The 107,408-nt window shown below is 43.4% G+C and overlaps 4 protein-coding genes and 1 long non-coding RNA gene across 6 annotated transcripts; 3 read left to right on the top strand and 2 right to left on the bottom strand.

Moving 5' to 3' along the window:
• The first annotated feature begins 4,790 nt into the window (after nucleotides 1–4,790).
• On the top strand, nucleotides 4,791–9,510 carry LOC146205794 (uncharacterized). The gene is made up of 2 exons (XR_014704263.1): nucleotides 4,791–6,575; nucleotides 6,671–9,510. It is a non-coding gene; the product is annotated as an uncharacterized LOC146205794 (long non-coding RNA).
• Nucleotides 9,511–14,733: 5,223 nt separating this feature from the next.
• LOC146205793 (RNA-binding protein NOB1-like) lies at nucleotides 14,734–30,280 on the top strand. The gene is made up of 8 exons (XM_084590470.1): nucleotides 14,734–14,952; nucleotides 15,029–15,161; nucleotides 15,232–15,368; nucleotides 15,602–15,667; nucleotides 19,282–19,494; nucleotides 25,159–25,256; nucleotides 27,744–27,885; nucleotides 29,966–30,280. The coding sequence occupies exons 1-8, from the start codon at nucleotides 14,872–14,874 to the stop codon at nucleotides 30,233–30,235; spliced, it is 1,140 nt and encodes a 379-aa protein (XP_084446596.1). The 5' UTR covers nucleotides 14,734–14,871; the 3' UTR covers nucleotides 30,236–30,280.
• Nucleotides 30,281–38,576: 8,296 nt separating this feature from the next.
• LOC146205792 (uncharacterized) lies at nucleotides 38,577–78,927 on the bottom strand. 2 transcript variants are annotated; one of them, XM_084590468.1, is made up of 12 exons: nucleotides 78,721–78,926; nucleotides 78,298–78,490; nucleotides 69,608–69,761; nucleotides 64,237–64,370; nucleotides 64,069–64,129; nucleotides 57,343–57,400; nucleotides 53,783–54,040; nucleotides 50,967–51,219; nucleotides 48,161–48,249; nucleotides 45,501–45,700; nucleotides 41,522–42,124; nucleotides 38,577–41,464 (listed from the first exon to the last, which is right to left on the bottom strand). In XM_084590468.1, the coding sequence occupies exons 1-12, from the start codon at nucleotides 78,726–78,728 to the stop codon at nucleotides 41,409–41,411; spliced, it is 2,067 nt and encodes a 688-aa protein (XP_084446594.1). In that variant the 5' UTR covers nucleotides 78,729–78,926; the 3' UTR covers nucleotides 38,577–41,408. The 2 variants fall into 2 exon arrangements, with proteins under 2 accessions (XP_084446594.1, XP_084446593.1); XM_084590467.1 differs by having other exon boundaries at nucleotides 78,298–78,927.
• A 231-nt stretch (nucleotides 78,928–79,158) lies between these two features.
• On the top strand, nucleotides 79,159–83,004 carry Cyt-b5 (Cytochrome b5). Its single transcript, XM_084590469.1, has 6 exons — nucleotides 79,159–79,412; nucleotides 80,483–80,519; nucleotides 80,637–80,728; nucleotides 80,806–80,835; nucleotides 80,928–80,965; nucleotides 82,720–83,004. The coding sequence occupies exons 1-6, from the start codon at nucleotides 79,296–79,298 to the stop codon at nucleotides 82,808–82,810; spliced, it is 405 nt and encodes a 134-aa protein (XP_084446595.1). The 5' UTR covers nucleotides 79,159–79,295; the 3' UTR covers nucleotides 82,811–83,004.
• A 7,897-nt stretch (nucleotides 83,005–90,901) lies between these two features.
• Nucleotides 90,902–93,875, bottom strand: LOC146205790 (uncharacterized). Its single transcript, XM_084590466.1, has 2 exons — nucleotides 93,763–93,875; nucleotides 90,902–91,637 (listed from the first exon to the last, which is right to left on the bottom strand). The coding sequence occupies exon 2, from the start codon at nucleotides 91,629–91,631 to the stop codon at nucleotides 91,407–91,409; it is 225 nt and encodes a 74-aa protein (XP_084446592.1). The 5' UTR covers nucleotides 91,632–91,637; nucleotides 93,763–93,875; the 3' UTR covers nucleotides 90,902–91,406.
• Between the last annotated feature and the right edge of the window lie 13,533 nt (nucleotides 93,876–107,408).

The raw sequence follows: 107,408 nt of genomic DNA, 5'->3' as shown, positions 1-107,408 counted from the left end.
TGGGGATCCTGGGGATCTCGTCCAGTGCGGAACGTGTGAGCGCTGGTGCTTCCTGGACGAGACAGGGTTTGAGAGCATGATGGAAGCTGAGGAGGCCAGCTTGAAATGCAAAATATGCACGGCGGTGGAGAAAGTAGAGGGGGAGCTGACCAAGGAGGTAGAACGGATGAGGAAGGAGCTTCAGGAGGAAAGGAAGAGAAGGGCGGAGTTTGAGACAAGAGTCGAGAAGGAGTGGGGCGTCAGGGTGGAGAACCTACAGCGCGAGTTGAGAGAGGTACGCGATAAGGCAAGCAGACTGGAAGATCAGGTGGAAGAGTGGACAAGGAGACAGGCAGAGGGACGGAAGGCACTCCACAAGAATGCAGGCAGTAATGCCAACCTGGACGACGGGGGGGCGGACGCGTCACAGGGGGCGCGCAGGGAGAATGTAGCGATTATGGGGGACACGAGCCCCGATGGTAACCGGAGGGAAGAGGGGACACAGGGGTCGAGACAGCAGGGACTGGATACCACTGACAGGGAAGAGACAGGAGCCGGCAGCAAGAGGGTATGGGTGGTAGGGAGCTCTAATGTCGCGAGAATTAAAAAGGCAGTATTAAAGACAGTGAAGTTTACTGAGAAAGTACAAGTGGAAAGCAGGCCGGGCGAGTGTTTTGGGCAGGTAGTGGAGAGGACAAGGGATATGCTGTGGGAAAATAGAGAAGGAGACAATCTGGTAGTCATCCATGCCGGAGTAAATGACGTGCTGAAGAACAGAGGACAAAACCTAGGCAGGCAGATACGAACAGGGGTGGCGAAGCTACGGGCCACAGCTGAGAATGTGCACATAGTGCTGTGCACAGTGCCGGCAGTCAAGGGACAGGGCCCGTATGTAGCCCACCAAGTACTGAGGGCTAATGAGATGATCTGGGAGGTAGGGAAGGCCCTCAGGTGCGATGTCATGGATGTGAACAGGGTGATACATGGGGATAGGAACTACCTCCCCTTCACGCCTGATGGCATCCATTACACCGCACCAGCGGGATGGCAACTTGGGCTGCGGATGGGGCGAAGGGCGCTAGCTTTTTTACAGGCGAGCAGATTGCCCCTGCATACCGAGAAGTAGGAGACCAAGATGGAGGGAGGAAGGGCAGGACGAAGGCACGGAGGAGGAAAAAGAAACAACCCGTAAATTTGGCCTTCATTAATATGCAAGGGGGTAGAAGTAGAATTAAATGGGATGAAATTCAGGAGCAGCTGCAAACTGGAAATTTTGTAGTATATGGTGTAGCAGAAACCCACCTTAGAGACAGTGAAGAACCTCCACACATTGAAGGATACTCATGGCTGGGGTGCAATAGAAAAGGGAAGGACCGAAAAGGAGGTGGCCTGGGGGCGCTAATCAAAGGCCAAGATTGGAAAAGGATAACAGAAAGCTGCAGAGAACATATATGGCTCCAGGGTAGAGTGGGAAACCTAGATACAATACTAGGGTTTGTTTACCTAAAAACAGGAAATGACTCGAATGAGGAAAATTCAGAACATTTCAGATGTTTAGCTAAAGACATAGAGGAATTTGGCCAGAATAAGGAAGTGATAATCTTAGGGGATATGAATGCCCATATGGAATTTTTTGATGGAGCTACCGATACGACAGGCAAAATGTTAGGAAAATTTTGTGAAGCCCAGGATCTCACAATAGTTAATTCAGAAATAAAGTGTGAGGGAAAAATAACATGGGAAAGAAATAACTCTCATTCCACAATCGACTATTGTCTGATGTCCCACAAGCTGTATGACAGGTTAGTAGGTATGGAAATTGATGAAGAAGGGGCGAAGAGCTTAGGAAGCGATCACAAAAGAATTAAACTCCAATTTGGCGGGACAGCGGCCGCAACAAAAATGCAGGTATGTGAAAGCAACCAGAAACTCAATGATATGCAGTTGGAAAAAGGGTCAAAGCGCATTGAAGACATAGTAAACCAACAACCAAATAGAGAATGGACATACGATGACCTCGTAGAAGTATTTAAAAGAGAGCTAAAAAAGGGCAAGATTAGAAGAGGAAAGAGAAAATATAAACCAAAAAGCTGGTGGGATGCTGAAGTTAAAGCAGCCATAACGAGGCGACAAGAGGCATCCAGAGAGCACAGATTAGCAAAGAAGAGGGAAGCCACACCAAGGGAAGTAGAATCCAAATGGGAGGAGTACCTTGAGAGAAAAAGGGAGGCGTCAACCTTAATCCAAATCAAAATAGGAAAAGCTGGGGTCCAGTGGATGATGGACATAAGTAAAAAAGATAAAAATGCTGCAAAGAGGTTTTGGAACCACATAAGGCTACAAGCAAAAAAGACGGAAGGGGTCCAACACTCACTGACCACAGAGGAAGGAAAAAGAGTGGAGGGAGAGGAAGCACAGGAATATGTTAGGCGCACAATAGAAACAGCCTTTGCCAGTCTGGAAGTGAAAGCCGCAGAAGAAATGGAGAATAATGAGGACCACAGGGACGAGGAGCAAGAATATAAGGAGATGACAGCAAGACAATGGGAAAGAATAGAACGGAAGGTCCCCTTGGGAACAGCGACAGGACCAGATAGCATACCCATGGGATTGATTACCAGATTAGGACAAAAAAGCAAAGTAAAATTGCGACAGTTGATTGAACAAACAATAAAGGGCGGTCAAGTACCAAAAGATTGGAAATTAAGCAGGATGAGGCTAATATACAAAGGCAAGGGAAGCAGAGATAACATAAAGTCCTATCGGCCAATCACAGTTACATCAGTTATATACAGGGTAGCAATGCAGTTAGTAAAAGTAATGATGGAGGAATGGGTAGAAGGAGGGAATATCCTCGGAGAACTACAAAATGGTTTCCGCAAGGACAGAAGACTAGAGGATAATTTATTTGTGGTTACCCAGTGTATAGAAACAGCAGCTGCAAGTCAGAGACCATTATGGATAGCGTTTTTAGATATTAAAGGGGCATACGACAGTGTAGATCAGAAAAAACTGTGGGACCAGTTGAAGGAATATGGCCTGAATAAAAACCTGGTTCAGTTCATACAAGAAGTGTATGCAGATAATGAGGCAGTGATAGTATGGGAGACGGAAACAACAAAACCAGCAAAAATAAAAAGGGGGCTTAGGCAAGGGTGCCCACTGTCACCGCTGCTTTTCATGATATACATGAGCCAAATGGAAAGGCGCCTGGAGGAAAGTAATAAGGGATTCGATGCAAGCTATATGCAGGGAGGACAGAAAGTAACACAAGTTCTACCAGGATTGATGTACGCGGATGACATTGTACTGCTGGCAGATAAGAGGGATGGGTTGCAGGAGCTGCTTAAGATCTGTGGAGAAGAGGGCGAAAAGCTGGGACTGCAATTTAGCAGTGAAAAATCAGGAATAATTGTATTTAATGATGAAAGGGGGGACATGCTGGAAATACAAGGCACCAAGGTTGAACATGTGGAGAGCTATAAATACCTGGGCATATGGATCAACGAAGGAAAAAATTACCTAGAAAAGCATGAAGGAATTACGATAGACAAAGGGAAAAGGAGTTCGGATATTATGAAACACAGGGCCCTCTGGAATTATAACAGGTATGAGGTTGTTAGAGGGGTATGGAAGGGTGTTATGGTACCAGGACTCACTTTTGGAAATGCAGTCCTGTGCATGAAATCAGAAGTACAGTCAGGCCTTGAAATCAGACAGAGAAAGGTAGGTAGATTGGCATTGGGAGCACATGGCAACACACCTAATGAAGGAGTCCAGGGAGATATGGGCTGGGCATCATTTGAGGTTAGAGAGGCAATTAGCAAACTAAAATATGATCAGAGACTAACCGAAATGGAGGAATCAAGGTGGGCACGAAAAATGTACAAGCACCTCTTCATGAAAAGCCTGAATACGAAATGGACTAACAGAACCCGAAAGCTCAGATTTAAGTACCTAGAGTTTGGAGATACACCGCAGCAAAACAGCAGCATTGAAAAGCAGGTAAAGGAGGCAGAAAGGAAAATGTGGGAGGAAAGAATGCAAGGAAAATCAGCATTGAGTATGTATAGAACTCGAAAACAGGATATAAAGAAAGAAAGTTTATTCGACAACTCACGAGGGAGCTCATTGCTGTTTGAGGCTAGAACAGGGGCCCTCAGAACAAAAACGTACAGGAAAAAATTTCAGGAAGTAGATATATTATGCGCGGCGTGCGGAACTGAGGAGGAAACAACGGAACATGTTGTTCTAAGGTGCCAAAAACTTCGTCCTGCCCTTCCCGCGGAAAAAGCGGCAGATCTGGAGAGAGCACTGGGATTTGCTGGGGAAGATGGACGAATGGATGAGGAACACGTTCTGATAACAAAAGAGAGGTTAGAGGATTGGTGGAAAAAGTCAAGAGAATAAAAAGAGGAAAAAAGGGAGGGGGGCAGATACGGGCGAATTAGAAGCTAAAAATGGGAAAGATATAAATATATTTCTTTTAATTTTTTGGCTAGGCGGCGCAAGCTGCCGCCCGATTCAAAGGGCAGAGCCACTATCATCCATCCATCATCCATCCAGGGCTCCTGCGAACTGTGAGGCAAATTACTAGCGCACAGAAAATAAGATCTGCCAGAACTCCAAAGAATTAGAAAGTAAACATAATATTCTCGCTCAGGAATGAATGCAGTTTTTGTTTCTTGCGTAAGAAAAAACGTGTCACATTTTTAATAATATTTTAACTTGTTTCTAACGGCCTCTCTCGGCCACTTATTATCCGCTGCGTAGTTGCCCAAAGCTCAGATATGGCTCAGTCCGATGCTTTTTTCATCCGCGGTATGGGCAAGGTATGGGTGCGTCATCGGCCCCGGTTCAACGTTCATCGTTGCGTGCTGCGTACAGAGTGGGTCATCTGTAACAAACAGTCAGTATTTTATTATGCTGGTTGTGGTAGAGCTTTACAGCAAGGCGAAGACTGTCTGTGCTCGATGAGAAAGTGATTGCCGCTGCATGTGCGCATTTCCGGACGATGGGACAATGCTGCGTCACAGCTCGGCGACTCGGCTAGGCCTCCCAGGCACGTCGCAAAAGTGGTGGCTTGTTTTACGGATACACGTCTGCATGAGCGGCGTATCGCTGCATGTTTTAATTGAGCGGTGAAGGTGAGATTTTATTGCCCCCAAGACGCGTGTCGCATTGCTCAAAGCCTTCCGTACCGCTCCCTTTGCTGCGTGTTTTGCTTACTGCGTCGTATTACCGCACCAACGTTCGCTGAACGTGCTTTAGCTGTTATCACAGTGATGTTCCTATTGTCAATTGGATCTTTCTCGTGAACATGTTATGCTTAAGTTGTAAATTTTTAACCTCACATTGACTCCTCTCAGTGGCAAACGAAGCGCGAGTAAAATAATGGAATCATGAACAGGGCGAGATTTATTGGAGCAAAGCTATATCGTAGATATTTTGACTTCTCAGACGCATTAACTTCTAAATACTAGCAATCCCAATTTGAATTGCTTACTTAAGCTCTTACAGGTTGGCGTTCTAGCGCTAGCGTTATTCCGTTCGTTTGTTTTTGTTCTTTGACGCTGATATGTACTTTGTTAGCAAGATCTTTTACCCTTTTATAATCTCACCGCGTCTCGTTTGGAGACCTACGCTCAGGTCATTTTGTTTCGAGGATTTCATGTAGACCGTGACGAATGAGCGGTGGTCGCTTTCCTACACTTATTTTTCATTGTCGTGAGGCGTCTATGTAAGTAATCGTGAATTAATAAAGCCTGGCTTTCTATGCAGCACAGCTTCATTCATTTATGCCCTTAGTGAAATGCCTCAAGCCATGTGATTCTATCCATGTGCTTGCCGAACTCACTTGAAGGCCCTTGTTCACAAACGTGCCCGAAGAAATAAGCCCCAGAATGCGTTTACATGACGCGCGACGAAAGACTAGGCTAACGACGACGGAGGCAGAACGATGCTATGATAAGGTGGTTAAAGATGCCGTAACATTTCAGTTAACGTAAAACGACAGTAGAAATCCATGTCAAGTAAAGTTGACTGAACAGTTACGGTGTCCATTTTTCTGCCTTATCCGAGCATCGTTCTGTCTCCGTCGTTGTTGGCCTTGTTTTTCGTTCATAAGTAAAAAGACAATCAAATTCCCCGCCAAAAGGACGTTGCTGTGACGTCACAAGCAACGTCACGTGTTTGTTGTGCCTCACAGTTCGCAGGGGGCGCTGGGAAACTAAAGCCTCGCTCAGAGTCGACACGCAGGCTTCTATGGGAGTTACGCTACCATTTGTTCTTCTACCATGGAGTGCATCCGTTCTAACATAGATCACGGTCTTCACTTAGGGTTGTGTACGGCAAACATCGCTGTCAAGCACATAGCTGCAGGCGATATGCTACGTACTGCACCAGCTGGCATCGAGATACGCACATTCACGAGCAGCTTTCGCTTCGCACTAAACTATCACCCCGATCTGCCCGTAATGCGAGCGAGCTATTCCTAGCATTTACGCTGTCTTAGGTCCTGCATCGACCTCTGAAGATCTAGCGCCGGCACAACACACACACACCTCGTCGTGCAGCTGAACATTCGGCAGTCCAAAGTATGTATGTGAAATGGCATTGTGCTCGTTCCTCACATGCAGACCGAGGAAACAGGATGTTTTTAGCTAAATTCTTCGTTTAAATTCTACCTCAGAGCCGTGGCAGAAGACATGCCGAATCTACTAGAGGCCTGCACATCGACTCGTCGAGGCGAAGACCTACTGCACCGCACCGCAAGAGTGCACAACCGGAAAGCCGGAAGCGTGAATGATCCGAATTCCCTGTGAACAGCAATGTTCTTTGGTATATAGGGGATTACTAGACTAAAGTGCTTAGGCTGCATCTTTTTCTTGTCGTTGAAGTTTGCGTACATGTAGTTTAAACCCCCGCATGCTCGAGGTTACCGTGACCCGACTGAACGGCCGCGCAGCTTTGAAACGATCGGGATCGATATGCATGCATCGCCGGGCTTAGGTACGCGGTAGAAAATGTGCGCTGCACATTTCGTTGAAGAAGCTGACTCTTGGAATTTTGCAGAGTGTGCCATGCAAGCGATCGTTGCTACAACCACGCATCCATGTTCCCACGGCTGGCCTACCCCGAGGCGCATAAATGTTCAACCGTGGACGTATCAATGATCGAAGAGAGGACAGATTTTCACAATATTTGGCGCGAAATCGATAGCTACCAGTGCTCAGTGTTAGAGAAATTCTGCCTTGATCATGCGCAATTCAGTGTTTCAGGTGTGGTCAGTAGCTATATAAGTTTGAACAGTTCGCCTTTCAAGTCAGCGGCGCCAGCGATGGATCGGCGGAGCGATTTTCCACGCTACACCGCTGTCTTGCTAGAAAGCCTATCTAGGCGGCGTTTGACATTCACCTGCTTTTTGTTGGCCCCGTAATTGAAAGCAACGCCTTCAGAAACGCGTTAAATGTTCAAAAATGTATTCTTTTCAACAGTTTCACTCCAGGCTGTCAAAGCAGGCGGACGTTGATAAAACAGTTGAGCACTCCAGTCTTTAGAAATCTGTACAATCACCTTCAGTTTGTAAAATTATTGGAATAGGTCACTTTCCGATCGCTGGGACATAGACCCTCATGCATGACAGCGCTGTCACGTGAATAAGGACCACACCAGGCCGAAAGCTTGTCTCATATAACATAGCTAACCAAGGTATACCTTACTACAGCATTGTGTTGATTTTTATGGTGCCTAAGCGACTAATGCTGCCATGCACCAAGAACAAAATTTAATGTATTTATTTTGTGTGTAATGACTAAAATGTTCTTTAGGATGCAGCTTGTTTAGGAACATTTTAGGAAACCAAAAATGCAGGAAATTTGCACGTCTCTCCTAGGATCATGCTGGGATGGAAATGGATCTGTTGGAAATTCTACAAAATGTTTCCTCTTTTCTCGACTCTGGCGCATGTGTAAGATATGGTTTATTGTTAGTTCATCTCCACACTCCTTGCATATTGGTTTGTCCTCTTTCATAAGTATGAAGCTGTGCGTGAGGTTTGGGTATGTGTTTTGTGAAGATGACCTAAAATGTCCTCCATGTTGTGTTTTTGATTACTGCATGATTTCCATTCCTTAATGACAGGTTTGACAAGTATAGTTTGTAGTTTATTTCAATGTTTCAAAAATCCTGCCATTTCACTCTCACTTTTCTTTGTACAAGCTTCTTGGTATCTTCATGCAGCATATTCACCCTCTGTAATTTAGCATTGCGTCAAGGTAACCTGGTTATTTCTTTTCACCCTTCAAGACTACTGTCCCGATTTCATAAAGTTTCTGACGACAGGAACTCCTTGGAAGTCATAGAAATAAATGAGATCCACAATCATGAGCTATCTAGGGTATGCATATACATGTCCATCGCTCAGTGGAATGGCGTCAGCACGCTGTTAGAACAGGTCTTGAGATAACAACCATTGTCTGAGGTGGTCCTTTAATGGGCATTGAAATGCTATGTAACTACAGGTACTGATAGAACTCTTGATCATGTTATGTGATGATGCGATCCTTGCATGAATATAGGTATACATTTCAGAATCTGCAGTGCACCACTTGACCATTTGCCACCAGTTTGTGTGAAAATGTATTTTTCATGCATGTTAACCAGTGTTTAACAGATGACCCCTGTGCACAAGCCAAAAGTGCCACGAGCCAAATGTCACGAGGCCACACGACATGGCAGGAGCTGTTAAGCCAAGCTTACAAAGTTATATTTGAAATATTTCATCTTCAACGTTTCAGCTCCAATTAAGAAAGGTTGAGGCTTACAGAGGTCTATGCCAGGTTGTCTATCACCTAACAGGGCAGCCTACGACCGTATGCTAATGAGTATATCTGAGATAACAGACATGAATTAAGGAATTAGTAGTAATGTTTGTAGCAAAGGGCATGTAAATTAACGAGAATCCACAGTGGGATCTGCAGACAAGAACCATTAACGCTGGCACACCATACCCTTACAGGTGGAGATTAGGAGTCTCCCTAATTTTTTGTCTGCTCAAAGCTTGTCATTTCCTTCGTTCTTCCAGATGAGGAAGATGTGAAAATGATAGCATCTAAAATGCCAGAGACCATCGTTAACAAGGATGCTGATCCCAACAGCGTAAAAAGGAATTTCAGAAAAGATGGGTGACTAGTAATGCTGGCAACAGTTGAAACTAAGTGGAAAGGCATGAAATTGAAATGCAACATATGCAGAGATATGTTGCGAGACGACCAGTCTGTGGTGTGCGACATCTGTCTCCGTTAGTTCCATCAAGTGATTGGCCAAAGCAGATGGGGCTTGTGGTTTTGTGATAAGTGCAGTGTAGTAGCATAGATGCAACCTTGCCCATTAATAATTCGAGTGGAGTAAGTGCATTGTTTTGTTTTGTTCATGGTTTCCATGAAAACATTATGAGAAATTTTTTCCTAGAGAATGTTTGCTGAAATGTGAATATAATGTGCAATAAAACTAGTGTTTTCTTGCTGTTTACTTTTCCTTGTATACATTAGTTCTATGAAGAAAACCACAGGCTAGAAGGAAATGTAATGGCATGCATTTTGATACTTGGCCCCGTTGTGCTGGCTCAGTAGTTAGAGTGCTTGGCTGCTGAACCCAAAGATGCAGATTTGGTTCCAGCCACAGCAGGGACATTTTAATAGAGGCGAAACAATAGGCCGTCATGCACCGTGCGGTGTCAGTGCATGTAAAAGAACCCCAGGTGGTCGAAATTATACCGGAGCTCTCAACTATTGTGTTCCTCATAGCCGTAGTTATTTTGGGATGCTAAACCAGATATATATCACATCATACTCTGAGTAAGATGCTATTCATGGTCAGTTAATCATACACTAAATGATCATTTTTTTTTCTGCATGGTACAGCAGCTGTTGTACAATTTTACTTTAGCCTTCATAAAGAATATCACACTGGCTACACATGGCCTTCTGTTGACCCTTGATATGCGTCACAATCACACACCCGAGTATGTATTTGTCTAAAGGCACCTATGCATGCAAGGAGGGGACCGTTACTTTCCACTTGTCAGAACTGAAATGCATGATCCACATCATTTCTGTAATTCAACTGCTTGCTATTTGAACTGTCCAGCATTGATGCAAGTTTCAAAGAACTGCAATTAGCAAATTAATCTAAGCAGCAAACCATGCCAAGAACTGCTTCGGTTTCATCTTTAGCAACTGTTTGGGAACTAAAATTAGCCAAATGTTGCAAAACATAGATGAGAGGTTACAAAATCTAAAAAACAATGCAGCCTACCTGTGGCATGTGGGGTTTCACATCCTAAAGTGACATATGTAGCTATGAAGAATACCGTAGTGGAGAGCTCCAGACTAATTTGACTGCCTGGGCTTTGTACTTTGAATTGACATCTTGCAGAAAACAGAAGCATTTGCATTTCACCTGCACCAAAGTGCGACTGCCATCACTGGTATTAAACATCACGACCTTGGGGCAAGTAGCCTAACGTGCCACCAAGATGTCGCAGCGTGTACGTACATGCTATACATGTCAACCTTTCTAGCATTAAAGCTGTCACATGCATGGCAGATATTCATGTTCAGCTTTGGACTGACAAGTTTAAAAGTGTACTATTTGTGTTTGTCTAGCATGAAAAACAAAGGAAACTAAGGAAAAACGAAAAAAAAAAATGAACATAATATGTTGAAAAAGCATTAGTCATTAACACATAAAGCATATTCGTTCCTTTATTAATGATAAAGTGGCCTTCAACAATAGTACAAAGCCTGAACATTTAGAAAGGTGCTGTGCCAGGCAGCTATTTTACAGAAACCTGAACCATTTCACCTGTAGTAATACGCATCCCGGCGGTGTGGGCTGGGCACTTATTTTTCGGTCCACTCCAACATGCGAAAACTGCATCGTGCATTCCCATTTTCCGAGTTTTGAGCTCTGTAGTACAGGCTAACAAATTGTCGATGACTTATTTTCGTCTGATTGTTGCACAGCGCGTGTAAATAAATTACCACTGCACCTAATAAACACTGACATGCACGTGCAACATCGCCGATCATAAACGGACACACTGATGTCCGTCCGGACATCGGCGCACTCATCACAGCACTCTTCGTAGTCTCACACAGCACTCTAGTAGGACGTAATCCGTAATCACAGCATCTCACGGTAAGCACAAACCACACCTCCAGTTGTACAACAAACACGAATGACGCGATGCTTGGGCTAGAGACACGCCGGCGGTGCCCAGCTTTTTCAGCGCCGCTTGTACTACGTAGAACTTGCAGCACCAAACCTCAATGCGAGCAGAAAGCGATGCGTTACGTGACGCATCTCATCACAGATGGAAGTGAGGAAACTTTGAAGAATCAAAACTACATAATTACATAACGACCGTCGTAGACGTTAATCCAGGCCGCGGGCTGGCCGTCAACACCGCGATTACATGCGCTTGCGCTCTGGTCGTGCTTGCCACCCTGCCGCGGTCCAACTCACGTAAACCTATCATCATGCCATCACGTAGTATATCACCCATTCTAGGCACTATTCTTGTCACTGTACTATTCTTTGTAATTTCACATTTCACGCATGCAGTATGTAGTACATATACTCCTTGCACCTCGCACGTAGTACACCTCATACCAACTTCGATTTGGCTACATATGGCTACCATGTTGTTGCTACAACCACATCTGAGTCCGGCTTTCCCGACGGATCCCAAGGCCCATATCGGAGAAAAATGCGTTGGGTCCGTCGGAAGAACCCTACCGATCGGGTCCGTCCGCCGTACCTCTGAAAAATATTTCCCTGATCCGTCGGACGGATCCCGAAGAAAAACGCACCGGGTCCCATTGATCGGGTCCGTCCGACGTACCTTTAGCCACAGCCAACAATGATTGGCTTCAGGGCTAATTTATCAACGCAAGACGTCATGATACAGCTAAAAAAAGACGTGGTTGATCCTGGGTACGGCACGGGCACCAAGGCTATCTAGCTTGGGGCTCGACCTAACTAAGGCCTTTGACAATGTTACCCATGAGGCAATATTGAGGAACCTATCGGACATAAGACCGGGGGGTAGAACCTTCCGGTACATCAGATCGTTTCTGGAGGGTAGGACTGCGGAGATTATAGTCGGAGAAATGAAATCGGATCCCTTCCCATTGGGGGGCAGGGGGACACCGCAAGGGTCGGTATTATCGCCGTTCCTATTTAATCTCGCATTGATCAAGATACCACCCAGGCTGCAAGGGATATCGGGACTTAAACATACATTTTATGCGGATGACATTACTCTTTGGGTAACAAGAGGCAGTGACGCACATTTGGAAGAAACTCTACAGCACGCGGTGGATATTGTTGAGGAGCTAGCAGGGGAAGCAGGGCTCTCGTGCTCTCAGCCCAAGTCCGAGCTTTTTGTGCTGAGGGACAAGCCAAGAGGGATACATGCGAGGCACTATGTGCGGCCACCGCCTTTAGAGGTCAAAGTGGGGGGCGTACCGGTCGCTGAGGTCCAAACGATCAGGATCCTGGGTATGTATACCTGCAGACTAACAGGAAAAATAGCGAGTCCTTGAAAAGGCTTAAAAATACGGTCAATGCTACTGTGAGGCTAATCAGGAGAATCGCTAATCGTAAGAGAGGTGTTAAGGAAAAGGACTTGTGTAAGCTGGTGCAGGCGTTTGTGCTCAGTAGAATAGTGTATGCGACGCCTTATTTGAAGTTGGACGCGACGGAAAAAGGCAAGGTGGAGGCTATTAGGCAGGCATATAAAGCGGCCCTTGGGTTGCCTCACAATGCGTCTACCGAAAGGCTGCTGGGATTAGGGGTGCACAACACCCTAGAAGAAGTACGGGAGGCGCACTTGGTGATGCAGCTCGGTAGGCTTTCAAAAACAAAAGCAGGAAGGGACATATTGGAAAGGATCGGCACATTCGGCAAAATTCACATTAGGCGGGAAATGCACAAGGGCTTGTACATAAAACCTTTGCCCAAGAACATGCATCCAATACATCACGAGGACCGCAGGAAGGCAAGAGCCAAAGCTTTACATGTTAAGTACGGGGAGTACAACGGGGCAGTATATGTAGATGTCGCCGAGTATAGGGACAAGGACGCATTTGCAATTGCGGTGGTGGACGGGCGGGGACGCTTGATCGCCTCCGGATCAGTCAAAACCCGCTCCCCAGAAACTGCAGAGGAAGCGGCGATAGCACTAGCTATTACTAGTAGTAATGCTGACTTGATCTTCAGCGATTCCAAAACAGCCATCCGAAATTTGGCGAGGGGCAGAATATCTGTCACAGCGGCGCGATTGCTGAATCGGGCCACGGGGCGAGGGACTACGGAGGCGGAAATTGTCTGGGTACCAGCACACTCTGGGAATCCTGGGAACGAGGCGGCTCACATGAATGCTCGAGGTTTCGTCAGCCGAGTAGGTGAGCCGGACGTTCCGGGAAGGTCCACAAGAGATGGGCTGGTATCCTTTCATGACATTACTAATCATTTCAAACTTGAGCGGAGGATTTACCCACCCCCGGACAAGCAATTGGTGAAGGCGCAGGAATGCGTCTGGCGACGATTGCAGACTATTTGTTTCTTCAACCCATACGTGTTGAGCAAAATCTACCCGGACATTCAGCCGGAGTGCAAATGGTGTCAGGAATTGGCAACCTATGACCACATATTATGGAGCTGTAGCATAGCACCGCCACCGGCGGATATTATGCGTGATCCTTCCCTCGAGCAGTGGGAGGCCGTGTTGGCCAGCTCAGACCCGGTCGTCCAGACCAGGGCCGTGGAGTGGGCCACCCAGGTCGCCGTCAGCCATGGGTTGATGGCCATCTAACACGGAACCATCCATACATGCTCTCTGACGAAAATAAAGTTTTTCCATCCATCCATTCAGCACTCCCTCCGCTGACTCTCAAGCCAAACCAGCCCATACATCACAGCTAGGGAAAAAGAAAAAAGGAAGCGAGCGTGCATACTGCTTTACCGAGGGCAGCTCCTAAGCCGTCACTCGTTTGAAACCACGCTACGTTGGCTAGCCTGCTCGCCCCTAAAGCCCCAGGGGCTTTACCCGCCCCTCCTTTCAACCTCTCCCCACTAATAGGAAAAAAATACAGAAGAAAGCGTGCGTGAAGAAAGCGGACGGCTAGCTGCTCTCCCTTCGCCAGCTCGAAGCCGCGCCAAGCGCTTTTCTCACCGCCCCAGCAAAATAAAAAACAAAAAACAAAAAAAAAACGTCAACAGGACACGCAGAAGTGACGTAGAAGCCCGACGTCACTTTTGTGTCACGTGATTGCGAGTTCACGTGATTGCGAGTTCACTGTGTGCAAGAATACCCCCCAAGAAACACGCGTTCCTCCTCTCTCGTCAACCCTTTACACGGGTGGGGGTAAAAATTGTGTCTGGTTTTGGCACAGCTGAGTAATTTCTCTGAAATCAAGAATGACGAGGACGACAACGAGAGCGACTCCAAGATGATGACCCCCCCCCCCCTCCCCTCCCAACATCCCACCTCCCCTTCCCCCCGGACACCTAGAGTGCCGCCGCGAATTAAGGCCGGCATAACCCGTGTCCGGTCCCGAGAATAACCCAAAGACCCCTACCCTACCTACCTAAATCAAGACGGACCATGAGGCATTGGACCGATTTTCGTGCTCGAAACACTGCTCGAAAGTCGAAATTACCCAGCGTGCTTTGCGGCTCGTTTAGCCATAGCTCCCATAGAAGTTACAGCTAGCCGTAGCCATACGCAATGGCTATGTATGTCGTTTCTGTAGCAAGTCGGATGTTTGTGTAACCTGTGAGGAGCTGGTAGCTAGCGCTTATAGTTTATTTTTATGTGGAGCTATGGAGCCTGTAATGTCAAGCGCACGCGTTAAGCATTTAGTCGTTGACTCTGGCGGCTTCATAAAAAATGCGGCATTGCACGTGAGTACTTGCACAACCTTGCTTTCTTCAGTAACTTGTAATGCGGATGGTCTTGAGCATGCTTGTTTGTCCCCAGGAAATCGGCGAAAACATTTATACGCTACCCGAAGTTGTGAGTGAAATAAAAGACAAGGCAACGAAACAGAGGCTGCAGGTCCTTCCGTACACTATCAACTATCGGGTACCATCTCCTGAAGCGATAAAGCTAAGTGAGTAAAAAGAGTGCTCTCATCCACGTGCTACGTAGTTCTGACTCTTGCGCTTCGTTTGTGCCTACAGTAAGCGATTTTTCCAAGCTCACTGGGGACTACCCAAGTTTGTCGGCAGTCGACATAAAAGTCCTGGCCCTCACGTATATGCTGGAAAAGGAGCATGTGGGAATCGACCACCTTTGCAAGAAACCCAAAAGCATTGAGGTGATACCCTGGTCTTCCTTTACCGCTACACCGTTATGTATACTATTTTGTGCGTATATTGACTCTTTTTTAAGGGTGAACGTGTGTGTTCTAGTGCCCTTGTAGCGTTGCGTATTACTTTATACGCACTAGTCGCGACAGTATCGTTCCAGATTAGCCTACTAAAATCTTGTGTGGTCACCCCCCCCCCCCCCCCTTTCTTTCTTTTATTTATTTTATTTTTTTTTTTGTAGGTGCAGGGAACCGGTGCCCCAAGAGATGTAGTTTCTTCTCCTGGCTTTTTTGGAGCTCGTGCCATTGTAAGTGTCGTCTGCAGATGGATAGTTCATAGCAAGATGTATGAGCTGGGCATATGGCGTAATTGCCGTGTCTGCTTGACGTATATCTGCTCTAACTTGCCTGGTGTATACATTATATTATTATTTATAGACAAATACACTGGGTCTTGTGCCCCAGCCTGCAATATGTAGAGGGGCAATACCATTTTTGTTTGCTTCATTGCCTCAGCATATACCTCTTTCCGGTTTGTGCATTTATTGCAGAAGGTGGATTGGGGATTCACCTCTAGCAAGGGCACTTTATTTTATCCTTACTAGTAAGTTGAAAGCGTACTAGAGCTGCTAAAGACAGAAAAGATTTTGCTACACTCTGACTAGAGTGTCATAAGAGAGACCGGTGTTTCGGTGCTCTTTGTTTTAAATAGGGAATAATACCTGATTAGTAAAGCATAGAAACTCTTGTCTTTGCTGCTTGCTCCTTTCATGTTGCTCATACTGGCAGTTTTTTAGTGTTCAATTTTTGTGTACTTTGACATTTCTTGGGCTGTTTGTTGCTCGTGCTAGTGTAGGGTTTTCAGACATTCCAGTGAGTAAGCAGTGAATATTTGTCTTGTCTTCCAAACACCATGGGCATATTTGCATCATAAAACTTCCACACACTTCTTTAAAACCAATGTCCCGGCCTCGGCGCCTGCTTTTCAGTGGAGGCGAAAAGCTAAGTGCCCATGTGCTGTGCGATGTCAGCACATGGGCACTCAACTTGCTCCCTTTACTCATAACCATCAGCTGAATTTTTTACCATGGATTAAGTGCTGACTATATTCCTTTCATTTTACTTTTTTTACTTTTCCAAGAGTTTTGAGCAAAAATGTGCCATCATTTGCTTCTATTTAAATCTTGTCTTTAAACTTAGTCGTTACTTTTGCTTGACTATAGGTCCACCTATAGTTCGTGAAAATTGCCAGTAGGCTAACAGTAAAATCTTGTTAATGCAGCTTTCAAGAGGCCAGGGAAGACGTTCGAATAACCGAAAGCTCGAATTATCGAATGGGCCTGAAAAAACTGCCGGAAACTGTATGCATCACAGTAATTTTATTTAATGAAGAACAGTATAATGGTTTTCTACATTGAGATGAAACTCAACGGAGAACGGCAGTTTTTCTGGTTTCATAAGCTGCTTTATGTTGCGCGCACTGTTGGGAATGTTAAAGGACTCCAAAGTTGTAAAGGCCTCCGTTAGCCCTTTCGCAGTGCGACGCAGTAGCAGTGCTGCTTCTTCACAAAACAGCCCCACCACATTTTGAGGGTGTGTGCACTTTCTGTGCACCAGAAGCAGCATGTGGATGGGCACGACAGATATATGCATAATCATTATAACAGCATAGCACTATTCCAAATTAAAAATAGAAAAAGAGCTCGATCACTGCAGGCATATGATTAAGAGCATTAGCTTGAGTTTTACAGAATTTAATCCTCAATTCCGATACCAACGTGTACATCACGAAACGAAGCTCTTTTTGTGCTTCGTTTCGCTTTGATATCAAACGTTCTCTGCATATGATTCCACTTCCAGTGCCTGAACATAGTTTTTCATTCTTGACATTTTAGTGCAGATGAATGAACACACTTTATTTTCCTTTTTGGTTTAAATTTCAGTGCAGCTGAACGAACACAGTTTTGTGATCTGTGGCATGGTGACCGCAACTGTGACATGCCCCCGCTCTCGTGTATCTATGGCCGCTCCACCTCCTCCTTAGGATACCTGAACTGTGCTGTAAGGGAAGGGAGGAAGGTGGAAATGAAAGCAGCTAGAGAGTAAAAGGTGGTGTAGTGGAGAGGCGGAGCAATTTTGACCATAAGGAGACCTTTATCGTGCACTGATATCGCACAGCACACGGACGCCTGTCTGTTCCGCCTCCATGAAAACGCAGCCGCTGGCGGCCGGGTTGAATCGAGGGTACTCTGTATCTCTCCACTGCGGCACCATCATTTTTATGCTGCCATCGTCATTATCATTATCACTAATTGCAGCGTCATTGTCATCGCTACTATTATCCTCACGCTAGAGAAAGAGAATTACGAAATGCTTCTCACAATCCCAGGTGTGATGCAGTTGTTTAAAATGCTCGGTAAATGATACGAAGGATGTAGGTTTGATTCCCGTTGGAGACAGGGGTTTTATTTTTCTAATACTGCTTCGGACTTAGACAAATTTCTATCTCAAGCCCTTGGTGGTCATGTAGCAAACCCGGGCAAACCAGCGTGAAATCGCCAAACGTGAGAATTAAGAGTAAGAACAGTGACACGCCAAGCAGCTCCCGAAACGGCGCGACTAGCCAGTGAGCGTGTTCAATTGCAGCTGCGAGATGGTGTGGTTTATTTATTTTGAAATTCTGACAATTTGTTTCGGGATTATAACAGGAGAGGGCAAAGTATACAAATGTAAGTTCAGGCTGTAAGGTTTGAAACTAAAATAAACAAGGCAAAACAACAAAATAAACATGCAGAGCTTATGGTAACAATAAATAAAGCATTCATGTAATACATTGAGGATGATACTTGCATATAACAAACACTGTATTACAAGATTGTGATCAGGGTTATGGTGAAAGGAATGTATGCACAGAGCTCTCAGCAGCCAGTAAATGTGCCCATGGTTGGTTGAATTGTAACTGAAGGATGCAAGCGATTCCAATCCCGTACAGCTTGTGGAAAAAAGAAGGTATTACTGTGGCAGGGGAATTCTTCAAGAGTGAGCGCATGCTTGTGTTGTTTTTCTCTTGTATGGTTGATATGAACAAAATATGTGGGGGGACATCTTCAATGAGTTAAGCAGTAAATACAAAAACCTTAGTTTGTAAAATTTAGCACGGCTGGACAGCGTGTGAAGCCCTACCATGTGTAAAAGATCTGTGGGTGAATGCATGCGACCATAGTAGTTGAAGATAAAGCGTACAGCTTTCCGTTGTACAATTTCAAGTGTTTTAACGCTGTTTTTAGTGTGAGGGAACCAAGTTACGTTAGCATATTTGAAGACCGGATGGATAAAAGTTACGTAAGCAAGAAATTTTGTATCAGTTATGGAATGATGAAGGGCCCTTTTAAGGAAGAACAACTTGTTCATTGCTTTGTTGGTTAGGCCTTGAACATGTGCAGAGTTGGGTGTGGTAAGTTACAGGGAGTGAAACAAGCTATGCGGCTGTGCTATACTTCAGAAATGGATAACTTCCAATTGCTGTAGTACCTGCCATAGTATGCATGAAGTGCGTGGGTACCACTGTTCTGTGCAGTTGAGCTCTGGCAAGGTCTATTTCAATGATCCCTGGCTGCACGCGTTGTACCTCTCTGTTGTATCTGAATTTTCAAATTAACGGGGGTTGAATTAACGAGATTCTCCTGTATCTGGAGATGGCTTCATGACCATGATTAGCAGCTGTGCCAATGCGTGTCATCTTGAGGAATGACTTAATTTTTTTATGCCTTTGTTTGTGTAATACAGGATTTCCTCATCTAGCATCTCTAGTGTGGCGGTGCTATCTTAAAAAAATCTCATGAAATTTTGGTTTGTTTATTCATTCGGTTTATTCATTATGCTGTGGTAAGGAAATGACACGCTGCTTTTTTGCATTGTGCAGGAAGAAGGCTCACAAAAGCCCAAGGCTGTGGAACCTGCTAGCTGTTCTGATGAAGTCAGTGAAGATGAAGCAGATTTGACAGAAGAGGATTCAGGCGATGGCGACTGGATTACCCCTGGCAATATTACAGAGATCAAAAAAGAAATGGGCCTGCTTACACTGGAAGAAGTACCAATTCCAGTTGCATGTATATCAACTGATTTTGCTGTACAGGTATGCTACGATTCAGATTATATATGCTTTGATTGGTTTCCTGTTTATTTTTCAACACAGTAAAAAGCCTAGTAATCTGCCACTTTAACTAAATTTCCTAACTGTTGCTCTGTATATTTATGTCGCATGATCTGAATTTCAGTCTCGTAAATGCAATCTAGACCTAAGACTGTACGTAGCGTGTACGTAGCGTGTACGTATGGAAATAATTTGTTGTAGAGGTGGGCATTATGCTTAGTATTTTGAAGAGAACGCTGATGATAGTACTGCACTACTGGCAATAAAAAAAGGTCTCCACAGAATGGCAGATGACATGCTACTGTGCCCACTGTTTCGCAAAACGTTGTTTACAGAGTTCGCTGCATGACACAAATAATTGCGTTATTTGTGCGTAAGGGCCCGATGTTGCATAGAAGCCGGTGTCTGCATTGTTGCTGTCCATTGTGATGTGAAAGTCAGTGCCAGCATCTGGCACCCACAGAAAATCCCACGATCGTACTGCACTGCCACAGTACAGATGGCGTGCGAGTAGTGTAAAAGGTTTGCCTAACGTATGCGTTACAGTACAACATACGCTACTGAACAGCTGCATCATTGGAACGGAAAGTAGTGGAATGAACAAGCGGTGTTAAAGGCACTACCATGTCTACTAATAAGACGAAGTTTGAGCATCCCCCTAATTTTTTCATAGCAGTGAATACAAAAACGACCAGTCTGCGGTACAATGTCTGCATATATTAAAGAAACCCAAGTGGGTTTAATTAATCTGAAGCCCTTCACTACAACGTTCCTCATAGCCTGAGCTGCTTTGGGACATTTAGTCCTCAGGATCTGCAATTTGTGCTGGTGGGAAAGTGTGTGCTCGCTTGTTTTAGAGTATTGGTGTGGTGCATGAGCATGAGAGAGCATTGTAAAATAGTCTTCTCTTCTCGGCAGTGGATCATATTGTGTAAAAAAAATTTTGGCGCTCAAAGTATAAGATGTAATTCCCAAAATTATCTGGCGTTTCAAAGTAAAACTAAGGATGTTCTAAAGAAAGCGTAGCTTCAGAAATTTCTGGTATGGTCGATCCCATATGTATCATATTCGGATACACCAAACAATTGTTTGTAATGAACGGTCTGAATGTACCCTTGGAAATCTCATGCAAAAGAAGCAGTGTCCATGTTTATCGAACTTCTGTGCAGCGGAACATTCAAGATATCAAACTACATGCATGCCCCTGCAAGTGGTACCTCTCCCAATAGCACACTTTCCACACATGGTAGAAACGGGTCGGCTGCGCAGCTTTGGGCTCATACTGGCAGGAGTTGCACTACAAGATCACATAGCGAGGGGAACATGGGGTGCGCACTTGGGGGTGGTTTTAGTCCGGCATACTTATTAAGCAAGCAGTTTTAGAAGAGGGGCAAAGCTCATAGGGGACACTAGTCACATTTATTCACACCTTTTGCTCTTTCAGCATCTGCATATGGGCACTCGTGCACTGCTCTTCCCTTGTCCCCCTAACTGACATGGTCACTCTATTCCAAAACTCACTACAGTAAATACTTGGTAATTCGGCATTCAAGGGACCAGGCAGAACAAAATTTGCAGTGGAGCATAATAAATATTTGTTCGCAAATTTATTATGAGCCACAAGCGATTGGAGGGAATTAGTTGCAAAAAACTGCAGTGTACATGTGACATGACACCTCCTCCCAGCCTTTTGAATTGCCAGTGGAGAGAGAAGTGAGAGCAGCAAAGGAAGCAGACAGCGAGCCATTAGGAAGCTTTTCTGGCTTAAAAACTACACGAGCTGTAATGTCTTTGATCTACAAACAAGCAGGTACTTCACCATCAAGCCTCTTTGTCAAAGAATAGCGTGTCGGGCCTATGTCAGATAAAAGCATACTTCAAGCGTTACAGGATGTTGTGCTGAAGGTGCCAGTCACTGGAAACCTTCTCAAGGGTGTTGGAAAGCCATACAGGGCCTATAACTGAGATGTTAAAACGTAAGTCCCAGCATCACTCAAGCAAAACGTAAGGAGCTAGGTACTGGCAGGAGGCGGTGAAGTAAGGTGGTTGAAGGATGAAAAGACTACCTTTCAGGCCATCTATCCTCTCTGAAGCCACTAATGATTGGGGGTCAGGTATTTGCCAGCCCAGGCATAGGATCATAAAAAATATGCACAAGGTATAGAGCAAAAATGCTGTACCCATTGATAGCACAGACATAGGGTCAGAAAGGATGTGCACAAGGTAGAGTGCAGAAATGCTGTGCCCATTGATGTGAGCTCCAGGCTAGTGGCACTGCTTGAGCGCATCGATTCTACATTTGAATCTGTCAAATCATAATAGGGAAAATCTTTTGGTCAAACTTGATGTTCTGTTATGAAGTGCACAAAGCAACATTCTGTTTGCTGCTAGTCTGTTCCGAATCCTCGTTTAGGCCAGCCTGTGTTATTTTAAGCATCTTTACATATTTTGGCTTTTTGCCTTGCCTGCTCAGAAATGCGTACGGAGTCAGAAAAGCATTGAACATTACATACAAAAAGTTCAGATTGATGATTCTCTATGTCAGTAATATAAATATACATTAGAGGCATTTGGCCCTAGAAACATGTTCCAAAACATAGTTATAATGTTCCAAGGCTCATCTTATTGCTTCAAAGCTGCTCCAAAATGGCATTATTACTGCTTCCTGAGCTGCTCCGAAATGCTCGAGCCTGCTTCCACCATTTTGGGCTACCACATGACCCAGCCCTTGCTACTAGTTGTGCAGTTAATCTGCAATTCATGGTCTGAGAACATGGCTTGGTCAGGCTTTATATAAGCTGCTGGTGGACCATAGTTGAAGTCCTTTAAAGATTTCTTGCATTAGCATAATTGTTAAGATCAACCGGTTGCCTTGGGATAGTCAGAAATATGTTGAGAATTACTTGTTTTACCTCATTCATGTCTACGATGTTATGGGTTACTGAACATTTTAGTCGGTTGCTTGCACAGCTTCTTAAATTACATCAAGATCTCTCTTGTACTTCTGCTCATAATACTTTAAACTTTAAATCTCTTTGTGTACATAGAGAACTCAAACCACACTGATATATTTGGTTTCAAAATTTTGTGATTATAGTGCTTAATGTTAGAGGCTGCGAAAGAAAATTTCAGTACCAGCGTAACTTCTTGGTTGATTTCTTGCGCTAGTAATTTTTTAATAGGGGTCCTTTGACTACAAAAAGACTTTGGATTCGAATAAAACATTTGTTGTCTAGAGCGTGGCTCTTAAGCGCCCATTCCTGGATTAAACAGTGCATTGATAACATCACAGCCGGCAGAGCAAACGAATAGCACAACAGAGAATGAAAATATGACTGTAGTGGAGCAAGTGCAAAGAGAAAGACAGAGGAGCGTGATGAGAAAAACGCAGGAGGAGGCTGCTGCAAGAGCAGTGCTTTGTCTGCGATTGTAGCTGTCGCAAAACTCATTGCTTGAGGAAAGGCGTAGAGATGTCCGATTGCCATTCACGCTGCTGAAGCCACAACCCAGACTTGCTTCTGTTTGTAACTTCGTGCTTCATCAGTCATCGTCATTAGTTTCAAATACTGCAGCTGCTGCACTGAAAGATCTCATTACCAGGAAACATAACTGTCAGCAAATTTTATAAAGGGGAAGTTATCACCTTTTAACCCTTTCGCTGTCACGAATGTACCGGTATGTTTTTGCGCTCCCTCTCCCCCCCCACACAGTGTCACCGACGTACCGGTACGTTCTCTATCATGTGTTCAAAACTTCGCGCCTGAGCACGAAGCTGGCGGGCTTAGACTGGCTGTGCCATCTGTCAAATCTTTCTACAAGTTCGTATTTTCGCCCCGCGCTGTGTTGGTTCGTGTAAATTGAAGAGTATGGAGAAACTGCTCCCATCCCTGCCACTTCCTTTGCTGGGAGGCGCGGTCGCTCCGTGCGCGCTACTCTATCACGCTAAATGGTCGTGTGGTGCCCGCGTTTCGCGGCGCGCACATGCGGTTACAGGTTCAAGGGTTGTTCTGACATCTGCTGGAGGTTTGCAGGTTTTTATTTTTATTCTGTTTGGCGTGTCTGCTACGAAGTGTCAAGTTCAGGGGCGTGCCCAGTTGCCTCTTCAATAAGTAGACACATGACTCTATCGCTGCTTTCACTCTCTCTCGCCGCGTTACGGCTAGCAGCAGCAAAGGAGGTTGTTTTAGCCTCTTTCCATCTCCCTCTGTCATCTTGATTTCACAACATGCCATTTCTCTCCGTTGTGCGGGAAACCGAAAGTGCGCCCTCCATGCGTACAGTTACCTTCGGATTGCAGACTGCGCGGGACCTTCGACTGCGGACTGGAGCGATGGCTCTTCTGATTATGAATACGAGCCGAGCTCAGATTCAGACTCTCAAGAAGTATCGAGCAGTGCCTTTTTCTTATATTATCCTCATTTATCTAATTTATAGTCAGGCTAATGATGATGATGGTGTTAATTACAACATCTGCAGAACACTGAAATGTGCATATTCCGTTGACTATGTTGTTTGTATAGCAATCATAATCAAAAATACCCTCTATGCTTGTTCCTTGATATGCTCGTTCCCTGAAACCAAGCCGACACTGGGTGTGCGTCACGGCCAAAAACACCCAACAATGAAAGGGTTAATGCTGAATTGCAATTGCGAATTGCAGCCTAAATTCGCAGTTCAAGCCTCATTATTAATCAGTGCTATCAGCATTGGGCTTTCAGCGAGAGGAGGAGGCGCTATCTAGCGATGGCGTCTGCTGACTGTTTCCATGGTTTCGGTTTCACCACGTTGACCCCGCAATCCTTCTCAAGTACTGTGCCCACAATGCACATGCAACCTGAAGCAATGCCTCGCACGCCTCGCACAGGTCTCTCACGGGCCCCTCCAGCCATGCTGCTGTGCCCTACAGCCAAATCGTGGACGCTTGACCAGCATTCCCAAAGAGCTTGACAGTCGCGCTTTCAAGCAATGTGGGACACCTAACATGTTTTGAGGCACCAAAAAAGATTTCATACAGAAAAGACTCTCGGCAGACAATACATGTACCGGACGTCGACGATCGCGATAAATTCGAATCTGAGAACACTTCCGGGGCGCACATCTATGCACGGTGCTAGATGCGAACAGGTCCGAGCGCGGCGCATGATGCCTGGCTGCTCGTGTGCTGCTGTCCCGCGACCAAGCTGGAAGTGGCTTACTGATTTTAGAATAGCCAGAGGACCGATAGCTGGGGCGAATGTGAGGTGCTCTTTTCATCGTGGTGTGTGAAATTCTCCGATCACGCGTGTCAGTGCAAGAAGGGGAACGATACAGCAGCAGCACATGAAGGTTCGTGGCACATGTGATGCCTGTTGTGGGATTGTGTTGGACACGAAAGCGCGGAGCGCGTACGATTTGCTAGGCAGCAGCGAAATGCATTGCAAATAAATACTTCTGCTGATCTTTCCTCGCTCTCATTATGTGCGAATGAAAACTTTTTTTATTTTTCTGTTTCTGCTATTTCAAAATTAGACCTTGGATTATATATACGGGTGCATATTATATGTGGGTTTTTACGGTTTATAGAGCCTTCCTCTTGGAACAGCATTTAATTATTATGACTGTGGCGTATAAACAAGTTGTGATAATAAAACTGGCTATTTCTTTCAGAATGTCCTGATTCAGATGGGTTTAAAAGCTGTTTCTGTTGATGGAATGGCTATCAAACATGCAAGAACATTTGTGTTGCGCTGCCATGCCTGCTTCACGTAAGCAAATAAATTTTTTTTTGGTTTTCTTTGGTACTGTGATGAGGTGAAATTTTTAATGGGAAAACATTATTGGTTTTTCACTGGCTTCTTTCAGTAAAGAAAGTTTTAAATGTGCATTATGAAAATAGAAGTCTTCCTAACCCCCGCTCCCCCTCCCATTTGTTAATCTTTGTCCTGCAGCCTGCGGAAGTCCTTGGGGTCATGGTGCATGATGAATTTGCAAGCGTTGTGGGTGTCGGTGTGTAAGGATTGGCTATGCAGCGAAGATGAGTGGCACGAAAAAAATATGCTTGTGAGAATTCTCTGGATTATGTGTTTTTTCATGTCAGTTATTTATACTAGTGCCATACTGACTGCTTTTTTGTCTCACACATGTGGAGGTGCACTTTTTAGGATCTTGTATGCACAGCTTTCTTGTTAGCCTTTGGGTTCTGCCGAGGTGTAGCTCTGAGTTTTTCGGTTATAGTTCATGATTGTGCACTGTTGCTTGTACTACATGAACAGTTGCTTTTGTACAGTGTGGCATGATTTGAGGGTGATCACTTTATTTTAGATCTGCTATGATTTAAATGCTCTAATGAAGTGCATTTTTGTGAGGAGGCTGAACAATAGATATGACTATACATGGTTCCTCTGCTTTGCACGATAATTTTTGTTTTGCAAGTAAGTCACTGTCTCACCTGGAAATGTTTATTGGTCCTGTCTGGCTGAAATGAGAGCAGGGACTTGTATAATCTTGTTGGACTGTATGTGCACTACAGGAAATGTATGGCCTGGCCACTGCTACTTTCAAGAGCTTGAGGCTTTGTGCTGTGTGACAGTAAGTTTATAACTAGGGGTGTGCAACTAGTACTTTTTCACAACCGAATCAGAAGTGAATATTTGCTACTTGTGCAAATATTCTACAGACAAATAATTGTATGACACAGTGACACTAGCAGCTGTGCTGCGGTACAGTGCTGTAACTTATGCATACCTGCCAGCCAGTCTTATTTGCCTGGGAGACTTACGATTTTTGACCTAACTTTCCGATTGTACAATCACTACCCTAAATCATCTGACTTCTGCTCGTGTAAGAATGCTGTGCCGGCTTTGACTGCTGGCGGCATGATGGTAGTTTCTTGTAGGCACAAAATATGGGGCGGCTGGTGGCGGCACGCAGCCACAGTAAATTATAAGCTTCGCTGGCCTCGCCTTCGATCTTGACTGAAGGACGGCCTTTCTGTGCACTTGGCGATTAAGGGTTGTTGCCGTGGCTTTGCTCAAACATCACACCATCTGATTCTCCTGTATTGCTCTCAGTTGCATGCCTCATGTTACTGAGCTGCGCTATGCCCGACGACGGCATGATAGCTCATATTTTGGAACCATCGTGGTCAATGAAGGTCGCAGGCGGAATTGCATGTGAAGGGGCTAGTAATGGTTTCACATTAAACTAAAATGGCGCACCGATGGCACCAAGAGAAAATGGCGGTGGCTTCTCGCCGATCAATTTGCATCGATTGGCTGCCGAGGCGTAGTGAGATCACTCGACGGCGGCATGCAGATGCCTCTAACACTCTCATTTCGTGCTTGCTGTTTGTGTGTACATTGTGACTCATTGGCCACTACTACTTCATCGTGCCACCCCCCTCCCCTTCTAAGCTATTAGCATGAGGCAGCAGCTTCCGAAGGTGTGCTTCCCTCATGCACTTTTGTACCAACCACATAGGTTTGAATTGCATTGCTGCACATGTCTTTCTTCCACTCCACTGCCAGTAGGTTGTTAGATTGCGAGAAACAGTGCCTATTCACAGTTGAAAATGAGTGGCAGAGGGAAGAGCAACTGCAGAATTCATGCGACGGGGCAAGCGTGAAGGTGGTCGTCCAGTGAATTCTCAGCCTTGGATGAAGGCTGGTCAATTATACATCTCTCATTCAATTCTTGGACTTGTACATTTCACACGGGAAGGACACTCATACAGTTAATTGCAGCTAAGCAGTTGTTAGTTCTGCCTACTTGTGGTGATGTGGCCTACTCTTGTCCTGTCCTGTGTAATTTGTACAATGGCAGGAATTGAATGGGAGATGTCATCACCTTTAACAGGAAATGAAGATTGGCTGTTGAGGAAGTGCGAACAAGCTTTGGTTCAGGCTGTTTCCATCTCTTGGCACGCACGCTTGTGATGATTCACTGAAGTGATTGTAACTTTCCAAATGTCACATTGTATACTTGTTAATGTAAAATGTCCACATTTAGTCAAGGTTCTTTTCTGCACATCTGCTATATCTAGGCTTGACCTCATCAAACTGCAGTTGCACAGTGGCTTCCTTTTGGAATGGTGTAGTGAGCTGCTTTATAAAATGCTTTTTTTTTTTTAAGTGCTTTGGGCAGGTGAAGAGTTAATCAAAACCAAATACGTTATGCGAAGATGTACCTTTCTTTTTTTTTTTTTTCTTCCTACGGCTGAATTGCTGTTGCTTATCTGTGCTCTTCTTTTGCAGTGTCACGAAGGTTATGACAAAACAGTTCTGTCCTGCTTGTGGAAATAAGACACTGAAACGTGTCTCAGTTTCCGTTGAGGAAGATGGCTCTACCAAGCTTTATATAAATTACAAAAGGCCGATAAATATTCGTGGAACACGGGTAAGATTGGTTTTGTCTGTCGTACCTAGGAGTATGTCTTGTACATGCTGTATATGTACGTTACAGGATTCTCGAGAAGAATCTGAATTATTGCTTAACACTAGCTTGGAGTGTGTGTATCAAGTGTGTCTGCATTGGCTGTGAAGAAATAGTGTGGTAGTTTATAACTGTGGCAGTTACTTGTATCTTGTAATTATTATACTCATTTGCAATGAGTATAATACTTATTAGTGCAAACTTTATCATGGGGTTCTGAGGTATCTTGTTATTCCAGTAAGAAAAAAAAAAAATTAGCAAAGAACTTTATTGGTGAGGGGAAAAAACCTATGCTAGAATTACACTAGTGTTGTCCTTTTTAGCTTTAGCAGACCATGACACAATGACTCGGCACTATTTTGTTCTTAATTTTTTTTATCATTGATTTTTTTTGCATTAGCAATTTTTAATTATAAATAATTAACCAGTTATACATTTAGAATTAAGTGCCAATTACCTATCACATTTCCCATTCAATACTTGGCACTTATCGATCAACTACAGGCCTCCATTTTTCGTGCCTCCGAACACTTATGACGACACCCGAGCTGAGACTGGGGTACAGCAATGCCTTTTAAACTGAACAAATTATATATGCTTTGCATGAAGTGTGCACATCCAGAGCATCTACTAGATCTCACAAGAGTTTAAACTGTGGGCGTGAGGTGATGACTTTCAGACTTGTCAGATTGGATTGTGATTGCATGAGGACAGCGCCCTTGTGGAAGCTGTCGCCCTCCGCTCGTAGCTTCCACTTCACGTAAACAACTTAGAGATGGAGTCTCATAGTCGCTCTGTCCCTTGAAAGCTACCTAAAGGTGCCTAGGAGCTGAAATACGGGAGTATTTCTCCGGTTCTGTATTATTCCATTCTGTATTGATCCACTGACAAGTGGCAAAAATAAATTTATTGTTTAATAATCGACTGAGTCAAACAAGCCAGAAGCATCAAAATTATTTAGCGTAGTGATTGGCTTCTTTTTCAGTGGACTGCTTTTTCCTTTTTCATTGCTGAGGGAGAGTGTGGTGGTCCTCAATGTGGGAATAGCTTCACTGCAGACTCATTCTTTCCACTTTCAGGTTGCGTGGGGCATTTCAGTTATTTCAAATTATGGAACATTGATAGAATACATAGGAGGGTGAACTTAAATATGAGCTTCTAAAATATTGCACTAAAACTGATCCAGCTGCACGGCATTGCTACTTACCATAAAATACTGAGCAAACGCCCGCATAAATTTTGTAGAAATATTGAGAGGTGGGCATTTGCTAGGTTCAGGTGTGAGAATCCAGAATGGGCACACTGTAGATTGGGCCCTTACTTGGTCCGACAACTGGTCATAAATTCAAGACAGCGGCCATTGGGATGCCATCGTGTTCATACTTGGAGTCCCACTTGCACACTCAACTTTCAGTCAGTCTTAAATTCCTGGCTTGTGCGGCTTACTTTCCTCCTTGCTCTCGATGCCCCTGCACCACCTGCACTTTCCTGGCAACAGTATACGAATGCATTGTCGAAACACGAACGAAACGCATGTCTCTGCAAGAACCATGCTACAGTAATAAACGATGCGACTATGTCCAAGTGACAGATGGTCATGACGTAAAAACGAAGGAATGAAACGATGTAAATGCGCGTGGTGAAACTTCCTTGACCTTGAGCGCCGGTATATCATCGGGATGATTAATCATCCCTAAGGGGATATCGATCTATGGGCGCTTAGCGTCATTGTGGAGATAGCGAGCAGTGGGTGCTTGATGTGTCTGCAGTGTGTTTGAACTTCTCCCAAACATAGGACATAAATGCATGGGCAAGTGCCCATGGCTCTTCCAAGAAAATTTGAACTCTCATGGAAGGGAGAGTGAGCGCTTATTCAAGTATGGGTGGATGCTCAGTATTTTACGGTAATAGTGCACTGGGGTATTAGGCACTGACCACATAGTTCAAGAAGGTTCAGTGGCGATCATCCTCTGTGAATTGCTTTTATGCTGTGGTTAACCTTCTGGTTTCATCATTTCCGTTCCTGCTTTTTTACACGTTGCAGTACTCTCTCCCAATGCCCAAAGGAGGGAAGCATTCTACTGATCCCATTTTGTGTGAAGACCAGCCAGTACCACAAAATCGTTTGTCAAAAATGGCTATGAGCCAGGTTGATGTTCTCGATGCAGATTATCTGTCAAGGAACTCTCCATTCAAGATCAACGATGTGTACTCTCGTTCTGCCCATCTCAATATGCGAGCTGGTCATCAAGGGTCTCGAAATCCTAATCAAGTGAAGCGCAACACTGGAAATCACAAAAAACGAAGTAAATAAATTTTTCACCGAAAAGATGGGGTGACAAAAAAATATGGTTGTATTCGTTTTCTAAAAAAAAAAAAATGGAATAATTTCTGTTTATAAAGAAACTTGATAAGCAGAGAGCATTTCTATAAATGTTAAGATATTAATGTGACTTACTGACAATCCCCTTTGCTAAAATATATACTATATAAATGCATGCATTATTCACTTAAGTGCAGTAGTGTGTTAATGCGAAGTTTGGGTAAGTGAAAGAGTTTAAATTTGAGGATAAGTGCAGAGAACAGTTTTTTTGGTTATGAACTCTAGTAATTCTTTGTGTAAAGGTATAATTACCTGTAACATCTACCAGAGTGCAGCCACATGGCTATAGCAGCAGGTAAAACATTTTTCTTGGTCTGGGGCTTGAGTGTGGAGCTGCCGCCTGCCTAGACCAGTTGATCTACTAATATGGCTGACAAAAGTGGGCAGGAGGCTTCTAGGTCTTAGAAGCGAGAATGATGTTAGTTCTAACTGCCTAGGGAAGTCCTTTCAGGCGAGTTGGCTGCAAGCAAGGAATGATTAACATGCAGCACTGGGGAGCAAAGCAGCAACAGGAGTCTACTGTATTGGGTCTTTGTTGAAACGCATAGGACTGCGGTTCAAAATGCCCCTGTCTGCTGTTGTCCATGCTGCATGGGAATGCTGGCAAAGGACAATACAGCAAATGCACTTTGCAGTATTGGACAAGCCTTGAAGCCTTAACACATTTACCAAGTAAAAATATAAGAGAGTGCTTCAGAAATGGCCTTTCCAAGGCACTTCATAAGAAGTAATCACTTACACTGGTTAGGTTTTATTTAGCTTGTATTATCATAGCAGCATAATTGCTTCAAAATTCACTGTTTGATGTGCAATACATGTCTGAAATGAGCACAGCTGCCCCAAAATGCCAATACGATTGCTCCAGAGTGCTCCAGTTTAGCTTTACAGCTGCCCCCAGTGCTCTCAAATGCATTTTTGGCACTCCTAATTACTGTTAAGGTGTAGCACTGCTAAGCTTCCCAAAGCAGGTATTGAATATTGTAAACCATTCCAAATTTCAATCACATGCAAACACCTGAGCCATGTGTAGGCTACCTGAATATCAGTAATGACAACAGCAATACAGTAATACACTATCTGCATCAAATGTATTAAGTGGTGCTAGGAATTGGTAGAAAAAGAAGTCATTAGGACAGCTTGGTAAGGCTGCAGACCTTTAAACTGCTGGGGGTCCACCTATATAATTCATATTACATCAAAACAGCTGTATTCAAGTAACTAGGCAGCAGTAATATCTATGGCCTTTTTTGCCACATCATTATGAGCATTCTTTCTTTGCATCATTGTGATGTGCACAGAAGACTTGACACTAAAGTAAAACGCTATGAACATTGACAAGAAAATTGTTATATAAAGTAGAGATTATATTCAAATCAAAGAATCTGAATCGTACAATGAATAGAGATATAGAAACATTCTTAAAGGTCATGAAAGCAATGTTCTCAAGCACTGCCCCATATTTTCTCTTGGTCTAAACTTCATTTTATAATGTTGGCAGTTATGTTGTATGATGTATTTTTCCTTTCTAGGTTAATGGTAATGCATAAAATGAGTTGCAGCATTTTTAAATTCACGTGAATATATACTACCACCTTTTAATTTGTTTGAATAGCTTATTTAGACAGTAATATCTTCAGAATCAGCATTACATTTAGTTCAAAAAGAGCTCATGAAAAAAAAAAACTGGGTATTTTCTACTGCATGAAGAAATTGTGCAGCACATGTATGCAGCAGCGTAAAAAGCCAATTCTGCTTAAAACCCAGTGTTGCCATTAGTGTTGTGAGTGAGAAATGAGTGTGCGTTTCGTAGGTGGTAGTGTGCAGAGAAAATGACCGGGCACACATTGTTTGGCGGGTTATGTGACATCCAGAGGCCACATGGCCTGGCTTGCCAACTCGGGCAGCTCCTTTGAGATTAAGCGAGTAGCAAAAGGAATGTACTTGAACAAGGATCTGCTAGGGGAACCGCAGATGGGAGGCATAACGAATTGCGTTTTTGCAGGGGTGTGCAAAATTTCGTACTGAGTGCTATTTTGATGAAAATAGCAACACAATCCGAATGATTGTGGAAATAATTTTTATTTTAAAAGTGCACAATACATTTGTAATTGGAGACAAACAGAACAAAATGTTAGTGCTACCTTGCTCAGTATGCGTTAAACTGCACAAGTGCCCAAGGAAGCGCTATCATGGCGTAGCACATACTGAGCGCAATAATACGAGTGTTGTTCAGTTAATACTGAGACTGGGCCTAGTGCTCATTACTGAGTGCTTGCTGCTCAATTTTTCGGCATTTTTTGTAAACATTGCTACTTCATTAATGTAACATACGCCCCATCACTCTGGGTCTAATGCGGCAGCAGCAATATTTATTCTAACGGAAGGTAGTGTGAACCACGTGGGCCTTGCATGAATGACGCATTTTGTGTGTGGCTTAATCAAATAGCCAGAGAAATATATATCAATTTGACGCGTTCATTTGGCGGGGACTTCTTGTCTTGTGCTACTTGTTTCAGTAGTTCAAGGACTCAAAGACTGCAAGGAATACTATCAATTGCAGGGAGATGATGATGAACCTGTTATAGGTGTTTCCGAGCAAACCATGCAATGATAAAGACTGATGGACGCCTCACTATCATGCAACATGCCCAAGACCTGCCGATTTCAGTGGAAAGTACCAACGAAATTTTGGACGAACAATTTCAAATGTGGAGAACCTCTGCGCAGCGCATCCCCTGCATGCCTTCTTACGCCAGTCCAGAAACAAAACCATGTAGAGGTTTGTCTCGATAGAAGCGGTGGGAAGGAGAGGAACATTAACACCGGTGGAAGACCATTATTACTGCAGACAAGACCTGGTATACCGCTTTGGCCCAGAGATAAGTGCTGAAGCACTCATTGGGTTGAAAAGGGGAGCCTTTACCATTGGAGGCCAAGGTGCACATTTTGGCAAATAAGGCAATGGTCATCATATTTTTGAACACAAAGTAATTGTATACATGTACACAGTCTTAGAGGCCAGACAGTAAATGCAAGAGTACTGCAGAATTGTTTTGGAAATGCTGATGAAGGAATGCATCTCAAGAAAAAGCCCCATACTTATGGGAAATTGCAAACTGCACCACGACAACGCAAGATTTTACGTAGCAAATACTGTGATCCACTTTCTTGCTTGGAAAAATATTGCTAGTCTCTCACCTACCTTACAATCCTGACATGGCCCCCTGTGACCTCTTTTGGTCACACATGGCAAAAAAGGAACTAAAGGGACGACATTCTTGTATGGCACAGAACAGTCAATGCCTTGGAGGTAGTTTTCAAGCAGGCTACGAAAATAGCTTCGCCCATGCTTTCCACGCATGGCAGAAACAGTGGGACAAGTGCATTTTGCTGAACGTAGAGCACTTAAAAGACCATTCCTGATGAGCAATTTTTAGAAATAAATGTTTTAGAGAATCGGTCTGTCTTTATTGAACCCTTATGCTTGCTCAAGAAATAATTACTGCATTTGCTGCATGGCAGAAAAACATTTGCAACATGCTGGATGCGAAATTTACTTAAAACAATGAAATTGCAGCTAGGTAAAAGTGGCGAATTATGTTTGTATGTACACATCTGTTCAACTTTAGCTCAGTACAAAGCACCAGAAAACTGACATTTTTTGTTAGTTTAGGATCTCCATGAATTAATTTTAGCAATGCCCAAGAAGTTAAGATAAAAGTTTACTGCCACGCATTGACACAACCAAACTTGCCACTAATGGTTTTCTGTGTAGAATACCCAAAATTTGCGAGCGAGGGGTCTTTAAGGTAATAAAATGAAAATGAAAACTGTAAATTCTATCAAGTGACCTGTAGTCTGTTACATTGTGCACACCAGCATAGCGTACAGAATTTTCCATTAAAGCACACCACATACTGAACTGGGACAGGCTTAACTCGGACCGAGAATTGCAAAGATGCAAAATTTCAAGATGAAATCACAATTCGAAAGACAACATGCACTTTGTTCAATATGGCATATTGCTGGAGGGATTACAAGCAAGGTCATTTGGTATGCCAATCTTTCAGTTAAGATTACAATTGTGCAGTCGTAACGCTCTGGCAACAAGCTGAAATTGTACATTTAAAAAGTGAGCACTGAAAAGAGACCCAGATTCCTTACAGTTGTTTTTACTGTCACGCAAAAAGAATAGTTCGGGCAAGACTCCTTCCAGGGCTATACATGCCATGCAAAGACACTTTGCTCATTTGTATTACAAGAAACAATGAAGGAGTTCATTTAGAAGAAAATATAAAAGCTACTAGCATTATAATGTTGCATATTATCACAGCTTAAGGTAATTTGTCAAATGAAGCTTAAAAAAGGGTTGGGGGAAAAAGGTCTTACCATGTGACAATTATGAAATCTTCAGGGAAAATCATACATTTGTGTGCGTCACAAATATCCAACCTAATGCCATGTAAAACAAGTCATTGTGTACTTATGCAATGTGTTATACAGGGCGTTTGTCAGGAGCTTTTAAGAAATTCTGCTGCAAAGAGCTTGCATTTGAAAATATAAATTTTTTCCCATTTTCTGAAGCAGCAACTTTACAACCCTACAACTCAAATCGAACAATAAGCAGGACAATAATTTTACCTTTACTGCATTCCTTCATATCAAAAAAGGTTCTCTGTAGCAGAATTCCTTAAAAATTTGTGGGAAAAAACCTAACTTAACACATAAGTGCGTAAGGACTTCTTTTAAATGAGACTAAATGCAATATTTGGAATCTGCACAAGAGCACACATTCCCTAAAGGTTTCATTATTGTGATTTTGTTAACGAAGTCTGATCTTTGTCCCCTTAATGCACTAACAATTAAATTTCAAGGACAATTTTGGGGGCATAAGGGAGAACTTAAGCGTCCAAGGCGATGATTCTGCAGCAATCTTGTTAGCAACAATGCAGAGGATTTTTACAAATAATCTTTGGATCAGTAGATGTGCCTGTTTCTATGTATCCGAATTATTGGAGCTGGTCATCAAGTGATAGTGATTGCACATTGGCAAAAGAGATGAACTGAAAGCTAATGTAGACCAAGTTGGCAAGCAGTATGGCACAATGATGTACACCTCATTAACAACAGTTTTAATGGCCCATGGTTAGTGTTTCAACCACAAAGTACAAAACACTGTGGTGCCATTTAGTGACAAAAGCTCGATGCAATGTACTGTGGCGAGAATGGAGCATGGCTTTAAATAAAAAGGCGCACTCAAAAGAGTATAACAAAAGATGACAAACACTTCTGAAAGAAACAAACACTACACACTTAACAACATACAATACTTTACCGAGATGTAGTCATGTGGCGAGATTCACCAACAATGGCAAGGTTCCACAGCAAGATGTGTTTATGTAGCTTTCAATGCAAATTAAAACTATAAATCTTTATTCCTTCAATACTATAGTGCTCGATTCTTATGAGACCAGGTCTTTTATTTTCATGCAAACTCATGCGACATGTTATAGTCACTTGTTTTCCCAATAGATGTTTATGGTTGTCTTTCTGCATTCTACATGGCTGCTAGAATGGGAGTTTCAAAAGTGCGATTGCCAATTACAATCATCAATGGTTCTCGGTCATGAATGTTCTAGGGACCTCTTGAATTCCACTAGTTATGACAATTTGTGGAGACATAGGGGTAGGGGGTGGGGCTATGATGTAAAGGGATGAGTTATGCAACTAGTGCGACTATGAGTTGGGCTTGTATTGCAGCTATAAATGAATGAGCAATCCAAGAAATATTACACCAGTTCATTTAACTGGTCCATTTATCCATTTTTCAGCTATACTGCAACACGCTCAAGTTTTAAACCTTTAAGTATACCTGCAGCAAACACACAATTAGATTCATATGCAGTGGCTGCACTTCGATGAGGGAAAATTCAAAAGCACCTTTGTGTTGTGTGATGTTGATGCACATCAAGAAACACCCAAGCGAGCAACACTGATCTGGAGCCGTCCACTATAGCATCTATCACGCTTTGTGACATTATGCCCCACATAACATCAGCACACAAGTCCAACAGATCTTGTCACCCAGGCAAGAGAGGAAGGAGAACTTCAAGAGCCCAATAAACATCTTATAATGGAACCCCAAACTTCAATTTGAGAACCACTGAATGACTGAGATAAAACTCATATGCTTAATGGTTCAAAATTAACATTTTGTTATCTCTTTTCAAGACCCCTCCTGTGTCCATTTTCAAGAAACCACAAACACTAAACATCGAGTTCAAAAAGTGTTTCCAATTCACTGTGGATGGCTGAGTTGTAATGTCTTAAAATTCAGCTTCACTGCACAACTGGGCTTTTCCAGGGCTCATGATTTGGCTTATAAACAGAGTACAATAAAAATTGTGAAACAATCTTAAACAGAAGTGAACTATCTTCAGTTTGTGCTATCCTGTTAGGCATCTGCCAACACAAGTTACAAACAGCCCTCAAGTGAAAACAGAGCTTTATTGCAAATGGCATATGCCTGCATAGGGCATGAAACAAGGAGATGGCATAATACTAAAGAAATACACCTTTTGGGTGCATTTACCACTCAGTAATAAGGCATTAATACACACGTATTACCATGTGCTATTTGCCTACAACCACTAAATAAGTTATAATTAAATTTCTCTCTTGTGCTGTTTCGGTTTCAACGTACAACGTTAGGCAGTATTCGCATGGGCAATGGAATCCCTCCCCAAGCGAGGAAGGCTGCGCACATGTCACTCCTTCAAGAGGCCATACAGCAATGCAGTTTCTGGTTTTGCTCTGCCAGCCGCCATCCCTCACAGGGGGACATTTCGGACAGCCAACATGAACAGTCCCGGTCTCCCTGAGGGAGAATAGTCTAGCCAATGCATGACACCACATGGGTGCAGTGTCTCTCGCACACAGCTTGCAGCATTCGCAGGATTTGCTATGCATGGTGCTCCGGCCTGTGCGCATGTGCATTAAAAAGAAAAAAATTGTGTAACAGGGTCGGAGCAGACAACACTGCATATCTCCCTACCCAGTGACATTTCTACTACACTGCCCCTTCTCTTTTGTAAGAGTTTTTATTTTGTGCGCTTTTTTTCTCCACTGAGCTTGCCATCTTCCTTACACAGCTTTACTGAGTGGCAAAGGAGCATTAGTAGTCAGAAATTCCTGTACTGTGTACTTTGCTGTTCCTTCCACATTGCATGCGGCTAGAAACAGCAACATTCCTCTCAGTGACTGCCCGCTCTCCCCGTTGCCCATTATAATTCAGGGTCCAGGAGTAGGGAGAAAGTTTGCCCGGCCGTTGACATTGTGCACCTCCCTTCCACATGCATTCCTGCCAGAATCCCCCTTGTGAATACTGCTTAAAAGTATGTATAGCTCAAGTGAGGAATAAAAAATATTCAGCAAACACCTAGGACCACCTATGCTTGTGAAGGCAAATCTCACTCGTGCAATGTGCTGCTGCAATGCCCAAGTCCCGCGCTTCCTCCGGTGGCACGTGCCACCACGTGACTGGTAGCGCAATGCCCTCTGTATTCTCAATTTCTCCGATGGCTCCCTCTCCACTGCTCCTTCTCCGACAACGCCTGCTATGCTAGGTCACATAGTGTTGTAGGGAGATCAAGGAATACAAATGGAGGTACATATGTCAGTTCGAATCCCTATCGCAAACTAGACTAATTAGGAAGCAAAATGGTATGATGCTACACAGAACATTGCATGAACAATGGTTGCGTCATAGTTTTGATACAAAAGAGGGGAAATGTGGTGCTACGTGGAGGTCCGTTAGTGATGCCGCATGAGAAAATGGTGCACAAGGGGTTGGGGCCCTGAAACTGTTGTGCATACTGTCATCCCACTCACCACTTTGGTGGCTCAATGGCTGGCGTCACAGTCACGATGGCAGCCAACAAGGCAGATGGGATTTTTGTGCCACTGGCTGCAGACACTCCCCATCCATGACACTCACGAGCCAAGTAAGGCTTCAAACTTAAAATCTGTAGTCGCTGCTTCGTCGTTTTAATACAACACCAAAGCGAGCCTGCCTCAAGAGCCACATTGACAACAATGAAGAAGCAGTGATTATGCTGTATTGCAGTTTTTTAATACCTCGTGACCTATGCAACCTTCAACGCTGCATAGCTGTTGAAACTGAAACAGCATGACAACTATTTAGCGGTCACAGGCCAATAACATGTGGCTGTCCATGCATGTGCATCATTGCGAAGAAAACATTCCGCCACAATTAGGTGTCGATATCTCTTTAATTGGATGTCGGAACTAATGCACATTATAGGAAAGAAACATTTCATAAACTGTTTTAAAAGAAACATCACAAAAAAACTTTTTCTGCTGTTTTTACAGGCAGCCTCACAAAATTGAAAACTAAAACTGGGCTCCAGGTGACTTGAGCGGTATTGTCCAGGGATGCTTCAAATATAATGAAAGGGCTGTGTTTGCCAATTATTTTTATAATACTGTAGGAGCTGAACATTGTACGTGAATAGCAAAATTTTACAATTTAAACACTTGAATGCTCGTGCCTTGTGCAAGTCCTTATGCACGTTCACAAAATGCAATGAAGACATGAAAAACTTGCATGTTAGCTTGAGCTTGAACATCCAAGGTTGCTAATTAGTTGGCAACTACAGCGTATATTCACACAGCACAGGGAAAGCAACAGGTGCACAACTAACAGCCTGGTCACTCAGCTCAGGTGATTTTCGGCATCATGTGCGCAACATGTCATGAAGCATTCCACAGAAGCGTCTACAGCCTTTGGCATCCAGAGCTGCTTTCAGAACATAACGTGTGAAATACGTTCAGATATGCACTCAAAGAATTGAACACATGAAATTTTAAACAACTGATTCAGCGAAAAGTACTCGAAAGCACCTACACTCTCAAAGAGCAAATCTGTCATGAAATTAGGGGTTAGGGAGACTCCTGGTAGGGGAACAATGACTGCTAACAGAATTAGCAGTCTCATAACACTGTGAAGCATTTTTTCCTTGGCATGTTTCAGTTAGATAGGTAACATAGAGTGTGTTGTCATGTGGTACCATTAACTATGCACAAGGCTGTGGACTACCTCTCTTCTGCTCACCATGAGAATCTATGTGGCACAGTGGGCAGAAGACATTATTTGGCTTTGCACCTCTGTTTAGCAAATGAAGTACAGGAAGTCATTACAGATTAACAAAGCTACAGAATTGGCTAGATAGTTGTACATTCTCAAGGTATGAGGTGCCCTGTTCTGATGCACTAAAGTGGGCAGGAAAAGTTACAGAAATGAGACAGGTAGCATTATGCATTACCTGTCACAGCATTCAAGTTTGTGTACACACACCTATCTCATTTCTGTGTCATTCCCTGTCCACTTTGTGCATCAGTACTGTGGACCTCATACCCTCAAGAACATTATGAATTAGGTAGTATTTGTAACTGAAAAAGTAATTGATATGTACGCTCAAATAACACACCTATTCAGTGTAAAGGTGCTTTCCAGTGTGTGGCTCACAAAAGCTGTGGTCTACACAAGCAGACCAATAAGCATACAGCAGACTTTAAGCATAGGTGATGGGTGATGTGGTCTCTCAGACTCTTATCTGTAACCAAAAGACAAGTATGAAAGCACAGCCCAACAAGAGTAGCTAACGCAGACACAGCTGGCATTTCATTTGGCACAGCACAGTGCCATCAACCACCAAAATGTGCAAAAATAATGCGATTTGTAAAGGCAACATGACTGCACCTTCAGCATTCACCATCTAAAGTGGTGACCTGCATGTGCAACAGATCCAGTGCTTACAGCGTTGCACAGATGTCCAGAACCAAGCGCAGCAAGCACCACAATGTTCAAAAGATGTGGAAAATCATGTAGTCAGCTAGAGCCACACAGTCAGATACGCATAATGGGTGTCACAAACCCTGATATTGTGCATTATGGCAGGAAAATAACAATGGCCACACGGGCACGTCCAAACACAAAAGGACTAGGGTCCACATGAAAAGATGTGGCTTTGCATTCCTCCGGGGCGCATTCCGCTCAGCGGTTTAAGTGTGTACCTGTTGCTGATTTTTCACTCTACGCATACATTAAAATGAATAAATTCTGGAATCGACAGCCAAAAAGCAGTCATAAAAAAATTAAAAGAGACATGGTTAGCACTCTCTGACTACCAGTTCTAAAGCAATGCTCACTCTCACAAGTGAGCAACAATAAACTCAAGTGCTCAAACAAGATGTTTGATCAGGATGCAAAATGCTAGCATGTAAGACCGGGAATGCTTCTGATGCTGTCAAAGGAAACACCTGACTAGACAAACACCAACAAGCTCAAAACGATTTCAGCGCATGTCTGAGCAAAACACAGGAAGAAGAAGAAGAAAAAAAAAAAAAACAAAGTGATGCAGATGTGTAGAAACATAGTAGCATCAATACAGTATTTCTCCTGTGGGTGCAATTTGATGAGACAATTCAACATCTCTTTGGCTGAGTGGTAGCTTTAAGTAATTCTGATCACATGCTGGACATGACAAACCACCCAGTACCCCCAATCATTTGCTGGTGCGCAGAGAACTAAAAAGAAGACAAAAGGTAAAAAACCCTGAAACTAAAACAGGTCACAATCTGCGGTCTAACATGGAATGGCAAGACTTGTGACAATAAAATTATGACAGGCTGGCACAAATAAACATGGACATTAAAATCGAAGCACACACAGATGGCAATCACTGATGCCGGAAAGTCCACAGAGCTGGGCACTCAATCATATCAGGTGAGAGCTCATAAATAGTAACTAAAAATGGTTGCTAGCATAAAACACAGGCCATAAAAGAGGTGCTTCAGTAGACACAGTAGATTTGTCTCAAGGACACTAGACCCTTGTACCAGCATTAGCAACGTGGCACAAAATGGGATGCTTTGAAGAGGCAGCTGAGTAGCAGCAAGCCCACATCATGACTGGGGGACTGGCTGGTTGCCACAGCAGTCGTCATGCCAGGTGCAGCTGGTAACAGCAGTTGCTTCTACACCGAGCAGTGGGGAAAATGTACATGGGTATCGGTGGCTGCCCTCATGGCTGCGCCTCAGGAGCAGCTACGGTGGGTGTGAAGTGGAGCCGGAACTGGGCTGCAGAGAAAAGTGCCATGAGTGCACAGGGCAGAAGCGCAGAAGCCTAACACCCACCGGACTTGGTGGCCTCTTCTAGTGTGGCCTCCTTGCATTCGTGGCCTCGGTGTCCTACCAGGCCACAGTTGTAACAGCTGGCCACCTTGGCACTGCTTGGAGGAGGCACCACCACCGAGGGCCCACCAAACGTGGCCAGGGGCACGTACGTCGCTGCCGTCGTTGGTGGGGCCACATAGCCCGCTCCAGACAAAAAGGACAGGTAGCCATTGCTTTGGTGGCCCGCATGTAGGAACGGAGGAAATGAGTGCTGTGGAAACATGCCTGCTGGCATGATTCCAACACTGTACATGGGTGCAAAAGCTGCCGTGGTGGTCACTGCAGGGTTGCTGTGAGGGGCTCCATCAGTGGCAGCAGTCTTCACAACAGGTGCCAAAGCACGGACAGGAGCACGCGATGGGCCATATGTCGGGCGATCAGTAAGCAGAACAAACCGAGGTTGGGGCTCCATCAGGACAGAGCCAGGAGGTGCGTATCGAAGGGGCATCACTGATGGCGCTTGGCTGCCCAGGCGAGCAGTCTCGGGGGCAACTACGTTGCCAGTGCCATCAGCAGTCTCGCTAGTAGTTGGCCATTTTGCAGTGTTCGGACCATAGGCGCTACCTGTAATGAACCTGATGTTACAAGCCACACACTGACAACATCAAATGAGTGCATATCTTGATGATATTGCATCTGAAACCCTTGGACCAGATTGCATTGTGCAAAATGCATAGAATTTCGGGGCTGCGGACATGCTCCTGCACCACTATGGATGATGCAAATATGTGATTTGCAACCACTTCCCTGAGTCATTGTCTGTGCTCCACGAACAGCGAGCCATGGCAAGCACTCCGCACAAGTCGCGGGTGAGCGATTGCGTATGTCCATAAATAAATCCTGTCAACCGAAAACAGATCTACGTTTATGCATTTCCCATAATTTAGCATATTGATTTGGCTCATTTTATGATGTTACAAATGTAGCATGGTAAAAAGAGTTTTTTGTGGCCCCACGAGACCTGTATCACCAGTGTGGCCCCATGAGATTTATATCATCAGGATATACTGCACATGGTTTGCAATGTGACATGAAGGAGAAGAGTCCCTGCTGTAAATTTACATTTCTTCACATACACTTTCAAGGTCAGGCCCCATGCACTTTCTACGCATTCCTGATAGCAAATGCTAACCTCACCACCACAAAACAATGCCACGAACATTTCATATATTTGCTTGCATAATAAACATACTCGTATAATGAACCAACTTATTAGCTTTTTTCTCACGGTACATATTTTTGATAAAATTCAATCCATTTATAATCATTCATTCGTTCATTCATTCAAATTCGTTCATTGCATATTCAAAATTTCTGCAATTATTTTTAAAATGCTCCCATTATGACAGACAATTCAGCTGTGAGATGCAAACAAACTTGGGGAGTGTGAATATTTTGAAATTCTATACAAACGGAACATGTTTCCTACTCTGTTCATACCTGTCTTGAAAAATTGATTTTGAGAATTTCCGAATACTTGAAAGCAATCGAAACCACACAGTTCTATAAACCTGACTGTGGCAACGAATTATCCAAAGGTTGAATTTAAAAGTGTTGGGAAAGCAGTGCAAAGGTGTCTCCTTCGCTTCTTAAATGCTTATTGCGTAGAGTGATCATGATGGGTGCTGCTAGGTTTGGAGCTCATGCAAAATTCTTTTAAGTGGGCTTTCCCGCATATCACATGTAACAAGAACAATATGGCTGATCACACGCTTCAAACAATCACAACACAAAAAGCCATGGTTTTTCACTTGATCCTTACATAACATGTTGCATAATTAACGCCCACAACCATGGCCACTCATCCTGTCGCCTTCACAACTCTTCTAGCGTGAGATCTGCCGTCTCATTTGGCCAACTATAATAGGTGGCAACTTGTAAGGCACACTTGGGAAATTTCAAATAGTATTCCCAAAGAATGGCAGACTTGAGGCACCACTGGCATAGCAAGCAACCGTGTAAAAACCCAACCTATTTTATTGCACGTGCATTGTAACCCATTACATCTGAGAAGCGCATAATGGCAGACCTGACAAAAATAGAAGAATCACTCCTTCTAGGCTGAAACATGATGTGACTGCACAGTTTAATTCAGTTTATGGGGTTTAACATCCCAAAGCGACTCAGGCTATCAGAGACGCCATAGTGGAGAGCTCCGGAAATTTCGACCATCTGGGGTTCTTTAACGTGCACTGACAACACAGACCGCATGGGTGCCTTGCTTTTCGCCTCCATCAAAAAGAGGCCACCACGGCCAAGATTCGATTCCGCATTCTTGGGCACAGTAGTCGAGCGCCCTAACCAGCGCACCACCACAGTGGTTGACTGCACAGTTTTAGGTGATGAGCTTTGCTGCCAGTCCGCCATGACAACAGCTAGTGCCTGTGCAACAGCCAGTCATTTACCAATTTTATAACTTGACTTGCAGATAACTCGAGCATTTCTTCAGCCCCTTGAAATAGAAACTAATGATGTTTTACTACCCCACAAGTTATTTTTAGTTCCAAGTCACAGATATAATTTGGTCACTCACTCTGCATGATCCTAGTAGTAAAAGTTGCATATTGTTAATCTGTTTCATCACGAGTATACTCTCCTTTGCATGCCATGTTTTTTTTTTCTTTTAAAGTGCAAAACCAACAAAATCTAGTTTTGTTAGTTTTCAGCTGCAAATACCATACACTAAATAAAATAAAAGCAGACAAAATTTTTTTTTTCACACTGAAAATATATTCATTTTGATATTTGAAGCAATTTCTTCTTTGTATTTAAAAACTTTAACATTCACACATCCTTAAAAGATACATTTTTGGACATAAAAAAAGGCCATGTTGCGTCTATAGGTCAATCTTCACTTTTCAGGGAAACATATCTCGGGAAGACACATATCTGGTGTCTCAGCAAACGCGAGCTGACATTGAAAAATGCTAACGAGTGCTGGGGGACCCTCTCATCATCCACAAAAAAATTTTGTACTACAGACAAACAACAGCATTTTAAAGCAGTTTTCTGCTCTGCTTCATGACCACTGGTGCACAAAGTTGAAGGTCGGTTGCTGGCACTTCCCAAGGAATATTGATCATATTCCAGCATCTGAACATACAAAAAAAAAAGTCAAAAGCATGGCAGCTTGGAGCATCTCCCAAATTTGTAAAATTTATTTTTATTTATAAATACTGCAATCTCCACTGGGGATTTTAGCAGGGTGGAATACAATAAACACAAGAAGCCAATAGATACATAGGTGATTACAGATTGCTTATTCATGATGAACTTTTTCAAGAACACTACCAGAAATCGTCACCCTTTTGCACTACCAGAATTTGAGGTAGTACATGAATGAAAAAATTGAGAAAAAAAAGAAAGAAAGAGAGACTACGCTGTTTATACTTTTCTTTTTAAACTAAAAAACTGGCTGTCACAGCACTTAAGCTTCACTATAGTTAACTTATGACCTTATCGTGCTCAAATGAGTATGCTAAGACTGCCAACGCAACACGACACTCCACAAAGTGAGCCATTATCATAACCATTGCAACCAAAAGTATTCCCTGCACATCCTTCTACCAAAAGAAAAAAATACAGAAAAACTCGGAATATAAGCCCTAACTTGTAAAGCGCAGCGTGCTACGAAAATTTCTGCTTCAGTAATGAAAATTCTGTCACCTAAATTCTCAGCAAAGATAACAAGTTCTCCTGAAAATGTTCACAAAATGTGGCATTATCTGAGCAGCAAACATGGCACAAATAGAAAATATAGCACAATATTTACCACAGCAAAGTCTTGTTCAATTAGAGCTTTGTAGGTTTTATCAGCGAGCTGAAGCCCATCTACAGCAATCAGGTTTTAAGGAATAGTACCAAGTTATTGCAAAGCCAGCATTACTATACCACATTGTGGTATCGTCATTAAAACCAGGTCATACGAATACTCAAGTACCAGTTGATGGCTGAGTGCTGTCATCTGAGCCTGAACTGGCTGGGCTGTGGGTGCGGACGGCTTTAAGGGCTGGAGGTGGAGAAGGACTGGAGCACTCTGAAGAACAAGATGTAGTAGAGCTCTCTCCACTCGCATGGCTGAAAGCAGCAGCTGCCCCTGTGGCTATGGTCCGGCTGCTCAGCATCCCGTTGGTGTGGCTCCTGCACACAAAGTGGCAGTTCTTCGTCATCATTAAGACAAGTGGAATTGGTCAACAGCAATGTAGGGAAGAGTACTGCAATTTTGCACCAGCAGTAAGATAATGTTTAGCAGCATTACCAACTTTTAAAGAAACAATATCACACAGTGTTCCTTATAGGACCATGAACCAAGTTTATGTTCAGACGTATAACAATTTTCAATAATAAACTGTGCAATGTTACATAAAAATGAAAGCAAAGCTTTGCTGCAAAACACATTATGCAACAAGATTTTTAACTCACTCAGGTGCAGCTTCGAGACTAAGCCCCACATAGCAGTAAATCTGGATTTTTTGGTTTAAAACATGAAGATGTTTAAAATGACAATTCAGCAAATTCAGGGATGAAAGCAGGCTCAAGCATTTTGGAGCACCTTTGGAGCAATGAAACAAGAGTTTTGGAGCATTTGAATTATGTTTTGGAGCATTTGAATTATGTTTTGGAGCAGGTTTCTAAGGTCAAATGCCTCTGATAATTGTAGTAATTGTACTTTTCTCTTTCTGACAGAAAAAGATGAGCTTTTCCTTTTTATGCAACTTTAATGCCTCTCCAACTTCGCACTCATTTCTGACAAGACAACGGCCAACAACTTTGAACAGACTAGCAGCAAACGAAACGCTTGCTGGTGCGCTTTATAACTGAACATCTAGTGTGACCTTGTGACCTAACGCATTTGCCTATTCTGACTTGACAGATTCAAATGCCGAGTTTACCACTTCAATGCACTCAAGCAATGCCACTAATTTGGAGCTCAGATTAATGGGCACAACATTTCTGCTCTCTATCTTGTGCATATCCTTTTTTGATCCTAGGCCTGTGCTGATAAATTCCTAAGCAGTGGTCAGTACTGCCTTCAGAAAATATAGATGGCACTGAAGAGTAGCCTTTTCATCCTTCAGCATTTTTACTTCATAACCTCCTGCCAATAGTTCTATCATTCTTTGTTTAAGCAATGCTGGGGCTCATTTTTAAAATCTTGGCAATAGGCCCTGTATGGCTTTCAAACACTCTTGAGAAGCTTCCTAGTGAGTGACTTCTTTGGAGTACCAACCCATAACGATTCAAGAATGACTGTCTGCCGTAGGCCCGCCAAGCTTGTTACTGAAAGAGAGGCTCTATGAGCGCCTGCTTGTTCTTAGACCACATCCATTAGAATAACTCATGCGGTTTTTCCAGTCGGTCAAGTTTCCTTCCGAACGGCTCACAGTAGTTTGCGCCTATCTGCTTCGTTTGCTGCTCTTGCTTCTCTCTCCACCGGTGATTCAAAAGGCTGAGAGGAGGAGCTACGTCACATGCACAGTGCATTTTTTTTTTCACAATTATCTTCAATCACCAGTGGCTCATACTAAATTTACTTGCGAACAAATATTTATTATGCCACATTCTTCCTTCCCTTACAAAAGTTTCGTCTGTATTAAGCCCAGTGCAAGATGTGTTATATCTTTGCCACTGGTACAAAGACATTGTTCCCGTGTTGCACTAAATTTGATGGTAGAACATCAAAACAGCCAGTTTGGAGCAGTTAAGGAGCAATATTGCATTTTGGAGCAGGATGGAGCAGGAAAAGCAGTTTGAAGCAGAATGGAGCAAATGGAGCAGCACTTCCACCCCTGCAAATCTGACATAGGAATGGTGTATAATGCAGCTATGAATTGCTGCCCCAGTGGATGGCAGGTGGTTATTATCCCTTTGAACAAGCAATTTTATCAGTGCAGAATGAAGCCTCCAACCCTTGGGATAAAAACTGCATGCTCTATAATTCCATGCAGTTAAGTGTGGACATGAGAGATGCTATAGTGAAAGGCTCTGGCTTAAATATGGCAATACAGAGTTCTTTAACATGGGCCAATATTAATTACACAGCATGTGCATGTTTTCGCATTTCATCTCAATCAACATTTGGCTTCTGTGGCCAGGATTCAATCCCACAGTTGTGGTCTCAATAGCTGAAAGCAACAGCCTCTAAGTCACTGTGGCAGAAAAAATTCAGATTTACTGTCACTGGAATGGTAGCTCCACTAGAAGAAAGGTTTTCACGGCAATGAAGGGAAAGCTACAAAGGCAGAGCATCAGTAACCATGTCATTCTGAGCAACAGTTTGGTTGCATGATGGTGCAATTGGACACCATGCATACTACTCTCTCCATGGTACCTTTGTTGCTGGTGCAGCTAGTGCCATCTATAGAGGCTTCTAGCACCGAGATGTATCCAGCAAAATGTGATCAAGAAACAGCTTCTTGTCCTAGACTTTCAATGCTGGAAGTTTGCAGTTGTGCCGAAGGGTAAAGGTCCATGTAAAGTATACCTAATATGTAGCATAACATTACTTTACTACTTACATCATCTATTTTTTTCTTTTTTGCCAGTACCAGATTACTTCAATGCATTGAAGGACTCTGCCAATACATAGGTGCTGCTTACTTCAACAAGGCAATCTCTTTGAGCAGTCGTCTTGAACAACTGGCTGGAAGTCCTTTGTGCTTCATAGCCTCTTCATTCATGGCTACCACCTAAAACAAAATGTAATAACATTTATGCAGTAGCAATGGAAGAGGGCAGTCAGCCACTGGTTTAAGTGACCCATAGGTTTCGTTATGAACCATGCTCTGTGAAATAAACATGCCTGCACTAGTGCACTCCTACCTGCAAATACTACCAATTTTACTCATTGCGACTCTGGCCCACACAGCTGAAACGTGTTATGCTCGCTTCTGACTTTGCAGTTCAGATGATTCTTGGCAGAAACATGAGGTGAGAACAGAGTACTTCCCAGGGACACGGCAGCTGGGCAGGTGCCTCAGAGTGGAGTCGCTACTGCCAGTGCAATACTGATGTAAATGTGTGGCCTTAACAGTGTTTTTTGTGCTGCCACATTGGCACACATTATAATCAGATGGCTGGTTTGCATAGCCCAGTGTAAAGCTAGACAAATGGAACGAGTTTTTCCATGCACGATTGGTAGACTGAAAATTTCAGTACTTCACTTTTGGAACTGCAATTATTTCAAAGTTTTTCCAAAGTTCAGGCAACATCAGAGGATATACTGTTTTTCTATAGTGCTGCTTACATGCTGGTAGCAACTGCACAAAACTAGTGATGCCATGCACATGATATAAACAGGCACATCAGTTGTGTATAGAGTCGAACCCGGATATATCGAACTCGAAGGGGATCGCGAAAAAGTTCGATATATCGATAATTCGATATACAGAAATTGGCTTGTGACAGCACTTACGATGCGAAAAAAACGATACCGTATTTGCCGCGTAATCAACCCACTCGCATAATGAACCCTCTCTCCACTTTTGCGCCCGAGAATTTGAAAAAAAAAAAAAAATGCTTTAGGCCAGCTCGCTAACATGCAAGCGATTGAGCGATCTCAGTGACGCGCGGCAGCGACAGAGCGAAAAATTTCCAACTTGTTGGAACTGCGTCCCGCTTGCCGCTCGAGCCACCGCGGCAGCTCAAAACAAGGTTTCTGTGTCGCTGCGGCAGAAAATCGCGAGCGTTTTCGCTTGCATGCCGATGGCGCGCGTCACTCCGTTTCGGTCGTCAAATCCACAGCTCATTTCTTGGCAGCGTGCCAAGATGTTGCGCAGCGATAACGTCAGGGAGCGTTTATCTTTTTATAGCTCCTCGGGTGGCGGGGAGCGAACTTGGCAGAGTGCCCGTGATGGCTTGATTGCACAAGTCTGGTTCGATTTATCACGCCGCGCTTGGGGCGGGCGTCATGATCGCAGCAGCTGACGGCGTGCTTCCCTTGATTCATACGGGCAAAGATAAACGGCTCCCGCCAAAGAAAAAAAAAAAAAAAAGCCTGCCGCTTCTTAACGTCCGCAGCCACCATATCTTACGCTACGTCGTGCGTACAGCACAACGATAAGAAAGAATGACTCTCGCAAAAAAAAAAAAAAAAAAACACAGAGAGCTGCCGTCCGCAGGCGCCATAGCCACGTCAGCCGCCGCGCGCAGAGGGAGGGTTCGCAAGCAACACACGCTGGAGAAAGCGTCTGTCTGAAAACGGGCTGAGCTGGCTTGGCGCATGCGTAGCGCGTGCTGAAGGAGAGAGCTCCGCAAAAGAATGGGCACACCCACGCACATGGCTTGCCAACGTCATGTGTTGGCGCGCGGGAAACAATAACTGCAGATGCGCGCGCCTTTGGCGAATGGGAGCGGCGCTGTCCAGAACTGCCCCCTCTCATTCCTTCCGCGCGTGGCTTGAAAACGTCACACGGCAAACGGCCAAGAGTGATGCGATCGTCTTTGGGGAAGGCACACTTTCCAGTGCGTAGTGCGGAGTTCGATATATCGAACAACCGGCGAAATTGAGTTCGGTATATGATGCGGCTTTCCTATACTTTTACATGGGATTTTCAAGGGGATATTCCGTGAGTTCGATATAACCAAAATTCGATATAACCGGGTTCGACTGTATTCTGAATTTTACGTGCTCTACTGAGGTGTGGAAATACGAAAATTAGGTGTGCTAGCACTTCAGTTTTCATTTCGGGTCGCACACACCTACTAACTAGTGCGCAGTCGTAACCCACCACATTACGTGAAAGACTGCCTAAGAGAATATGAAGCTCCACTGTAAACAAGCTGCACGAACATGCCTGCATCGCCTATGAGTAGTGTGTCCAACTCGGGGTCTGCAAGTCACAGTCGGTTTGATTCCCATCTTAAATGTGCTGTCCAAGTTGGCAGCTCCTGCCAATTCAGCCATCACATGTGGACTAATAGTGTCATACAAGCCGCCGACAAATGAGTGGCCAGTCATGTCACCTGCCAACTATCACCTGCCAGAGGCATACTTGTGAGGATTACTGGATGGCCAAACAAACAAACACTGGAGAAATGAAAGAGTGGGTATCTTAGCACTATCACACTTATGTTAAGGTATGTCGTGAGTACTACAGTACTAAGAACTTTCTTATTATTGAATAGTTTCCAACAAATTTCCCATGAATATTCAACAGTTCAAAAGGAATCAATTTTCAGCATTTATACTCTACGCAGATAAGACACCTTTACCTATTTTAGATGAGGCTCGATTTTAGACAAGTTCAGTAAATGTTACATACCACATTTTAATTACCGCTGCCCACATCGATAAGTATAAGTTCATGTTCACAAAAAGCATAGGCATCATTCAGGATACCCCATTTTAAGGCTAAAAAAAAATAAAAGAACTTGACCACATCTTTAAAACTTTTACGCAACTTACATCATCCAAGGAGCAGTTTTTAAATGCATGAGAATATTTTTTAAGATGCGCCTTGTGCAGCAGCTCCTCGACTGAAGATGGTGCACCATCCCAATGCATTCTGGTCACAGCTGTACCAGTCCAGGGAGATGTGGCCCGCGAGTTGCAGCCAGACGTTGGTGGCGACTCATATGGTGATGCTGGTGCCGAAGACAGAGGAGAGTTGCATGGCGATGGCCCAACATGCTCAGTGCCCTGACCTGCACAGTTCACACTGCCCACAAGAGGGCTACATTGCTTTTTCTGTACCTCATTCTTGGCAAGCCAGAAAAATTCATGCAGAAATCACTGAAGATCATTTAAGTAAGCAAATAAATCCATTATCTTGCCAAATTATCAGTAAAGTCCATGAATCATTGAAATCCAATGCATGCACCACAAAGACTAACATTGCGTGCTAGAATGACAGCATTTTTACAATCCCTCTCAGGTGCGGACAGACACGCTTTGGGGGAATTTTCGAGAACTTTTCACTTACAAAAACAAATATCAATGCAACACTTCTTCCTTTGCTACACACCAGTTGCGAAAAGTCACGCAATTATCCTTTCTCATTCACCACCAAACCATGTGACCTTGCAAAGAGGTCAGGATGAGAAATGATACATCATTAGAACATGTACGCAGACACACACACCAAAGTCCGCTCAAGCTGTTCATCACAAACAACAAATCTGTGGCATCCCTGGACAAGTCAGACTCATCAGTGGCAACTTTTCAATCCTGACTGTGTCTGCAAGAGGTTCCTTCATAGCACGAAAATGGTAGAGTTCAAAATAATGAGCAGTTTTCCCATAGGGGGAAATGGGCAAATAAGGACCTTTGAAGACAGAAATTAAATCAAAGTGGCAAATATAGCAATGTTAACCTGATGGGAGCCAAATGCACCTGAAAAATAAGTAAAGAGGAGAAATGGTCTCGGGCAGATGCATAGTGCACAGGAGAGATAATTGGAAAGGGTCTCTTGAGTGCCAATAATGTACCATCTTTTCCAAAAGTAACCCAGCAGCCCAGCCGGCCGGCGGAGCAGGCGCGGGAACGAGCAGCGGCGTGGCAGTAACTGTCGGTGGCCGCTCCTTCCCCACTAAGAGTGTAAGCTTGCTGATGTAAGGCTGCTCCCTCGCTATCTTTCTTAGGATGATAAAATGTAAGCATGTAGCATGTATGGCGTTCGATTTCATGCTCTTTGAGCTCTGTGCTAGTCATGGAGGGTGCTGTGCACAGCAAAATTGGCTCAACGGCAATTTTTGACTGGCGCCATGAAGCTGCGCTCTTCGTTGAAATACCTCACGCGTTGAATCTGAGTACACAGCTCCTGTAGATAAAATGATTTCGAAAGTAGTTGTTTTTCTTTCATTTGAAATTTTAACACAGTGAGACAGGGCACGAATATCGAAACCTTGGTGTGGTTTTTCCGCGATTTCTAGCCTTCGATGGCGACGCTTCATTGAACTAGAGAGAAACAAAAACGAGGCAATATTTTCCGTTGTTTCAAATGTGGTTATTCCTGTCTATGTAATGTGGAGAATCCGCAAATGTCGCATTTGCACAGTTTGCTACCGCACAGAAGTGCGTAACGGTTTTTGCAACTGTAACGCCAAAATGAATGCCAGAAAATCTGAGCCGAGATTGCAATTGCCTCAAAAATATTTGGCAATAGTGAATGGGTGATGTAAATGTTCCCTAGCATATGATCCCCAAGAACGCCTCACTATTTCGAGGGTTGCCTACGAAGCTCTTTTGCTATTTGCATTGAAACTCCCTCTGAAGCTTCAGCCTGTTGCGGTCAGGGAGTTCAGCAAGAGCAGGAGTCTCAGATTTGCAAGCTTGATCTTGCGTTGCACTTGAAGGTTCCATTCCAGCATCTTATTTGCCAAGTAACTGATGCCACTACTCTGCCAGCGAGCACTAAACTACCAATCAAGTAATAGCGAGTAACACAAAAATAGTTTGCAGTTAAAATACCCCGTGTCAGGTTTTCTCTTCATTTCCAGAGCACATAGCTGTTAGGTTGGTCACATGGTGCTCCAGAAGAAAAAAAAAACCCAGCCGCACTTATTGTTTGCTCATCAAACGAAAAGACTGGCCGGAGGTTAATGCATGAACATAATTACCAACATGAAAAACATTACGCACTTTCTGTGCATTATCAAATAGCACGAAATACTGTATGTAGTAAAAGGGCCACTTGAAACAGGTGGAAATTTTTTATTTTTCTCTCCTGCAGCTTAACGAAGAGTCACAGCAGACGAATAAGAGCCGCATAAAAATGCGCGTAGAGTTTTCGAAATCCATTCCCTTCCTTACTTTCACCGACAATTCAAACGAGCAGAATAGCATGTATTTGCCCATTCATTGCAACTACAGGAGCACCACATTTTAACGAAGAGTGCAGCTTCAGAGCGCCAGCCAAAAAGAAGCGTTGAGCGAGCGATGCCTGTGCGGAGCACAGTGCTCCGAAGACGCCAAATCAAATACTGCATATGATACTCGCTTACTTTTTATCATCCCAAGAAGGAGAGCAAGGGAGCATGCTTACGTCAGTGAGCTTACACTCTCCTAGCTCGGCCCCGTGCCTGCTCTACCGGCCGGGAGGGCTGCTTGGTTACTTTTGGCAAAGATGGTACATAGTGGCGACAGAGGAGTGTATGTGGAGTGGTAACTGGGTGTTTCAGAGGAAGGTGTGACCACAAAAAGCGAGAAGGGCAGCTAGAAACATTTATTTCAAATGTTTAATAAAATTGGTGAGATCACTCTCAAGAATGCTGCAAACCTACCTGGGGGCCACCATGGGTGGAATCATGGAGCCGACAGTAGGAGCCAAGAGGGGTGGTGCTGCAGCTAATGGGGCATCTGCACTGGCCCCATAAAAGGCCAGCAGTCCGACACGGGGATCCTCAGGTGTCAATGGTAAACTAGTCTCGGGGCCCACAGCAGGTGAGGGTATAAATCCAGGTTTGCCACAGGGTGCTGGCTCAAAAAAGGGGCCCACCAGTTCGTTTTCCAGATAGCTTGGTGGAAGACTCGCCACCCAGCTGCATAGCCCACAGGCACAGTGGCATGCAATGACACGCATAAAACAATGGCCATTACAATGCAATAGCTAGTAAGGCCACATTTCCCAGCTGTGCATCCGCATTGCACAATGCAATGAGAAAAGGGGAGAATGAAAACTCCTTTTACCTTTTGGCCAATTTTCTCATTATGCCTGTCACACCAGACACCTGCCATACATGCATAAATGAGCAACAGTATAAGACGCATGCATATGCCTACTTTATGTTCACTCTACACCTATACTCATAATTACTAAACCCTTTAATGAGCATCAAAATTTAGCACCAGCCAACCCAAATTCTAATGCAAGCCACGGTAGTTTTGGTCAGGCAGCAGGTAGTAAGAGCGCCATGCCGGTACTCACTCTTGGTAGGATGCATGCGGCTCCATGCACGTAAATCCACTACACAAGATTTAAACTGTGCGTAGTTTACCGAGCTCGTTTGTGCTGCCAGTCCCCCCACTGAGATAAGCATTTTGAACTGAAGATGAAACTCCCCAATCCCCTATGGGGTGTGCCATGCACCAGAATCCGGAACTACAGAACCATTCAGTTTGCCACTATACTAAGTCAGCCTGCATGCAAATGTGGAAGGCAATGTGGAGTACTGTTTTTCTGCTTTTGATCTCCTTTTGTTTCAGACTGCTGCCTGTGAGATTGCACCATTACGCCTTTATTGCTTTAAGCTGTGCACATGCTGTGATGTCATCTCACTAGACTGCAAAACAAACTGTGGCGGCTGATTGAGGAGTCGGCTCTCATAGGTAAAGTATAGGCCAATCGCAAAGTTGCTGATTGAGGAGTCTGCTCTTATAGGTAAAGTATGGGCCAATTGCAAAGTTCATTTCAATCTGAAAAAAAAGCATGACCCAGTACATTTTTTTGCTGTGCCCGGTTAATAAATACATTTTTTATGGCCCTAATGACTTCAAACTAGTAAGGTTCTGCTGTAGCGTACATTCCCTGATTAGTACTGCGAAACCTAGAATATGCCTGGTTTTAGATTACCACTGCTATTCACAAAACTTTTTTCATGCAAGTGCAGAGGGTGGTTTGTCATATATACGGAAGGCAAAGCCTCAGCCAATCAAACTGCTTTTATGTGAATACAGCTGAAAACTAGGTGACACTAAGCACACCTTCTGCAATGCTGTGAGGTCCTATTGCCAAAACCTAAAAAGTATGAGTGCTACGTTTTTTTTTTTAATCTGTAAACAACCCCGTTACAAATTTTTTAAATCTACCAGCCACTCTGCCTCTCTCAACCCAGGTGGTCGGAATTTCTGGAGTCCTCCACTACGGCGTCTCTCATAGCCTGAGTCGCTTTGGGACGTTAAACCCCACAAATCAAATCAAATCAAATCAAATCTCTCAACCCACTCACATGACTTGTTTCTGAGTTTGTCTGAGGGTGCAGTATTTCACATGCTTGCAGCAGACTCAGTTTAACTTGTTTTTTACCGCGTCCACTGACCATCGTTTATAATCTCTCACTTCACACAAATTATTTGGTCTGAAATTCAAGATTAATTGCTTCCTTTCCTCTACCCTTTTGGTGGAAAGTGCTAGTTTTGACAGGAAAGATATGTCATTCTTAACCTCAGCGTACTCAAGGTCCAACAGCTGACTACTGCAGAAATATGACCATTTTTCACATTTGTTTTTCGGGACAAGGCCTTCCTTTCAGACATGCCAGCCGACTTTCTGCTTCCAATTTTCTGCTGCGCCCTCCTGACGTGCAGGCATTCCGCGAGCTTCTTTGCCAGCATATATGAAATATCCAGAAAAGAGGCTTTACAATTTTAATTTGTCAGTGAAAATCTCGTAAAAACTGAGGTGCCATCTTGTGGAGAAACCCTATTACTATCACTGTAGTACCCCATGTGACTACATGTCTGCAAAATAACAGGGTTCCTTAACGCGCACTGACATCACACAGCACACGGGCACCTTGCTTTTCACCTCTATCGAAAAGCGGCCGCCGAGGCCGGGATTCGATCCCGCGTCCTTGGGAAAAGTAGTCGAGCGCCGTAACCACTGCGCCACCCCGGCGGTGTCGTAACGTTTTGGATTCCGTGGATGAAGTGCTGATAGCGTCCACTACAACTTTCATCAACGAGGCATGCCGCAACAGTCTCGAGTGTGGAAACTGTAAAGGATGCTACTCTACGCTAAGAATGTCTAATTACTGTCTGGTAAGTAAAATGTATATTTGTTTTTGGCACGTCTTTTTGTCGACGACTAGTCGTCATTGCAGTCGTTGCTCATGGTTTGCACCATCGGGCTACATAAAAACGGGCGCATGCACTGACAGAAAAATTTTCGGTAAAAATTTTGAACAGCATTTTACCGATATGGAATAGAATATTTTAGACAGCAATCTCTCCACCGCACCAAAAAAGATTCGATGCCAAAATTCCAGTGCTCTCTCCTTTAAAAGAGCTTGGCTGTAGGCGAGTTAATGGGACACTAAAATAAAACTACAGAAACAACATGACTATAGCTCTCTTCTCTCTTCCTTACTAACAACAGTTGGCAGCCAAATGGTCAGCAGATTTTGTGCCTCCCATACAAGTTAATAGTGCCCTGGAACCAGCAGACTAACCAGCATGGTATTGACCACGCTAACTGTCGCAGAGGTGGCGAGAATATGGCAGCTTTCTCTCTGAGTGCTATTTTTCACGTGATACTGCTGTAATACATGGATGCCAGCCTAGCAGGCACAAACCTTACAGCTGTCACATGATGATCATGCTGTGTAGGAAAGACAACCTTACTGGCGCTTGGCACTCATTTCTTTTGTAGCCTCTGCAATCATCGCAAGCGGCTTTGAAAAGGCATTTTAGGAAATTTCTCGGTTGTTGTCCTTTTGACTGACTAAACTGCACTTCTGCATAAGGTTTTGATGAAAGTGATATATCACAAATTTCAGCTGTATTGAAAATTTTAAGACTTTTTTTATCTGTTCTTCTTGCCATGCATCTTTAATGACGGCTCCCAGTTACTGCTCGCATACACAATTATTACATAATCACTGTACAGGAGCAAGTTATGCTGTGCACCTTCCTTATAAGCAACTAGGCTGTTCAAAATGATAGCAATCATTAGCACAACTTGAAGTTTGCCTTTACTGTGTTTTTTTATTACACGCAACAAAATTAGAGTGCACTACCACTCTGGCTCTGTTTGTCCTGGCCCACCATAACTGATGTCTTGTACAATTGTTTCACAGACAATACATCAATGAAACAATAAAAAGAAGGGCAAAATATTTCTTACTTGAAGTACTCTGAAAGTTCGAACATTCCATCCAGCTCCTCATTCTTTTCTACGCATGCTGCGACAAACAAAAAAGTGAGGAGAGTATTGGTTGCAATCGATACACCATGACTCTAAAATCAATTGTACAAAAACATAACTGAATGAATGCTATAAAGACGATTTGCTATATTATAGTCGATCCCAGACATATCGAACTTGAAGGGGATCAAGGAATAGTTCGATATATACTGATAATTCGATGCCAGCAGATGGTAACCCAGAAATCTGAATATGATGCATCTAGAATAGCGGCACACTTCCTGCAGCGATAGGCTACCCACCAACATATTGGCAGCCTAACTGCTTAAAGCGGATACAGCGATCTGTGAAGCGAACACCAGGCATCAAAAAGAGGGGCATACTCCGCACACCTCCATGTGCAGCTCCGTAGAAGTGAACACATGCAGCAAATATTTGGTAGGGAGTTAGTGTTGCTAGCACCTTGCATCTCGCAGCACATAGCACAAGTGTCGATGGGGTTGGGATGTGCATGAAAGCTACTGCAGACGGTGCTTTGAACAGCCAGTGCTGGCAACAACAGCTCTAATTCTGTTACTGACACACTATAAATGCAATAATAACTCAATTAAAATAGGGTACAGTACTTCAGTTGATTTCTCCATTCCCCTCAGCAGCGAAGAAAGCCAAACGAGAGCTGCCACAACTGCCTTCAGTCAGCAAGGCTGGTTTCACTGCACAGCTAACGGTGTACTGAAAGTCGGCTTCCCCGCATAAAAGTGTCGCGCTGAAACTAAGCACACCAGGCGGAAGTTCACTTGCAAGCGAACTCAACGTTCACTTAGTCAAGCAGTTTTACAGCTTTAGCGTTGCCAACAGGTGACCGAGGCGTCACCAACTTGGCTCCAGCGCGAGAAATAATCTTGGGGGCACCATTAGAAAAAGCATACCTTGCAGGGACATGGTGTGCAATTCGATATATTGAATGCTCCACAGAACGAGAGTTCGACAAATGCAAACCCTACTTTTGCATGGGATTGTCCAGGGGATATACTGAAAGTTCGATATATGCGATAATTCCGATATGTCTCAGGTCGACTGCAGTGCAAATGACTTTCAGCATGCGTCGATACATGCCAAGGTATATATACCACAACTACATGCTCTACACCAACAAAGACATCAACTGGTTCTGCACCTCTCAATACAGCAAAGGGAGTTCATAATAAGTTCATAATATGAGTCAAAAAGTTTGCATTGAGAGGCCTATGAGGCTCTATGAGTAAATAAATTTAGAATTTTGCACTATGGAACCTGAGTCTGCTTTTTTTTTTTTTAATTCCTTTCTTTTTCTACTTTTCAGAGACTGAACCTATAGACTACTTCACGACCTTCCAATATATCTTTAAAACTAAATCAAAGCATAAGGCTACAGTAAAAATAACTTTAGGAGAAAGATGGAAACTTGAATAAGTTGGTAACAGTTCAGAGTGGATAGAACAGCATGGAACAAGATTTTGGACACTAAACATGTTGGTCGAAACAAATAGTGAATAATTTTATATCCGACCAACTATTAGAAATTTCTGCATGTTTGCACAAGTCCAGTAAATATAAACAGTTAGGAATACGCCTACGCCTAGCTATGCCTAGTAAACAATTTACAATTAAGTTTCTTCTTGCACTGTTCCAGTTCTATTTTCAACTGACAAATGGCGGCTGTGGCGTCAAAGTCAAGTTCCGACAATGTAGTGCATGCGAATACAGAATAGACCTCTTCCTGAAATAAACAATGGGACATTAAAGAAGCACACTGCAGTTAGAAAAATCATCCACATTTGTTTCTAAACTGGTTATGCTTGTGATAATCACTTTCCTGTCAACTTTTGTCCCATTTAAAAATGTAAAGCTTCCTTGGTACGCTGCACATAATACCAATCGCACCAGAAACATGCCGCTGATGACATAAATCAGGAGAGGTCTATTTAAGCTGTGTCTTCACTCAATGTCAAGCTGGCTTTTGGGGCAGGTTAGCGTAAGAGTGGCAATCAATTAAAATGATACAGCAGTATCTTTAATTGCAGTTCCTGTTATGCCTAATAAGACCTGAACTTAAGTCTGATGTCATAAATGCTATGTGCGGCTTTTGTATGCATTAAGTCCACTATTCCAAGCTCTTAACAGCATTCAAGCTTTGTTCAGCTTGCTAGGCAGCTGGTGAAGCTGTTTCGTTCCGATTCCAATCATCGAACTGGCTAAGTTTTGCAGGGTGCGAACTTCAACAAATTGCATTTTCTCTTCTTTCATTCTTTTAGTAAAAGTTCATGAAGGCATGTGAGTAGTGCATACACGTTGTCAAAATGTGAATCATGGAAGACGAGCATGTGGTCTTCCATGATTCGCGAGCTGTGGAAAGGCAAATACGCTTCGTGGTATGCTGAAAAATATTTAAACTACCACATGCATGCATCATCACCTCTCATCTGGCTCACTGGATAGTTTCCCAGCATGGGTGACCAAAAATGTAGCACATGAAGTGAGTGATGTGACAGCACTTTCCATTTGACCACTTGTTCTCTATGGCAATGCTGCTGTAGCATACAGGTGTAATATGTGTGCTAAATTGATACTAATGGCATGCGCATTACAGCAAGGAAAACGTTTGACCAGCTTATGTGTGTCCGCAAAGATTATGTATGCATTCTGGAATGCATGTAGCCAGATTTCTTTCCATTTACATGTTTTCTCAGTAACGTAGCCACCTTACCGCAAAGGAAGGTTAGTGTTCCCGAGGAATAGCTCAGTCATGCAAATTAGTTTATTTCTTTCAGTGTGTTTAGTAGAGGTCACCTGGAAGTGAATTTACTGCTCTACAGCTTCGTTCGAGGTCCACAGATGACACACAAGGGAAATATCCTCCTACCAAGCTTTCGAGAGTAGATTTAAAAGAGCACATAGTTGCGGGGATTCACAATCCCCCTTCCTCCATTATAACGCCCGTGCGTAATTAACACACGTGATTATGCGCGCTGGCAGAGAGGTTGGCGGAGGAGAGGGCATGCTGGCCACCCCCCGCCGCCTCCCGGGCCCTGCGGCGACGCTACCGCGGGCTTCCCTCTTTCCTGCCGGCGTAACCGGGAGACCTCCTCTCTAGTTTCGTGTCGAGGAGCGCGACTGTAGCAATTCGCTCGGCATTCTTTGGCGGTTGGGCGCGCACGCGCGCGGTTCATGATTTCCGCCAAGGAGACCACCACCATCACCGAGAATCGCCCACTGACCGTAGGCACATACCGCAACGGGATGCGAGCGCGAAGCTGTGTCAGGTGAGAAGACTCTTCCTCTCACCTCCTTGGTGCGCTTCCCTATTAGGTGGTTTTTAGTTCACCCCCGTACGCGCGCTCGCTAAACGGCGGTTGTATTTGTGTGCTGTTGATTTGCCGTGTACAATTATTCGGACAGATTAAAGCTTGTTCGAGTGCCTAACTCGGTGTTTGTCCCCTCTGGCTCGAACCCGCTGCAGTAGCGACTTCTCACACCGCGGGTTGGGAGTCACAGCTCTGTCTGTGTTAGGGCTGAACATCGGGGCTAGAAGGCGACTGTAGTGTCTAGCCCCCCTGTGGCGCATTCTTGCGAGAATTAACCCCCATATAGTATAGACCACATTTCTAACCTGTACAGGTATGACACTAGCAATTTCAAACAAGTGCTTCACACAAGCAACTTCAACTTAGTGTGATGACTTAGGCAATTTTAAGTGTGGTTTTGTACCACCCGGTAGCCTCCACCAGCTTCTGTTTGCAACGAATCCTGTTTATTGTTGCAATCATTCAGATGCAGCGCTGGTAACCTTTATAAAATATCTCCTGTTCATCGTAATATGTGGCAGAATTAAGGCAGTGGCACGCTTTGCTGCAGCATTCTAGTGGCAGCATCAAGCATCTTATTTTTTCAAAGCTTGAAGAGCATGTGATTAGTATATTTCTCAGAGCTATTCTTGCCTTGTGTACAATTTCTGTCATCAGCCACAGTATCACTACACCAATTTTACAGTTCTTGCCCTAAGTCCAGTTTTGTTCATGTTGGAAGTGCCTATTTAAGGGCAACTCCAATAGAGTTCTTTTTTTTTTTTTTTTTTTTTTTTTTACCTCCTCGAATTTTACTGGAAATTTCAGTGACAGCAGGAGTGAGGGCAACCCTGACCTGGATCCTCCAAGACGCCATCTCCTCTGCATGGGTGACACTGCGGGTGAGGGTTAACGCATACGGAGGGATAACAGCCTGCATGAGGCACCGGAGGTATTCCTTTCTTCATAAAAGGAGAACAGTATTGCCAAAATTAAGGAGCCGAGGCAATAATGACCCTAGGGTTACAAGGTGGATTGCTAAATCTGCATGTTTGAGAAGGCAATATGTCCCGTGGACGCACTCAATAAGTATAAACTGCGGGATACGTGCTGCGAGCTGGTAGATGTCCTTACATATTACTGGGCAGTGACTGTCATGTCGGAGAAACTGTACTGCTTGAAGGGCATCAGTGCGGATGAGAATGTGGGGCTGCAGGAGGCACAGTTGTGGCAGCCACGGAACAGAGTGCCTCTTGAAGTGCAACAAACTCAGCAAAAAAATGATGCATGTGGCTCCATTGGTTAAAACGTGGAGGTCTGATTAAAGCCAGGTCTGCATGGACAGTAGACCGCTGTTCTTGCTTTGCAACCTTGGATGCTTGCATCCACGAATACAACAATGGACCCTTGAGGCAGGTGAGCCTCTTACTCTTCCAACCTCTGTCGAAGCGATGATAGTTGATAAACGTTGGTCTACGATTATCTGTTGGCTTGTTTTCACTTAGCCGCACAAACCTCCAGGGAGGGAGAACTGGCGTTGGTGGCTGAAGAATAAGTGTGTAGTTGCATAAGCCCTCAGTGCTTTCGCACAGTGTGATAGACTGGCCTTAAATCGCATCGCAACGCTGCTGCACCAGCTCATCAATGATGTTAAGCTGTGCATTCTTTTGCAGAGCCATGTGTAATGGTCCTCATTGCCTCTTGGTTGTAGGCTTCAAGACTATCCCATTGAGCTTTTGTCAGATATTGAAATTGGGCTTGATAAACAATATGTGGCTGCAGAACTGCCAAGGAGTTATACTTTGAGCAAATGCTCGAACGCATTCATTCTACATGTTGAACACATTTACCAGCAGCCTCTGAACTCATTTCCTAGTCCCTAGAAGAGCCACACTGGAACAGTAACACGTAAGTAAATAACGTCATTGTAGGCTTAAAAAAAATGCTACACAATGTAAAAAGTGTGAGTGAATAATGTGGCCTAAAGCACGTGCACGTTGGTTGGAACCAAAGCAAGCTTCATATGCTGTCAATGAATGTTTGTTTTCCCAAAGATTAAAAATATTATACCAAGGCATGATAGGCCGAGACAAATTCAGCCATGTTGCTGACTACTGTATGCAGTTACTCAGAGTATGCTACTATTTGTAATTTGTTCAATTGAATAATTAAATCAAGAAACTTGCCTTTCCTTTTTCTTTTTAGAAATTGCACTTCTGGCAAAAATGCAGCCGCCAAAGTATAGAGAGATCCAAAAAAATGTCTAATTAATCAGTTTTTATTTTCATATGGGCTGCAGGTTTTTTTCCAGTTTGAAGTGAAAACATGCAAAATGTGGCAAAATCTGACTTATGTGGTTAGAGCCACGACAGCAGCGTTCTCAAACATGGAGCTCCTTAATGCAGTTGCTTTCAACAGTGCCATGAATATGACAGGGCGAACACAATGTGAAGTAAACAGCAGGCAGCTAGTTCTGGTAGCTATGCGCAGGCTGAAACACTATCCTAGTGGTGGATAGTATTTTGCATCTGGCACCTCGTATGTAGAGTCTCTGCGTTTCAATACAGTGCTTTGTTTTTGAAATTGGAGATTTTTCTCCAGCCCAATAAACAGAATGAGTGACCAATCACTAAAAATGCTTCTTTGCTTTGATCTGCATATAGCTACCAGATATGGGCATATTTTTTTTTTCCGCACTAAATGAAGGCCTGGTCACCGGCTTTTGCGAGTGCTGTTGTCTGTGTTCAACCGCATGGTTACATGAAATTTTCACATTCTATGCGCTTTCTTTTCAACATGAAACAAAAATACAATGTACAATACACACGAAAACAAATCTGATGAATCAGGCACTTTTTTGGATTGCTCTATGATTTGGCAACTGATTTTTTTCTTGGAAGTGCAACTGCTGAAAACATAATTTTTTTTAGTTTATCTTTTGCTTTAACTATGTGGCTCCATTATTTCAGTTCAATATACAGAAACATTCTGAGTGACTAGATACAATTGCTGGCAACGACATGACTAAGGTTGCCTCCATTTATCGTGCCTTGGTATATTTTTAAGGCTAAAGTTAGCTGGGACACCTCGATTCACCCAAGAGAAAGCGCTCCTGGGATTAGGATCACACCGGGTTACCTGCAACAGCATTTAAACACCTTGCAACATATAAGCCACCCTGGGTGACCTCCTCGACAAAACTGGACACATTCTTTCATACTGCGTCGGTGCAGCATTTTCCGATTTTATTCAAGTGAGCAAATGACTCCATAATCTTGGTTATATATTCCACAATAGAATGCTGTCTCTGTCGTATACCCTAACCTTCCTGACTGCTTGACGCCACAGCGCGGCATGATTTAATACATTCTACGACACATACCTGGCAGCTGAGGAATTGCTTTGCCGCTGCACGTTGGATCAGACGCACTCAGACGAGACAGCTAGAAAAGCAAGTCACAAACATATTAATGTCCATTAAATATTACAGGTGCCAATTACTGTTCACAAAGTTGAATGAAACATTTGTAAAAGGTGTGACAGAACATACCTTTTGAGAAAGCCCAGAGATCTCCGGAAAGGAGCGTATTACCTCGGTCTGGTGTCTGTCTGACCATTGGAGGCTCAGTTTTACTGACCTCTTGCACTGTGGCTCTGGTTTCACCTCGATACTAGAAAGGCGTGCTACAAAAAACGAAAAAGAAAAATAAGAAGAAATGTTCTTTGTTGTGCTGATTTGCCAAGTCTGAACTGATGCTAACATCTCATTCTGTGTGTTCATTTATCTTCCATATGACTTGAATAAGCAATAACAATTTAACTCTCAACCCGAGTTTCAAGAGCATTATCAGCACAAAAATTCACTTAACACATAAAGCCCCAAGAGAACCCCGACTTTCCACAAATTTTAAATCACGGTGGAAGAAAGAGAGGTGCTCCGATGGCGCGGTCGCGCTGCAGCGCGCGCGTGGCCGATTAGTGTGATCGGAAGAGAGGGCAGCCGCTAGGGGCAGCACATGTTCTGGGGGGCCATCCCCTCCGCCGGTTCTGCTGGTGTGCCTATGGAGCATCGGCGCGCGCGTTGATAATTTCCCACTTAAATCAGCAATAAAAGGCCCCAGCCCTTAGATATTTTTTTTTTCAATATTTACACCTCGACTTCTGAACAGGTAGAAATTTTGCAACGCTGACTAAACAAATAACTCCATTTCCGAGCACACAGAGACGCGTCGTCTGCTTGAGCAGACGACTCGCTGCGCTCGGCGCTCCCGAGCGCTCACCAGGCGTGCTTCTAGCCTATTGTTGCCACGTCTGGCCAATTAAAGAGCAGCTTCATGACATCATGCTGCCGGTGCAATGCCTCTTGGGTAGCTGTTTAACGCATGTACAATGGAGCTTCGCTATTCTGCCCGCTCTTCGCACTGCAACCAGACGCCGATAACACGGCTGTGAAGGAAGCAAGATCAAAGCGCTGTCGGGAAGATTTGAGCGCCCGCTTCACCCTCGTGGATGCAACAACCATTGCCATATGAGAAACTGCGCTGCGCTAGATGGTATCAGACTGAACGTGGCCCTCCAGTGGCAAAGCGAAGTATCGAACACAAAAAAAGCAAAGCTACCTGTAGCCGGATGCGCGTGCCTATCTCAGCCGACGGCATATCCGCACGGTTTTTTGCTGCGCGTTCGATCTGCAATTCACACTTCGTGCCGGCACTCAGAGCCTGGACAGCATGAAAGAAATTGTGCACAGGAATGAAGGTAATGTGCGTCGAACGATTTAGATAACGATTACAGCAAAGAAACATTCTGTTTTAATGCGGCGGTTCTCCATGACCTTCACAATTTCATAATAATATTTGGAATATGTTGCGTGCTTATTGCACTTCATCGTATTTTTATGCAATCCGTGTTTTGGTGAAAGTAAAATTCGAAAAACATCTCTGTGCTGCCCGATGCCACAAGCGCATCAGGAACACCACGCATACAAATTTCTGAATCATTCACTACAGTGTCTGCCAGCTCATTTGAAACGTCGAGACATAAATGTCTAAATATAATATTATGCCACAGTTGAAAAATAGTGTGCGATCCACAAATGTTGGAGAACCTTGAAACCTGCGTTGTGCGCTGAGACTTGCACAAGGGCGTTATTGCAGTGGCCATAATTACTAGCACGACAAAATCAAGCAATATGTTTTCAATGAAGTTGAAAGCTGAAGTAAAGGAGAATAGGTGGAGAAAGTATTAAAAATATATAAAAAAAATTAGTTGTCTTCAGAAATTTTCATTGTTCGCTGTTTTCTTGAAATTAGCACGATCGTACGTCTGTACTGAAACGTTATATAAATATAAGCTTTCGAAGTTTGATAGATAAATATATGCTGAGAACACAATGTGGAAGTATTGCCGCTCTACCAAAAACTTTTTTTTTATAGACAAAGGCCTGCAAAATAGGCACAATTTCATTTTCTGGCCTATTTCGCCCGTGGTTACGATGCCCGACTGCTGTGCCGGAGTACCCGGGTTCAATCCCGACCGCTTTTTTTTATAGACTTTTTTTTTATAGACAAAGGCCTGCAAAATAGGCACAATTTCATTTTCTGGCCTATTTCGCCCGTGGTTACGATGCCCGACTGCTTTGCCGGAGTACCCGGGTTCAATCCCGACCGCCGGCGGCTGCGTTTCGATGGAGGCGAAAAGAGGCATCCGTGTGCTGTGCGATGCCAGTGCACGTTAAAGATCCCCGGGTGGTCGAATTTACTCCTTAGCCCTCTACAACGGCACCCCTTTCGCTATTTCCGCTTTCACTCCTATTTTCCTCCCTTGCCTTAAGGCGCGGGTCAGATGTCCACAGAACATTTGTGACATATACTGCGCCTTTCCTTTGCTGTGACCCAATTCATCATCATTATCTTCAGCCTGATTATATCCACTGCAGGGCGAAGGCCTCTCCCATATTTCTCCACTTAACCCGGTTCTGTGCTAGCTGCATCCACTTCCAATTATTATACTTTAAATTTTTTTTGCAAAGACAGACCAGGTGTTATAAATTTTGTAGAAAGGAGTAGCCGGAACCACTATGCGGCATCAACCTCTCCTTTATTGTTTATCTAAATAAAAAAATCTACACTTCCCGAAAAATCACTTATCCGAATACAAACAAAAGCATGCATATTTTTAGTGAGACCATTTTCAGCTACCTAATTTTTATTATATTTTCTGTAATCAATAACCAAAGTTGTCAAAAACAACAGGGAACATAAGCGCGGCACTCAACTCCTTCATTATTATTAATTTCCTATGCCCCCCCCCCCACCAAAAAAAAAACATTGGCAGCAAAATCAATTGCAGATGTCTTCTTTCCAGTCATCGGGGAACAATATATCAAATTTTAAAATCAATTTATGAGGTCGGCCGACCATCTTTTGCTTGATCTTACATGGAATCTCCCTGCAGCATCCTACCTTCAAATTGTGCTGCAATGCACGACATGCACATGTGCATGGTAATAAAAAGAAATGAGAGCAAAGGCGCGTTTTGCGGGTTCCACTGTTCAAATTTCTTGCTTCATGCTTATATTTGGGTTGCAACAAAAGCCTTCTACAATTGTCCGCAATTCTATAAACAAGGACATTAGCGTGTTTTTGTTATCAACTGGAAAAATGAACGGCGAGAAGAAATTCAAACAGCCTAGTGGGCGAACGTAACTGTGTTAGTTTTTTTTTTTCTTTTCAGCGCAACAGTACCCGAAACTTTGCACATGTTGCCAGCTGTGAAGGCTCACATAGTCATCTTGCACTCCTTTGGATGTTTTTTACACGCCGCTCACAGTACTTTCAGGAAATATTGTATTACTTGTGTTTTTCGTAAACCGCAAAGCTGCATAACAGTTAAGAAATCATTCATATGGCCTCGAGTCGAATTATAACCCAGGAAATGGGCAGAAATATGAAGGTACATACCTCCAACCAAAAAAAAAAAATCGTTTCAATCAGGCGAACGCCCCTATGTGCTAAAATCAAGCGCCCATCCCAAGCGCGCCCATAGAAATTCCAGCAAAACGAGCGACGAGACAGGCCCCCAGTACGGGTGCTGCCCCTGGCGGCCGCGTGATGCGTAAAAGTCACACTAAGCGGCCGCTCCTCGCGGCGGCGTCGGAGCACCTCTCTTTCTTCCACCGTGTTTTAAATGAAAGGCACAGGATGCAGCCAAGATTGCATTTCTCAATTCCAGGCTGCACAGAGAATACGTTTTTGATAAACACCATATCGAGGGAACTTCTAGTGCCTGATATATAAAAACTCCTACATCAGATGCATCAACACCTGCAATGCATGATGACTACAAATGCTCCACAAAGATTTAGAAAGCAGGAACAAAATGAACTAGTGCTTGGGTAAACAAGTTCACATAAAAAGAAACATCAGGCTAGCACTGCAATCATGTTTATTTTCCATTCTACTTAGTGTTATACTCACTTCTTTTGCAAGTAATATTGATTTCAATATTAATTATTAAGTTGAGGGGCAACGCAGACAGCTATGGAACGGAAAATAGTAGGTATAACTTTAGATAGGAAGCGTGCTGAGTGGGTCGCCGGGCATGTCGTGCAAAAAGAGGATAACTGACGGTCTCTTAAAGAAACAAATTGGATTCCATGGAAAGGAAAGCATAGCAGGGGCCGGTAAGAGTTAAGTGGGCGGATGAGGTCAAGACGTTTGCACAAAGAAAGGTGTTAGGCAAGGAGACACAATCTCCCCAGTGCTATTTGCAGTTTTTTTAGAGAGTGTATTCAAAGGCATGGAATGGAAGCTGTTAGGCATCAGGGTCGATGGAGAGCATCTCAGTAATATGCGATTCACTGATGACATTGCCTTGTTAAGTAACTCAAGGGACCAGCTGCAACTAATAATAAATGATCTAGACAGGAGAGGCAGAAAGGTAGGCCTAAAGATTATTATGCAGAAGACTAAGGTAATGCTCAACAGCCTGGTAAAGAAACAGCAGTTTAATATAGGTAGTGAAGCGTTGGAAGTGGTAGGCGAATATGTCTACTTAGAACAGGTAGTGACCGCAGATCCGGACCACGAAAGGGAAATAACTAAAAGAATAAGATTCGGATGGAGCGCATTTGGAAGGTACTCAAACATTATGACTAGCAGCTTACCGGTATCACTCGAGAGGAAAGTGTATAACAGTTGCATCCTATCGGTACTGACCTATGATGCTGAAACATGGAGATTACCGAAAAGTGTTCTACCGAAAAGTGTTGAGGAGCTTACCGGTATCACTCGAGAGGAAAGTGTATAACAGTTGCATCCTATCGGTACTGACCTATGGTGCTGAAACATGGAGATTACCGAAAAGTGTTCTACCGAAAAGTGTTGAGGACAACGCAGAGGGTCATAGAACGAAAATGGTAGATGCAACGTTAAGAGATAGTAAGCGTGTAGAGTGGGTTAGAGAAATAATTCAAGTTACCGATATTCTAGTCGAAATTAAAAAGAAGAAATTTGGCATGGGCAGGACATGTAGTTCGAAGAGAGGATAGCCGATGGTCCCTAAGAGTAACCAAATGGATTCCAAGGGAAGGTAAGTGTAGCACGGGGTGGCAGAAAATTAGGTGGGTAGATGAGATTAAGAAATTCGCAGGTATCAAGTGGATGCAGCTAACACAGGATCGGATTAATTGGAGGAAAATAAGAGAGGCCTTTGCCTTGCAGTGGCTATAGTCCGGCTGATGATGATGATTGACTGAGTTCAATAATCAATCATTATCATTTTTAATGCCAATTTTGCTACTCAAGATGCAGATGGATAACCTCTAGCAGTCATATAATGAAAGCTATGAGTTTAAGAAGGTGCACCCTCTAGTAGGCTAACAAAATTGAAGCAGCAGCCATCTGAAAAGAAAGTTTCACCTTTCTGTGCACTGTGCGGGCGGCTACAGCTCTGAATGTAAGGTGGGGATGCCACAGCATCAGCTGGTACAGGATAGGGAGGCATGAATGGCATTGTAGTATACTGGACACAAGGCACCATATAGCTCTCCACAGGTGCTGCAACTGCCATACTCTGAAAGAATAAATGAACAAAACATTTAATACACACATACTTGTGTCAATGAACCTTTCACTGACACTACCAATGCCATTAAAATAGCCAGTTTTTACGTGTACTTTTCTTCTAATTAAGAAACTTTTTAACCACTTTTACAACTTTGAGACAGGCACTTTCAAAGTACCATCTTTAGAGGTACTGCAGGAAGGGAAGATTTAACTTTGTGGTTTTAAGCAGTATGGCAGATCATAAGTGCCAGAGGAACCAGTCATAGGCCAACATGTAATTCAAACCATTGTTGCTCTTCTGTTCTTCATATTTGATGCTGGTTACAAGAGGGGCTGTTATGTTTGTTTGGATGCACTGATCAAATCATGTCCGCACCACATGAGCCCTAGCTTTCAGCTTATGTGTGCATGCCTGCCGGAAGCTACTTATTTAGCAAAAATCGTTTCGGTTGCACAACTGATGTTCCAGAAGTGCTATAAAATGGTGCCAGGATAATTTACAAGAATGGCACAAAGTTGCAGTCATTAATTATAACCTTTTGTTCGTTTGTAAACGAACCTGGCAGGCAATGACGACAGCAGCTACCCCAAACACTTTCGGCATTTACGGCATATTGTTTAAATTGATGTCAGTGAAGGTGAGACATTTGCGGTCCCTCTTTTTCCACCTACTGTGATTTGCTTGAAACCTCGAGTGAATATTTCAAGCAACCAGACATCCCAACTTACATGGGAAGAGGGACTGCAAACCAGCCTGGAATATATCACTGCGCCACACACTACCGTCGCCAAGAATCATAAAATAATGGGGACCAGTTCCAGATCTCAGAGAGATCACAAACATCTGCCTATTGAACAGAAGGCACTAGAGCAGCCTTGCAAGCTCTCAGAACTTTGCAAGTGGTGATGCCATTTGAACTTTTTCTTATAAGTGGGGCAAAACCTCCACCGTAATCAACTGAAACTCCAGAGCTTGTCAAATTAAGTAGATTGTGATCACAGATACTCATGATGCACTGCTCAGCGAGGTGAAATGCATCAACTGCTAACTCTGTTTGAAGAGGGTGTACTCCAGGTGGGTGCCTTGTAAGCTAAAGGTCACATATGACAAGAAATAAGCCTGGTAACATACATTTTTAAAATCTTCCTCATTAGAAGGCAGAAGACAGTAACATTTTTCGTCATACCACCACTAGAGGCGAGTCATTGCTCACCATTACGACCTAATGACTAAAAGGTAGTTCAAGGAATAAAAGCATGATTCCTCCTCGTCCAAAGAAGTTCAAGGCACAGCCAAAGTGAATGTGACCATCTACAGACCTGGTCTGGTGGACAAAACACTCAAATGCTGACAGCATGCTACAGCGTATATCAAGGTGCCTAACAACTTAACTGGAAGATGGCAGCAGGAAAATGCATAACGTGTCAGACAGGTGTAGAAGCCAAAATGAGAGAATGTTTACAAACAGGAAAAAGCTGCATAGATTTCATTTCTGAAACAGTGCACCTATCAGCTCAGCAGGCTACATGTAGGCACAATAGGAACTACATGCACAAATGCATACAGCTTGTTCACAGAAAGGTGAAATCATTCAAGTCGACAATACTCAGCCCCACACAAATCAGAAGACCAATAACACCATGAAAGTGAACCACGTCCATAGATTGAGAATGCTTTGCCTCGACCAAATTACCTCCATAACTGCGCCATCAAATTTCTAGTGCTCTTCCAAGATGAAGGAACATTTAAAGGGCACGCGTTTCATAGAAGATAACGAAATCAATAACACAATGCACCACTAGTGTTGTCAACAGCCACTTTCGCTCTTTTATGATGGCATGCAGAGACAAGTGCACCGACAGAGAGAGCTCCTCCTCAACATTAGTGGGGGAATACATTAAATGGTAGCATGCTCTAGGGTCCATTTCAAGCTCCCCTTTAAATTTACATCTCTCTACTTCGTTACCAGCCAAGGAGCAAAATTTATTGAATGCTCCTAAGATAATATCAGCACATGAGACAATGTGGCTCAATTGTTTTCTTAAAAATAGAAAGAGTAATACACAAGTCTCCATATCAAGGCAAGCAAGCCTAATTTCATTAAATGAAGCCCTTCTGTTGACGTGCAGCCACTTTGTGCAATATGGTAACATTCTATGCCACTAGACTTCACAATCCAGGGTAGAGCAAGAGAAAGAAGATGACTGCACAATTCGAAAGAGCACTGATCAAGGGTAGAGGGGGAGCCTCAGTTCGCTAGTCAAGCCAACGTTTCGACAAGTGAACTTGTCTTCATCAGGGCCCAGACGAAGACAAGTCCACTTTTCGAAACGTTGGCTCGGCTAGCGAACGGAGGCTCCTTCTCTACCCTTGTTCACTGCTCTTTCATACGCCTTCACAATGTCGCACAGTAGCGCACTTTACCTCTTTGCATGCATATGCACCAGGTGCCTATTGATCAAAGCCAACTCATGCACAGTTTTACTGAGAAAGCAAATCCCCATTTCTCGGCATCAGAATCCGTGGTATATTTCAAATTTCTAGACGCGTCTTCTACTGGAAGAGTGTGGTGACTATCAACATGGCGACGGCCATCATACAGTACAGGTACAGGGTCAATCTCACTTAATGGGAACACGGCTCTGCGTGGCTGCACACATGCAAAATATCATTGCGCTCAAACCAGTAGAAAACTGTTGCAGAGTGGCAGAAGATAAAGATGCATCTTCTTGGGCGCCACTGTGCAATGATTCGTGGCCGGGTTAGATGCAATGGTGCTCCAAAGGTGCGTGGCCATGCGGAATCGTGTTCTTCTATATACATATACATGCATATACATATTCTAATATACATGTACTCCAGTACAGGTACCCTAAAAGTAAAACAGAGCATGTGAATGGCAGACAAATTGCTTTCCAGCATGCTGAGAAGCAACGGTGTAAGCACATGCAGACAGCAGATCCATTCTGCATTTTTGATGCTTGCCTTGGAGCATCCACTAGAAGCTCCACTAGTTGCATCAGCAGGGCCACATTTAGTGCTTCATACAAGAATTTGCTGCAGAACACATGTGGCTGCTTTCACAGTGTGTGCCCACATGCCTGCCATGGTTCACATTTCACTTCACGATGATTTTTCAACCAGCGAATCAGTGTCATGCCTTTATCGTCCCCTTGTTAAGCCATGGTAACACCAGTAAGGTGTAAATTTAGCAGTAGAGCAGTGAGCTGGGCTAGTTGGTTGATGTTCACCACATGAATAGGTCAACTGCGCTAAAAAAGCACACGGACAACAAAAAAAGAGAAGGCAGGACGTGCACACACCTACACCTGAATATACTAGATGAAAGGTGACATATAAAATGAACAAAAACCATGTGGTCAACGCTATCAATTCGATTCCGTCATAGCCTCACGTCCAGAAACCGCACCTCACAATCATCAAGCATAATCGAAGGATCGCTAACAAACCACACATGTGTCTTTTTCTTAATAACATACGCCTCGTACACTTCTCGTGTACGACGGTCCTTATGCCTGTACAAATTCTGTCTCATTTAGTAGCGGAAAGCACTTCTTTGTCTTCTTTTCACAGGCCCTGCAGTGTTTAGAGACATGGGAATACACATCAAAAGACGGGTTGTTAAAATGCTCCTTTAACCGAATGGTAATACACCTTCCCATCTGACCGACAAAAGAACACCTGCAGGAAAAAGAAAATTCATAGTCCTCATCACATGCACAGGGAACATAATGTGACCTGTGGTTTACATGACATATAAAGGGGTTATGGCTAGTTGTACCATCAACTTTCCTCTGCACATGGGCACACAAACGAATCACTTTTAAGGGAACCAAACACACCCCATTCACCCCGTAACCGTTTCGCAACGCTCTTCAAATTATGTGCGACCTAGTGTTGGTAAGGTATAACTGCGTATTTCATTTTTTTCCCTTTGGCCCTTGGGCTGCTGAGAGGCAGTCTAACCAAATTTAATCTTCTTAGTCAGTTTTTCACTAGTTGTCGCTATCACAGCGCATTGGTAGCCAGCCGGTTTCAATCTAATAACCTGATGCTGAACACTACCCGCTACTGTGTGAACACAAGAGTTTATGCGCTAACCACATGAGGCAACAATTCGTGGCGGGCGTCACGCGATGAGCAGAGGGCCACTAAAGCATTGCTGCTCATCGCTGTCGGTCAGTTTCTGGGTTTTTAGTAAATTTCGCGTGTCGCCCGGAAGCAGCCAATTGCAGAAGGCTTTAGGATGCTCAACTTCCGTTCTGGCTTTTTTTTTTTTTTTTTGTAGGTGAAGTTTGCTTTTCTAGTCCGGTTTGGGCGAAGAACCTGGTGCCTGCAGACGCTCACTTCGTCTGATCCGTGTATTACGAGTGCATCGGGACAGTTCAGTAAAAGCTTGGAAGGGTAGTAAAAAAAAAAAAAAAAAAGAATAGTGTGGCTAGATATTGTTAATTTTCGAAAAGAGCAGGAGAAAGTCACCGCAGTGTAGTAGCGCACCGCTGCGCTGTGACCTATTGAAATGTGATGCGTTACAAGAAATTTTATCAGTGTTTCATCGTACTTCATGCTGTTCAGTGTTAAAACCGGGATATAGCCTGATTGCACTCCCCTTGACCGAACGACGAGGCGGCGGTAGCAGAGCAACGCTGAAAACGCGCCTCTCTGTCGCTGAGCCCCGTCGCTCCGTGCGGTGTGCACCAGCGGTAACGACAGGCGTTGGCGGCGGCGGCGCACGACGGATCGCTAGGGGTTGTCGCCTCATGCGGTTACCGCTTTAGAGCAGCACCAATGTTTGGCAGAACAACGTCATTCTTAACTGTCTTTGAGTGTCCGTAAGAAAAATTTAAGGGTGCTTTCATGAATCTAGGGTTAAAAAAACCAACAAATATAGGCCGCTTCAAAACGTAGGCAAATATCCAAAAACTGCAGCTTGTTTTCCTTGAGTAATTCAACCATTAAGTTAAGAATAAGACTCTTGAATCACCCTTTCTTCTACAAAAATGAGATAATCATCTAAACTGTAAAATGCACTGACAGAAAAGTCACCCAGATTACTACCGATTCTCCTGTCTTGTTTTGCGAGAACAGTATTACTAAGTAAAGGAGCTACTCTGGAGCCAATACAGACCCCCGACTTCTGTATGTACAGCTCCCCTCACCAAGAAACATTTTCTGTTGTCCATGTGTTTATTGTTTATTTAGCGCAGTTACCCTATTCGTACGAATAAATATAGCATACCATGCATATCAGGGGAAATTGGCGAAATTCCCAGTCGGAGAATGCTGCCCAGAGGGCTGCTGAACATTATGCATGTGATAGTTGTACACTAGATGAAGGATGTGCTGCAGAAAAACAATATGTCAGACAATTTGGAAGCCACCAAATGCAGCAAATCAGAAAAAGCAAGCCGGGATGAAGACTGCTGCCTCAGTGGCCCTTTACAACAAGGTTGCGAGCACTGCACTCTTTCCAAAACTGACCTACTCAGTGTTGCAGCAGCTGCTATGAACCTGTTCCACAGCATGAAGGATATTAGGGATGCCCTCAGTTTAGCATCTATTTATGCACTACCAGGAATAGTCTGCATAAAGCAGGCTTGAACGGATGCATGACGGAGGGAAAACTCTGCCTATCTAGAGGCCAGAAGCAGCAGGACCTGCAATTTGCTCGAACCGACGAGCAGTGAACTATTGATAATCGGAGCCAATGAGCTTACGTTCTCACCAAGACGGGACTTGCAGAATTTGTACTTTAATTATGAAAAGTGTCTGGCAGCAGTCATTTGTTTAATGTGCAGGTAGCCATATGCGAGGAAAGGCAGAAAAAAATTCATTCTCATCCTTTGGCTGGTTATTTGGAAGTAGCTATTCTTAGATCTGTAACCAGCAATGTGTCCATACTTCACCCTTGTTATTCGTGAATCAAACCTTAAATGCTAATCCTTAGTGATGCGCACTCACTGCACTTGATTGTTAACCATATTTTACATGGCAGCTGATCCCTGTCAAATGCTTCATTTGCTCGCAAGATGCCCGCCTGGCTTCATGTCAAGCTCTCAGCAGTTGTCACTCACTGTTCAGACAAAATATGGGGTGCACTCAATGTAGAAGGCCCTTTAAAGCATCATCTTATATGTAACGGTGCCGGCTAATGTGATGTGCTGGGCTAGCTGTTCAATGATGGACTTTTTGGTATTTTAGCAACAAATTACAGCCCTGCTCCCATGTTGAGTTACGAAAGCTTTGTTGGGGGCACGAACTGTGCAGGTTTTAGATTGGACACGAAAGGGCGCCGACTTAATTTTCATCATTGAGAATATTCAGGGGACCATAACATCAAATTTAGCTTGTATGAGCCTAAGCAGAAGTGCACACAACCTTTGAAATGTAATTAAAAATGAGCAGTACAACCTCTGTCAAGGATCTGAATAGGTGGATGTCTTCTGTTGTCTCTACCTGAATGCATGGAAGATGTTATCGACAATATTAATGGCAACTTCACTTGCTACTAATTTTTTGTTTTTTGTTTGGGAAGAGGCTGTACAAAACTAATTTCTAAAGGTTTCTGTTTTAGAAACTATTTTATCTTTTATGTCGCCCAAATGCAACCATCAATTGGAGGCTATTGGAGGAAAAAAATATGCAACCTCGTCTTCTTCAAGAAATCTTTTAACATTGTTTTACCAAAGTAAATAAAGGTGAGTGTCTTGCAGTTCCCTTAAATGCTAATCCTTAATGATGCACACTCACTGCACTTGATTGTTAAGCTTTCGTTTTTATGAACAAGGCAATGCAGCCATTAAACATACTACTGTTTTTAATCGTACATTCAAGCATGCTAAATGAAACTTTCATGGCCAATTAGTCTGCACTGCTGTAAAATGCTACCACATGATGAAATTGTCGCCAAGCAAAGCAAGAGCCACTGCGGGCATGTGAACACATACTCTAAATGTGGTCGAATTGTTGACTGAGCAAAAGTTGGGACCAGAAACTGCCAGTGATAAATCCCTGCATGAAGTATTAGAAGCACCCCTTATGAGCGCTGATGGAAGCCGCGTGGTTTCACACAGGTAAGTGTAAGAAAGGATGAGGCATCTGTACGTGGACAGCTAAACAGTGTGTACAAGTGCTACAACTGATTGCAATGAACTTATCTTTTCTCGCAGTTTCAAGCTTCAGGTCTGAGCCTGCACTGTCAAACAATTGTACTCGAGGATATAATTGTTTCTGCACAACACAGCATTCAGTGAATGAAAATGCACTTTGGCACACTTTGGTGAACAAACAGGGCCATCATTTCAACACTGAGAGATGCAATGCTGCTTCCAAGTATGCACAAAAGTTGCAAATGCAATTGAAGCCTCATGAGAAAGTCATGGAAAGCCATTCACCACTTTCCAGCACTTTCCAACAAGGACAAATACTGCAAACAAATGCAACTAGAACGTTTCCTTGCTCACAAATCACATTTAGCAAATTCAGCCCCAACTTCTCCAGCTATTTGGCATGCCATGAGGCAAAGGTGACCCTTCTGAAAGACGGTATCCACGTTGACTGCAAAACTGCACAGAGATACACAGTGTACCTCTGAGGTAGCCTTCACTTAACCAAACCCCTACATAGACAAGCTGGTTCACATATTATTTACCAAGTGAAGTGGATGGAAATGTCCAAGTGGTAATGGGTAGACTTTCGGATGGTGGACACCCCAGAGGCAACAAAGCGTGACATGTCACACTACTCTCTATACAAGTGCCAGGTCATCACATAATCAGATCACCACTGACCATTCCCACCACAAATGTGAAGCGTCATTTCAAGAAATATATTGCAAGGTACTCTATTTTATGGTCCAATAACAGACCAGATGACAGCCTGAACGCGACTACTCTAGAACTCGGCATTCCTTTTTCTTTCAATAATCGAGATCTGAAAAGCAAAGGCATCATGTCGCAGCACGCAGCCGGCGCTCCGTACTGCAACAGTCCGCACACATCACGAATTTGACACTGCCAGGTCACTCCATGCGCACACATTTACGCATTCAGCTAAGCAGCCATAAGCAAATATGGCTAGTTGCACATCACTTTGCATATGGCAGCCACAAGCCTGCCACATTAAACATGAACGGAAAACATACCATTTTTCCGGGCGACACCAGTAGTACGTGTGTGTAAGCACTCCATCCGATTTTGCGTTGTTGACAGCAGTTGCTGTCAGCACGCTCTTAACTGAGAACACAGCACAAGTGTGCGCTGTGTAGTAGAAACAAATCGCGCGTGCTAGTCGAGACTGGAACCCGTTGGCGAAAAGGTTCACACAGCTACTGTCATGAGCATTGGCACTCGCCGAAAGCAGACTGACCACTACAGAAAGGCAACGATGCCGCACAAGTAACTATTTAAAATGATATAAGGCAGCTAGCATTAAAAAATAACTCATGAAAAAGCACACCAAAGAGCACTGTCAATCAGGCGAAGACGAAACCTTCGGAAACCCGCAAAGTGTCCGCACCCACCTGAGCTGCCCAGAGGCTCTCCAGCTTTTCACGAAACTTGACGAACTCTGAGCGCTCGTCAAAGCTGAACGAAGGATGATGCGTCGCCATGGTGAACAGAAGCAGCATCTCTTCTAGAGTCTTTGTATCATACGTCTCTTGCTTGGCGCACTTCATCTCTTCGGAGAGGGCTTGGAAGATGGCATGCGAGCAACTGCGGTTGCAGAGGTGCAGCAAGGCCAACGAAGTAATCAGCTTACTTCTCGTTACAGCGTCTCGAACATTGGTGCATTTAGACAGCTCGCTAAAGTTATTTGCACGCGCTTCCGCGTTCTGAAAGTACGTGTAATCCTTGCTGGCTAAATCTTCTAAGCAAGTACCCAGAAATCGTAGCTCCAAGGGTAAGCACAAATTGAGCAAACCGCACATAGTATCTATCCTTACCGCGCCATTTAACTGTTTAAACCATGCATATATTTCTTCTTTGCACACCATGGCGCATCACTGATCGGCAAAAGATTATTTCCGTGGCAAATAACTAGAAAACCTCAAGCCGATGAAAACCACTGGCTCGCCATTACTCATCCGCCTGACAGCAGGCCAAGAAGGCTTTTTCATCCGGGCAAGGAAGCACAAGACGAAGTAGCCAATCATAGGCCATCCTAGTTTTACCGTTTTACCCCAAGACCCAGTTCACCATTAAAAAAAAAAAGGCAGATAAGGTCATAATTTGCACGTGCAAAAATGAATTTAATCGTTTTAAAATTGTAAAATGAGCCAATGAATGTTAAAATGCACAACAAAGGTGAAAAGAAATTGCAGTCAGTTGGGCTCCACTAACTCCACGAGAGAGCGCAGCAATCAAGTGCGTCGTGTGAGGCGGAGCTGACGGGCGATAGCAGGATAACAGTCAGGGAAGTCCCTCTGCCTCATTGACTTCGGCGTAGGCGACGTGGTTGCGTGCGTTGTAGCTTCGCTGTTTTACTTCTCGATCAGCATTTCGTACTCTTGCTGCAGCCATGGCCACTCAGACACAGACCTACACGCTAACTGAAATTGAAAAACACAATGAAAAGACTTCAGCGTGGTTACTAATTCACAACGCAGTCTACGACGTGACGAAATTCATGGAAGAGGTAAGTGATCTCTGATTATTTCGACCTTGAGGCGTAGAAGGAAAGTGACCGTTCCTGCTTGGTACTCTTTGATTTCCGTAGTGAGCAGTGTTTAATGTGTCCATGTATCTACTTTTATGAATTGTTCGTGTCGTTTCACACAGCATCGCGATGAGTACCTGGTTTATAGCTCCGCTATTCAACACAAAATAGCTCGCCGTAAGGTCTCCAGAATGTTCTGTGCAGCATGCCATGCGCTCAGGTCCTTCGCCCCAACTGTCAGATGTAGCACAGTCAACACAGGTGCGCGATCATCATGGTTTGTCACTCATTTTGTGCTCTTTGTTACTCGACCTTCCGGTCCTGGGTGCATGGCAGTGCAGCACTTTTAATCCGAGCCGCTATGTTAATATTGTGCAGTCACCAGCATTAATAGTATACGCCGCTTTCTCTTGCCTCCCTTTCTTTTTTTGCTTTTATTAGCGCTAAAACCAAGCGTAGATTTGAGTTTGTTGACCATAGATGGTTCCTTGCCAGCGGGAAGGTTTTCAACTTGAAGGTTTTCCTTGAGGATAACGGCCCAAAGCTTCGCGCTAATATAGCCTTCAGAGGCCTTGACGAGAAAGACGAAAAGTTGCCGTAAAGTCCTTCACAGGAAAATACACGGTAAAAATGTAGAACCCCCGAAGGAGCTATTCCGTGTTGAAGGCTACACAGCCCCTCTTCGGCGGCATATCTTATCGCAGTACTAACCGTGTCCGAATGCGACATGGTATTAAAGTTATTTATGCTCACTTGCCGTTTCAGGTGCTGCAAATTTATTTTTCATTAGCTCTCTTGTGTCCCACGCAAACTCTTTCCAAGAAAAAATTGTGTATATAAGAAACCGTTAGAATAGAAAATTGCTGCTAGCGTGTCTACGCACGTGTACCGAACTTTGCCCCACAACTTATCTTGAAATGAGGGCAAGGACTGGTACGGCCCATTGTTCGTTTACACCACCATTGAAGTTGTAGGCCAAGCCAATAAATTGCTGTTTCGATGTAACAAAGAACGCAATCAGCACTGATTGTAGCATTTTGTTATTCCAGCACCCAGGTGGCGAAGAGGTTCTCCTGGAACAGGCTGGTAAAGAGTTTTTTTGTAGCTTTGTCCTTGTGTACAGGGGGCTGGCATCACTAAATTTTAATGTACTGAGCAGAAAAAAAGAAAAAAACGCTTCGTTCACTGCTGCTTCTTCTACAGGAAAGCATGCCACTGAGGCATTTGAAGATGTCGGACATTCCACAGATGCAAGAGAATTAATGAAACAATACAAGATTGGGGATCTTTGTGAGGTACTGTAAGCTGTTCACTGATGTTGTTGCATTTTGTTTGCATTGGAATTCTTACCTTGATATCAATGTCTCTTTAGGAGGACCAGAAGAAAATTGGTCAAGTTGCTGTAAGTTTGTTTCTTTAGCCCTTGAAAGTGTCCCTAATATTTTTCCCTCTTTTAATATTGCTTTAACCCGTCCTTTTTTTTCCCATTTGCAGAAGAAAACTCAGTGGGCAGCTAGCACCTCCAATGAAAGGTACAAATTAATTTTTGACAATACTTTTCTACCTTTAGATCATAATTGATCTTTTTAACATGATTGACACATGATTTTAACATGATTGACACATGATTGCAGATGTTGCACATAATCAGCGTATTTATTATTTTTTTTTTCACGTAGTGTTTATATTGAGGAGTTGCGGTGATTTGCATGCATTTCAAGTTGCCTGCTTCTTTTCTGAAAGTACCTGAAATTTAGAAGTTCAATTTGTTCCACTTGATTGTTATTTGCCACCAGTTGTGTTCTTGAAATTCCCAAGTGGATGCTTTTCTGTTCCCTTGTCTTACACACACTAATTTCCTCAGGAACAAGAAAGAAGTGTTACTGTAATGTTCATAATTAGATCATATTAAGGACATGCTTTGCACAGTTGTTCATTGTAAGGTGTCTAGCCGCTACTGGCTGCAAGGCTAATCATTTCTTTCATATTGATATTTAATCTTTATGGCTGTTCGTATTAGTTGGCTTCTAATGGTGCCTTTGCCACTTTATGTGGAAAGCAGTTTGAGTGGTTTTCTGGACCCCTTGAGTACTATTTAACACAACTATAGCTCTTTGCAGTGTCATAAAATTTTATGAAAAGAAATATTGTTTAATATATGAACTATCACTGTAAAACCTTGTGGAATTTAATTATAAAAATGTTGGGCAAGGTTTCTTGCATTATATTAGTATTTAGTGTCCACATTTGTGGACATTGCATCTTTTATACAAGGTTTGTATAGCGCTTGTGTCCACAAATCAAGACAGTGCCTGAAGCTGAGTTGAGCCCAGGGTTATGACGCACGATTTGGACTTCATTCATAAGCATGCATGGTGAACAGGGAATGTTACACCATTTCATTTTTTTGGTCAGTGCACTACTACTTTGCAAATGCTGGACTCTTTGGGATATACAAGTCTTGAATAAGCATTGCATTCACTGAAAACAGCACAAGGTTTATCATGCAGTACTGTCTTTGAGGACCCTAAAGAATACTGAGCCCTTATTTGGGCACCATTGTGCTGCATGTACAAATGAATTGAATTTTTTCATCGTTATCTTGCTTTCTGTGGCCCAGTTTTCCTAGACTGAAAGATGTGCTTTTTCTAACAGCTGTGCAGCATCCTGTGGGGTCAACAGGAAATGGAGGTGCATTTGCTGCACATGTGTGCAGTATGTGTAGACCAATATGTCGCTCAACTTAAGTCACTGAGGTGCATTGAATTGAATGGGCACTGGCGGTAATTAGTATAGGTATTCGATATCAGCAGATAATTTGGCTAGTGACGTGAGTTAGTGTGTTAGAAAAAGTCGGAATGCAGAAACTCTCAATGCTGCAATTTAGACTCTGGCTCAACCAGGGCTGTAAAAATTAATTCAGAGTTTGAGTCTTTTGTATGTGTTAAGTCCAGTGTTTCTTTTAGCTGTTTTATCAATCAGTCATTTTTGGCCTGAACAAACAAATACTCGAAGTGAACATTTCTGCAATGTCTTGTGTGCCAAAGAATGTTGTACCTCAGTCTCGTATCTTCTGTTTGTTTGTTTTTTGTGTGAAATGAAAATCTTTTGGTCACAGGCAGACTTTGCATTCTAAACCTTGGGCTTTTGCTCGATTTTGTGCAATTTTTGTGCTTTAGTGGTTCATCGCAGGCAGCTCTTCTCGAGAGTCTGTGCGACAAAAAGGAGTGCTCAGGAATGTCAATCTATATTGGGCCCTCACTTCTGCTCTGTGGTTTTTGTGCAGCTCCTGGATGAGCTGGCTGATTCCCGTGGGTGTGGCAGCTGCAGCTTCAATTTTGTACCGACTCTTCCTGTCCTACAGCGCTCATCAGTGAAGCCTGCAGATGGCTGTGGGGACAACTTTCAACAGACCAGGTGGCAGGGAGCCAACAAAACAGCTTATTGTCAGCGGCATTTGCTTTCTTCATTATTGGGGCCAGCATGTAATCCAGATATCATGTTAACTTTTTTGGTATTGTACAATTTATTGTTGTAAGCCTTGGTGAAAAATATACACCTTTGCAAGCAATCTGCTTCATGCTGAGTTACTTGCACTAAGCTTTGATCAGCTGAATTTTAATGCTGGTTTATTGAGGTAATGGCAACACAGGCACGCAGCAACCTAGTGGTTATCAAGAATTCTTAGCAGCGTCAGTGTATATGTGATTGCAGAAATTCTTTGCATAGGCATTTGCATCACATAGTTAAAAAAAAAAAAAGAATTCACATAGTTTTGCCTAGCCCTATGCCTACTTATTTAAACACTGCAAAGTGAGCTGAAAGGGAGAAATGTGCGGTAGTACTGTGGCATGCCTTTCTATGTGGTAAAGTTATCAGTAAAAACTTTCAAGGTCTTAATTTTGAGCTGTAGCATGGCAGTAATAGTGATCACCTTTTGACTAGAAAATTGAGCATTGCTGTGTTCACCTGATGGGCAGCAACAGTGCACCACTTATGATTATGCTGTCCAGGTCTGAGCACTCCTATTAGGTCATACAAGATCACAGGTGCAGTAGAATCTTGATACGAACACGATTGATACACATTCATGAAAGTCCCCTGCAAGGGTACATTGTGCTGTGCAGAAGTTGAACACATTCTTGCACCACTACGAATGATGTGAACTTGCAAGCTGAGACTGCACCCTTAAGCACAGAGGATTGCCACTCATTGCAGATGCCGTGATCGCTAATCATGTGGTACATACTGCAAGCAGTGAGCGGTGGTGCGCGACCTTCAAATTGGTGCTGTAATGATTGCAATTCGCACTGCACACAAGGTGTGTAGGGTGCTGTGGCCGTGCGGCTGCGAACACATCTGTTGTGAATGCATTTCTCGAGCCTTGCATATTAATTCTGTTCACTTTGGACGATGTGCGAGGTTCATGTCATTTGAGGTTTTGTACCTGCTTGCCAAGGGATAGGTTCTGGGACAGGTTTATACCTTTTTCAAGAAAAATGTATAAAAATTGCAAGTCTTGTTAAAATTGAGCGCAAAAAAAAAACACCAGCAACACATTTTTTCTGGCCCTGAGAAGCAAATGAGAGTTAGAGTTAATATCACTTTACATTCATTTAAATACAGTACTTCCAGGATATTCTTATTGCCCCTTGTGTTGATTTAAAGAGGAAGCTTTGCTCACTGCATTGAGGTGTTGCTGGTATATAGGTTTATGAAGCATACTAACTACACCTCTTAAACATTTGAAAGGGCAGAACTCTGTACTTTCATTGTACTTTTTTTTTTTTCTTTTTTTTTTTTTTTTTGCACAGTCGGAAGCTTCCTGCCTCGAGTTGTTGATTCCATAGCGGTTTGGTCAAAAACACTGTAGATATATTCTGCCAAGAATTTTTCGATCAGTGCATCCGCCCATTTTTATGTAGTCCGACGCTGGAAACCATGAGTAGCAACTACGATGATGATAGCATATCAAACAAGCGATGTACCGAAAACTAGTATAAATCTCACCCGCCAGACAGTAACAAGACTTCTTTTTAGTACGCAGTAGTGTCCATATTAGTTGCGGCACAGGAACGTACGCTTCATCGACAGTAGGTTTCACATCATAAGTGATGTGAAAGGAGAGTGGTTTTTTTGCTGGTGGGCACACGGGAGAGAGTGTAAAATACAATAAGTCAAGGTGAGCGCTCTTCAAAGAACAGACAACGCTGTGCAATTACGAAAACCAGTGACATTGCTCGAAGATGTGGTCACGTCAGTTACTACAGTGATAATTACAGCATTTCGCCACAAGAGGCCACTTCACTCATTTTTATGATTTTTAGTGCCAGATTAAAATTGTAAATCCCCGTTTCTCAGATATTATAGTTCTCTATCTATATTATATACAAGTCAAGACCTTTTCGTTTCCAACATAATCTTATTGCAAATATTGGTCAGCATTCTGTCCCTTTAATTCGGTAGGAGCACTGTTGAAGCATTCCTTTATTGGATAGTTTATAGCCTCGTAATATCCTGGGAGTTTACAAGAATTCAGTTTAGAATTCAGTTACTTTTGTGGTAATTGTGGCAACTTAACCAGAATGCAGTGAAACCTCATTGATACATTTCTATAAAAATGCGGGAACTCTGTACTATCTGGGAAAACATGATCCATATTGGCTAATTTTTTTTAAATGCAGCACTGGACGGCACGAGAGAGGTTTCAGAGGGGCATATGGAAAGAACAAGCTAGGAAGCAGAAGTGACGAACGATGAATGCTTTGATAAGAAGTCGCCACACAAAGACCTATATTTTAGTAAATAAAATTTGCTTTTGCTAGTAGTATATGGTACAAGTTAATTCGATTGAACATAATAAGACGGTAGGTCATAGTTGTATCAGTGCAATTCACTGTTTATCATTATTGCTATTATTAGTTTGCTCTCAGTCGCTAGACATTAAACTAACCTTTACCTAAAAAGATGAATTTAATCGCCCTTATCAAAGAATAATTGAAGGACAGACAGGTGACTGACAACTCCCTATGGAAAGACAGCATCTCTCCACGCATAGAAAGGTGGGAACCATCTGAGGCGAGAACTGTAAGACAGTTCTGAAACCCCGCTGTTTTAAATGCAGTCATCCCTTTCTCATAGCCTATGTGAGCGAGCGCCTTTTTTATATACATGTTTGTTTCTCTGAGGGCCTCCCTTCCGTTGTACAGCCTGCAGCCAAAGTTGTGGGCGCGCCTTTTGTTCGTAAGATGGCTGTGTGCTCATTCGGCTCCGCAGCTGATGTCCGATCTCAACTGACAAACGAAGCTCGGACCCGTGAACCGCTCGGCATTTCTTAGAAAGTAAGCCACAGCACATGCGCGCGCCTCTGCGTTTTCGGGTTCCTTCTGTGAGTTTGTGTGTTTTAGGCAATTTTAAGCGTGTTTCTGTCAACGGGGCTGAGTTACAAGGACAGTGGCAGTGTGGGTGAGAGAGCGAGATGCGCGCGCAGTGCTCGAGCGTGTGAATGTGTGAGGTCTGTGTCTCCTCTTCTCATTAGTTTTTTCAGTCCTCTTGCACCCCCTATTTTTCCTCTTTTCTTGTTTTCGTTTTGTGTCGTCATTTACCAGTGCCCCCTCGTGCTTGTGCACCCGTTTACTCGCAACCACTGGGATGTGGCCGCTTTACTGAGGTATGGCCAATCTTCACCCCCCCTCTTCGTAGAAAAAACAAACAGAAGAAACAACTTCCTCTCGCGACTTTTTTTTTTTGCTTATCTAACTTTTAGTTGTGCGTTCCCCTCCGACTGGTGTTTTCCTGTTCGTCGGCTGCGCGGACTCCTGTCAGTTGGCGACCATGCAGGCATTGCATCGTTTTGTTGGGAGGGGGTGGGGACACGCCAGTTAGTGTTCGAACTCTGCTCTTCCTTCGTGCACCCTGCGGCACCCCGCTCACCACCCGCTGGCCTTTCTCTCTTCACGGATAATGAGCAAGGGAGAGTTGCACAGTCGAAGAAAAATGAAACAACTCCTGTAACACGGTATAAGTGTTCATGCTCTATTCTTCCAGTGGGTGTGGTTCTCTCGTCGCGACTAGGAGCTGGTGCGTCAGCCCCACGTTGTTGACACCACACGTTCCTGGAAAGTCCCCCCCTCCCATGGCGTTGGTGAGCAACCCAAAATCGGCAAAAAAGGCAGTATCTAAACAACATGCTATATTCTTCGCCATTTGCCGATGCCGTCTTTTCCTCCAGTGTTCGGACTCGAGAAGGGGGTGCATATTTTTGAAACAAAGACACTCAGTCATGGCCGTGGTCGACAACTTGCTGTAATTTATGACTGAAGTTTCCGCCCTTTCCAGCTGAGTTCCGCCCTTCTTCAAGGTCTGTCGCATTGTTCCGTTCAGCATCCAGTGTAACAGTACGCTGTTAGGTGTGGTTACGGCAGATCTAGCGAAGAAATCAAAATATGCCGATGATAATGTGTGCGCGCGCAGTTATCGAATTGACAGACATGTGAGATAATTTCCGTTACATTAGCCACGCAAAAGAAATGAAAAGCCTCTTAAATTTGGAATTCATTCACTGCGATAAGAGGCTGTGGGGATAAGGGTGCCAGCAGTAGAGCTTCCCTCAGCATCTCAAGGTAAAGTGCAAATTATCTCTAATCCAACATATTATTTCCTTAATTTACATGAATGATAAAAGGACTGTTCTGGGGCTGAAAATTTATCAATAATTATACGGAGAAGGAGAGAGGACAATCATTCCAATAATTTTTTATGACGTTTGCTCCATGCAGCATAACCCTCGTCAGGACTACGGAAAGTAGCGTAAAGTCAACAGTGCGCACAAGCTTTACCTTTTCGTAACGAAGTGTCTCTGCATTTGGCAATAGTATTTAGTTCTGTCCATGTCTTGTGATAAGTCATATGTGATTGGTAATTACAATAAAAATGTCATGGTATTACAGTTTACATCCATCCCTATACGTAAGTGGTAGATTGATTTGTAACAGAGAGGTGACAATGAAGAAACATTAAATTCTTTTGATTTTGCCGTCTGATTCGATTTGAAATTGCAGAGAAAGGTTTCACAAACAAATTATTACTTGCTTGTCGTGGAGGAAACACTGTGGAACGGTCACAAATATGTGCGGAGTTTCACTGCAGACTAAAATACCTTCGGGTGTTCTCATCCAGCAGCTCCAAGGACATACAATTATTAAAGCGAGAATTGGGTCGTACAAAATGTCACCATAACAAAACAAATTCTAACAATAAGTTTGAAGAGTTGAAACTGACTAAGTATACTGCCGTTATAAAGTCTGCCTGCTATAAATCAGTAGCCCGGCCGACGAAGGTTCATTTTCTTTCTTAACAGTAAGCTTCATCATATTTAACATTATTTAAAATTTGTCATCACTCTGGCGTGTCACCGCGCAGAATTTGTGCCAGGACGTTTTATAATTAGCGTTTTCAAGTAGTGAAAAGGCTTCTTCTTTTCTTTTTTTTTTTTAAACTCACGCTTTGAGTGTGAGGTGAGCTTGAGTGAGGTCAATGGTGGTCTCAGAAAAATGGAGGTGAGGTCACCTGAGCAAACCTCAACCTAAATGCATGAGGTTGAGGTTGAGTGAGGTCAGGAAATTTTATTGAGGTTGGACTTTTTGAGGTCAAATGTCCACCTCTGGTCCCCATACATAAATTAACTACAGGAAAGCCGCCATGCCAGCAGACTGTTTTTTCAGTCATGATGCTTTCTCTGGACACCACCCGCTTGGGTATCTAATTGCACGGGTGTAATTATCAGGTGCATCATACTTCCAGTTAAAAAGCACGAAACTCTCAACAAAATTCAACAAAGCAGCAAAATGCTCCCATCTGTTAACAATGCTTAGAAGTAACGGCCAACAGATCGCACTGCGCACTGCATACAGGTGTATGCAGTGCGCAGTGCGATCTGGGAGCAGCTTCACAAATTGCAGCAAGCAGCTGCCTAGTTCACCCAACAATTTGGCTGTGAAGGGGATAAGACTATGAAGAGACTGCTATGTTTCTCTTGTTCATGTCATGTCTTGCCAGAGAGGATCCGCTTGTTTGCTACCTTTTTTTTATGCTTTTTCCTTAAGCTCTAAAGCATTTTAGAGAAACCACCGCACTGGGTGACTACCACGTCATTTCAGCTTGTCTCATACCTCGCGCTCTACCCATTTGATTTTTGCCCATGTGTGGTTGGTTGCTAAATATAGTATACAATCGGGATTTGTCACCTAGTAACTGGGAAATCGTATTTCCCAGTAACGCAAGAGGAGTAGTGCAACTCTGTGAGACACTTTTATTGCCTGCGATTTTGATTTTATGAACCAAGCACATTTCATAGATTCTATTGCACTGCAGCTTAAACTTCTGAAGAAACAGCTTTCATGGGAATGATTTGTTGAATGCAGCTATGCATTGTGGATGACATGCTGCGTGGTTTTTATTGCCAACAGCCAGTTATAAGGACATGTTGGGGCGGCGAAGTCTATCATCATGTGCAGCCACAGAATATGAAGATAATTGGCTGAGAGTTAAGAAAAGATGGAGTAGCACTCAAAACAAGTTCAGTTTTGCAACACCAATGAGGTTATTAGCACAGAAGGGTCTTGGTAACTTCCCTGCAAAGCCATCCATTTCTCTGATTTGGAGTGCTAGCGTTGCTAGATAGAGGTTGTAAAGGAGGGAAAGGTGTCCATTTCTCCAGTAATCTCCAAGTACGCAAAGTGTGTTCTCACCAAATGTTTCACCTGGCACATGCACAGTTAATGTGCTTTGATTAACACAACCTGGGGGTTACCAGTACTCTCATTAGCAAATAGGATGGGCATTTCTCAGACTCCTCTAGTACACTTGTGCTAACCTGTCAGTGGAGATTCTTGTGTGTAACTTGAATTAACACTCAATCCTTTTGCTATCGTCATTCACCTCAATATTTGCTGAACTAGCATTAAGTCTAGCGTGTGAAGCACAGCAAGTGATATTCATACTTTTGCATTCATTGAAAAGGTTGGTAAATGAGTTTCATATCTACCAGTCAATGTTGAGACACATTAGATTGTGGACATAATGGCAGAATGAAACGCAACTGCCTGGATATTTATTTTATTGTGAAAGTAATACTACTCCCATTTTTAGCCCTTCGCGTAGCCATGGTCAGTAGGCACTTTTGACCTTCAATGACCCCAGATGGATGTGACATCATACCAGCTGCGAGAGATGGGTTACCAAGTCGAGTCGTCGGGTGGCAGCGGTCGGTAGGCACGGCGCGCTGCAGCTGAAGCTGTGCTGCAACTGAGTGGAGGCGCTGCTGTCACCTCTTCTCTCGCAGTTGAGAGGAGGAGGAAAACGATGGGTATATAAATGCTTGCGCTTGCTCAGCTGAGGCACTCGCTATGCATCCTGATCAACAGAAAGAAAAGTCACACAGTCTCGATGAAGCCAAGAAATGACAGTGGGCTACAGAGACAGATGAACGGGAACAGCGATTCGCTCGGCGGCGCGCTCAAGATGCAGCTAGATGACCGCGTCGCGCTTCTTTTAAATCATCCTCAACCAGTGACGACTCCGAATGGAATGTAATGGACGCTTTGAACAGTGCAGACTCTTTGTCGACGTGTTCATTGAGCAGTCAAGAACGTAGGAATGCAACTAGGCGGCAACGACGGAAGTCTCACTACTTCAGTGATCATCAAAGTGTTTTCATAGATATAAACAATAAAGCTAAACAATAGTAAACTCCAATATGTGTCCTGTGTTAATCGTACGGTCAACATTGTGCACCACAGTTGGCTACACTACGAGCTGAACTATAGCGTAGCCATGCTATTATTGGCTTTTGCAACCTACCGGGCTTAACTAAAGCTAAGCCCCAGCTAATTTTTTATTTATTTATACATACTGTAGCTTTGATGAGGCTATTGCAGGAGTGGGCAGGGCGAGAATCATTTTTCAAGAAAATATAAACTTATACAAACCAAAGAAAGTCAAAATTGCACCAAGAAGCAATGGCTGTCAAAAGCTTTTTCATGGGTAGCGAGCGGACGTTTCAAGGCAGCAAATTCCAGAGTGAGTGTATGGATACATATAAAGTTGTGCACCAGTGTAGGCAAAAGTAAACAGAGTACGCTATTTCCTTCTATTATTTTTCACACGTTCTATAATTGAAACCGGCAGTCATGGTAAATGCAAGCCGGTAATAGACACCTATTTCCTTCTATTATTTTTCACACGTTCTATAATTGAAACCGGCAGTCATGGTAAATGCAAGCCGGTAATAGACACCAGTGTGCTTTCGCTTGGACAAATAATGTTTTCTTATCTCCAATACAGAAGGCATGATTGCAATTTGAACGAAAAAGCGTGCTTTGTTTACTCATGTCCGCGCCTGTACATTCGGTTTTCCTCCAGTTGCATATATAGATTTGAAATCTGTAGTATGAAGGAAACGCTAAATATGTTTTGTTGTGGCACTGTCTTTATTACGTAGCATGTCAACGTTGCTTTTAAGCTTGCGTAACATGCACAGCTGAAGTGTAGTTTCATACAAAAGAAGTATATGGAATAATTCTTCAGGCTACAGTGATCAGTTATTTGCTCTTTCCATGCAAGGTGTTCTATAGCGTTTAACCCTTTGACTGTCGAATATTCTGAAATAAACACACCAGTGTCGAATTTTTTTAAACGCTATGCGTTTAGCGCAGTACCCGTACGGCAAAAATAGTCAAAAGGGTTAACAAATCATGCTTTGGTGGATGATGAACACTGAATCCAGCGTGGTTCTTGTGGGCCACATTGCATGGAGTGGATTCTTCTTCATTCTTGAAGAGGCCACAGCCATTGCAGCACTTTCAGTGCAATAAAAAATAACCACAGCAAATTTGCAAATGAGCATTTTGTTATTCGTAGTATTGAGTTTTGCACACTATAAAAGGGGTGATCTTTGCATTGGAGCAGGTGTCATCACAGTGAACTTCCATGTACCATGTTCTGGGAACAAGTGTGTGGGAAGTTGACACCTTTATGTAGAAAGTCTTCCACGGCCTTAAGTGGTGCAATGCAAGGTGTGAAGATGGACACAATGATGTAGAAGAAGGCACAGAACCCAGCCACAGGAACGGAAAGAATGATCAGCACTATGAGCCAGAAAATGGACCACAGGCAGTTGCCTCCGCTTCCTGCTCCCATGGCTGCCTGCAACATTTGTACATACATAGATGATGCTCTTTCTGTGAGAATGATATTCTTCTGCATGTCTGCAATGGTTACTGCTGGTATAGTATGATTTAATTTTGCAGTACATTGAAATTTTGGGGGGTAGGTCTTTGTTCACAGTGGCAGTATTTCACAGTGGCAGTATGGCAGTATTTCATTTCACGCTGTTTTATAGAATTCATGGAAACTAATATTTAGTTTCAGAAATGGGGCATAGATTATGGTGAAGGCCTGAAAGTCTAGCCTTGTTTTGCTGTCAGTGCCTGCTCTTTATGAATGTTGGCCATTTTGACAAAAGCATTCATTCACAGTTGAGCACGTTAAACAACTTTCAGGCACATTGGATAACATTTTAATAAGTTCTTTCAAATATGTGCTTTTCTACATTCACTGTGTCTTCTCCATGATTGTAATTTTGGCACAAATGCTTTAGACCAAACTTCACATGGCCATTAGACATTGTTAGCCATATTTCTTTTTTAATCTGCGGCAAGTGTTCATTGCTCTCGTAGGCTATATGAAGGGGCAGCTCCAGGCAACTTTGAAGGGAATGAAGGGTGGTGAGTAACCAACATTAAAGGTCACTTGCTCAACCCTGCACTTTGGTTTCGAATTTTCTCCTGTTAGCATGTTAAGTGCAGGAATTCATCTGATTGTTCCCCTAACACTGCACCAATGCCATGGTGCAGTGCTCTGGCATTAGATGATATATATATGGCATCATTGGCAGGTAACCTTGTGTGAAACGACTTAATGCATTTGTGGTGCACTCGTAAAGGCTCTTTTATTTTGGACATGGTCAGTGGCCAATAGAGACTTATGTTTGGGGTGTCTAGTGCAAGACTAATATGCTGACATCATGAAAAAAATTTGAGGGTGTGCGAAGAATACTTTTTAGAAACCGAAATGAACATGAATAGAATATTGTATGATTATTTGTTATGTACGCAAATATTTATTAAAAATGCATATTCATATGAATCGAATTAACAAAGGGTCTTAGCGGTGCTATAAGTCAGAGAATTCGGTATTTGCCTGTAGAAAGACGACAGCTACAGCCATTGAGCCATTAGGTGACAGGCAACACGAAGTCAGTATATTAACTCTGTGACCATCATGTCATGTATTTGTATTGTTTATTGAATGGACAATGCATGGTATTACCCGTGGGGCAGGACAAAAGGAGGTAATTAGTCTCTTGACGAGGCCCTGGCACCACTGGGCTCAGCAGCAGCAGTAAAAGTCCAAGATACATGCATGTTTTTGGAACTCGAAACATAGGACAATAGCTTGTGGTAAAATTCCCATTTTCATACAGTTTTGGAATCCGAACATAATATATGATTGACCTATCTGGATTAGTTATGTACATTGCTCTGTATCTGAAATAATACAAAATATACAGGGAAGAATTTCCATTTTCAACAGATGACAATAATGAGCATTTGAATGCCAGAGTTGATGACAGGCATACAATATTGAGTCTAGGCCTCCGATATTGGGCAAGAAGGTAGGGTTTGCTATTTAACCCGGTCTTGTTGCTCAGTCTGAAGGCCCTAGTATGTTCTTTGTGAATGCCGCCCCATGTACGAACGTGCTGCGACCTGCTGTGCAGGCTGATGGCTGCAGCTTGTTATGCGGCATCGTATTGAGCGCTGTTTTTCACGGAGCCTTTTAGAAAAACTATGATGTGCTCTATTTGAACTTCATGCTAGTTATTTGGAAAATTGAGAATGGATTCATTCATAATTTTAAACATACGCTATTTGATTTGTTCAGCAAATCGAATAAACAAATATTTGATTCACTATTACAAAATTTAAAACATTTGCAAATTTTTAAAATATGGTGATCATCTAAGCATAGTGAAAAAGCTTCCCAAAGACCAGTCAAGGGACTTCAAAATATTTTTGCCTTTCTCTTCATTGCCCCTCCCAGTTTCATCAAAACATAAGCACTTATAACGCATCCCAAACTTGCTATGCCTCCTGTCCTCCCAAAGGAAAGCCTTGGTCTCTACAATATGCTGTAAGGATAATTTCCAGTTTAGATAAAAAAATTTGCAATGAACGTGACTTCATTCTACTAGTCAAAATATGCATACCTTTTTAACAGCGCCTGCACGCGTGCACCAGGTATATGGAATGTACTGGTCTCGTTGAGGCCTTGCAGGATGTCCGAGGCTCAACTCTGCTGGACACTTAAATGCTTGCAGTCTTATCTGTTTGTGGTGACTACCGCCCACTATGCGTCACGTCGCTGCACGCCGATAGCATTCCGAGCTGGCCCTCCTTTGTGTGCTGTGTTTCCAGTTTGCAACACGCCAGTGCATTGACCGTGTTTCAAAAGTTATGTGCAGTATGCAGTTGTAGTATCTGATATGTTGAGCAATGCTAAAGGGTAGCTTTAATAGTGACTGGTTATAAAGCTGTTTCATTTTCAGACAAGATTCATACAGATTCAGGTGTTGTTAATGGATGCCTTCTCTCGCAGAAATCCACCATATCCAGATATTGATTTCAAGCAGTACAAATGCCTTGTGATTACGTGGGAAGCTAGGTAGGAGCTTATTTCAGCTACAGGCTAACTGTTACTGATTGTCGTATGTATTCAGGCTTCTTACAACCTAGTAAACACTGCTCATACGACGGGATACTAGCTTCAGTCTTTAGTTATGAACAAAGAAACAGAAGTGCGCAAACTATTTTTACTTCCCAAATGAGTACTGCTGTGTGTGCTTAGGACAGGTGACATTATGCATCCAGAAAAAGATAGTTGGCAAATTTTGGACCAAGTTTTACTGCCAAGACATTGGTGTCAACAAATGCACTAAATACCTACATTTCAGCCATTTTGAAAGCATGTTACTGGGCTCGCAGCATATTCTTTATCTGTGGCAAAATTGACACTACGGTTTTCAAGAGAGGCTTCAGCTGGGTTGAAGCTTGCATTTCGGGAATATGAAAATAATCAAGAATGGGACAAATGCACAAAACACTGCAATGCTGTGCTTCATACATATTTGACAAGTTTCATTCTTGTTAAAAAAAACCCTGCTAAAGGTTCCTTCAGTGTGCTCATTTTCTTTTTTAATGCGGCGCTAGAACTGGCTTTACTCACCGGCTAGCTAAGCTGCACTATGTTGTCTGCAGCTTGGCAACCCTTATCTGAAATAGCTGTCTTGGGATGTGTGCCTGCTACTCCTCTGTGCTTATTGTGGCTCCTGATAACAGGGCACTGAGAGGCCAGAACAAAGATAGCCCAACAAAAGGAATTGTCTGCGTATCTCATCCAAGCTTGATGTCGCCAGGTGCTGGTTGCAGCAACTTTTTTTATGTTCCATATAAGTTCATTCCACTCCAGAAAGAGAAGGGCAAGCACATTTAATAAGGGGCAAAGTAGTTAATTCAAACTTGATGTCTGCAGGTGCATGTTGCAGGAAATATCTTCATGTTCCATATAAGTTAATTTAACTCCAGAAAGGAAAGTTTGTTGATTGATGGTTGTTGGGGCTTAAGGTCCCAAAGCGACTCAGGATAAGATAGATACCGTAGTGGAAGGCTCTGGAAATTTCAATCACCTGGGGTTCTTTAACGTGCACTGACATCGCACAGCACACGGACGCCTTGCTTTCCGTCCCCATTGAAAAGCAGCTGTCATGGCCGGGATTCGATCCCACATTCTTGGGCACAGTAGTGGAGTGCCCTAATCATTGCACCACCACTGAGGGGCAGAAAGGAAAGGACAAGCACGTTTAATGAAAGGCAAAATAGTACACACCAAAATAAGCTCAGTCCTAAAGCTACCTCTAAGACTAGCACTGATAAAAGCATTTTTTTTTTCTTCTGTAATCTGCATGAAGTGAAAGACTGCTTGATGGCACGCCCACAGCTTCCAGTTGAGCTTGTAGAAGTAATGTACCACCCTCCAGCTACCTCCCATCTATTTCCCTTTATAGTTTGCCATACGTTAATTTTGTGAGCTATGCTTTATTATTACTTTGAAATTCTGCTATTCAACGAGCGGTCAGGTGAGGATGTACTATAATTTGCTTGTGACACGGTAACATGCCAGAGCTAGTGAAAAAAATTAGGAGGGCACTTGAGCCTCGCCCTAAGATTAGATGCAATAGCACCTCTAACACCGCGGTTTCATTCCGCAAATTTTTTTTGCCAAACAGTTTATAACACTGCTAAACACCTTTAGTTGGTTTGGTTCTTGGTCAAGAAAGGTGCAGTATCTGTGCCATTTCTAGATGAACCCCTATACTTGCAATGAAAGGCATACATATGTTGTCGGTTTGAATCCCTGTCAAAAACTAGCCTCTAATTTGACTATTGGATGGGTGCTAAGTGGGAACAAAATGATATTACACCACCTTGAATGCTCCACAGAGAACCGTTGCATCACAGTTTTGATAAGAAATCGTATGCATATTTTTTCTGCCAAATTTTTGTTCTTTTAATTCTCTGTTACGGTTATGGTGATGCGTTTTCAACCGAATGAGCTGAATATGCTCTCACATGAGTTAGTATGGCTTTGGCTGACATACTTTCTATTAACCTTGATGTTCGCACAGCATTTGGTGGTAGTAAATAAAGCAAACCAATGCTAAAGTGGCTCTGAGAGTCTGATTCACAATTAAATGCTTGTCAGAATCTCATTTTGAAGATGACCTAAAGAATCTTTATCAAAGTTGCCCAATCTGATGACTGTAAAAATGTATTGCATGAGCAATCTTGATTGCCATTCCTGCTGCAACGAAAGTTGGGTGTCAATGCCAGCACTGTGAGGTTATCACGGCCTCACTATACATATTTTTTCTCGTACATATAAATTCATTACTGGCAAATTAGGTGCATGGCTTACTGCATTTGCTGTGCTTTGCTTCACCTCACACTCTGTCTCTAATGGCATCCACTGTTTGCGATGCTGAAGGACTAGTTTCTAGCTTCTACTGACCAACGATACCATGCAAATGGTGCAAAAGATGTATTAGAAGTAGGAAGGTGTTGCAAGGAATTGAAACTGGTGCAGCAAATGGTAAGTAACTTTTGGAGAAGCAGTGTCTTTTTTTTTTTGCTGTATGTTGAGCAAGTATATTTGTCTCAGATGTTTATTGCTGTACTATGGTTGGGTCAGTTTATTTACCACGTTCAAGAAATGTTTTTGGCCTCTTTAAGTAACTTTTGTTACGTAAAATATACTAGCCAATGAAAATATGTTTTAAATTTCTGCTCTGTACTTAAGAAAGCTGAGCAAGTTACAGCTGCTGTCGAAAACGTTTGCTTTAGGGTAAAATAAAAAAATATTCTTATAGCTTAAAAGGTGTAAGGCCATAAGAAAAAGAAAGCCTTTTTCATACTCAAGGGTTTCTGAGCAAATTGCAAGTAAAAAGGCATGGAACCTGTCATTTTTTCATGTCAAGTGGCTTATTGCCAGTTTCTTTTTTTTTTTTTTCTGCTAGGTATCTGCTAATATTCAAGGAAAAAAAACTTTCAGACTTTTCCCCAATTCCTTTAGAATGACAAGGAAGGTTACTGGAATATCTGTACCAAGGTCCCCACTACACAAAAATGCCCACGCCATGGCAGGTAAATGCGGAAGTTTTCAGTTGCAGCAAACAATTTACTCAAGAAAAAGGCCTATTTAACTTCTTTGCTTAGGATGGAGTTGAAACCACATTGATTTTCTCTTTCAGTTCACAAAATATTTGCACACACAGAAGAGAGGCATTACTGAATGGGTGGCACGGTTGTCTAGATATCCAGATGTGGCGAGGCCCTCCACCAGCTATTCAGCAGTACCTACCACTTTCTAGTGAAAATGGGTACTTGCAAATAGATGTACAGGCTAATTGGTTTGATATGACTGTAGTGTGCAACATCAATGAGGAACAGCAGCTGGGCAAATGACAATGCATGCGCTTGTGTTGCCTGTCTGTCTTGCCCCTGTTCCTTTTCGAGCCGCACTCTACAGAGTTCCTGCAGCTCGAGAAGTTGCTTCTGTTAAGGGGTTTGACTTCTTACCTAATCGTGAGTAGCAGTTGGTTTTTCTGCTTGTGAACATTTTGCCTCTAACCAGATGTTTATTTTGTAAAGAACAAATCGGGTACTAGCCATTCCTTTTCACCCCGGTCGTCGCAGAAGAAAGCAAAAGTTTCATGCTGAACAGATGCTCCTGGTTTTGGCTATTCAATATTAGATGTCATGTTCAGTTTGAATTTAAAGCCTTCCTATTTTTGCTTTGCATACAAGAATGTTTTTGTCTACATACTCTTACATGCAGACGACTCAAATTCTTGGACACTAAAAGGTGGTATGTAGGTAATTCTGTATCCCAAGCGCCAGCATTACTTGCTGTGGTGTTGATCTAAGAGAAAGTTGCATATGTGAACTATTTACAAATGATGCGTTGCATGCTGGACAACTATAACGAGGCTGTGCAACTAACTTTCAGACAACAACAATTAAAGGAACCATAAAATTAATATAGCAGCACCTGTCAATATAAGCTCCCCATTTTGTTTGGTGCAGAAAGTAATTTTTTTAGCTGAAAGACTTGCAGCTGAATAAATTACTTCTTATTCTGTGCCACAACAGTCACTCTGTAGTTTTTTGTTATACTGAATTGCCATCAGAGCAAGAAAGACAGCAAAGGTCAACCTTTATCATATCAGATATGAATACGGTAGCTTCTTTTTATCCAAAAGCTCGGGTTTTGGAATTGAAACATGATAGCTGCAGGAGTACTTGTGAGTGACCAAGGATGAGTGGTCGTGATGCAAGTAAGCATATGCACATAATTTTTCTGCCCCTGGCTTTGGTGGGTTATGTAGTAATGCAAAAAATTAAATTAAAATGAAATTTTTTTCAACCAGGAATTGAGCCCTGTGGAGTGTACTTTAGATGCAGGCTATAGACTGAAAACCGTGGCAATAAACAGGTGCAGCCTGTGAATTCGCCATTGCATAATTGTCAGCATTTATAGGTAGAAAAGTGCATGGTTAGCAACCACATTTAGGCTAGTTTAACCAAGCCTCATTTTAGGTAAAACCTGTACATTTGGCATATCCAAAGGGTAAGCCATTAACTGAATTAGCATTCAGCTTCATTGCTACATTTATTATATGATTAGGCATTCTTAAGATGTGCTGAAATTTTTATAGTAGTGAATGCTCAAAAAAACATCCCCCAGAGGTGCAGACTTTCTTCTATCTAAAGATTCTTTACCTTTTTTTTCTAATATATTTTTGGTAAAAACAGCGATGATATGGTAATGAAAGTCTTTGACGATAATTTTGTTCATTTATGGGGTCATAGTTTTTTCAAATAGGGCCTCCAAATTGAAATTTTGCTGGGGTACCAAACGTGAAGAGGCTAATATAAAAGAAATTCACAGTTGTGTAGCCATAGCTACAAAGCTAAGTGCAAGTTTTATGTGCAAAAGCATATTGTTGCGCATTATTTCACTCAGCATTGCTGTTTCACTTTGTGGCTTAGGTAAGCTTAATCAAGTTTAACTAGGCTTAGGAAGGCATAATTACAACTAGTGTGTGAAAGGCACAATTAAAGTCAGGAATTGGCATAATTATAGCCCCTGAAACTACGCTGGTAATTTAACTGCTTGAAATTAACCATCATACTTTGACTGAAGCTGCTATTTTGGTGAAGGCTTCAGATTTAACGAAAGGAAAAATGTACAACTTTCAACAAAGTTGCTTTGGCATTTTTTTTAAAAACCTGCAAGTGAATTCTTAAAAGCTTATCATCTACAGTTTCTGCACAGGCTGTAGAAGGTCCAGAAGGCATTATGATGTGCAGTGAGATACAAGACTTTTTGGTATACACCGATTCCCAAGTTTCGTATAGCGCTGTCTAGATGATTATCCCTGCTGGAGCGTGAATAAGGTGTCAAGGTTTCACAAGATGTATAGTACTTCTCTTCAGTTTATGAATAGAAAGAGCCATCTTTAAAAGGGTGGAACGTGATCACCAAATTATTTTTGAAAGATTTGAATATAATAGTAAAGAAAGGCCTTAATTACTTATGGGGCCGTGGAGAAACGGGTTTATAAGTACTTATTTTCTCTCATCATTTTTGTTGCGGGTTATATTGAACGAAAAAAAAAACGCGTTTAAAAAGTGGGGGGGGGGGGGAGGGGGGAGGTCAGACTTTTTTTTGGAGGTGGGGGGGGGGGGGGGTCGTGATGAGAAGGGTCGGCTACGCGCCGGCCGTGTTGAGCCCATCACCATTATCCAAGCCAGCCCCCATCGTCATTGACGGGTGTCAAGCCATGAGGAGTCAATGATAAGGGCATAGCCAACTCCACATCCATAGTCTATTTATTCTACAACACCACACTGGTCACACTTACGCACGCTTTGTAAAAGCGCTGTTTCAAAGTCAGGTGCCGCGACAAGTACAATTTTGCGCAGTTCCGTAAAGAACATCTAACGTCGCATATGAGGAGACTGCATCACAAAAACGGCTAGCAGCACGTGAAGGACAAAGTGCTTCGTCAAGTTGGGAGAACAAATGCCACGCGGACTGAATTAAGCGAGCTAAGAATGACGTCTTCGATAAAAAAAAAAAAAAAAAAAAAAAAAAAAAAAAAAAAAACCATCGACGATATCGTCCTTGATGACTTGCAGCTGCGGGCGCGGTGGCAGGCTGATCAGCGCGATCGGTAGTCACTATCTCATGGGTTGGCGGCGGAGCCCCGAAAACGAAACTATGTGACCGCGGAGAGACCGTCAATCTGTCGTCAACGCGTTTGCACGTCAGTGAGTATTATATCGCGTTGTAATATGCAGTTCAGCGCAACGATGAATATTTGGACAATTGTTTCTCGAACAGGTGATACCTCGACACGGCGCCACTGGAAGCCCTGCCCAATTAACCGATTCCAGCCACGGGGCCTCTGAAGAAATGAGCTTCCGAAGCGGCTTAAATGGGCGCTGTGCAGGAATCTGACGGCAGTCAGAATTAGTGGGGGCTGAAATGAGGTTTTGCTATACCCCTTGGTGGGCGGCGGTGAAGCCTCCGATCACAGCAGTGGTAACAACAATGGCAGCGCTGCGCCGATGTTTTTGCTGTAAATTTGTTTTGAAAAAAAAAAAAAAACCTGATCACTGTCTGCCTATCCATATTTATTTCGATCAGGGTGCAGGCTATGCTTAAGACTGTTTATTTTTTATTTTATGAGGTTCGAAGTTGGAGATGCGGGTTATATGCAGGGGCGGATTATACGCGAGAAGATGTGGCAAATATAAGAAGTACATAATGTAAGCAACCTAATTTATTATTTTTTTTTTCAGGCACTTAATTTCGACTTTTATAGATGGCCAGAGTTGCAAAGAACAGATGTCTTGCAAGCAATTTGCTTTTTCACGTAAATGAAATTTAGACGTGTAGTTACACTTCTTTTTGGCATCAGTCCGAGTCGGCTAGCTAAGTGATGCATATTTCAGCCTTTGGAAACATATTCTACAGTGCAGTCTCTGTCATTGGCAAACCTGAAATCGCAGTAAGTGTGACAACACGTTAATATATAAAGGGCTTTATTGGCATTCATGTATAGTTCCTGCCAAATATTGCTTTTTTTAATTGCATCTCTTATGGACACCCATGCCTCCATCAACTGCAGTAAACCGTGCTGTATGCACAGAATTTATTGCACCGACTTGTTAGCCTGCACTGATTTTATTCTGTCCCATCTCCATGCCCTCTAGCAAATGTAGAGCGCACCAGGAGAAAAAAGCTAAACTATGCAACTCTTGGTGTACAGTAAACCTTTCATGAAATTCGTTTCACTAATCTTGCAAAACTGATAGTTCATAAATTGTTTTGGAATCTAAGCATAGAATGAAATTCCTAATCCAGTAATCTATAATCAACTGTATATTTCGAATTGTCTGCACTGTTCAAGTAAAAATAAATGCTTTGCTTTACGACTGCTATAGAATATATGATCTCGTGGGTATTGTTAGGCACCTATCTCTTACTTAGAATTAAAATCAAACATTGTAATTTTTTGGTGTTACACAATAGCAAATAAAAATAACTGACAGATAAAAGATGCAGGAACTATAGGAAACTGCAGAGTTCCTTGGAATCCTGTAATCTGGAAGCAGCTTTGTTTGCAGGTTTGCCGTCTCCCAGGACGTTCGCCGTTGCGTTGGCAACTTCCACACCTCAGCGCACGTTATGCGATGTCACGGCGCTCCCCACTGGCCAGTCGCAGACCGACTTTTTTTTTTTTTTTTTTTTTTTTTTCGGAGGGGGGGTTAATGCTCCGTCCGCTTGGGTAAGATCGGCTCTCCTTACGCATTATTGTTCGCGTACATGAACCTTTCTACTCGCCTTATTTAATTCTAATCCTTTAATTTGTTGTTTAGTAACTCACACGTACCCACCCATATATATATATATGTGTATATATATATATATATATATATATATATATATATATATATATATATATATATATATATATATATATATATATATATATATATATATATATATATAAAGTGTAGCGCGCACGTTACAATTCTTTGTCACCCTGATAGGCAACTTCACAGAGTAACATAGCGCTTGTGGCGTAGACCGCTGCACCCAGAGATTTCGTCAGGTCTGTTGACATCACGGTACCTGAGACCCAGACGGGCGCACGGGGGTTGGTTGTCAATTCCGTTTCCACCGCGGCCTCGCTGAGAGCCGACGCTTCGGTACGCAATGCGCATTTGTTCAAGGAACCTTTTTTCGCGACCATATTATCTGGAGGACGAGCTCCAATTCCGCAAATGCAACATACACCCTAAAATGGAAATTTAAAAAGTTGTTGAACGTATTTAGTTAGTTAGTCAATTGATTGAAGCCTTCTACCTCTTACTTGGTTTCCGTCGTAGCCCCCCTGTGTAGCCCCAGGGTTAAAATTGAAGTCCGTTAATTTTTTTTTTTAGTTTTGGGGCCTCTAAAGGAACACCTGACAGCGTACAGGTGAAATGTAGAATGCTTTATTTAGTTCGCTTAATAACTAAATACGTAAAATAGAAAATTCGGCGTCGCCAGAGTTGGCATTGTAATGGTGTTGTGAGCGAAAATTCACGGCCTGGCAGGTGGCAGCTGACATGGCCAGGCGCTTAATTATGAAGGCCAATTCACGTTTACGAGTGGCGAAGGTCACATACGTGACCGGCTGTCGCTGACGTCTGACGTAGATCGCTTTGCTTCGCGCTATACTGGCGTTACTTGAGGCCCAGATAGGTGCCGACAGAGAGCGGATCGTTTCAGCGATGAAAGCTCAAGATACTTTATTGGAATATTCAGACGTTGTCATGATTTTTGTACGATATCACAGTGCTTTAACGTGATTACACCGCTAACTCGCGCAGAAGCACAGGCCGTCGGTGCATTTATTTGGTATATTAATTTCGGGTCACCCGGGACAAATTTTCTGGGTTTTCTGATTCGAGTTTGTATGTGACCATCGAGCTTAATGCGGTCCATTACTTAGATATCAATTTAAGTCCAATTTGGCCCAAATATGGGGGTTGGTTCGGGTCAAATTTGGGTGCGACCATCGAACAGGGCTATAGAGGCTGGAAGATTTGACAAATCTTCAAGCCTATATAGCTGGGCGCAGTCCATTGCAATGGGATACCGAGGTCAATTTCGAGTGGCCCGGCCGGGCTAAATTTTGGTGCGACCACGGCAGCGGGAGCGCTCCGCTCCTGGGAGATGACGTCACAGTCCTGTTTGACCAATCTGAACTGCTCCACATTCAAGCAAGACAACATTTTGCTCCGAATTGGTGCTTTCGTTGTAATTTGGGAGATTTTCATGCAATCTGTCCCACAATGCTGCTGCGCTGCTATGCCATCGACGGGGAACCCACTCAGCAGATTCGCACTGCGTGTGCTGCTGGTGCTGCGTACCAAGCACTTTTGACTTTTCTGCGGTGGCAGGAAGAAAACTCGGAAGTGCAGTTTCGTGCGTTTTTTTTTTTTAATTTATTTTTTATGTCAACGAGATGGAAAAGAGAAATTCTTTCCTGCCGCAGCCAAGCCGAAAGCGACTTTGAATGTAGAAACTGCGCCATTTGTTTGCGGCATATTTAGGGTGATTACCTTTCTCGTTTGAGTTTGTGCGATGATAGCTTTACTTTTTCTTTAATTAATCGCGAATAGTCGACCTAATTACGGTCTCGATGTAACCATATTAACGCTCGCAAAATCATAGTTCATCGTAACCCAAGCTGAATTAAAATAATATGTTGGCATTTGATTTTATTTTTCTTCGTTCTGTGGTTCGCACTGCATGGTCATTGTTTATTCTAAGCAATATACTTGCGTCGAAGTGAGACCGGAGCGGTTATAGACGAGTGTGTCTGAGAGGGTATAGGAACCAGCCGCGGGCAAGGAAAAAATATACGACGCGGCAAGGCAAGTATCTTGCCCGTGAAGGATAAGTTTATCACACTAGAATACTATATAGTTTACACACTACTGAAGAAGGCAGATTTTTTTATATAAATACGAGAGAAAAGAAAAAAAAATGTTAAAGCCGATTATTTGCGTAGTTGATGAAATGTGAAGTAGGTGCGCAGTACTAGGGTCCCTAGAAATATTGCTAGTCTGTCGTCCGCCGGCCGCGGCGGGGGCTGCCGCTGAATGATCGCCGCGATGGCGCTGCGGTGAACCGGAGTGCGCCACTGCTGACGGAGCAGACGACGCGCGCGCCCGTGCGCTTCGAAATGCATTCGCTGCATGCTCATTGTCAGGTGCCTTGTACATGCGATGCCGCTCTTTAGTCTTTGATTTCAGTTTAGTCGTAATATTGAATTCGCAGCCGAGTTGTTGGCATAACCATGGATGCGACTTTTTTTTTCGTGAGCGAAGTTTTGCGCGCATGCCCCTGAGCCGATGTAGAAACGAAGCTGCTTTTTATACCCTATTATCCTGCTGAAGCTACCGCCGTGCCGTATTGTAATGAAGACTTCTGAGGATTTTGTGCAAACAATTGCGCTTGCATGGAGAACTACACTAGACGCACATTCTAGGCTCCAAGGACCATGTGTGCGAGCAACAGAGTGCTGTCGCCGGCGTTTTCATTCACGCTATAGTTTCATCTTAACTTCTTCGGACGTTTAGCTAAGTTATAACACGTATGTAGAACTAAAAACTTTCGGATGCATGCACAATTAAAGCACGCAGGATGGGAACCCGAGCCCTTCAAATCGCACCGCGCTTCAGGCAAACTGCTGATAGGCATTCTTTGGTACTTAGGAAGCCTAGTAGCCACTCATCACAATATTCCATCACTTTTGTTGACTTCCGTTTTGCAACCTCTAAAACATATTTTAACAGCCAGCTGTTAGTTGAGAGGAAGGGCACTAACACTTCTTTCAAACTCTGTCCTTGAAGGTTTCTGGACATGACGCGATCACATATCCATAAAAAAGGCACACTTGCACACATGCTAGCTAATTTGCGCGCATTCCGGCTCGCGAGCGAAAAAAAGTGCATGTGGTGCACGAGCCTTGTCACGGCACCAACGGATCAGCGCGGCGCAGATTCGCAGTACGGCACAACCGCCACAGCACCACGTACACAACGCGACCACGCTCCGAATGCGTACAGCGTCCCCTGCGCTTTCATCCGGGAAGCGGCCAACCGGTTCCATAGGGAACCCCGCTCGGACGGCAGACTAGCAAATACTTCTAGGGACTCTAGCAGCACTGCTTAAAGGCCCACTGTCCACCCTCCGGTCGAAAATATTTTCTTCCCCGGTGACTGTGAGACTTCGCCCCTAGAACGCAAGGCCGCAAAATGTTTTTGAAAAGAGTAACTAATAACGCAGTTACAGCCACCGCAATCACCCGATTCTGTCATACTTCTCTCCATCCGTTCCCTCGCAAAGGTTTTTCACTCTCCTACCCGAGTCGTCTAGCCTCCGCAAGACAAATTCCCCTTCCCCCTCCGCGTTTGGAGGGAGGTGGGGCGCGGCACTCCGCGAGCTCGAAAAAAAAAAAAAAAAGAAAAGAAAAGAAACGGCCGAGGGAGCGCGCGCCGCACGCGCCGCTGGATTCAGTCTGGCCGTGGCGAGGGAAAAGCGCGCAGCGAGCGGTAGACACCCATCCTTCTCCCGTCAGTCAGCGAGACGGACCAATGGACGTCGTTCGCGGTACGCACGTCATTACTGTGGCTTGTCGGGCCAGCGCAGGAAACGGGGAAGCTGGCTTCCCGAAGGAGAGCATGAGAGAGCTTTGATTTGTATTTTCGATGCTTTGCGGCACGCATGTCACTGTAGCATTTTGTAAAGGCTATCTCCGGTACCTGATCGAAACACTGGGCTCCTTTGCTTAAAAGGGCCTTCCCTGGACAGTGGCCCTTTAACTCTTCTGTACATTTTTTTATGCGTTTTAGTTATTTTTTGTTTCATTTTGCTTTAATATAAAAGTTCTCAGCATATGATTTCACTATCTGAACATAGTTTATTTTTATTCTTGATGTTTTAGTGCAAATGAATGAATACAGCTTATTTCCTGTTTGTTTTCCTTTTTGTTTTAAATTTATTTATTTATCTGTTTCCAATACCTCAAAGACCCCAGGAGTGCGGGGTTTTACATAAGGGGTAGGCTTGACAGGACTATCGCGATTAACAAAAATTGTTCAATGGCGGTTTTGAAATGGCTTGTGTTAGAATGAACGGCTATGTCAGTGGGAAGATCGTTCAAGTCGATGGCAGTCCTTACAAAAAATTAATTGAGGTGCGTTGTCGTAATTGGGCATGTGGCTGATAAACGGGGCCGAGGTGTGACTGATGCGACAGAATGTCCGATGAATCGGCGTGATGACTGCTGTGCTAGGTGATAAGACACGATAAAATGTATGAAGTAAACAGTCTAGATATATGCAGATAGACGAATACAGTTTTGGGATCTGGGTCACGGCGTCCACAACTGTGACACGCCACCGCTCTCGTGCATCTATGGCCGCTCGCCTCCTCCTCAGCTAAAACGAGTAAATTGCAAATTGGCTTATAGAAAAGGAAAGGTGCAATATCTCTCACACGCCTCTGTGGACACCTGAACCACGCTGTAAGGGAAGGGATGAAGGTGGAAATGAAAGCGGAAAGAGAAAGCGGTGCCGTAGTGGAGGGTTGCGGAGTAATTTCGACTAACAGGGGATCTCTAACGTACACTGACATCGCACAGCACACGGACGCCGGCGACGGCCCGCTTCGAGTCCAAATTACCCCGTATCCCTCCACCCCCAAGGCACCTTTTTCTCTCTTTACACTTTCACTCCCAGCTTCCTCCCTTCCCTTACTACGCGGTTCAGCTGCCACGGAGAAGTATGACAGATATTGCGCCTATCTTTTCCTATAAACCAATTTACCATTCTACGCGGCCCCGCCGCGGTGGCCTCGAACCCGGCCTCCGGTGGCTGCGTTTCGATGGAGACGAAACGATGAGGCGTCCGTGTGCTGTGCGATTTCTGTGCACGTTAAAAATCCCCAGGTGGTCGAAATTACTCCTGTTACGTTTGGGGGTCGCGTACTCATCCCACCGCTGACGCCAATTGTTAGGTTTGGGTCGCGAGTGCCGGGGTAGCGTACCGCTGCGGCGCGCGGCCCCTCGGTAGCGTTGGCCTGGCGGCTCCGTGGACGGCGGACGGCATCAAAGGTGCCAGCAAAGACGAGGCGTCTTTTAACGAAACAACCTTTACTGCAACATCATGA

Source organism: Amblyomma maculatum, chromosome 1, assembly GCF_055883805.1.
Source record: "Amblyomma maculatum isolate TAMU_Amacu chromosome 1, ASM5588380v1, whole genome shotgun sequence".
NCBI classification, from domain to species: Eukaryota; Metazoa; Arthropoda; class Arachnida; order Ixodida; family Ixodidae; genus Amblyomma; species Amblyomma maculatum.
The sequence above is the reverse complement of the archived record's forward strand: the minus strand, read 5'-3'. Positions and strand labels throughout refer to the sequence as shown.

What these genes read in the sequence shown, in the direction of transcription:
- LOC146205790 (XM_084590466.1), bottom strand. Translation starts at nt 91,631, where the DNA reads ATGGGAGCAGGAAGCGGAGGCAACTGCCTGTGGTCCATTTTCTGGCTC.
- Cyt-b5 (XM_084590469.1), top strand. Translation starts at nt 79,296, where the DNA reads ATGGCCACTCAGACACAGACCTACACGCTAACTGAAATTGAAAAACAC. An exon ending in TGACGAAATTCATGGAAGAG is followed by an intron (nt 79,413 to 80,482) that starts GTAAGTGATCTC and finishes TTGTTATTCCAG; the next exon opens with CACCCAGGTGGCGAAGAGGT. An exon ending in GGTTCTCCTGGAACAGGCTG is followed by an intron (nt 80,520 to 80,636) that starts GTAAAGAGTTTT and finishes CTTCTTCTACAG; the next exon opens with GAAAGCATGCCACTGAGGCA.
- LOC146205793 (XM_084590470.1), top strand. Translation starts at nt 14,872, where the DNA reads ATGGAGCCTGTAATGTCAAGCGCACGCGTTAAGCATTTAGTCGTTGAC. An exon ending in TAAAAAATGCGGCATTGCAC is followed by an intron (nt 14,953 to 15,028) that starts GTGAGTACTTGC and finishes GTTTGTCCCCAG; the next exon opens with GAAATCGGCGAAAACATTTA. An exon ending in TCCTGAAGCGATAAAGCTAA is followed by an intron (nt 15,162 to 15,231) that starts GTGAGTAAAAAG and finishes TTGTGCCTACAG; the next exon opens with TAAGCGATTTTTCCAAGCTC.
- LOC146205792 (XM_084590467.1), bottom strand. Translation starts at nt 78,771, where the DNA reads ATGGTGTGCAAAGAAGAAATATATGCATGGTTTAAACAGTTAAATGGC. An exon ending in GAACTTTCAGAGTACTTCAA is followed by an intron (nt 54,041 to 57,342) that starts GTAAGAAATATT and finishes TGGGCTATGCAG; the next exon opens with CTGGGTGGCGAGTCTTCCAC. An exon ending in AAAGAGATTGCCTTGTTGAA is followed by an intron (nt 45,701 to 48,160) that starts GTAAGCAGCACC and finishes CTTTGTGTGCAG; the next exon opens with GAGCCACACCAACGGGATGC.